The sequence below is a fragment of the Pezoporus flaviventris genome, unplaced genomic scaffold, assembly GCF_033815535.1.
Source record: "Pezoporus flaviventris isolate CSIRO_AGI_PZ_B2104156 unplaced genomic scaffold, CSIRO_AGI_Pfla_v1 ptg000031l, whole genome shotgun sequence".
In the NCBI taxonomy this organism is placed as follows: Eukaryota; Metazoa; Chordata; class Aves; order Psittaciformes; family Psittacidae; genus Pezoporus; species Pezoporus flaviventris.
In genome coordinates, this window is record NW_026892579.1 from 30,028,219 (window position 1) to 30,172,397 (window position 144,179).

The 144,179-nt window shown below is 37.6% G+C and overlaps 1 protein-coding gene across 1 annotated transcript; it reads left to right on the forward strand.

Moving 5' to 3' along the window:
- The first annotated feature begins 5,361 nt into the window (after positions 1–5,361).
- COL21A1 (collagen type XXI alpha 1 chain) lies at positions 5,362–85,276 on the forward strand. Its single transcript, XM_061460596.1, has 29 exons — positions 5,362–5,475; positions 6,768–7,319; positions 12,556–12,724; positions 12,847–13,063; positions 16,436–16,609; positions 19,288–19,365; positions 21,731–21,739; positions 23,438–23,521; positions 25,584–25,646; positions 35,070–35,123; positions 37,666–37,719; positions 41,310–41,363; positions 42,165–42,218; positions 43,376–43,429; positions 43,507–43,560; positions 47,520–47,573; positions 66,862–66,906; positions 67,276–67,329; positions 71,831–71,884; positions 73,202–73,255; positions 73,592–73,663; positions 74,545–74,580; positions 74,956–75,000; positions 77,055–77,087; positions 79,413–79,559; positions 79,657–79,711; positions 80,515–80,715; positions 83,672–83,749; positions 84,504–85,276. The coding sequence occupies exons 1-29, from the start codon at positions 5,388–5,390 to the stop codon at positions 84,689–84,691; spliced, it is 2,874 nt and encodes a 957-aa protein (XP_061316580.1). The 5' UTR covers positions 5,362–5,387; the 3' UTR covers positions 84,692–85,276.
- The last annotated feature ends 58,903 nt before the right edge of the window (positions 85,277–144,179 follow it).

Genomic DNA, 144,179 nt, shown 5'->3' on the forward strand with positions numbered 1-144,179 from the left:
ATAAAGCCTCTGGGTGCAGCGCACAGTCCCATTTATGGTGGAAAAATGACATAACCATGGGGGATGCCTTGAAAAATACAGCAGCACATATGCTATTTCTCCACTAATACTTTTTCAGTCTGCAACCCTTTGCTTTTGCTGGATGCAGGGTCTGTACTTATTTAGTAAGCCTGTATGGATTTCTCTTCCATGAGCTTCTATGTAGTAAGAAAGCAATTTGATAAATTATTTCTTCTGGTTATGTTTCATAAAACCACAAACAAATCTTAACAGAAAATTTGGAAGAAGACAGGGGCTATAAAATTGTTATCTAATTTTTTTTTTATTTCTCTCCCCTCCAGCTTAGCATAATGTCATAAAATCATAGAATCATCTTGAGTTGCAAGGGACCCATAAGGATCATTGAGTCCTGGCTATTGTTTGTAGATGCGGAGTAAATAAGGAGCAAGTGTGAATCACGTGTCCCTCTGTCTATGCAGTGCTGGGACAGATTTACCATCCCTTAGCACTTCCCTGCACAATCTGACCCAGGTACTATAGCTCCAGCAGCTACAGTTTGGCATGAGGACCATTGACTTCTCATAGCAGCCAGGAAAGCTCCCAAAGGCAGAGAAGAAAGCAGTGCGCACTTCCATGGACCACCATAGAGACAGTATCGCTGTTTCTCTAAAAAAAGCCTGGAGATAGAAAGGACATAATCAGCAGTGTTGAATTTTGGCTTTTGGCAACATCAATGGTGAAGTCCTGAGCTGGTATTAATGGTGGTCTCTCCATTAAGGCACTTGGGCAAGCATTTTCTGTTAGTTATTTCAAGTACACTTCTGTTGCCTGTGCTGTAATTACTGTGTCAATGAGGCACAAGAGTTTGATCTGTGGAGTTCTTGGTTTGGCATCTCTTTTGACTGTTAAAAGTGCAGTGCTACATTATTATTTTCTTTCAACTAAATTGAACACTGGACAATTCCTGGAATTCTTATTGACTGGTTGCTTAAGTGTTGGGTTTATCCTTTTAATTTTGGTTTCCATTAATAAGTCCATCATGGACTACTGAATAGCTATTTGGCTTTATACTTACAGTGAAGTTCTTAAGTTCAGTATCTCAGAATTTTCAGACAATGTTGTAAATGAAATACAGAAGGACTCTTACAGATGGAAAAATTGATCCATTGAGGGAAGACAGTTTGATTCTGCAAATCAGACAAACTTTTGCCAATTATTTTACTGATTCTTTTCAAGAAATACGACTTGGAGCATTGTTTTCATTGAAAGAAACCTTGCTCTGATATGATAGTTTCATTACTTTAATGTCTTTCAAGTATAAAGATACACACTGAAGGCTGCTGCAGCATTCACTGGTGAAGAATGGAAATTCTTCACTGTGAGAAGTGAGACATTTATGATTCCTGCCCTGTAATTCCCTCCTGTGCTCCCCAGCACTGATGCCTGCTAGCTTGTGAAGGTGTTCCCAGTATTATTTCTCTTTCCAGTGGAGCAAGAGTGAGTTTGAATATGCCCCTCATGTGAGGCCAGGGCTGTACGAACAGCAGTTCATTCCTTTTGGGTAGGTGGGGCTGGGACCAGGAGGAAATTGCAAATGTTTCTTCTTTCTTGTTTTACCTTTTTACTTTCAGGGTTCCTGTTTTGCGGAGTTTCAAGACAATTTGATGAGAGTTGACTGATAGCATCACGAGGGGTGTGCCATTAATTTTGAATCTGTTGTTTAAAATATAAAGATGAATTAGGTGAATGCAGATGAGTGATAGAAGGAGAACACAAAACTGAAAAATTCAGAGGACAGCAGGTTTCTCCTGGATATATGAGTGGAGCACACCACTGCATATCCTCATGAATTTTCCTTTCCTTACTTCTTTGTCTTTTTTTACTTTTTTTTTTTACTTTACTTTTTTACTTACTTTCCTTACTTTCCCCTGTAACACCCCTCATCTCCTATCTGCAGTGCTTTTGACATGACTTTCACCCTCTGTTCCTAAACTAGGTTCCCTGGTGCTCTCTGTACTCCAGGACAGCCATTAAATGCTGCTTTCACATGTACTTCTCCCATGGTGAAGTACTGGTGTTTCTGTGGAGCACCTCCTTCTTCACAGGCAAAAGTCTTCCTTCCAGCCCCCTGTTCTCCCCACTCAGCCACCTCCCAGCATCTTCCTATTCCATGTATCTTCTCTCATTCCTGCTGATCTGGAGGGTTCACCCCTGAAGGTGCCACTGGGTGTGTGTGGAAGGGTGAACAGAGGTGAAAGGGGGCAGTGTCTTTTAAGGAAGGCAGTAATGGCTTCGGCAGGGGTTGGTGAAAGGAGAGCTGTGCCAGCAAGCAGGATCTCGATGTCCCTGCATGACCTGAATTGCCCTTGCTTGTGGCACAAAGCATATACAAGTTTTGTGCTGTTCTTAAAATAATTTTATAGAGTCAGTGTGCTGCTTTATTTGAAAAAAAGCTGCAATATTAATGGTAGCAGTCCCTGTACTCTTTTTAGTGAAGACTGGTACTGTGAAGTCACTAAGTTGCTGTGGCTTTTTTATTTTCCATTTACAGAAATTCTATGAATGTTACGTAAATAACCGTTTAGACAGCCACAGAGATGTCAAACACCAACAATTAGTTAGTGTGTTGTTGTGATATTTTCCTCAGTCATCTTTTTCACAACTACTCTTTATCAGTTTATTCTTTATCAATCTATTCTTTATCAGTATGCACTCGCAGCCCAGAAAGCCAACCGTATCCTGGGCTGCATCAAAAGGAGCGTGACCAGCAGGTCGAAGGAGGTGATCCTGCTCCTCTACTCTGTTCTTGTGAGACCTCACCTGGAGCATTGTGTGCAGTTCTGGTGTCCTCAACATAAAAAGGACATGGAACTGTTGGAACAAGTCCAGAGAAGGGCCATGAGGATGATCAGGGGACTGGAGCACCTCCCGTATGAAGATAGGCTGAGGAAGTTGGGGCTGTTCAGCCTGGAGAAGGGATGGCTGCATGGAGACCTCCTAGCAGCCTCCCAGTATCTGAAGGGGAGCCTATAGGGATGCTGGGAAGGGACTCTTCATTAGGGACTGTAGTGATAGGACAAGGGGTAGCGGGTTCCAACTTAAACAGGGGAGGTTTGGATTGCTTATAAGGAGGAAGTTCTTTACTGTGAGGGTGATGAGGCACTGGAATGGGTTGCCTGGGAATCTGTGAATGCTCCATCCCTGGCAGTGCTCAGGGCCAGGTTGGACAGAGCCTTGGATGCCATGATTTAGTGTAAGGTGTCCCTGCCCATAGCATGGGCGTTGGAACTACATGATCTTAAGGTCCTTTCCAACCCTAACTATTCTGTGATTCTATGATAATTTTTTCAGCCTTTTTGGGGGGCTTGTTGTTGGGAAGTATCTGTAGGTTTTCTAGTTTGTTTGGGCCAGAATTGTGGGTTTTTTTGATGTATATCAGCTCTATCTACAGTAGTCTGTCTTCTTTTTTTTTGAGTTAGAGGCTGACATTTTTCTGAAATTCTCAAAGAATGCAGTTGTCCTCTATTCAAATTCCCACATAGATTTAATTTCTTTCGTATTGCTCAATTTGGCATAGTGAGAGATGTGTTTTTCTCTTCAGTAAACACTTGCCATAAAAAAAACCTGAAAGTGATTTTAAAATGATTACTCTTACAAACCATCAAGTGTGAAATAATCAATGTAAATTTTCCACTTCTATTATGGTAAGTTTTTATCACGTATTACATGCCTATTACTCTATTGCATAGTTTAAACAGATCCTTTTTCAAGTAGCTGGGACAAGGAACTGTAACTTAATCACTTTAAATGAAGTTGACATCCCAGTATTTGTGTTGAATCATTGAAACAGTGTGTTTATACCTTATCCCATAGACCCCAGTGCTTCATCTGGTTTCTCACCCATTCAGATGCAAGGTATGTGAATAACAAAGTATGGTATTGCCTTGGTTACCTTGCAATTATCTGTAATCTGAAGGTGCTATTTAATAACATAATAATTACGATTTTGCATGATTAATTTGGGGGATTACATTAGGTAGGAGTAGCATTTCCTGGAAATTGCCTTTTGTGAATTTCTTGAGGTTGTTTTAAGATTGAGTTGTTTTTTTGTTGTTTGTTTTTTTTTTTTTCTTAATGGAAGTAGTGCTTTATAAATAGTGGAAAAAGCAAAGCAGCTGACTGAAAAGCTAGAGTAAATCAACTTACTGATTTTGTGGCATATTTTCTATTTGGCAGATACAGAGCATGAACCTACCAGAAATGAACATGACATTGCAATTACTACTTCTCTTCCTGTTATTGTCTTGCCCCCACAACTCTGTAATCCATTTTCTCCTAAGAACATTTTCCTAAAAACATCATGTCAGATATATGCATCGTTAAAGAGAAAGGTCTATGTTTAATTGCTGTAGAATTTTGTTGCAGATAACAGCTTACTGCCCTCTTGATGGCTGCTCAGTATGTTATAGTGATTAAATGGCATTCTCTTCAGTTTACTCACCTGACTAGTCCTGGAAAATAAATGGTTACTGATTTCCATTTACCTATTTCTTCTCTTAAGAGGTACTTACAATAGGCATGCTGAATTGTGTTTTGGTGTATTTTTAGAAACTAACATTTTCCAGCACTACAAAAGTTTCAGAACATCTGCCAGTGCCTTATCACTGTTAATGTGGTGAACACCTTTTGTACCCTGAAGAGTTCAAAATTAAAGATTAGCGATATAAAAAGGAGAAACACACACAGCCTTCAGTCACAGTTTAATTTGGTTGTGTGGTAAATATTTTCATTTGTATTTGACTTTTTTTAGGTGAGCATGTAGATTGTTATGGTGTGGGCATAAGTAAAGGTTTATGACTAGAAGAAAAAGATACAAAAAGGGAAGGAGTCTTGGCCTTATTCAAGGAAGGCATTTCAGTTTTCAAGAACCTTAGTGATAAACTAATGTGTAGTAGATGAAGACTAACATGACTGACAAAACAAAGCTTGTAGGGAGAAGAGGAATATTTAGTCTTCTGGCTAAACATAGAATGCTTAAATTAGTGACCCTGACAGGTAGTTCTCTGTCCCTGGCTATATAACCTACTCATGTATGTACCTAGCAGGAGAAGTATGCAAATATGCCCTGGTGAAAACTTACCTTCTGCAGAAAAATGAGTGTTGTTGAATTTAGAATCTCAATTTTGGGCTTGCATGCCTGACTCACACTTTTTTGGGTCTTGGATCCATTTCAGGCTGGCCTTACACCTGGGCTTGCAGATTTGATTCAAAGTTGTTCCTCATGCATGGGTTTTAAAAACACAGAAGGTTGGATTTATTTTAAAATATGACAACACTGTATTTTCTTTTCCATCTAGTTTAATCTCAAGACTGAAGATACAGTACAAATGGCACAGATCGTGACATTTTTTCAGATGCTATTCATTCTGCTACTTCGTGATTACATCTCAGCTGAAGATGGGGAAACAAGAGCTAGTAAGTCTTGGTTTTTATATTTCACATGAGAGCAAATTCAAAGTGTCCCTTAAAATGAGAGTATCCATTTTCAGGCCCACATGTGCACTTCTGTTAATTGTGATTTTTTCCATTATAATTTTGCTGGTGAAAGTCGTGCGATATATGATAAGTAACTTAAATATCTTATTTCTCCTTTACAAAGGAAATATCTTTATTTCACTATGTGTCTAGTAAATGCTCACAGGGGCAGATGGAACTGTAAAGCTCCAGTCTTGATTTAACCAGAAGTGTCTGTAGGCAGATGTCAGGGCAAGACAAAGCTGTCCTTCCTGTGGTGGAGCTGCAGCCTTTCACAAAACAGAAAGTACAAATATTTGGCAACCTTGATGATCCCATGTGCCATGGGATCAAAATAGTCTCTCCTGGTTTCTGCCATCTCTTTGGCACCTCATGTAGTAGTTATCTAATCTCCTTTCGTAGTCAATGGAAGGTGTTTCTTTCCCTTGAGAGTTATTCCCTCCATCTGACAATGTGTATGTGAGATGGATAATACTGTCTTATAGAAATGCATGTGTCAGTCCACGCCCTGTAGTTGGCAATTTAGTCTAAAAGTTCCATTTATAAGTGACTACATCTAGCAGAGCTGAATCCATGTCTGAATCATCATGCAGTTACATTATAATTGTTAAATTCTTGCATGATTTTATATTCTGGAGGTTGAGCTTGTCCACTGATCATTTTTCTTCTACTAAAATCAAAATATTCTACCAGCAACATTCTATCAAGACTCAGGATTTTATAACAGCTACTTCTGTAAGTGCCATGTGGCAGTGTCAGAAGTCAATTAAAATATATTTGTAAAAAGATTGGATATTACTGCTGAATTCTGGAACATTCAGACTATAGTCTTCCTCTGCAGTGTACTTGGTTTGCTGACAAAGATGAGTTTTAGTGTTTATCATCTCTGCAGACAAAGAGATATGGAAAAAACCCAAAATGTATTCCCCTCTGCTGATTGCATGAAATACAATTACCAATTAAGGAACTGAATTCCAGAATTTTTCATCATCATTTCTGGTGATAATGTAAAACCAGAAAATGGCTTGGTTTTCAGATAACAAGCTGGATTTGTGTGGCTTGCAGAAGCAATCTTGTTTTCTCTGATAAACTCTGCTGATTTTTTTTTTTAATTGAATGTATTTGTCAGTTTTGATTCTAATCCAAACAATAATTGATATGAAAAATATTTCCTGTGGAAGAATAAGGTGGAAGAATTCATTGAAGTATTTGTTTTATTTCTTTTTTTAAAGGTTGCAGAACTGCTCCAGCAGATTTAGTTTTTATCTTAGATGGCTCTTACAGTGTTGGCCCAGAAAACTTTGAAATAATCAAAAGCTGGCTTGTCAATATTACAAGAAATTTTGACATAGGGCCAAAGTTTATTCAAGTTGGAGTCGTCCAGTACAGCGATTACCCTGTACTTGAAATCCCCCTTGGAACTCATGAATCCAATGAGAACCTTATCAGGGAAATGGAGTCAATACACTACTTGGGAGGAAATACAAGAACAGGAAGAGCTATTCAGTTTGCTTTTGACCATCTTTTTGCAAAATCTTCAAGATTTTTAACAAAAATAGCAGTTGTTCTCACTGATGGGAAGTCTCAAGATGAAGTCAAGGATGTAGCAGCAGAAGCAAGGAAAAATAAAATCACTTTGTTCGCTATTGGTGTTGGCTCAGAAATTGAGGAGAACGAACTTAAAGCTATTGCCAACAAGCCTTCATCAACTTATGTATTTTATGTTGAAGATTATATTGCAATATCAAGAATTAAAGAAGTTATAAAGCAGAAACTCTGTGAAGGTAAGTAATGGATTATAAAATATTTTAGGTGTTCAGAATGTAGTCCTATACTCATATTTACTTATTTCATAAGCAGAATGTGTTATTAATGTAACCTAAGACACCTGTTTACTACCATCTTTAATTTTGATCTTGTTTGCAGAAATCACTCCAAAATATTATTTTATTCATGAAACCAAGAGGTATATTTGGGAAAGACATGGTGCTTTAACACAGTGTGCATTCAATTACAGCATGTAGAATTATGCTCTAAACCCCCCATCTTTTTGCATTGGTAAAATTTAGAAACCTTAAAATAGTTGAGCAATTCTCATAGTGCTGAGAATATCGGGCTCACGTTATCCTTTTTCTGAGTGCGATTGATACTGCTCCACAATCTAGCATTTCTTCTTGACATTAGAGAGGACAGCCTATCATTACAAACAGGAGTTCTTTAGCTAGATTTGTAAAAAAAAAATATAAAAAGAGCTCTTGCCAAAAGTGCCTGGATTTGTAACAATCTGTTATGATCTTTTTTTAGAAGGATTTTATAGAAGAATTAGCCAAGACCAACATTGTAAAATGACTTTTTAGCTTTAGAATGCTAGCAGCATTACAGCATGGAGTTTTCTGATAACTTTGTGAAACAATGGCTTTCCATATATATAAAAAAGATAGCAAATTGCTTCTAAATATGTCACTCAGAAGGACTCTGTGATACAGTGAATCTTTATTAGTGCTATTTTGTACATGTTTTATCACCAAGAATTGCTGCAAGTCATATTTCAGTTGTACCATATTTCTGCACTTAGTAAGAATGAAAAACAATTTTTGTTTGCTGTCACTTCAAGAATGGAGTTCATTGAAACAATATGGTGAAACTTATGCTGAGGATAATAGTGTTTATTTCTTGCTACAATTAAGAAAATCATAATAATTCCTTGTGGCTGATGTAGCAAGGTGGTTAGTCCAAAAATTAAATCAGCTTGGTGCAGCTAAATTCCTTAACAGAACCACATGCAGGGAGAAACTCCCCAAGTACAATATTTTCTTTAAATAAAGTTTAGAAGAAGTGACATTACATTTCATCAAGATGGATTTTCTGCTTTCAGCATTACCTAGTATCCTTTGAAATTCAGCTGTGGTATTTGACATGACTCTCACATCAGTAATCTGCAAATGTTGACTACATACACAAAAGTGTACTTACTGTTTAAGTGACCCTTTGCTTCCACTCTCTTCTGTTGTGCTCTTTACTCGTGTTGGCATTGAGATGCCTCTCTCAAAGAGTGATCAAAGCCAGCTGACAGCTTCATTTCTATCCACAATGTCTTTAGCAGGTGAACTGAGACTAGTAAACTGGAAATTTTATAGTTGAGAGGTGTTTTATTCATGTTGTTAAGATTCATATTGACTCTGGAAGAGGAAGTTCCATGAGGGCAAAGCAGCAATGAGTTGGCTGTGATCAACAACATGAAACTGCCTGAATATTTTGCAATTCTCTCTTGATTGTCTTTGTTTTAATGTCTAAAAAACGGCTAACCTTTACTCTGTGGTGTTTTTAACTTTGTTATTATATGAATATGGATATAAGAGCACAGGGGTGGTATTTCCTTTATGAAAAAATGATGCTGAGGTTTGGTGGATTGTGTAGTGAGTAGTGCTATTACAGCCTTGTAGATGGAGGGTGCTGTTGTGCCTTTTGGGAACTCTGGTGTTGGTTTTAGAGTATGGCAGGGGGGAAAAAACCTGGTGAACCTGTCATCCAGAAAGGACAATGTGACTAAAGGAATCCTTAAACATTCTGGAAGTAAGTCAGATGTTCTTGTAGTATTAATATTCTCTAGAAAAAATATAGAAAGATTGTGTGTCAGGCATTTAAGAACATTACTCAATGCAGTCCTCAGAAGTATATCTGGAGGATTCTAAGAAAAGTTCCTTTGTGCAAGATAATGGGAATTAACATGAAAAGGTTATTTCATGCTTCAGGAAGGAAAAATAAAGCATCTGAAAGCTAGATAAAAAACACTAAAAGGGGAAAACAATCAATGTATGCTACAGAGCTGCTGTGACTGATATTTTGCATGGGAAACACATTTCTCATGAAAGACAGTTCTTAATTTTGCCAGTGACTTCTGCATCGTGTATAATGGATATGTATCAAAATAATCCAGCCTGAAGATGATCCAGAAGATCCCAAAAATATCTGTCTTACTGGGAATGTTTTAATTTTTCAGTCTGCCATTAGAAATAAAGAATGGTTTCTTAATATGTAATTTTACACATGCTTAATTTGTAATGTATTGGTTTAGAATAGTTACTTTGGTGCTGATCCAAAGTAATGGCCCTCTCATATAAACTAATCCTAGTTCTGCAATTATTTTTTGATTTTTACATCAAATTTCTAATACTGCAACTGGTAATAGATCCTTCCATTCATTTTCTTGTCAGTGATTATCTTGTATGTGATTATCTGTAATCTGTTTTAATACTGGCAGTGTGACCATTGTTCAGCTTTCAAATAAATGAGTTCAGAAAATGTTTCCATGACAACAGTTTGGGAGTGAAGTAGCATTTTGCTGTGAGGAGAAAAAGAAAACTAAGGGGAATGTATGTGGCTTCTTACTGCTGCCCCAAGTACATATGGCATCTTCCCTTAGGATGAATTGTCCTTTCCTACCACAGGTGCTCTGTGCATACACTAAGCTGGATTTTCTTAGAGTTTATGTATCCTGCCTCCCCCACCAGAACAGGGTAGCTTCTGGGTGCCCTTGGATTGGTTAGGAAGGGAAGTCATGCAGTGCTGCTTGTATTGTAAAGAGAAGCCAGTACAGACCAGTTGAGATTATAATTCTCTGAAAAATGAGTTTTCCAGCCTATGGCTGGTAAGCATGGAGATGAGAGCACTCTCCATCCCTTTTTTGGGATGTATTCCTAACCTCTTCCCTTTCTAGGAACTGATGCTTTTCTGAAGAAACAATGGGAAATGAATTATGAAATTGTATTTATAGTAAACAGTTTAGCATAATTTTAATAAAAAGTTGCTTCTTTTCATTGATTCATTACTCTAAAACAGTGTTGGCTTTAGCATTAAATTTCACTCTGTTCTCACTTTTTGTTTTTAGACAACTTAGGTTCACTGCCTAGTATTTTTTGTGGAAAGAGAATCAAACAGAGATAACATTCATGGAATAATGGAATAGTTAGGGTTGGAAAGGACCTTAAGATCATCTAGTTCCAACCCCACTGCCATGGGCAGGGACAGGTCACACTAAACCATATCACCCACGGCCTCGTCCAACCTGGTCTTGAACACTGACAGGGATGGAGCATTCACAACCTCCCTGGGCAACCCATTCCAGTGCCTCACCACCCTAACAGGAAAGAATTTCTTCCTTATATCCGATCTAAACTTCCCCTGTTTAAGTTTGAACCCGTTACCCCTTGTCCTATCACTACAGTCCCTAATGAAGAGTCCCTTCCCAGCATCCCTATGGGCTCCCCTTCAGATACTGGAAGGCTGCTATGAGGTCTCCACACAGCCTTCTCTTCTCCAGGCTGAACAGCCCCAACTTTCTCAGCCTATCTTCATACAGGAGGTGCTCCAGGACCCTGATCATCCTCGTGGCCCTCCTCTGGACTTGTTCCAACAGTTCCATGTCCTTTTTATGTTGAGGACGCCAGAACTGCACACAATACTCCAGGTGAGGTCTCACAAGAGCAGAGTAGAGAGGCAGGATCACCTCCTTCGACCTGCTGGTCACACTCCTTTTGGTGCAGCCCAGGATACAGTTGGCTTTCTGGGCTGCGAGTGCACACTGAAGCCGGCTCATGTTCATTTTCTCATCAACCAACACCCCCAAGTCCTTCTCTGCAGGGCTGATCTGAATCTCTTCTCTGCCCAACCTGTAGCTGTGCCTGGGATTGCTCCAACCCAGGTGTAGGACCTTGCACTTGGCATGGTTAAACTTCATGAGGTTGGCATCAGCCCACCTCACAAGCGTGTCGAGGTCCCTCTGGATGCCATTCCTTCCCTCCAGCATATCAACCGAACCACACAGCTTGGTGTCATTGGCAAACTTGCTGAGGACGCACTCAATCCCACTGTCCATGTCACCGACAAAGATGTTGAACAAGACCGGTCCCAACACTGATCCCTGAGGGGCACCACTCGTTACTGATCTCCAGCTGGACATTGAGCCATTGACCACAACTCTTTGTGCGCGGCCATCCAGCCAGTTCTTTATCCACCAAATGGTCCATCCATCAAATTGATGTCTCTCTAATTTAGAGACAAGGATCTTGTGTGAGACAGTGTTGAACGCTTTACACAAGTCCAGGTAGATGACATCAACTGCTCTACCCCTGTCCATCAGTTCCGTAGCCCCATCATAGAAGGCCACCAAATTGGTCAGGCAGGATTTCTCCTTAGTGAAGCCATGCTAGCTGTCACCAAGCACCTTGTTGTTTTTCATGTGGCTTAGCATGAAATCTGCTCCAAGATTTTGCCAGGCACAGAGGTGAGACTGACTGGTCTGTAGTTCCCTGGGTCATCCATTTTCCCCTTCTTGAAAATGGGGGTTATACTTCCCTTTTTCCAGTCATCAGGAACTTCACCTAACTGCAGTGATTTTTCAAATATGATGGCCAGCAGGTTAGCAGCTTCATTTGGCAGCTCCTTCAGGACCCGCGGATGGATTTCATCAGGACCCATGGACTTGTTGGCACCATTCAGCTAAATTTAGTTTTCACAGAAAATACTTCACACAATATTTGTCCAGTTAGAACAGCTTCAAGCAGATTTCTGTGTAACAGACAAAGTAGATCAGAGTCCATTTTGAGCAAAATAAAATTAAAAAGGTAATTGTAGATATTTCTACCTTTGTCTGTTTTCAACCCTTTTTTTTAGTTTGGGGGGGATTTTGAATGAATTCAAATTGTTAGTGCATTGTGGAAATTAAGTTCTGTAACTTTTTAGCATTTTGAAACTATAGAATTTTAGAAATGACATTCAATTTTTTATTGGTCAGATACAGTAATACCTTTTAACTACACTGAGTAACAATTCAAAATAGTATGTGAGTGTAATCGCAGTAAAATATGTTTCATGCCTCAGGATTCTGCATGTCACTTCTCTCACACTTGAGAGAACTGGCAGTTCTCTATTCTCATTTCTTAAAAGGAAAAAATCGGTAAATGGGAGGTTACTTCTCTAAAGTAATATTTTTGTACTGTATTTGCATTTGTTACTTTGCAGAATCTGTTTGTCCGACAAGAATTCCAGTGGCAGCTCGAGATGAAAAAGGATTTGACATTCTTGTAGGATTAGGTGTGAAGAAAAAGGTTAAAAAGAGAATTCAAATTCCAAGCACTAATGCAAAAGCTTTTGAAGTCACCTCACGTGTTGATCTGTCAGAATTGACAAGGTATTTAAATTTATAAATACACTTGTAAATTTAGTATGATGTTTGCTTAAAGTGAGACTTATTTTAAGATCTATACTCATGTTCAAGTACTGTCTTTTTTTTAACCCTTCATCCTTATTTAGGAACGTGTTTCCAGAAGGTCTGCCTCCATCCTATGTGTTTGTTTCCACTCAGAGATTTAAAGTAAAAAAAACATGGGATTTGTGGAGAATTCTCAGTCTGGATAAGAGACCACAAATAGCAGTCACTGTTAATGGTGAAGTAAAAACATTATCATTCACTACAACAAGTTTAATAAATGGCACACAAGTTATTACTTTTGCTGCACCTCCTGTAAAGGTAAGGAGTGTCATTGCACTGGAATACTCACTTAAGTACACATTAGTCCTTTGCCCTTTATGTTTTGTCTTTTTTTGAAAATGCATGGTCTTATTTTTGGCTGCTTAGGCATTTAAAAATAGATGGGAGGGGCTTTATCCATATTTCCGGAGTGTCCATGGTGATCATGACTGTAAATGCTTTGCAGGTGTTTTCTACTCAGTAGTTCCCAGCAGGTAATTATCAGAAGATCACAGAGATGTTGTTTGACACAGCTCTTTGCTTACTGTAGAAAACACTGGAAAGTGTTTTCTGCCTTTGATATGGAGACTAGGAAATGCCAATGAAAGTAGTTCATTTAAAGAGAGAGATTTTGTTAAGTGTCTAGATTTCTTGATAATTCACAATGATCAAAGTTACTTTCTTCTCCAGAAGAGTAAATGCAAGTTTACAAAAAGACAGTTCAATCTGGAGTTGTCTGGTACTCCTGATAAAAAATTCCTTTCGGCTCTTATTTTTCTCATTCAAGGGATTCCCTTATTTGTGCAAACCAATTTTATTGTCTTCTAGTGTAATCTGAAGGTTCTCGTTCAGTCTTTCTTCAGTAAGAGTGGTGTCCCTCAGGGATTGGTGCTGGGACCAGTTTTGTTCAACATCTTTGTCACTGACATGGACAGTGGGATTGAGTGCACCCTCAGCAAGTTTGCCGATGACACCAAGCTGTGTGGTTCGGTTGATACGCTGAAGGGAAGAAATGGCATCCAGAGGGACCTCGACACGCTTGAGAGGTGGGCTGATGCCAACCTCATGAAGTTTAACCATGACAAGTGCAAGGTCCTACAGCTGGGTCAGAGCAATCCCAGGCACAGCTACAGGTTGGGCAGAGAAGAGATTCAGAGCAGCCCTGCGGAGAAGGAGTTGGGGGTGTTGGTTGATGAGAAAATGAACATGAGCCGGCTTCAGTGTGCACTCGCAGCCCATAAAGCCAACCGTATCCTGGGCTGCATCAAAAGGAGTGTGACCAGCAGGTCGAAGGAGGTGATCCTGCCCCTCTACTCTGCTCTTGTGAGACCTCACCTGGAGTACTGTGTGCAGTTCTGGTGTCCTCAACATAAAAAGGACATGGAACTGTTGGAACAAGTTCAGAGAAGGGCCACGAGGATGATCAGGGAACTGGAGCACCTCCCATATGAAGATAGGCTGAGGAAGTTGGGGCTGTTCAGCCTGGAGAAGAGAAGGCTGTGTGGAGACCTCATAGCAGCCTTTCAGTATCTGAAGGGGAGCCTATAGGGATGGTGGGGAGGGACTCTTTGTTAGGGACTGTAGTGATAGGACAAGGGGTAATGGGATGAAACTTAAATAGGGGAAGTTTAGAGTGGATATAAGGAAGACGTTCTTTCCTGTTAGGGTGATGAGGCACTGGAATGGGTTGCCCAAGGAAATTGTGAATGCTCCATCCCTGTCGGTGTTCAAGTCCAGGCTGGACAGAGCCTTGGATGACATGATTTAGTGTGAGGTGTTCCTGCTCATGGCAGGGGAGTTGGAACTAGATGATCTTAAGGTCCTTTCCAACCCTAACTATTCTGTGATTCTGTGAATTTCCAGTGAAGCATTCAACTCTTGTAAGGAAGTCTCTCAGTTGCAGGTGAGACAGAGGGAGAGATTGAATGTCTCTACTCCTGCATTTTTAGCAGTATAGGAATGTGCAGTCCAGAGATTCCCATTCCTACTGCAGATAGTATTGTTTAAGTGAAGAAAGAGAGATGCTTCAGCAGACAAAAGAGTGGGAGAGATCTACCTCTGGTGTGCTTCATAGCCAAGTGGGCTCAGTTTTTCTGAGAAGTGGTGGCCTGCATTTGAATCCTTACTCCAAATCAGGCTGAAGGAATTTGAAATATAAATCCTCAGAGAAGGAAGGACCCCTCTCCAAGAGAAGGTCCTACCTACTAAGCTTTTGCTAGGGAGAGCTATTTCACTGTGTTATTGGATGGAAAATTTTACTTTTTCTTCCCAAATTTCCTCTGCCTTTTTATACTTTTTTGTAGACTATTTATTTATTTATTTAATTTTTAAGAAAACACCATTTGCTTTTTTGATTTAGTGGAAATTGTTAGAAAATTCAGAAAATTTCAAGTAAATTCAAAAATTTGTATTTGTCTCTTTCTTGCAGCTCCAGTGACAAATCAATCTTATTCTTGCAGTCCCAGGTATTCATTAACTTCATTCACCATGAGAAGAAGACTTTTTCTTTCCTCCTTTCTTTCCGTTTTTTATTTTTGTGTTTCTCCATGCTTGCATTGCTGTTATGGATAACAATAATTTTATGCCCTTTTTAGAGCTGTATGTCTGCAAACACATTATAAATGTCACTATGCTTTTAATGAAACTTTTTATTTAATGAAGCTCCATGATAATTTATGTGTTTTACTCAGGAAAATTTGAAACGTTATCTGTTCTGACCTGTTGTTTATTTTATCTTGTAATGAGAGCCCTTGTAAATAAATAAACCCCCAATCTACAAATGAAAATGAAATAGAAACAGAGGTGCTATCTAAGGGTGTATGCTATTAAGTGATGTTATCTTAATTTCTTTTAATGTCTGCAAAAGGTAACAAAGATATATAACACTTAAAGATGTATGTTTTAGTTTACTCTTATGTATACCAGTTTAGTGTGGGATTAATCTCTATTAAATTTAGCTATATAAAAGATAAGCATCTAGTCTAGTCTAGGCTAAAGAGCTAGGCTGTATTTGAAATTAATAGATCAGCTCAAGAAGAAGGCATGTTGAATTTAATTTATAAGGTAGGTTGAGATATCCTTCATTTTCTAACACTTTTAGAACTATGCTATTTGTTTAAATCTTGAGCTTTAGAAATTTGATGTTTGTGAGATGATGAATGCAATATTTAGTTTATTCATTTCAATATTGTGATTCTTTCTGCCAATATCATGTCTGTCGTCTCATTTTTTTTTCCGTAAGAGATTAAGTAGAAAGACTTTTAAGTAACAATTTGTTTCACCATGATTTAAGATCTGAAGTGTTCAAGACATACCATTGCTGAAAAAAATGCCTCTGGCTTCTTAGTTTTAGCAAATACATGTTTGTGCATGTTCAAGATCATAAACTGAAAAAAATCTATGTGAGTTTAATTCCTATTTCAGAATTATTTTTTATGATTACCAAATACTGTCTACTCAGTTATGATATTACTTGGCAAATACTTTTTGCCTATACAAATTTTTGTATGATAAAACCTGGAACATTGATCATCTCAGCCACTAACGGTAGTTTAAGTGCTTGTCGTGGTTTAAAAAATAACAGTGCTGAAATGCAGTTTTATCCTTATTTAAATTGAAGACATTTTAAACAATTCTGTTTTCTTTTCTTAGACGTTGTTTGATGAAGGCTGGCACCAACTTCGTCTCTTAGTAACAGAAGACTCTGTAACTTTGTATATAGATGGCCAAGAAATTGAAACAAAGCCATTGCATCCTGTTTTAGGTATTTACATCAGTGGCCTAACCCAAATAGGAAAGTATTCTGGAAAGGAGGAAACTGTACAGGTAAGCATATGCTAAACTCTCAATAATAAATTCTACTGTAGGTTAACACTGCATTAGTGCCTCCTGTTTTCTTGAGCTTACTCTTCTAATTTACACTGGGCTGAAATTTAATATACAAAATTTTAATAGTTAAAAGGGAACATAAATGGTGACGAGGAGATTCAGCACATTCTGTGTGCTGGGTACTTAATTGACCTCACTGATTTGAAGAGGCACAGTTTTCACTGAAACACAAATCTGATGCAGTGTAGTTCCCCTGAATTTGGGAAATAGTCTCTCAAAGCAAGGTTTTCTTCTGTGCTTGGCATTGCATATTATTTCCTTCCATCAGTATATGGATTATGCTGGAAAAGAGGGAGAGAACAAAATTTTGATGAAGTTTCTTTCTCATCATTAGCTGTCATAAAAGTACTATCAACTCTGTTTCTGTCACACTGCAAATATTTGATACTCAAACTGTCACGGATTCGGCTGTGCTGGAAACTCCCCCTGAAAACCATTCACCAAGGATCTCCTCTGTTCCGAGAAACTTTAAAGTTCTTTTGCCTTCAGCTCTTTGCAGACATCAAAAATCTGGTTAAAACTTCAGGCTGTATTGGTCAAGGCTGTATAGACCAGTAGTGAAGACTGCTATGTTGACAGTGTTCTAGATGTTGGTGAAATAGATAATTTTCTTATATTTATAGCAATGCAGTAATGACTAATTAGACTGATAGTAATAACTAATTAGACTGATAGTAATGGAAACAATACTAAGAAATACTGAATTACATAAGTAGGTATTATTTTTAGTTATTTTGAAAGTATGCTTTTTTTGTACACTCATTTCATGATCCTTACTGCTTCTATTAAAATATATTAATGTTCTTTGCATCATCTTCAAGAACTCTCTTCAGATGTCTTTACTTAGGTATTCCTGAATTTTATGAATTTGTAGCCAGGCTTCAGTTCTATTATTATCATATTCTTAAAGTGTGCATGGGAACTTGGATGATGCGCTGTGTGTGTGACTCAGCATTTCTGGTGGTGACATTGTCTGTATACTGAAGTACCCCTTTGTGAAAACTACTGAATGTTTGTCACAGATTTCTAATGAGACTTCAAGCACTTCTTATTGCAAGAAAAGTAGAGATTTCAGAATTGTACTCAATTGTCTCATGCATTTTCTCTGTGCAGGATAATCCCATTTTCACAGTTTTGTGCATTCTAGGATTAGAGGGTTAGTTATTTGTTTTTGTTGTGCCTTGTATTTTTGCTTAAGTCACTGCAGAAATGGGACTTTTATAGCTTCCCAGTAATATGGTTACTGAGTTAAAGAATGTTAGTAGCTAGACATGTTATCTAAAATAAAAGCATTCTAGGAATGTGGAATTGTATGAGAGCCGCATCTGATAGTGGCCTAGAAGAAAAGTAGAAAATCTGCCTCAGGTTGCAATTTTATGTTTCCAGATGATTTTTATAATCTAAAAAACATATTTCATTTCTCCACTTTCTCAGTCTGTGATGCATTCTGCAAAGCATTAACATTTAAACTTTGCCAGGATATTTCTGTTCAAACTATGATTATAGAGAAATATTTTAGTGAACCTGCATACCACTTTCATATGAAAATGCATACATACTTTCAATGAAAAGGTATTTGGAAACCCTTAAAGAAAGAAATACCTTGAAATTGCATGCAAAGTATGATACAAGAATATATGTCAGAGATTCTTCGGTGAACATTCATTCTCTTTCTGTGCTCTTATTCAGATGTTTTCTGGTGATATTTTGCAAGTGTTCTTGATTTAATTAGGATCTTACTGGCTGCAGTGCTTGGCAGTATAGCAATGATGAACTTGTGTACATACTGAAATATGGTGAATTGTAGACAGTTTAAATTTGAAAACACGTATCAGTAAGCATGGTATTAACAGACTCCATTTTCTGTGCTTTCCCTGCTCTAGCTTGTAGCTATGATTTCATATGAGCGTAATGGTTTTTTTTTCTCTTTGGATTAAGGATAATTTATTCTAGAAAAGCTGTCTTCAGTGGTATAATTTTTTTTTTTAATATAGCTGTAGAGCACAATGGCACAAACTTTTGCTTACCTGGTGCCAGTGTTTTTACTGATTGCCTTTTAAAGCTTTACATTATACAGCTGAACTCCAAATGAAATTCTTTCAAGCATCAGGGATCCCTTACGCTTCACCAAAATTACTAGTCTTACATCTAGTAGAGACAGGTCAGTGTAGAAACATCTTCCAAGGACTCTTAAGGTAAAATGTGAAAGGCTGGTTTTGCCTGTGCTGTTGTAACTTGTTTCCCTGTTATATTGGCAGCCAGTGTAATTCGTGCTGTGAATGTTTGGATTTATTGCCAAGGATTAAGGGGGTGATTTCTATTATTTTAGAAACAAAAATCTTGGATTGATTATATTTCTTTAAATAATGCCGTTACAGAATGTTCAATTGATTGCATGTAATAATCATTGTAAGTACTCTGACAAAAAAATGTTTCTGCATCTTTGATTTTTAACTATAGGGGGGACACAGAGCTTCCAGTTTCCCTTTCTTTTTAATATTTTGCTCATTTGTTCTATACTTGTGGAAGATACAGTTTAAGAAGAGTATAGTTTAACTTAATGTCAGAAAATGTATACTTTACCTAAAAAAAGTCTTTTATGTTTTGAATTATAGTTTGATATACAAAAACTGCGAATCTACTGTGACCCAGAGCAAAATAATCGAGAAACAGTCTGTGAGATCCCGGGATTTGTGAGTATGATAAATGAACTTTTGAGGACTACTTGGCATTTTTTAGAAATCAGTTTAATGCTGACTCAGTGAATTCTTAAAATAAGTAATACATTGATTGAGCTGGTGCAAACAAATGCTTGTTGCACGTGCAATATCAACTGATGCAGAACTTGTGTGCTTTCAGCATTATTTTTGCACAAATATATTTTTGAAGTTTTTTTAACTTAGATATTTGATGGTAGGAATTTGACTGCAGTATAGAAGAATCTTGGAATCTTCTGTTACAGTTTAAGATTTGAAATGCTTTAAGTTAAGAAAACTACTAGGTTACAGCAGGGTAAAATACTTTAAATATTACTCTTTAGTTTACCTGATATAGTTATTGCTCCTTGTCAGGTAATTTAATACCTGATTTTTTTTAATATAATCAACAAACCTATATTTTTAAGTCACTTTTTCCTATCAGAAGTATCTGTAAATATTGCATTAGAGTTGCCAAAATTTCATGAAATATATTGTAGATAGGACAAAAATAAAATCAGGATTTTATGATTCATGTACACAATTAGGAAGCTTATGGGGATCCATCGACCCTTTGGTTGCCCTCTTACTTGCAGTTAATTGTACAGTGAAATACGTAACACATGCAAACAGATTTGGAAACCATTCATGACACAGGGTTTGGGCCAGATTTTCAAAAGTATTCAGCTCCCATCTCAAAATATAATCAAGAGATTATTTTCTGCATACAGTTTCATTCAAAATATCCTCCTTTGTTTGGTGTCTAAAACAAACTAGGCTAAAGATAATCAGACACCAGTGTCTTAGTTTGTAAATCGGTATTCTTCATGTTGTGATTTGATTTATCATTAGGTCCATTTAGCCAGTTTGACAATAGAACCTGTAAATCTTCAACATCCACATGCATTATTTTTTTTTGTCAGACTTGCCCAGATGCCCAGCTAGTCTATTTTTCTTCTATTTATTTGTATCTGTTGCAGTCAGCACCCTTATTAGGGCTTTTTAAAACTTGCTGCTTTCATTTAAGTAACAAGTGACTGGCTGAATTATTAGCTGTTCTGAAATCTAACTGTGTGTGTCAAGAGCTAATGGGTTCAGGAATGCTTTTGTGAAGTTAGCTTTAAATCCTGAAGTAAATTTAGTATTTGGCTATTTAACTGCACCATGTATCTTTTTATTCTTTACAAAATAAAAGTAGGCTATAAAAGTAAACCAATGAAAGAAATTTTTGCACGAAGAAAGTAAACACTAAAAAGTCCGTCCTTCCTTGCGTTCTCTGTGATTTGGCAAGAAGTCCAAGCAAAAAGATTGCTTTTTGCCATCTTCGTTTCACTTGTTGTTGTTGTTGTGAATTAAGTTTGGACTTTACCCATGAAATTCTGGACTCCGTCAGAAAATAAAAATTTTGAACGATCTCTAAAGAGGAATATGTGATTTGTGGGTGTGTTCTATCAAAGTGCAATTGTGTCAAAGCTCCTGAACTAAGCAGGGGCTGTATGTACTAATTACAGCTTGAATTCATCCCCTTTCCGGAAGATACATGGCTTCACATTAATTTTAAACTCCCTATACGGTCTCTGGAGGAAGATAACCTTCTCTAGAGGTTGTCCAAGTCAAAAATTGAATACAGAGGAAGCTGTCTGTCTCCATAGGACTGTGTATGAAGTCTGTGTTGACTGTGAATTAGAAAGCTCCTGTACATGGTGCAGCTAATGGTGCCTACTAAACCATGAAGACAGACAATTTCATGGTTGGTATGCTGAAATATTTGGGGATGGATTGTTCAATGGCGTTGCAGATATTGGAAAACTCAACTCAGCTAATAGCAGAGCCTAACACAGTCACACAGGAGCGTGAGAAAAAGCTGGCCTTGCCTCTGTGCTGCTGTGTGTTTTCCCAGATGCTGGATTTAGGCAGAGATCAGAGATTTTAGAAATATTTTGGTACATTCTCTGACATGAATGAGTAAGCAGAGGAATTTATTTTATTTTATTTTATTTTATTTTATTTTATTTTATTTTATTTTATTTTTATGAGGTTACTCCTGGCAGAAGATTTGACCCAAATCTAAACATGTCATGTGTAAATATTTACATGGTTCAGTGTTAATTCTAGTTTTGTCATTGCCTTTTAAAAATTGCTACTGGTAGCTTCTGTTGGAAGACCCTTAAATTAAATGAACTAGAAATTCATATATATTGGTAGCAGCTGCACTTAAGTCTGAGTCTAAAATTATGAATTATAATTCCTTGACAGTTACAGCCCGAAATTTATGATTGGTTTTGGTAGTATTTACAAATGAATGGATTTTGCTTATTACAAATATTGCTGTACTCTTAAACTGTGTTTCTTTTTGTTTCAGAATGGAGAGGTAGGCTCAATCATAAACTGCTCAAACTCAATTTAAGGTAGTATTTGACTTTATGTAAACTTATTCTAGGGAATTCACACTTTGTTTTGAAAAGAGGACAGAGGTTTGCTAAGCTTCAAAGAGCTGGATTTTCATTAGTTGAACTCTAGTCAATAGACAAATTAAAAATCAGTTTTCTGAAGAAACCCACGTTTATTAGAATAAGTGATCTGATATTTTTTCCCAGTTCAGTTCCATTTCTCTAATTTGCAAGGGTGGATGTAGTTGCAAAATGAATGGGGATACGCGCAGTCACGTAGCTGCTACCTGCATCATGCTAAAGGGAGCTCTCTGAAGGGGGGGCTTGTTTGGAGGCTTGATATGATAGCTTCCCTAAACATCTTCTTGATCCCCTAGCCTCCACTTGGTTCAGTTGCAAAGGAAACTTGGATTTGTGTTTTGATCTATCATTTGACCCTGAGAAAGAACTACATTCAGAGAGCATTATAAAAAAATCTGCATTATTTCAGAAAATATGATTAAAATGTTCTAGAAAGTGTTTTAGATAATACGTAAAAAAGTCTGCTTTTTGTATCTTGTGTTCTCAAATTTTGCCTTTCCACAGCTCTAAGAATTTGCTGGTGAAAAAAAAATTCATTTAGTATAGATGCATGTAAATTTGGGTGTTTGACCTGGGGCTGATGGGATTTGATCTAATAGTTCTCCACTCACCTGCCTTGGCAAAACACTGAGGTTTCACGTGGTCTTACTGGTGAGAAGTAAATACCTAAAAAAGTATCTCTAGAGGGTGATTTGGTCTGCCGAGGTTTAGTGTTTACTGCTGTTTGGGTAGAGAGCATAGTTTGGAGAAGGTCATTTAGTGGTCTGTGGAAGATGGGTGCCCTTGGGGGCCAGGACTAGTGACTTGCAGGAGTTGGACATAGCAGCCATGCCCCACCTTTCCTTTGTAGCTTCCTAGGTGGGACACATGCCCAGGAGGTAGGAGACTTTGACTTTTAAGATATTTTCAAGCTTGCTACCCATGATAGCATGCCCATCAGTTGTGATCATTATGCTCTACATAATATCTATTAAATTCTTTTTACAAACTTCAATGATAGAATCATAGAATCATAGAATAGTTAGGGTTGGAAAGGACCTTAAGATCACCTAGTTCCAACCCCCCTGCCATGGGCAGGGACACCTCACACTAAACCATAACACCCAAGGCCTCATCCAACCTGGTCTTGAACACTGCCAGGGATGGAGCATTCACAACCTCCCCGGGCAACCTATTCCAATGCCTCACCACCCTAACAGGAAAGAATTTCCTCCTTATATCCAATCTAAATAAATATATTTGATAACTGATCACGCTTCAAGTGATTAATATCAATTACTTTAGGAGAAGAGTCTTGCATATTACCAGATTTAAAATTGTCAAACTGTGTGACAAAATACTTGTGGAAAAGCAAATAGGGTTTCAGATATCAGCCCAGTATCAGTACTTAATTTTTTATTTGTTTTTCTTCTGGATAAAATGATGAATTCATGCATGCAAATTCAGGGCAATATTCAGGTAAGCAGAAGTTTCACTGGAACAAAGGAGACAGAGGCAAGACCTGCACAACTGAATCATAATCAGCTTCATATAATGTTATGATACATTTGTCGAATGCTTGTGCCATGTGTATTGATGGCTGGTTTCACTCTTCGTAGTGCATGAATGGTCCTAGTGATGTAGGCTCAACACCTGCCCCCTGCATATGCCCGCCAGGAAAACAAGGACCTCCAGGCCCCAAGGTAAGTTTCCATTCAGTCTTGTTGAGCATACATGCTTTTTTATTTTTTTTGAATCTTTTTCTTGTCCAATCTATCTTGGCCAGTCACAGTCAGACAGGTTAAAACAGTAGTGGACAAATTCTCCTGCTTCTGGTTTCCAGTGCATGAATACAGTGATTAGAATCCTCAAGGCCATATTGTGGTGCCATAAATCATAGTAACACAAATGTGTCTTATTTTTTAAAGAAAATGTTCATGGATTTAAAATCCTTGTTTCCTTGTACTTCAGCATGAAATGGTTTGCTAATGGAAGTTTTAATGCAGTGGGTTTTTTAACTTCTTTAACAAAGAATGGACTAGGTGCTTACTGGGTGAGTTCCACCTTAGCTGTTCTGATGACTGCCTCGAATGTTGGTGGAGGATTGAGAAACAGACCTGAGCGTCAGATGTCTAACGTGGCAAACTGAAATCCCTAGAACTTTGCTGTATTATCTTTCTCAATAACTGTACCAAGCAGTGCTTCCAGAGTGACTAGCTTGCCTTACAAGGGTGGACAAGAAATTGCCAAACTGCTCTCATTAAACAAATTATTAAAAAACTCTACTCTCATTATCTAAGGGGTTAACAGTCTGCTGCAGCAACATCAGCTCAGAGGGTGTTTTGCTACAATGGTAAGGATAACTATAATCAGGGAATTGGGATCTACAAGCTGGAGATTATTTCATATGATGGAATTTTTGTGGTCTTTTACCTTTTTTTTCTCTTTAGCATATTAGAAGAAAAAGAGAGAGAAGCAAGTATTTATCATTTAAAAACCTTAAAGCCACATCCTGTAAAGTATAAAGGTGTATAAAATTTCAGAAAATTGTATAGGTTATTTTAACAGTATGTCTTAACTTCTGAATACCTGACTTTAGAGCTGTATAAATTTAAACTTAATTTGTGTATTTGTGATACTAATGGAGTGCAATAAAATTAACTAAATTAAAACAATTAAAAAATACAGGTAACTGATATTTTAACATTTTCAAGCTAAAGGCACGATATTTCATAGTTTAGATAGTATATTTGAAAGCAATTTTACTTCTGCTCTAATTTCAAACCTGGACTTCTTAATTTGGACAGTAATAATTCTGGTATGCTTTTCTAAAGAGACATTATTCTATATCCCTTTTTCATTTAGTTCAGCATTACATTGCTGTGGTTTATATGTGAAAACATGTTTTTTCATAGTCACATTGAAAGCTAGTTTCATATCCTGTTTATAACAATTCTGCAGCTGTAATTGACCTGCAGGTCTGTTGATGGTTCAGGTTGAAGAACATAGCACCTGCTTAATGCTCCTGTAGATGTAAAATGTTTCCATAGACCAACTCTTACTGGATTTTGCTGGGCTTAAATCAAGTCTGTTAGTAAAATAAACAGAGAACTTTGATACATTCAGAGGGTATATTGAGGTGGAAGTTCCTGCTTTCTTACCAGAAGCTCGAAGCCTGGGGAACTGATTTTTCTTTTCATTTAACATGGTCATAACAGAGGTTATCAAGATAATTGCAAAAGGCTTATAAGAAGAAACCTAATGGATTATATATATATATATATATATTTAAGACAGAAATAAGTATGTGGAGAGGAGTTTAGTATTTAGCAGGTTTTGATCCTGGTTCCTGCCTTTCCAGTGCTTTTGCTTTAAGAGCCAAAGCAGATGAGAGTTTTCTTCAGGGTAGAACTACAAGATTAACAAGGGTTTAATAACTATTTCTTCATCTGTCTGGTCAAAAGTGGTTTTATTTCTGTTCAGATGTTAAAAAGCTTGAAAGCATTTGAGGTGCTGGGCCATACTTGTGCTGTGGCTGAGGGTGCTCATTTCTCCCAAGTCCTGAACAAGAAGTTAGGGAGAATTTCCCCAGGGAGGGGGCTACAATATCAGTTCTTTTTTTGCTGTAGGAATTACTCCTCAATACCAAGTATCAGGGCTCGCAGCCACTGTTTTGTGGAATTTATCAGGGCAAAGGTTACTCTATGCTAATTTTAAAACGTTCTTTCATATATGTTGTGTGTTAACATATTTGCTTCTCCATAGGGTGACCCTGGGCAGCCTGGGAATCATGGTTATCCTGGGCAGCCTGGTCCAGATGGTAAGCCTGTGAGTACTAAAAACTTAGTCATATATTGTAAATGCAAAACTAACAGGAGAAAATACATGATACCTGATTTTCAAATTTAGATGATTTTGTGTCCGTTCTTTGAAACTGTGAATATCACTTGAGCGCTATCTGAACATAACAATTCTATGAAGATGTCATTCATAGTGTTTTTGTTTCAAGCTAAAATGTTGTAAATATGGCAGCATGAGTTAGGCACTGTTGTATAGCAGAGAACAGGCTATGAGTGCTCCTGTTAGTCTTTGCATCAGTTTGCAGCAGTTACCACCTGACCTTCAGTCTTTACTACTTAAGAATTTTTGTATTAGAAGGCGCTTTTGGGCAGATAAAATCCTGTCTATTTTAGGGATTGCTTCTCATGTTTAATGTGGGTTCATTTAGTTTCTTTTTAGGCTGCCACAAGTAGTCCATCAAAGGATGTATATATGTATATACAATGTTAAAAACAAAAACATTTTGCAGTTCTAGACATTATGTGTTAAAACATACATAATAATAATACCTGTATTTTTCTCTTATCCTAGGTTTTACTTTTTAACCTGGCATTTCATTATTAGGGATGGTAAAGACTGGAAGAAAGTAGATGAATAACATATGTCCCTAAAATAAAAACTGCATATTTGGCAATGGCTCATCTGGTCTTCGTGGTTACCATACTTTATTGTAATAAAATTGTAATAAAAGCAAATAAGTGTATAAAAATAGTCTAAAGTTTCAGTAAAAAGTATATTAGATCTCTGAATCTAATTGGAAGCCTCTAAGATATTGGCAGCCAAGCTTCCCTGTTGAGTAGGGTTTTGTTAACAGACTGCAGTCTGTTATCACCAAAGTGATGGTGTGTATCTGTGTTAAGAGAAGGCAGGCCAAAAGTTGTGAGACTTGACCACCCATGTTTCTAAGAATGTGCCTTCTGATGTTGCTTAGTGTTCTTTAGAAGCTACTTTAATTATATTATATTAATTTATATATATTTACTAAAAAAAAGATAATTTAAAAGACAATTGGGTGCATTAATTTGCTTCTGAAAAGAGGATAATTTCTCTGCTTGGATACCAAAAGCAGGAAAACAAAAGTGCATGCACGTACTAGAAGTTGGTAATTCATTGTAGCTTTTCATTCTTATTGTGAGGATAAAATTTTATGCTTGAGTCCTTAGGTTGTAGTGTTATTTTGAGATCTCCATGGTGAAGTAGAAGGGAAGGTAAGCATCATGTCCTGAAAGCCACAGAAAATACAATTAGGAATGAGTCCCAAATACTGTCAAGAATTAAAATATAAGATGTTCCAAAACATTAGAAAATACAAGTGGATGAGTGCACAGAAGACAAAATCATTTATGACAGAAACATTGTATTATGGACAGGAGAACTAAAAGTCTAAGGGTTTGGTTGAGACTTAGAAGGGATATTAAGTTTTTGGGGGCATTTTGGTCCACACTTGAGAAACTAGAGAGATTTCAGAGAATGGCAAAAAAGGCCTGGACTGGACCTTTCAACTTCACTTTTAGCAATTTTTCTGTCCTGTGGAAAGATTCATGAGGATACTGTAACTAATCACAAGTCTTTTCCAAATCTGCCCTTGCTTATCCATTTTAGTACCTCTAGCATGTTGTTCCTACTAAATTCCTAACTAAGTTATTCTACTGTGGTATTTTGAAAAATAAAGTGATACTGTAAAGACAGGATGGGCTGGATTTTGGTAAGGAACTGTCAGTTTCCATTCTCTCTTAGAAAGATTAAGGCTTCATTTCAGATGCAACAGTATTGTTTTAGAAACAGTTTATTATGACTTTTTCATACTTTTATTAACAGGTTCCTACTTCAATGCTATATATCTTCTCATAAGCACTTGAATTTTTAACAGTGTGAATCATGAAGGAGAAATAAGTTAGTCTTTCTGTAACTTTGTTATCTGGCAATTATGTTTTTTATGATTTTTTGCTTGTGAGTGAGTCATAACGTGCATAGATGGGCATTCAGTGAACATAAAGGTTAACAAAAGCATCTCAGACAATTTGCAGAGAATCAGAAAGCCCCACTAATGGAGAAATGTCACTATTTTCCTGAATTGAAGTTCCTATGTTATTTGAAGTGCTTACAGTTCAATCGTATAGCTTTATTAACTAATTTCTTTGAAGTATCAACTGTAACTTTTTGCACTTGTTCTTTGTAAGGACATAATTAGATCATCTGCAGCTCTGGCCGGTACATTACCATTCCTTACAGTAGGTTTTTGAGTGCTTTCCCAGCTAGCTTTTAGCCATGAGCAGCAGGGCACCCTTTAGATTCACTGTGCAGGAAAACAGATTACTCTCTCTGTCTTCTTCTTTCTGTTTTACTTATTTATTTGCTAATGCAAACTCACATTTTATGTGCTATCAGTGATTTTCCTTCTTAGAGATAACTTTGCGTATATGGATCTTTTTAGCTGTATCACCTGGGATCTCTGAAAAGCAAGATCTTCATTCAGACAGCACAATAAGCTTACAGGTAGTTGTGTAGTCAGTGTTTAATCGAATGACTTTTGCATGAAAAGCTTTTCTTGGAAAGTCAGTCTTCTCTGTTCCCAAACACATTTTTATGTTCTCTAAAGTTATTCCAGTTTGCCTATCTGGTATTCATTTTCTTGGAACAGTATAACTGGTCAACAAAATGTTTCTTCCTCTGAGAAGGGTTTTAGGCATGCATTTATATTACTATATGTAACTGACTTTTAAAGTAAAACAGCAAAGAAAATTTAGTTTATTGTTTGTGGGCTGGCTAGATTGTTGTAAAACTTTGTTTCAGTCCAGAAAAATTCAAACCAATTCCCATGAATATCTTCAATATTCCCAGAAAGCAATTGTTCACCTGCTGTTAGTAAAATTGTTTGCTCTAATATTTGGGAAGGTGAACATAAACATGACTCATTTTCAATCATTCTTTAATTATTTTTCCTTTAATAGTTCTGTTTATAGATTCTTTGTTTTTTCTCATTAATTGCCAGCTGTTTATTTTCCATACTTTGATATATACAGAGAAGATCAGTTGAAGTAACTGGAGAAAAGCGGAAAAGTGAGAAGCATTATGAGTAACTAAAATACTGTTTTTTTTTTCAATCAAAAATGTAATTTGGGACCTGAAATAATTACATTGTCATGTCAGGAGAAATCCTACTGGTAAATAAGCACAGGGCTAAAAATAGTAAACTGGAACCGATTTTAATTGGCATTATTCATCAGAAAGAAGCAGCTGGAGTGATTGCTGGACCTGGGAACGTTCAGCAGCCTGATTGCAGTCACAAAGCCATTCTTTTATTTCAAAAGATACTTCATATGTACTGGGGAAAAACTCAAGTTAAGGGGAAAAATAAATGAACAGAGTCTATTCAGTGATCACTTGTGGTTTATAGAGGAGATAGGTTATTGGTCTGCTAAAAGCAATTAAACAATACACTTATTTGACAATTTTGAACTTTGACGCACGTGGCTAGCATATCTGGACAATTTTTCAGTATTCCAACTAGCTTCATTCAGGAAAGTTCGGAAACATTTGTCTTGTCTTTACGGTGTCCACAAACAATAAGTACTTTAAAAATAATCTGGTGAGACTGACTTTACTGATATACCCATGTACATAGTTCATATGGTTTCAAAACCTTCACATAATAAGTAGTTTCCAATCATTCCAATATTTCTTTTTTAAAAAAGGCCTATAGTACATTATTGCAGTTGTACTACCTAGAGTTTACTAATACTTGGCGACCAACTGAAGACCGAATCTTTTATGATGGACTTAGTGTACTGGCAATAGCTGAGTATTTCAAAAGTACTTTTGGAATAAAAATGGGTAATAGTTTCATGTATATATAGAATCATAGAATCATAGAATCGTTAGGGTTGGAAAGGACCTTGAGATCATCTAGTTCCAACCCCCCTGCTGTGGGCAGGGACACCTTCCGCTAAATCATATCACCCAAGGCCTCGTCCAACCTGGCCTTGAACACTGCCAGGGATGGAGCATTCACAACCTCCCTGGGCAACCCATTCCAGTGCCTCACCACCCTCACAGTAAAGAACTTCCTTCTTACATCCAACCTAAACTTCCCCTGTTTAAGTTTGAACCCGTTACCCCTTGTCCTATCACTACAGTCCCTAATGAAGAGTCCCTCTCCAGCATCCCTATAGGCCCCCTTCAGATACTGGAAGGCTGCTATGAGGTCTCCACGCAGCCTTCTCTTCTCCAGGCTGAGCAGCCCCAACTTCCTCAGCCTGTCTTCATACGGGAGGTGCTCCAGTCCCTTGATCATCCTCGTAGCCCTTCTCTGGACTTGTTCCAACAGTTCCATGTCCTTTTTATGTTGAGGACACCAGAACTGCACACAATACTCCAGGTGAGGTCTCCCGAGAGCAGAGTAGAGGGGCAGGGTCACCTGTCCTATTGGATGGTTTGCCTGTGGATTTAAGTTGGTATAAACTCTGCAGCTACTTTTCTCAGGAAACTTTCACAGACATAGTTGCTAATTCAGCTGTAAAATGTTGCTCTCAATTTCAGAAAAATAAATATTCCTCAGTAGCACACTGTGACATTGTTCTTCTGAAAGGAAATATGATTACTCCAATCTAATTCAATCACGTAATGGCTTTACCAAGACCTCCTACTTTGAAATCAGGGCGAAGCCTGATGCTGACTTGAGTTGCATCCAGCTATACATTTCAGGCAAAAGACTGTATGATTATCTTCATAAGATAATCATACATAAGAAGCCAAAGGTAGATGATGAGGATAAGCACCTAAGTAGGGAGCAGGAAGTTATACTCCCTTGGTACATCATCGCATCTTCCACGAGTTTGAAGTTCAGGAACTCTTAAAGCTTGATTTATGACTTTTTATTTAATAATCTTGATAGATTTTTTTTTTTGTCTTCCCTCTTGTTGTATTTGAGCCCAGAACATCATTCTCAGGTAAAATATACCGCTAAGAGCTCGGAGCTATGAAAGCCTTTGCAGATGACAGAGTAGCCAATGGAAGGAAGTGTAATCAAATGAATTAAACAGGCCCAAACAAAACAAAGCAAAACCAATTTTAAAATAAGGCAACATTCAAGGCAACAAAACCTGCTTTCTGTACTTCTCCCATAATAATGTTTATGTGATTTATTAATCTTTGATTAAGAATCACCCCTAAATTTGTGTTGGAAGGTAAAAGTGGCATTTAGTTATCTTTGTGATCCAATACTGGATCTACCCTTCATTTTCATGTTTTGATATGTGTAGACAGAGGGGCTTCACTGCAGAGGCAGTTCTCATAGCTTGCAGAAGCAGATGCCATGAGAAGCCCTTCTACAGGGCCGTGCTGTTTAACGGCGGGAGGAGAGAGGAGATGACACTCTGAGCTCCTGAGTTACCCCTGCTTAAGAGAAGGGAGTAAGGTACAGGGTCTAAACAGTCCCACTGGAGAGGACTGCTCAACTGATCCACATGTTCAAAGAGGTGGGAAAAAAAAGGCAGTAGGAACATGAGTACAAGCATAGTGAGGTGTTAGAGAAGATTGTTTGGGGGTGAGAGCGGAAAAAAGCGCCTTGAGAAAAGGAGGAGGAAGGACCTGAGGCAAAAGCATTAGATGATAAATATCTTCTCAGACAAAGGCTGAAACAAATCAAATACAGAAAGTCCATTCTAACATTTCTGTTGTATTGCAGGATTTTAGTTACTGATATTGCCAATGAGGGAGAAGGTCATACTGTGACTGCAAATTTGAGCGTAGGTGGGGATACATGCCTGAATAGCAATAAGAATTTCTGTCCTTTAAGATGTAATGTATTTTTGAAAGGGGTTTGGAAACTTCTCTTCTAATGCTTTAGATAATTGTGCTTCAAATTCACTTTAAGGAGGCTTCCACAAGAGGTCCACAGACCTCTCTGTCAGAATGTTTTCCTACCATCAAGTAAAATCTTTTTCAGTTGAATTCAATTATGCTTAGTTACATCACCCTAAATGGGTCTGTTTACTCAGTGTTTACAGTCCTTAAATATCTTTAGACCATTACAGTTGATCCTTGGTTACTTCCTAGCCAAGCTGAGCTTGTTTACTTCTCCCTTGGCTTTCCTGCTGTCATGCCTTTGTCATTTATGTTGTTCAGTGACTCCGAAAGCTTTTCAGTAAGTCAGCATGCAGTGCAGTTGTCATTGCCTTATCAATATGACCTCCATTTTTATTTGTATTTTATATATTTCTGATATGATTCACCTGTGAATGCTGCCTGGACTTTTTTCTTTAGGTGAGTGCATTGAAGATACACCTGTAAGATTTACTCTGCTATTGCACCTAAGTTCTTTGGAATTAATAATTGTCATATGTCCTTCTTGCTCAGCTCTTTCCTTTACAGGTAAACAAACTTTTGTTTTTCAGCAAGGCTCTTATTCACTGATGATAACAGTGTTGCTAATTTGACTATGTCCTTTATGTAAGTTCTTTGGCCTAAGAAGTCTGTTCAACTTTTTACCTCATAATTACTTATAAATTATTTCCATTTTCTTTAATATTCCAAAGTTACATTTTATCTGTGGTTTTTGTTTTTATTTCTTGTTTTAAATATCCAGTCATTTGGTACAAAACTTAGCGTCTCAGTATCTTGCTGTTTGTCACTTCACCTTTACAGATTTTTCAGGCACTAGAAATTTATCAGTATTGTTCCACCCACAATAAATTGAGAGGGAGATTTTGTATATTCCTGATTTCAGTTGCATGGATGTGAAATAACGAAAAAGAATGTAAACAAAGCGCTGTGGAGTAATGCTGATTGACAACATTGATGAAACATTATAGCTGAGGTTGAGTCTGACACCTACATTTAGTGTTTACGTATATACAGAGTTACTGGGTGTCTAAATTCCTGTATTAGTTAATGTATATTTAATTAATATACCCCGGGAGGTGTGGAATTCTAATGCTATAAAGTATTTTGTCTTCCCACACTGCTGCTTCAAAAAGATGAATGCCCCCAAATATTTTGTGGCACTATCTTCTAACACTGGGTGTGTGTCTAAGGAAGCTCAAAAGGCAGGAGCTGTCTGTGTTTAGGCAACTAGATTCAAGACTGAATATCAAGTTCAGGGTTAGCTAGAATACTTTTCACACCATTTGTGGGTCTTCTGAAGAATTCATGAGTGAAGAGAAAGTCCCAGTAAAAAAAATTCTTTCTTTTTAGTGGTGAATTTGATGCTTTCACCTTACTTGAAAGTTTACCTTCAGTCCTGAACTCACCTGTGACGACTGAAAAGGCAATTTTCACTTATATCCCTTTTATGTAAAATGTCAACTATGGCACATCTGTTCCCAAAGCATATGTATGTACGTCACATACATACTGCTATTGAGAGCTTCGAGGTTAAGGGAAGAGGAGCTAACTGAACTGCAAAAAAATTGTAGGAGTTAGTATGTAGACTGATGGTCCCTACTGGAGAAGGAGTAGTGAAGTAAAAGGGTGCTTAGTTTTTATGAAAGCTGATTTTCATAATTTATAGAAGGTTTTTTTAACTTGTCCAAACAATTGCTGTGTTATTTGTACTGGACGGTGATTCTTGTTTTTGTGACTTTCTGTGGATTTCCTTTTGAATGTTGGCTGTTCCAGCTTTCCGGTAAACAAACGCAGGGACAATGAGTTTGATTTGCTTTAAAATTGCATTACATGATCTAGCTCTGAGCTAAATATGCAGTTTTGTAAGCCGAAAATTCTTCCATCCTCCATTCATCCTGTGAATTTTGAAATTCAGTTCAGCCAGGAAATTGTCCTTCTCTACTTCTTCCCTTACTCAGGTAAAAGGAAGGGAAATTGCATTTCAGAAATCTAGAATGTGAAATAAAGTTTTATTTATGTAGAATTGCATCCTACAGGAAGTCATACAAACTTTTTTACTTTCAATAAATAAATGGATAAACTTTTAAAAGTAATTCTTTTTTGCTTGGCGAATTGTTTCAGCTACCAGGGAGGCCTGTAATCAACCTGGGAATGCTGCCCCATTTACAGTTAAAGCTGATTTCTCTAGAACTGCCTTGAGCACTAAAAATGAAATGCTTGATAAAGTATCTATGTATGACAGAGACCTAGAATTCTGTTTACTTCTGTACTAACCATTACCAGCTGGCTCACTGGGCATCTGCTCAAATGTGTTTTGGGAAGAGGGCACAGCAAGTACTCTCTTGTATCTAACCAAGCAAATAATTTTAGCTCTGTTTATTATCTCAGGAAGCTTTGACTGATTTAGAGAAGAAATGAGACATATACATTGCTTTCTTTGTACTAAAAAGGTTCTATTAGCTCCTTTTTACCAGTTTGGAAATTCCCCCCATTAAATTTTGTGCTACATTTTAAGACTGAAACTCATTTAGAAATAGGATTATTAGTTCTTCCAGTTCAAATCAAGATCAAGTTCAGGGTATTTGAAATTGAATAGTCCATTTTATGGGATTTATCAAATTCTGTTTGGGCTCTCTGAGCCAAATAGTCTCAGAGACTTACAGGACAAGTTCTCCTCTTATTCTCAAAAAAATCCCTCTTTGTAGCTCATTTTGTCCATTGGAATGACATGTTTTTTCTAGAGCTCAGTAAAATTCCTAACCTTCAGTTACTTTTCTCTGTTAAAAGATTCTTCTAAAGCAATTGTTAATTTTGCGTAAAAACTGGCTGTCTTAGCTGTGCTAATTGAAATCCGTCTACCAAAACAGCTTAGGCATATCTTTTGGGTGCTGTAAAGGTTCCCTTGTTCTGACAATGTTGATTTCTAGTAAAGCATTCCTGAAATTCTCTTTTCAAGTCACAAATTATTTACCATTTCTTTCTGTAGTCCCAGTCATCACATTATTTATTTATTTTTTAACTTGCATAGCCTGTTGTATATCCTGAAGTTCATAGCTAAGTGCTTAGTACTGAGAATGGACTATTTTTTTTTTTTATTTAGAGGTACTATAAAACTAGCTGCATAATGTATTAGAACGTGCATTATTTGTTAACACTTACGCCTGTAACTGGAAATAAGCCTTTAAAAGTCCTGTCATTTTTCAGCTATGTTTCTTGAGAGAGAGAGAGAGAGAAAAGGTGTCTACGTATGTGAGTCTTGTTTTTTTTCTTCCTCCAAGTGGACATAAACCAGTGTGTTTGTCACATTCTCGTGTAGCAGTTCTAAAATAACAGATTTTAGCATAAGGTTTGGAGTCTGCAGACTTCAGATGAAGAGATAAAAGCTGAAATCTGAATCTCAAATTTATAATTAGGACAGCATTTACTAAAATTCGTGACCCAAAATGACAGGGTTGTGCCAACAGTTCTTTAGTGATCAGGAAGATTTTTTTTTTTCCTTAAATAGGTGTTTGGAAATTTGTAAATATAACTTACAAAAAGTTACAAGTCTTGATTTCTTTTCCTTAGGGATATCAGGGATCAGCAGGAGCTCCAGGTATCCCAGGGACTCCAGGGGTTCAAGTAAGTTTTAATTTCATGCTGTGAATTTGGAAATCTGGGACAAATCCTACCAGCTCTTTCCCAGTATCCATTGCTTGTCATTGAGAGTTGAGATGTGGGTAATGAAAAGGGCTCAAGGGATGACCTGAAGTCAGGGGCTGTCCTTGGGGGAATTGCTTTGGAATTCGCATGGCTTTGGGGTTTGTAGGTAGAATGACAATTAGACTGTAATCTAATCAGTGCTAGGTAAGGCCTGTAGGAGCAGGATTCGGCTGGAGCTTAGACGATCCCCAAGCCAAATCATAGAATCACAGAATAGTTAGGGTTGGAAAGGACCTTAACATCATCTAGTTCTAACCCCCCTGCCATAGCAGTGCCTTCAATTTTTCTGAGAATCAGTAACAGTAATCTGAAGCCTTCTGAGTGTGATTGATTACTCACAGTTCAAAAGAAGGTTTCAGATAATGCCCAGACTGATGGAGGAGAATTCTTTTTTCATTCTTCAATGTATTAATTTAGTAGTCCTTACTGAGACAGTTATTGAAACCTGTGCTGTATTTTACTTGTGGCATGATCCACTCTGGCTGTGTAGTCTAGGATATATTACTTTGTTGAATTAAACATCTGAGAACATGCTGGGGCCAAGAACAAGCCTGCAACATGACATATGTGAAAGCTGTCTGATGGACATTTCAAAGGAAGGGGACATGCATCAAAAAAAGTGTGACCAGCAGGTTGAAGGAGGTGATTCTTCACCTTTGTGTTGCTCTCATGAGACCCCTGTTGGAGTACTGCATCCAGCTCTGGAGCCACCAAAATAAAGAAGGACATGGACCTTTTGGAGTGAGTCCAGAGGAGGGCCATGAAGATCAGAGGGCTGGAACACCTCTCCTGTGAAGAAAGGCTGCTAGAGAATGGTCAGCCTGGAGAAGAGAAGGCTCAGGGAGGAGCTTAGAGTAGCATTCCAGTACCTAAAGGGGCCCTGCAATAAAGCTGGAGAGGGACTTTTTACAAGGGCATTGAGTGACAGGACAAAGGGAAACGGATTTAAACTAAAAGAGGGTAGATTTGGATTGGATATTAGGAAGAAATTCTTTACTAGGAGATTGGTGAGACACTGGAACAGATTGCCACAAAAAATTGTAGATGTTCCATCCCAGGCAGTGTTCAAGGCCAGGTTGGATGGGAAACATAGATCAGAACCCTGATCTAGTGGAAGGTGTCTTTGCTCATGGTAGGGGGATGGAACTAGGTGAGCATTACAGTCCCTTCCAACCCAAACCATTCTATGCTTCTATGACATCTCTGAACTAGTACAGACCGTGTTTCCCAGTAATGGGTTATGATAGTGTGCTGGACATATTTGGTGCTTGGTTCTGCTTTCATATCTGGTTACTGAAATGATGTGATCAACCTGTTGACACATCATTCTGCAGGTCATGTTGTATTACATAGAATCACAGAATCACAGAATCCTAAGGGTTGGAAGGGACCTCAAAAGATCATCTAGTCCAACCCTCCTGCAAGAGCAGGGTAACCTACAGTACATCACACAGGAACTTCTCCAGGCAGGCCTTGAATATCTCCAAAGTAGGAGACTCCACAACCCCCCTGGGCAACCTGTTCCAGTGCTCTGTCACTCTCACAGTAAAGATGTTCACATGGAACCTCCTATGCTCCAGTTTACACCCATTGCCCCTTGTCCTATCACTGGACATCACTGAAAAAAACCTAGCTCCATCATCCTGACACTCACCCTTTACATATTTGTAAACATTGATGAGGTCACCCCTCAGTCTCAACTGCCTTCTTTATATCCTCTGTCTCCAGGGCACCCACCTCATTCAGCAGTGGGCCTGTACTGCTTCTTGTCTTAGTTTTATTTGCTATGTATTTGAAGAAGCCCTTTCTATTGTCCTTGACCCGACTTGCCAGATTAAGTTCCAAGGAGCCCTTAGCTGTCCTAATTGCTTCCCTACATCCTCTAACAGCTGTCCTATATTCCTCCCAAGTGGCCAGCCCCTCCTTCCATAATCCATAGATTCTCTTTTTCCGTATGAGTTTGCTCAGCAGTTCCTTGTTTAACCATGCTGGTCTCCTGGCTCGCCTACTTGACTTCCTACTCATTGGGACACTCTGATCCTGAGCTTTGAAGAAGTGGTCCTTGAATGCTGACCAACTATCTTGAGCCCCTTTACCACCTAGTACCCTTTGCCATGATACTTCCCTTAGCAATTGATTGGAGAGGCCAAAGTTTGCCCTTCAGAAATCCAGAAATGTGGCCTTGCTAGGTATTCTATTCTTCCCACACAAGATCCTAAACTGACCATCTCATGGTCACTGCAGCCCAGGCTGCCATTGACCGTCACTACTTCAACCAGACCTTTCTTGTTGGTGAGTACCAGATCCAGCAGCGCTCCTCTCCTAGTTGGTTCGTCCACCATTTGCATTAAGAAGTTATCATCAGTGCACTGGAGGAACCTCCTAGACTGTGAATGACTGGCTGTGTCTCATTCCCTATCTGAGTTAGTATTTGAGCTGGTTCTAATTTTTTCTCTCTTAGGGACCACGTGGCTTACCAGGTATCAAGGGAGAGCCGGGGAAAGATGGGGCTAAGGTAAAAAAAAAAAAAAAAAAAGAAAAGTGATAAATAAAAAATTAAATTTTACTCTTACCATTTATCATTTTTGGTTATACTGCTGAATATTGTTGGCTGAACAGTCTGAACAGTATCAATATTTTCACATGAGTCTTCTGTGAGAATTATTAAAAAATGCAATAAAGAAGGTATAAGAATTCTAAAGAATGTGTCTTCAGTTCTGAACCTCTTCTGCTTCATTTATTAGAGTTTATATAGGCTTTAGCACTGCCAGTAACACCTTTATTCTACTGAATAATTTATATTTAGAAAGCGTATCTTAATATGGATACCTGTAAGCACAGTTTTCTATGGATACCTGTCAGAACAGTTTCTTTCTATCTCTTTGCACTCTTTTTAAGTGAGCATCCAGATGAGCTGGGTAGGAATTTTTGGATTGCACTTTTTATCAGAAAACACAGACTAATTGAAACCAAACCTTTTTATGGAAAATTGTAGCTGAGGTGTGCCCAGTAGCTTGTGGCTGCAGACAGATGTGTAAGCTTATATAAAACTCTCTTCTTGTAATCATGATGAAGTTGAATCTGGACCTCCTGTATACACGGTGAATAAACTAGCCACTGGCTATAGGCAAGTCTCACTGCTGTGTAAATAGTTGTGTCCACCCTTCTTTCACACTTTTGCCCTGTGTTTAGAAATGTTCTAATTTCCCTATGATAAAAACATATTTTTGTTTTGCTTTATTAAAAAAACAAAGCCTTTTTTGTAAAATACACACTTGTTTTCCAAACAGATTTTACTGTAAAATTTTCTTTTTCTAAAGTTCCTAATATTAAAAGCATATCCTTAAATTCTTCACTGTGCAGCAGAGTTCTCAAATGCATAATTAGAGCTGAAAAATGTGCTTTTGTGGCTTTAGGCATCTTAATCTAATTGATCTTAGATATTAATCTAATTAATCATTCAGTATTGGGCCACGTGCAGAAAATAAGACACTGATGATGAAAAACTCTATTCTCCTGGTGGTGCAGGTGTCGTGGTTTAAACCCAGACACACAGCTCGTTCACTCACTCCCCCCCTTCCTCCCTCTTTCTTTCCTTCCCCCCCCCTTCCCCCAGCCCGTTCATGGAGGGATGGGGAGGAGAATCGAAAGAATGTAACTCGCACTGGTTGAGATAAGAACAATCCAGTAACTAAGGTGTAGCACAAACCACTGCTGCTACCACCAGTAATAATAGTGATAAGGGAAATAACATGATAAGGGAAATGAGTCCAACCCCAAAAGAGAGCCTGTGCCCTTCCGAGTAACTCCCAGTTACCTCCCCGGGCATGATGTGCTGTGGTATGGAATACCTCTTTGAGTAGCTTGGGTCAGGTGTTCTGTCTCTGCTTCCTCCTGGCCTCCCCTCCTCCCTGGCAGAGCATGAGACTCAGAAAGTCCTTGGTCAGAGTAAACATGACTTAGCAACAACTAAAGACATCGGTGTTATCAGCTCTATTCCCAGGCTGAAAGTCAAAACACAATACTGCACCACCTACTAAGAAGGAGAAAAAATTGACTGCTACTGCTAAACCCAGGACAGCAGGGTTGTGACAGATAGAATATTTCCTAATGCTCAGTCCAGCCTTGTTTAAAATGTGCCAAGAAATAGGGCTTCCACCACTGTTTTAGAAAACTTCTTCCACTGTAAAATATGTCTTGCCATTAGAATTTTTTTCCTGATGATGCATCCCAAATTTTCATCTCTTAATTTCATCCCGTTACTTGTAAAGTTTCTGTAGCAATTAATTTAAAACTGTTTCCAGTTTTGGTTTATCCAGTAATTGAATCACTGCTTCTGAGCAGAAATTGAGGCTTCATTCTTCTTCATTAAGAAGCAACGGATGCATGAAGTGTTTATTTTATAAGCTTTGCTGATTTTTTTGAACTCAATTCCATTGCCTGTTTTCAGTACTTTTTTATTGAGTGATATTTTGATACTAACCCACAAGCTATCATTCCTGTGGTCATGTTCCTGTCTTCTGTGAATATGTGACTTCTACATGAATGGTTTTGATAAAACAGAGACATGATTTCTCTTATCCTTTGTATTAGAAGTTGAAATATCTGCGCATAATTTACTATTACTCCTTTATGATTGAAATATATTAAACAAATTGAAATCTGTTACTCCGTATAAAGTTAGGTATTAACAGAGAGAAAACATTGTGATTATCCAAAAATGATTTAGTGATTGGGTCTTTGTTATGAATGAAGCAAATCCTGTCTACTGAAACAAGCAACTAAGCTTGTTTTTATTATTTCAAGTCAGGTAGTGACAAATTATTACCAATTATTATAAAACCTATGAGGACAATAAGAAGAACTGATGTTTTGGCTTGTATTTTTAATTACCAACTGCTTTTACCAAAGTGGATTCTTTCTTGCACTGGAATGAGAACTGATTTGTCAAAGTGCCTGTCGTGGTTTAAACCCAGTCAGGTAATTCGTTCGCTCACTTCCCCCCCTTTCTTGCCCTCCCCCTGCTCTCAAAGGGACGGAGAGGAGAATCAAAAGAATGCAACTCCCACGGGTTGAGATAAGAACAGTTTAGTAACTAAGGTATAACACAAATCACTACTGCTACCACCAATGATAATAATGATAAAGGAAATAACAAGGGAACAGAATACAACACCTCAGCACCAGCTGACCGATAACTCGCCCCCCAAGCCCGACCAAGCTCCGACCGATACCTCCTCCAACCCTGCAGTCTCCCAGCCCTTCCGGCTAACTCCCAGTTACATCCTGGGCATGACGTGCTGTGGTATGGAATACCTCTTTGGTCAGTTTGGGTCAGGTGTCCTGTCTCTGCTTCCTCCCAGCTTCCCCTCCGCCCTGGCAGAGCATGAGGCTCACAAAGTCCTTGGCCAAACCAAAACATCTCTATCAGCTCTGTTCCCGAGCCGAAAGTCAAAACACTGCATTGCACCAGCTACCAAGGAGGAGAAACATGACTGCTACTGCTGAACCCGGGACAGTGCCAAAGTTTTTTTCTCAGCGTATTTTGTTTAATGTGGTTTATTTTTTAGAAAGTATGTAATACCTTATTTTTTAATACTCGCTCGTCTCGAGTAAGTGCTGAGAAATTTGATAAAGTCAGTAGGACTTTAAAATTTTCAGTAAGAGGTAGGAGCAAACCCGTCTCAGATTTAGGGCATTTCCTTATTATTTGAGAATTAGGATTGGATGGTGCAATTATCTCTACAAAATCAGATGGTACAATTATCTCTACAAAAAAAACTCTACAGAGATTTTTCCAAGCTCTTTTCAAGCTTTTTTTCCTTTTGTCAGAGTTAAATTGCTGCTTTTGAACCTCCATAAACCTCATTGAAAGATTACAGTAAAATTTATTCTAATAAATACAGTGATTTTTTTTTCTTGTATGTATTGAATCTTGTTTAAAGATCAACAGACTCTCATCAGTGAGCATACCAGTGATATGTAGTTGATATGGTGAAATATAACATCTTTTTTCTATTTGTTGATCATTGAGAATATGAGTGTTACTGTAGTATATTACTACTGATTTACATATAAGGATTTAAAGTGTGTTTACTCTTTTAGGGTGACCGTGGATTACCTGGTTTTCCTGGATTACATGGGATGCCAGCACCAAAGGTTGAAATTAAATATTTCTTGTTACAATATTCATGTGTTTTACTTACTCTATAGTTTAACATAAAGGAAAAATAAGTTTATATACAGTACTAGGTAGGTGCATTTGATGACCTACATAAAATGATGTGATCCTGAAACTGAAGGAAGATACATGCCATGAGGCTTCATTATGTACATATCAAGCAATGGAAATTACATGTTTTTTTAAATTTCTGTTCCATGGGATTCTTTAGTAATCATTTTGGAGTTTGATTTGGTACTACTTAGAATCATCTTCATGACAAATGAAAGCCTTGAAGTCATTGAATTTGAGTGATAGCATTTTGAAGGATAGTTCTGGTCTAATACAGTGAGTTTATGTGTTGTGTTCCCATCATCAACCGTATCTTTTGCTCTTCTGTGTTGGTACTCAACTGAATTTGCTAGTTTTTCCAAATTTGTGTTTTAAACTTTTCATATAAGGCTTTCAGAAGATTGCAGCACTTTAAAGAACTGAATTTTCACTTAGGTGTCTACCTATATTGAAGTGACCAGAAACTCAAAGAAGTGCCTTATACTGAAAATGGAAGCATAAAGCCTGGGAACTGTCAATAGTCTCACCAGCAGCACTGGACATTCTGGGCTTCTCCTTTAGGATTGCTTGGAAAATTCAAAATTTGCATTTACTGTCTTGAATACATTTTTTATATCAGATGGAGCTCTTTGCCTGCTTCATTTTACATGTATGCATACTTTGGGTATATATGTATCTGTATATAACTACTTCTGTTTTAAAAATTAACTTACACACATTTTGTCTAGGGAGAAAGGGGTCCTAAAGGAGATCAAGGAGTGCCAGGAATATATGGAAAAAAGGCAAGTAAGCAAAATGGTATTGGTATCTATGGAGGAGTGATCTTGCCTGGCTGCCTAATGCTCCCCTAGCCACTCTCTCGTTCCCCCTCCTCAACAGTACAGGGGGAGAAAATAAGATGTAAGAGCTTGTGGGCTCAGATAAGGACAGGGAAACCGCATACCAGTTACTGTCATGGGCAAAACAGACGTCTCAGGGAAACTTAATTTAATTTATTGACAAGTAAGATAGGTTTGGATAGTGAGAAACAAAGACAAAAATTAAAACATCTTGCTTATGTCTAGTAATGTTAAACTCACGCTCTGCTTATTTGAGTATTTTGAGAACTCTCTTTATCCTTCTGTTAGTGGATTGATGTAATTTATTTTAACATAACTCAAAAGGGAACATGTTCCCCAGAGAAGCTGTGGCTGCACCATCCCTGGCAGTGTTCAAGGCCAGGTTGGACGGGGCTTTGAGCAACCTGGTCTAATGGAAGGTGTCCCTGCCTATGGCAGGGGGGTTGGAATTGGATTTTCTTTAAGGTCCCTTCCAACCCAAACCATTCTGTGATTCTGTGATTTTATGATGAAAATGCTCATAAATATGTTTTAAATATATATCTGTCTTTAATATGGGGTATAAGTAAAAATTATATCTTAAAGAAGGCTGTGCTTTTTAATACACAGAAATGAACATTAACAATACAACCAAACAGGGGAGAGGGAGAGGAATAAGGAGAGAGAAGAGAGGAACACATGAATGGAATGAGGCTGATAGCGGCCTGGAAGAGAGATCTTGGTTTAATCCATAATTCATATAAACCAGTGTGTGCTTGTATGTAAATATTTATATTTCAGAGAACATATTTTTGTCATCCAGTGTTAACAGTTACATTTTCACCTATCGCTATATTTTCTTCATGTATTAGTTTAGAGTATTAAGCAATTTGGAAGAGGCTTCTTGTTCACATTACTGTATTTTAGATCATATGTATGTTTCTGTAATGGAGGTTAGTTATTAATTGACCACTGGCTGTGTTAAGAAAGAAACAGATCTTCCATACATTTTCAAAATTAGAAATAACATACATGAATGATAGGTTAAATATACTGAGTTTACAGCAGTAGTTACTTTGTTGTTTTTTGTTTCTTTTTTTTTTTTCTTTTTTATTTCTCAGGGTTCAAAAGGAGAGAAGGGTGATATGGGGTTTCCAGGAATGCCTGGGCGATCTGTAAGTTATGTGAAGACAGCTTGCCTTTACTTTTGCTTGTTAATTCACCTGCTGATGACTGTTAACCGTTTCCACAGGGAGATCCTGGCAGAAGTGGGAAAGATGGATTACCAGGAAGTCCCGGTTTCAAGGTAGGTACAAATGTATATTTGTATCTTGCCAAAGTCTTCAGTTGCTTTGCTGTTGGTCTAAATACACGCAGGTTATTCTGTGGAGAATTACTGGAAATTAAAATAATGTGAGTTACTGGGAAATGTCAAAATTTACTGTGGCCAGTGGGCAGACTTCATTGATTTCAGTTGGCTTGTGAGCAGGGGCAAAGCTTTTATTAAGAGTGCATTAATGATCATCAGAGATTGTTTATACTTTGTCTCCCTTACCCTGTTTGTGTTTCTCTAACTCTGTGGATGTTAATAAGATTTATATATAAGCATTCCCTTCAGAACATAACTGTTGTGTACAGTTAAGAAGGAAGTAATCAAATATTATTATTACTTTTAAAGGGAGCTGGGTGAAACTTAGGAGAAAACACCTTCAGGATTGGATTCGTGTTTATGTTTGTATTCTCTTCAGTGTGCAGTGCCTTTTGTATTTAATTTGAACAGTTTTGCAAGTGGACTAGGTATATGTCTACTGCAAAAAAGACTACAGTATCTAATATTTCCATAATGTATTGCAGTCTGTGAGCTCACTGGATGTTTTGTTTACCCAGTTGTTGTGTGCAGTGTTCTAATTGGTGAAAAGATGGATTTTAGCAGTACCAGTTTAAGTTAAGTTCATAGGAAAAAGATTATTAATATGTGATGCAAATGTTAGGTTGAATTGATCTAAAGAAACTTTTTAACAGCTGCTTTGTTCCTATAATATTTTTCTTAATAATAAAAATGTAGTGATCTGGGGCTGCTCAAGAGTAATATTCCTTTGTTGTCTAAAACTGCAAGTGCATTTATCTAAATTCCTATTTACTGTAGTTGGAGATCTGGGTCTTCCATTTTGTGACCATGCTTGTCTAGAGCAGTTGGAAATACAATGGGTTATCTGTGACACCTGCTGCAGCAGGGAGATGTGACACAAGATGCGTGAGAGACCTAAACCCTTCCAGGCAGCAGCTGCCAACAAGGTGGATCCAGCAGGATCCCAGGCTTGCTCAGGCTGGAGGGGAAATTGTTTGGGACATCTCCTGGACCAGCCTTGTGCTCACAAATGGGACAGTGCTGAATCCATATGAGGTTGCTCAGCTGTTTCTGGAGAACATCCAAGGATGAAGACTAAACAGCTGGGCAGTTTGTTCTGTCCTTGACTGTCTTCATGGTGAAAAATATTTCATCCTTATTTGCAGCAGGAAATGGATGTACATGTCTGTGTTGAAAACTGAATCAAGCTCTTAGAAGTACAATAAATAGAACCTCTGAAGTAAATTATAGAATTAGTAAGATCATTAGTAAAAGTAATTCGGCTGCTGATTGTTACCTGTTATAACTTTTATGAGATCAACTCATAAGTTTGCAGTCCTATTTGCTGGTTTTGGGTACCCCAGTGACCTGTAAGTTTTATTTCAGGAAGACACAGGTCTCCTGTAGGTGGCACCTACATACCAGATGTAGAAGCCTTGGCTGCCTTACATCACCTACACAGGACCAGGTATTTGTGATTAGGTAACTAGATCAAGCCCCTGTTCACTGTAATAGGTTCTTAGATCCCTAATGGATCTCTAAACGACTTCAGGTAGAAAAGTATGTGTAGTCATCTTAATTTGAAGTTAAATGGGGGAGTTATCACTCACACATAACGCTACAGCACTGTTATCCTAAAAGTTGCCCAACTTCAATGTGTAACTAAGCATCCTGCAATTCAAAAATGTATTATTTAGGAGAATACATCTAAAATAATAGATTTTTAAAAGAGCATATGAAACAACTTTTATGGTAGGTAAACTCAGTATTTCCTATTTGTTCTCTTTGGAAGGCCTAATGACACTGTAATAATAGGTAATGGAATAAATCTATTTCATGACAAATTGGTGTAGTTTTGTTTCTTTGTTTTGTGGTCAGTTTTTTTTTTTGTTGTTGTTTTAGGGTTTTTGTTTTTGTGGTGTTTTTTGTTTTTTTTTGGGGGGGTGGTGTTTGTTTGGGCTTTTTTTGTTTTTTTTTTGTTTTTTTTCAAGTGCCCAGAAGTTTATACCCTTAAAATACACTAGTAAAAGGAGTTGTAAATATTAATTGTGGAAAAGAAATATTTTCTTATTGCTCATTTCTGTGGTTAACATCGTCAATCAACAGCAGATTATTTCTATGCCATGCAAGGATTTTTTCTTTATTTCTTACTTGGTTTAGTTGTAGATACTTCTACATTAATTTCATTTTGATCTTCAAATCCCATTAGTACTTGCCTACAATTTGTCATTATTAATACATATCTGCAAAAGCATGTATCTCTGATACTTGCAAATATGTCAGGCAAAGAGAATTTAACAGACATTCTTAAAACACTCGGCTAAGTTTATGTCTATGGTTGTAGTAGTCACCTGTGTTGCCACAGAAGTCAGTCATGGCTTAACCAGTAATGCCAGGGGAGTCTTCAGAGCAATTCAGCTCAAAGAAGGCAGACTTGTAGGTACCAGTTTAGTTGCCTGCAGAAAAGCATTCAGTGCATTTGAGATGCATCAGTGTCCAAAACATTGTAAAGGTGCTGTGTAAGTCCCATGGAAGGCCAGTGCCTCACACTCACACAAGACACCCTTATGTATCTCAAATGTGATCAAATGTCTATGTCCAGGCAATGAAACTGAGCTCCTGCTGGCTGGTCAGCTGAAACAAGCTTTCATCAATTGTCTTAACTAGACTTGGTTCTGATAGGACCTTAGTTACCTATCTGAATTTATTTTAGATGAATGCAGCCTTATTTTCAACATATATGTATAACTACACACAGATATCTCTGTGAAGTTCATGGAGAAATTCCTTTTCCAGTGTTATAGAAAGTATAAAATAGTTACACATTACATTTTTTTCCTCTCTGGTATTTGGTAACATGGATGGATAATAGTTGCAGTTGTTTAACATAAATTTTTATCTATCACTGCTGGCCCTTTTAGAGTGAAGTATTATATTGACAAAGCATGAATTCGGAAAATATTTTGATTTGGTTTTTATGTTTGTAAAGAATATGCAGATAATTCAGTATATTAGTTGTGTGAACCTGTGTACATTTAAACTGGAAGATATTTTTTTGACTATTCCCTTAATTACTGTAGTACAAAAATATACTCATTAGTTTTTATTCATTTTCTAATACAATAGTTAACAAAAGCCATATTCTTCACTCAAACATTTTGTCAGCTTGGCTTCAACATCTGCTTGCTATAAAACATTGCTTCATACTGAGTCTGTAATCAAATTCAAAGCAGTAACAAACAGGCTCTCTTTGAAGGAAATTTCTGCTGGAGCTTTCCTGTTTTCTTACAATATTAATTCTGGGAAAGAATGTGGGGAAAAAAAGCATGGCTTGAAACCCAGATGCTACCCATTGTTACGTCAAGTCCGTTTTTTGCAATTTTAAGTTAATTATTACCAGATTATATTTTATTTGCATTTGTTTTATGTTATTTTATTACTGGAATTATTCTTCAATTTTTCAAGGTATTTTTGATGTCATACATATTTTGTATCATACATATTTTGAGTAAGGACATAAAGATTTGATCATACCTGGTACTGCTGGATACTGCTTTGAAATAATTTTCAGACCATTAGTTCTACTAACAATTAGAAATAGCAGTTTATTACTATTTTATATGCTTCTTCAACCAGTAGTTGCTGCTCTGGTTCAAAAGACAATTAATTGTCTCTCATTTCTTTTTATAAACTGTTTTGAGAGCTGTCTGGACACAGCATGAGGGAATACGAGATTGACAACACTTCTTACTGTGCTTGAAACTGTTTTTAAGAGATGTTTGTTGACGAAGCCTTGATCATGTGTATTGCTTTTGCATTTTACTTATATTGAAAATAATAATTTGCTATTTGAAATAATTATTTTATGCTTTTTTTTTTTTTAAATATTGTATTTAACAGTCCCTTTTATTTCAAAGGGAGAAGTCGGACAGCCTGGATCTCCAGGCCTAGAAGGACATCGGGGAGAGCCCGTAAGTGATTAAACTGCTGTCATGTCCTGATATACTGATTGGTTTGGTTTGGGTATTTTTTTTAGTTAATGGATGTTATACTTCATGTTTCATCCATGTTGATTTGAATTGTTTGATATGTCCATTTTTGTAAAAGTGCTTTTTTATTTTCTGGAGCTCATCTTTAAATTTGGATTTAGTAAAAGAAAGAAACAAGCTTTAAAGTCAAAAATGCCTTAAAAGATACTTAACTATATTGCTATTATGTACCTCCTGTGGTTTAAGCCCAGCTGGTAACTCAGAACTGTGCAGCCACTCCCTCCCTCCCTCTCTTCTTTCCCCCTGCTCCCAGAGGGATGGGAAGGAGAATCAAAAGAAGTTGTGTATATGTTATAAGATTGTCTCATTATTGACTTCTTCCCTATTGACAGGATGGTATGGTTAGATATTGATAGTTACTCACACAAGGAAAGATTCTGGGTGTTTGCAGCTTTCATTTCTGCAACACTGTATATGTCCTTTCATATAATTGTTAATTGCATTTTTAAAGTTTATTTTTTTCCCTGTCTACATTCCCCTCTCCATTGTACAGTTTTATTGGCCTTTTACTTCTTGGCATCTTGTTACACTGTTCATGCTATCTGTATCTCTGTTCTTGCTTAGCTGGGAAACATGCTGATGCATTTTAAGTTTTGCTTGTTTCCAAAGACATTGTTGCCCTACTGGTGTTTGGGCAACTCCTCAGGGCAGCTCATTTTTCCTCCTCTTTATATGTGATAACTAGACTTTGTCCTCCTTACTTCCTTGTTTGGCTCTGTAAGGCCACCAGACTTTACTTGAAGCAGGAGAGCCAAGCTATCTGTAGAAATAGCTGGTGAGTCCAAATATCTGTAGAAATAGCTGAAAGATTTGAGTGTTGAGGGAGAGCCAGCTGTCTTCAAACCATCAGTAATTCTGTAGGTCAAGAGCAGTAAATGAAGCTCAGTTGGTAGAACACTGCCTTGCAGATGAATTATATTCTGAATTACATTTTAATTTGGAAGATGAGATACAGCTTTATACATTCAGATTTTTTTGTGGTATTGAACGTAGAGAGGCAGTATGTGTTATATGGTACTGAAATCCAGTAGAGAGTTGTGATAACTGAGAGATGGAAATAACACTTCCAGCTGAAAAATTCCCAAGCTCTTTAATTTAATTTTTTGTGTGTATTCCCCAAAATCTCATAAAACACTCTGAGTAGACTGCAAAACACTGGGCAATCATTCCCAAGAGACTTTCTTTCCACTTGGCTGGCTTAAGTGAAGAACACACATAATTGCTCAGTTGGCTTTATTTTTCTTCTTTTGCTGCCACAAATAACTGTGAGATGTATTAACCTTTTACAGTCTATGGTATCTTCAGATGTAAGAAAAACTGAAAGTGAATCTTCATTAAACCCCATGAAATAAAAGTCAATAGGATTTTGTATATAGTTAGGTAGTGCACCATAAGAAATGTGTTGGGATAATAACAAGACTTCTGTTATTGTCCCTAGCCTTGTTTTGTCTGTTTTCATTTTTAGAAAAAATGTTGTCTAGTCATGGTGATTTTTACTTTTGTTTTTTTTTTTTAATAATCTAGAAAACAAGAAGAAGTAATTCCTGATGTAGGGAATGCTAAGTATTTGATACTTTAAAAGCTGTCTTTTCGATCTAGAAGCTTTAGTGAAGTCTGAACTATAACTACTAAAGAAATATATTTTTCTTTAAAATTAATATAAATGCTTCACGATATGACATTTGTAACAGCAGTGTAAACTCATCACTTAAATCCCATACTTTTGCTTTAGAGCCAAATTAAGTGGCAGACTTAAGACATTAAAATTACTAAGAAGTCAGAAGTCTTTTAAAATAACCATAAAATAATATAAAGGAAAACTTTCAATATATAATACAACAACAAAAGATTTACACAATCCTAACATGGCAAGCCATATTGCGCTATATGATTCATTTGTAATCAGTGGAATTTCTTTTGAAGAGGAGGAAGTCTACACATGCTGATCAGAAAATTGCCTTAAGGTAACCAGTAGGAAATGTAAGACACCTAGTTATACCTGCTCATCTGCCTGTATTGCTGGTGTAGCACCAGACTGTATGTGCAAACATGGTGCTCCCATCTATTTAGAGCCTGGAGGAGGAGCAAAGGGCATTTCTGTGCAGCAGTTGTGTTAAAGTGTGTGCTTGTGGTTGTGTATAATCAAAGCTATCCTCAGCCATGGGATACGTGGGTACCCTGTTCAAGTAGAGGGTAGTTCACTTTCATCCGATGGAAAGTGAGCTGGATGTGGGGGCTTTGAGGGACCTCTTGTGCAGTTTATTGCTTTTGTTGTTTCTGTTGTTCCTCCAATGTGTATTTGATGTATAATGAGTAAGGGCGTCCTCTCTGCTCCTCTTCTGTGCAGTTCAGTGTGATTTTCTCTGGTGCCATACCCTAGTAGTCAGGGCACTGGTTTGGGAAAGAAGGGCTAAACTCTGCCCAGCCCTACCTGTGATAGCCAAATAGGTTGCCTAAGCCCAAGAAAGGCCTTGAACTGTATGACTCCATATAGTTAACCAGCCAGATGCAGCTGTGTCCCTAGGATGGCTCAGCAGGTTTCATGGATACCCCACCTATACAAACATGTGTGCAAACAGTTTTTATTTCTTCCATTCAGCCACATTAGTGTTAATAAATTAGACTATGTCTAACTTGGTCTTTATAAAACTAGCCATCTTACAATCGCTCTTGTGTTAGCGAATAAAAAGAGTGTGCTTGCGAAATGAATGCATCTTGAGACAACATCTAAGAGGCAACTGCCTAGGATGGAGAATGCAGCTGAACGGAACTCCCATTGCCTTTGGCCTCTGAGAGCTGTGGTTATTTTCTGGACAACATACTTGCTGGTATATTATTACTCTTATTAATCCCCAGATTTATGAACAGGAAAAAGTAGGTTGTAAAGCTTAAGTAAATAATTCCAAGTGATGTGGTTATTTTCCCTCAATAGTGCTATTTGGAACTTAAGTTAGCCAGACCATCCCAATCCTACCCACTGTGTGTAAGAATAATGTTTGACAGCATGGGCAGAATAATTTAGATAGTATTTAATAGAACTAGTAATCAAGCTCATTTTAGTGATGGCAAAAATAGGCAATGCTGTTACTTGAGTAGTTTAATGGCTAGTCATCTATCCTACTGATGACAGGCTGCTTTAATAAATACTTTTTTTTTGAGGGGACAACTATCTAAATGATAGAACCAGTCAAGATTTATTTAGCTTAATTTTTGACTGGCTGTCTTTTTTAACGTAGTTAGCATTTTGTCAGAGGTTGATTTCAGTGGAAGCTGTGTTTGACTTCTTGTGTTTACAATCATACAGATGGGAACTTTGCAGTCAGTGCTTGTGGGTGAAGCTGGCAGGACATTAATAGCACTCTTCTAGGCCTAGCATATGCTGTTTTGCCACAAGTAATATATCTGAACATTTGCAACTGCTCGTGTTCTCTCTCCAGGAATCATATTTTTCAGAAACACAGCTGTAAACACTTCATGTGGTAGAGTTTGCCCTTAGTATTTAGGTCACATCACAAGACCTCATGTGGCCTTGTTTCTGCCAGTGATAGCAGCATAGCATGGCTTCCGGCTTCTGACCTGACTCCTGCTGTTATATCTGTACTCCTGGTTTGTCTGTTGATGTTATATAACCACATCCAGAATGCCAGATCTAGATCAATGCATTCTGTAAAATATGTGTGTTTTATGCTAGGGTAATATGGCAGAATTATTTTTGAAATGTGTTCAAGGTACGCTAAGGGTATAGAAATCTCAGCAGAAGTTGCTGTATTTTTCTTCATAAAGCAGAAATCCTTAGAATAGAACATAAAACTGGTATAGCCAGAAACCCTCTATGTTTGGAAAGCAAACCTAAACCTAATGTAATTCTACCATATCTATGGCCATTCTGAGATTAATAGAAACAGAAACCAAGGAAAGAAAATTCTTGACTTAGTTATATGGTAATATACAGAACAAAAGTTTTTGTTTGTTTGGTATTTTTTCCCTGTGAGCCATGTAATTTTCCCCCCTCTCCATTATTATGCAGTTTCCCAGAGCTCTTCTGTACAAAAAAGATTGGCTTTAGTGGGACCCTTAGAGTGCAACATGTTGAGGCAAGATGGCTTGTCAAATAGTCTGGAGGTCACTATTTCCTCTCTTGCCTTTCTTTGTATAGACAGACAATGAAAAAAACAGACACAAAGCAACAGAGCTACTAGCAACTCTGTTATCTGTATAATGTCAATGTTCATTAGAGATGTTCTCAGAACAAATGCCTGGCAGCCAGTCATAATAATAATATAGGAAATAATTATTAAAATGAAAGTGTAGCTAATTCTAATGAACTTTCTTCTTCTTCACTACAGCTTTACACATATCACTGTCATTTCATAAACTGATATGTAAATGAGAAAATATTTTGAGAATGAAAGAAATTTTGAAAAATTCTACTTTGCCTCTATTTACCTGCTGCAAAACCATTTCTTTCACATTAGTTACCTCCTTTCCTTTCATGTCTCTAGGCACGTGTATATTCTCGTGAAAATCACCCAGGAGAGAAATAACACCACAATCACTCATATTTGAGTGAAAAATGTGAAATGAATGAAGGGTGTGGAAAGAGTAACATCTTTGATAAGATTATCTAGTACAGTTAGATGAGATGTGCCAATTTTAAGGTGTTCAAGTACCCCTTAGAGTCTACAGCAGAATGATAAAGTAATTTTAACATAATTTCTGTATATTTAACTTGGTTAAGTAGGCCATATGAGTGGAAAAGTAGTCAGCTGCCTGTGGAATAGGATGGGGCTGTGAATAATGGAAAACTTCATAACTGTTTTGAACAATTCATGAAAGGAAAGTCACAGTCAAAATCTTTGCAATAGACAGTGGAGTGTCAGAGCTATGCTAGCCTGTTTAGGAGGAAAGCTGCTATTCAGCTTCAAAAAAATTCATGCTTTTCCACTAGTCTGAGATGCCTCAGTAGTAGCAGCTGAACTGTGAACTCTGATGGCCTGCTTTTCAAAGGTGTCAGCGTTACAATCATAACAGAAGTAAGAAATAGTGTTTGCTTTGCAAGTAATGTCTTGTGGCTGTCAAAAGAATACCTTATTTCTTTGTTGAAAAGTCAGACTTTGACCTTTAAATACATTTATGTATAAAGTAAAATGGTTATTCAGATGAGGTGTTTTTCCCTACCTAAACACATGATGCAGTAAGACTGGTAGGCATATGCCATACATCATTATTTCTTTACGAATAGATTAGCTTAGTTGAATTAGTTTTTTAGTGATTACAGTATCACAGTATCACAGTATGTTAGAGATTGGAAGGGACCTCGAAAGATCATCTAGTCCAATCCCCCTGCCGGAGCAGGAACACCTAGATAATGTTACACAGGAATGCGTCCAGGCGGGTTTTGAATGTCTCCAGGGAAGGAGACTCCACAACCTCCCTGGGCAGCCTGTTCCAGTGTTCCGTCACCCTCACTGAGAAGAAGTTTCTTCTCAAGTTTAAGTGGAACCTCTTGTGTTCCAGTTTGTACCCATTACCCCTTGTCCTATCATTGTTTGCCACTGATTGTTTCTCTATTTCTTCTTCTAATTATTGAGTTGTTGGAATAGACAGGGCAGAGTCTTGTTGACGACTTTCTAATCGCCAGAGCTACTATAACAGATGTTGTTAGTCTTGTTCCCACTTGAGGAAGGGGGAGATGACAGTTTTGACAGCACAATGCTTTCAATAGTTGTTACACAGTACTTTTTTTAAGCTCAACCACATTTTTTTTAGACTGAATTCAGGTTTTCCTGTGAATTATAACTTTTAGATCCACTTCAGGTGCGTGCCTTTTTAACAGACTTTGCTTACAACCTAGGTTATCTTCTTTGTTCTGACTGACAAGTTATTTTAGCTAAATTCATTCCATACTACATTTTCAGCAGTTAATTGCTATTAAGAAGAAAAATACGAGAATGGTGCTGTAAAAGAACAAGTAATTACAACTTCTGAAACGTCAGGCAGACTAGTCTGAACTACTTGGTTATTCCCAGTTGACAAAAATGATATAAGACATGACAGCATAGTTGTTGATCCAAAGTGTATTGAAGTCAATGGAAAGATTCCCATAGAGTTCAGTCTGGACTGGGGCCACAATAAATGCTGTAATAAACTTGGACCCACTGACCTAATGCAACTTGGAAAATGCTTGCTTTTCTAAGTTGTAAAACTAACAGTTCTCTCCCATCTAGTTCTTATTTTCTGCCTGTTCCTCATGATTTCTGATTTTTAAATTTTTGTCTTCACACACTATGCAATTCAATTAATTATATTAATTTTCTACAATTACGTATCTTTGTGTCTTGTATCCTTATCTTCTATATATAATTGTGTACATCTTTATTTTGTCTACAGAGACTTGGGAAACTTATTTTTGCATTTTTTTCAGTTAGTGCTAATTCAAATCTGTTAACTTTGGAAAATCAAGTGGAGAAAAGGTGGCATACCTTGCTGCCATTTCTTTAAGACTATTTTATAGATGCCGTGTTAACAGAGGCAATTTCTTAAAAAATGTAAGAAAGAACTGAAGGAGCTGTAGTTGTAAGCCGATTATGAATGAATGGCATGTGCCATAGAATCATAGAATCATAAACATTACTCAGTCTCGTTTATGCTTTCATGCTGTAGTGACCTTTTTATATGGCTATGCTGGCAGTTCTCTTACTAAATCATGTGCTGATAAAAGTTACATACCAGCATTCCTCCTCCATTGTAGCTTGTGTGAAAACATAGTGATAGAAATACCTCTGACCAATATGTTGTACAACTTAAAACCTCCCTGCTGACTACCTGAGCTCTATTACAATAAACAGATGCTTGTTGTTTGTAAAAATGTGTCTCAATAGGTTTTTAATCTTGTATGAATTAAAAAATACATTAAATCAGTGTGATTGTGAAAGAATTCTCCTGCCACAAGCATTTGATGGTGCAGCTTTGTAAAAAGAGTGCAGTAACTAAGCACAAAATTAGTGGCAGTGCTTATTTAGTCAGATTCCAGTAGTGATTCCAATGAACTAGTCCTGTTTCTACGCAAAACCACAAACTTCTGAAGAGTGTAATTTCTTCTGTGCATTCAAATAATTGGGACTTTTATTGGAAATTTTAATGAAGAGACTTTAAACTTGATATTATACTTATTAGTTATATGTACTAGAAAGTGAGCTTTCATTCCCAGAATAAGTGCTTTGGCATAAGTTTATACTGTCTGTAGAGTAAGAGCAGTAACACACATTGTTCCACCTCTGGTTTTTCCCGTTGAGGAAATTATTATATTCACTTCAGACTGCAGCTTCAGCCTTCAGCTGTCATGCCCTCAGCTTGCCTAAGATGGAGTCTACACAAGCAGCACAAAACCGAGTGAATTAAGTTGACAGTATGGATGTATACAGTACACATCTGATAACCCCTCTTGTGCTAATGTTATGCAAAAATGCATAAAAATGTTTGCTTATTTAAATGCTGTTGCATTTGGGAGACTGGAGACCTTTGCATCAGTTGCAGAGAGCACAATATGCATATGCTTACAAATATCACTACCTTTTTTCTAGCAAAACCTGAGATTTTCTTACTATTAATATGGCAGTGGATCTTTCTGTAGAGATGTTTTATTAGTATTTTAACATTATAGTTACACAATTTGATTTTTAATGTATTTTTAAGTGGGAAAAAAATCAGTTTACTATAACTCATTATCATGCAAATGCATTTCCGATGAGTTGTTTTGTATTATTTTGAGCAAATGACGTACAGATACATTTCAAGTGTATTAGCTAATATGCTACTGCTTGGACAGAAAAAAAAAAAGTTCTAAAAAATTACCGGACTTTCTGAGGTGGACATTTTTGAGGAGCTGAGTGGACAAATCCACACAACTGTGTTCTTTATCAGGAATTTCTTTACTCCCAAGGAGCTTGATCTTGAAAGTTACATAGTAAAGCTGGTATGAAGTAGGTATGCCTTAAGTGATTAACATTCACTTCCTTTAACATGTGATATTTGAAAAAAGGACTCATTTGCGTTCTTGTGGATCCACCTGATGTCAGTAATAATACCTGAAGGCATTCCTGAACTCATGTGCTAATTTCATACATCCAGAAAAGGCTTTTCTGAAGTAGGAGATTCTTGAGGAGAATGTTCTTACTGATACATGTTGTGTTGGGCTGACATCTGCCATTTTAGTGCCAGGAAAGTTGGTGTTCATACTTTTCGTAAACAATATTTCACATGTGCTGATAAATCTTGAAACACCGACATCTCTCCATTATTCTTGCCTTACAGTTTTCTTCTTAACTCCCACAGTTTTCAAGGAACACTTCAAGACACTGTCAAATCCTTCAGTAATATAAATAACACATTGGATATAAGATTTAATAAAATGGATTTTGAATATTCCTCAGCAGAAACATTATGTATAGGATCACTATGCATAGTGAAATACTTGTGAATTTAAATTAAGTTCTGGAAGCCAAAGTACCCACCCAATAGTACTGCCAACTATTGGGTGGTGGTATCATCATTTGGCCTGATTTAGTCATATATGCATCACTTTTTAACTGAAGTATGATATGAAAGAGTATTTGAAATCATTGGAGTAACATCTTTGTAGTCTTTTGGGAAGAGAGACCAAAAAATTGAAAAAAAGTTCTTTTGTAAAAAAGAAAATATCTGGCAACCAGTGGAGTAAGCTTCAAATCTGTGGCTTGTAGCAGAGGAGTTACAAGTAAGTAATATGCAAGATATTTTTATCTCTTTGTGTGTAAATATTTTTCAGCAATGCCAGCTTTATTAGTTGTGTATTTGTCTATGGTAGTATCTCCTTTCACACATACTAGAGGTTGGATATAAAATATATATAAAATATAATAGTTTCTACTATCTCTACTGATAGAATTAAAATAATTTTTATTAATTATAAGTAACCAGACAGTAGATTTTATGCAAAAATACAATGCATAGAATATATTGATTTAGTTTACAAGATTATAGGAATGTAATTTTTGTATTGCTTTCATCTGTAATTCACAGCAATTGTGTTCAAGGTTATTGCTCAGCAGCTGTGTTCAATCACACAAAAAGTGTCATTTATGTTAGAGTGTGTTAGACAAAAAAAAGGATGAATATGTAATTAATATGTGCCTGTCCTAAGGGGCAAGTCGCTAAACACTGTGCTTACTGTGGTCTTTCATTATGTCAGGTCTCGGAAGCAAGCTGTGGAAAATCAAGATAGATTTTTTTGGTGTTGTTTTAGCATATGATGCAAAATGGAAATGTTTTCAATCTGTAGATATTTGTCAGACAATAAAGTTTCAGATCTAAAATTATCATTTATGGTAAATAAAAGCAGAGTGTGTGTAGGGTTTCTCTCCCCTCATTTATGGTGTACAAGTACAAAAGTTAGACTAAGCTTTTTGAAACCGTACGTTGGTAATTGCACGTAGTCATGGGCTATGCTTTAGGAGCTAATGCTTCACAGCGTGATTTCTGTTTAGGTACACACATTATCGATTGTCACGGATTTGTATCTTTGCATTTTAACATAACAGTAATATGAAGTGTTTGATTTGTATCTTAGTAGTATGGCTCAAAGCCAAATTCCTAGGTGCATTTAATTGTTGCTCCATAGAATCATAGAATCACAGAATAGTTAGGGTCGGAAAGGACCTTAAGATCATCTCGTTCCAACCCCCCTGCCATGGGCAGGGACACCTCACACTAAACCATGCCACCCAAGGCTTTGTCCAACCTGGCCTTGAACACTGCCAGGGATGGAAGATGCAGGAAAGAACTTCTTCCTTATATCCAATCTGAACTTCCCCTGTTTAAGTTTTAGCCCGTTACCCCTTGTCCTATCACTACAGTCCCTAATGAATAGTCCATCCCCAGTATCCCTATAGCCCCCCTTCAGATTCTGGAAGGCTGCTCTGAAGTCTCCATGCAGCCTTCTCTTCTCCAGGCTGAACAGCCCAACTTCCTCAGCCTGTCTTCATACAGGAGGTGCTCCAGTCCCCTGATCATCTGGAGCACAGGTACATGGTATTTCAGGTTCTTAGAGAAAGTGCCCTCTTTTTGGTATGAATTGTGTCTCTATTAGTGTTCATGCTTAAGAATAATAAAAAGAAGAGACATCTGAATGCCTTTAACACATCATCTAAATGTTTTTCTCTTCCTTTTCTAATACACTATAAAGTGTAGGATTTTGATTTACAGTTTAGGTAAATATCCACTGGAGTTTCCAGTGGCAATGGAGACCAAACAGAAACTTTGCTCAGCTGATTGATATACTTAGAAACCAAACATAGGCAGTAGGCTATGACACTCAGTTAAAATGTAGCAACCATAAATATTTATTGGTTTAGTTTATTTCATTTCCATTGCTGTTCTGTTCTGTGCTTCTCAACACAGTTTTGGTGAGTTACTTAATTACTAATCAAAAGAGGATTACCAAAAGGATGTTTGACTTTCCTTCTTCTGATACAATTTCAAGAGGGTAGTAATAGGGTAGGCAGTTTTCTTGTTTTTCATGATTCTTCTTCAACATATGGAACAACCCAGGGAAAAAAAGTTGCTGTACCTGTGTAACATATGGTTATTCTCTGATATGAAACTTACACCTGGATAGGAGTATTCATCCCATCGTGAAGTACTTGTCTCAAATAGAAGAGGTCATTTCCTTGTGAAGTTGCCTGTTTCTTTTAACTGGCTTACACAGTTTAGATATTCACATTAGTTAAAGATAGTTGAATCTGAACCCTTCCAGAAAGCGAGGAAGAGAAAAACAAGCGAACAATTTGAAGCAGGGCTTCTATGTTGTTTTTGTGTTCAGGTGCTACCTGGGCTTTCAAAGTAACTAGCTTCTTGTCATGCTTCTTCCATGTGCTCGACAATCAATAGCATTGCATTATTCTTGTGCAATATGCTCAATTAGGGTTATGCCAATTATTCAAGATGGGCTGTCACATACTATGTAGTGTAAAAATGGGAAAAGTGAAGATAAGGGAGATCTGCAGTATTTGAGCCTTAGAAATCCTGCAGTATATGAGCCTTAGAAATCCTTTCATCAGAGAAAACACATTAGCATTGCTTATACTCAATATTCTTGCTGTAAAGAGGATAGATAGTTTTGTAACTGAGATCAGCTGGTTCACCTTTGTTCAGGAAGCAATGAGACAGTTCCTGTCCATAAAGATCTTTAAGACTGAAATTGAGAAGTTGATACTGAAGTCTCAGGCACTCGAGTAGATACAGTGCTAGCAAATTTGGGAAATTTGGTGCAGTTAATGTTTTCATTTTAGTAATCTTTATGTATTTAAAATACAGTGAATCAATTTCTTGTCTGAATGCAAGCTGGCTTCCCATCTAAAAGGAAACAAAAACCAGTCTTTAGTCAGAGTGAGTTTAAATCTGTTTGCAAGGTTTAATTGATTTTCCTCCTAATTAAAATGTCACGATGATGTAAGACCTCTCCCCCTCTCCCCCCGCCATGAGAAAAATACATGTTTTTTCATCTGTAGCGCATGTTGCTATATCGGAAGTCTTCATGATGCTGTATGTTCTGACAAGCTGCTTTTTTTTTTTTTTTTTGCCTTTTTTTTTTAAAGGTAGGTAATTAAAAAAAAAGTGTATGTTTGTGTACAGCCATTGTTCTGAAAAGCTTACATATCACAAAAGAAATAGCACTCTGCGCTAATGAAGCACAAGGAATACAGTGCTTATGGGATCCTGTTCTTAGATTAAGCTTAAAAAAATTGACTTTAGGATGTTGACACAGTCATGTTGGACCATTATGGAATTACTACAGGACCAGAAAAATTAATGTTATTAGATCCGCTAAGACCAAGAATAAAGAAATGGACTACAAAAATATTAATTAAAGAAACAACCTTTGACTTTTATTGTGCAAATTAATTTCTGCTTTAGTAATTAGTCTTAGTGATTCTTGCGTGAGTCAAAGTGTGATTCTCCTCTTTGTCCTCTGGAAGGGTTTGATCGCAGTCTCTGCACAACTTTCTCATCCATTTTTTAAATAGATAAGAACTACCAAGCAGACTTGGACTAAGAGAATGGTCACAGAACTTCTTCTCTGACAAGGATAGGAGTATGTAGAAAATATTTTGGATTTTTTTCATCTGTTATTTACTGACAGATTCTGTCAGAGCTTCTGGGATTTCCTTAGACAAAAATGCATGCTGGACATCGTACTTAATAGGCAGCAGTGGAACAATTTTCTAGCAATTTTACAGTCCTTTCTGGAACACATTTTTACCATTTTCATTTGCTACAATCTGTGACAAATTTCACAGTATACACCATATGGAAAAAAATGCATGTTTTTGCTAAACATGCTCACTGCTGATATAACTGAGTGGCTTCTTACTACAGGAAATGGGGATGGCTGAAAACCATGTTCTTCCACATCTGTGTGACCTGTGTGAATAGAACTCTGACTCTTGCAGCGTCAGACAGCCCTGTGTGTTGTGTGCAAGTTGCAGGGCAGCAGTCAGTGCCTTTCGAGGAGGCCCTGCCATCCTCAGCCTGCCCTCTCTTCTGTGTTGAAGGTGCTGGAATTGTGTGACCCATCATGAGCTTTTCTTCATAATTTAAGCAGCAGAAAACTTATAAAACATTTTGAAGGCATGTAACTGCTTGAGTATCGGTGTTTATGTGTGAGTGTTAAATATGGGTCAGTTTGTCAGCTGTTAGAAATCAGCACAAACTTTTTAGACAGATTGGATCTTGGTTTCCAGTGTCTGTAAGGCTAGTGCCTGGTATGGCAGGCAGAGGCAAGGCACTGTGGTGTCACTTCCAGGACTAGGGTCTCCACAAAGACTTAACAAGTCTGATACTCATATTATTTTGCAGGGTATTTACAAGAAACAGCGACACCAGTTTCAGCTTGTGACAGGATATACACACTCTTCATTTTCTATTAGTATTTCCAGCTTTCAAATTGCAGTTTTCCCAAGGTCTGTGTTGTTGGCAATGCAACAGAGGTCACTGTGTTCCACATTTAACATGTGTGAGTTTTATTTTTAATAACAGATTTGCCAGAAAATGTGTTTGCGAACTCTGGTCTTATAACTGTAAAGATCTTGGTAATGCTTTTTCCTTTTCTGCATTTAATTTAAAGCTCCTATGCTAGTCCGGTGAATGCTTGTTATGTCTGTGGGAATGCTTCTTTGTGTTTAGCTCATTATTTCTTTGTTATCAATTCCAACTAGTAGCAGATGCAGCTTCATTGAATTTCTTTTACATATATTTTGCTACTTTCTCCCATAAAATGTTTTATGCATTATCAAAATCAGGATTGTTTCTTTCATTCTGTTAGGATTACCAAGTGTTTGCTGTAATCTTTTAAGAAGTATCTTGACTGTTGTACTTTCATCCAAATTATGGCTTGACTTGTACTTTCATACATACCTCCAGTAAATCTCTCATGTATCATCAAGTATGCTTTTTCAAGTAAGAATCAGTAATACATAAACAGTCATATTTTTCAGGCATTTAAAGGGATCATGGGAGCATCTAGATACCATCTGAGTCTTGTTCTGTTGCTGTTGGTCATGTAATGTGCTGTAGTGTCTTCCGAGAATCAAAACTGCAGATTATTCAGAGTGGAAGGAGCTGTTTGATTGAAACATAATTCAAAGAACTTGTATACACTAAAAAAAAAAACGTTTTTATCAGTAGTCTTGACTTTTATCTGTTTTAAACGTGATCCTTCAGCTGACCCTGGTTAACAGCTGTACTGTTTAAGGAAAGAGTAGGATCAAAATTAGCACCTGTGGACTTTTTAAAACTAAAACTCTGATTGCAGTTTCTCAGTGCATTATTTAGAAGTCTTTTGTAAGGGCTGGGTCACTGCCTGAATTATGAATGATCATTAGGGAAACAGTTTGAAGTTTTGTTGTGTGCATGGACAACAGCTTAGAATGTGAGCATCTTTTAACAAAAGCTTCTAAATGTTAATCAATGGATCCACTTTTTTAAAAATAATATAACTTAAATGAGATAATCCTCAAAATGACCTCACTGACCATACTGTTTTAGGCATAAAATAAATAAAAATATTTACCAATATTCAGCAATAATAGTAGAGAATATTGTAGATTTTTTCTCCCTCTGAAATAAAGGGTCTGTGCTTACCTTGCATTTTATTGCTGTTGCATTGTTTTAAGAGGGTGTCACTGTTTAAACAGGAAGTATTGTTTTACTATAAATTTTTAAATCATGATAATTTTTAATAAAGAAAACCTATATAATTTCAGGTATTTTTATCTTAATGTTGAAATAATGGATAGCTTGAAAAACTGTTCCATAGTGATTTGTCCTAGACAGTATTTATCAAATGTTTGACGTTACAAGAAAAGTCCAGATGTACTGTTTTCAGTGAGGAGTTTAAAGCAGTATGTTGAAAGAGTACAGTTTTGTATGCCTTCTCCAAGAAAGTAAAGCATTAGTAAGATAATTATGCTTATGTTCACTCCATGTTTTGGGGGAATTGATTGCAAAACAGTTTGTTCATAGCAAGGAAGCTTTTGGAGATACTCTATAATTTTGCATCTTCCAGAGATAGAATTTTTATGATAATGAGTATGTTATCTTTAGTCTAGAAACTCGTATTTTCTATGTAGGGCTATCAGCCAGTACTGAAGAATGAAGTGCTACCAGGCACCATTCCAGAGAAGGGTAATATTATAGACAGCAGAAATAATAGAATAGGGTAATAAGTATTCTTTTTAGAAGTAAAATAATTTTTGTTTTGTTTCTGGAAATAGTTTTTATGCATGGTTTCTTCTCCTATTTGAGGCATAAAGTTAAGCATGAGGGAGATACAAATAATCCATAATACTAGAAAAAGTGGAAAAAGTATTTTGAGGAAAGTAGCTTATGTCTTAAGTAAAAATGCTTATACCAAGTTGATCTGTATATAAGACCTCAGGCAATTTACCTAATGGATTTTTTGTGGGGCTGCATGGAAAAAAAACCAGCTGTTTAATATTATCCAAAACAAAAATAGACATTTCACGATTAATGAAAGCTACAAGAAAAATTTTCCAGGGATTGTGAAACCATGTTCCTTTTACAGTTAAATCCATTGTATCTGCCAGGTATTATCAAAGAATGGAAGATTTATTTAAATTGCTAAAACTGGGATAAAATAGAATATTTATACAGAATTGTATAAATATATAAATGTTTAAGTGTCATTAGTGAAGCTCATTATCACAATAGAAACAAATTCATGGTTTTGGGTGTTCTGAAGTCCTAGCTGTGGGGCCCGCTGCTGAGGAAGACTCTGTCAGGGGACTTAATTGCCTACTCAGATGAGCTTCATTCTGCAGTGAAGCTGTGAGACCCATGGCTAAGCATTGCAGTTTCTTGTAAGTGAAGCATACCCATAGCTCCTTTAACCTTTAGATATCCTTGTTTACATTTATATGCCTTGTGATTCCTAGCCAATGTAAAGACTTTGTCAGAAGCTTTTGCTGTCTGAGCCTATAGAGACCTATTGCAGCAGGCATATACAAACAAGCAAAGAAAAGGAAAGGTGGGAGTGAAAGAGGTAATTTTGGTTCAGAGAATAAGTTATCAAGTTGTGTGGGATTTGGTCACCTAGGCATTGCCACTGAGAGCCATTTGAGATGTATGAGGGAGACTGCAGCATCTGTTTCAGAGGGTGAGATTTTAGATCAGGTATCCCACAGCACCTTCAGTAAAAACAGAGGTGGTTTCAGTTACCTATGTAGCATTCAAGTGTCACTTTTAGGTCTTGAGGCTCCCCTGCAAAAGCCTTCCCAGGTCTATAACAAGTTTAGAAAGCTGATGGGCTTCTAGGTGCACACAGGATGGAAGATAAAAGATTAAACAGGCAAAAGAGACTGAATAAAGGGTAAAGACAGCAGTGTCTCAATAAATGAAAAATCTTGGTTAACTGCCAGACTGATACATGATCACATTAGTTCTTAGGCACAAACTCAGCTGTGTGTGATAAAACTGCAGTTGAGAGTCTTTAGAATTGACACATTTTTTAACCAACAAATTAGGCTCACTTGCTCATCTTGCTGGCTCTAAATTTCATCTGGTTACAGTACTTGCTGATTAAAGCTAAAATAATGAATAATGTTACATGCTTCTACAGGGTAAGGGAAGACTTTCCATTTAAGGGAAAAATTGAAAGAAAGGAGGAAGACATTTGAATTAGATGAAGATAATTGAGAAAGATGCTGAAAGAACCAAGGCAGTATTAAGGCTTGCAATAAAAAAAGGAAACAAATTAACTAATTTGGAAGTATAAGATGGCCCAACTCATATAAGGACAGAAATCTCTACAGTGCAGCAGATGCTTTGATTTTTAGCTGTTTTGTCTAGAAATGTAATGATGTGTTTTATTGATATTATAACCAATATGCATATGTGATAAATACAAACAATTTAAAATAAGTTTTCTGGAAAGACAAAGGAAAGAAGATTTCAAATGACAAGCCCTTTTTCTTATTTCGTATGGACAAAATGTTGCTTGATAGCTTTGCAAAGGACATCCCCATAGGCATTTTTTTTTTCCATAGGCCAGTGAATCATGAATTATTCCACAGCATTGATTCTGTTACTCCCAGTGGGTGGCAGTTTTCCCATCTGTAGTAGTTCCAAACATTGTGTTTCCCTTAGTGGCAGAAAACTTGCATGATGAATCTGTTTCATATTAAGTTTTGATTAAACACAGGCGTTTGTGATAATATTAGTTGCAATATACTCTTCACAAAATGGAGTAAAACTAGTTGTTTTGCCTCATGCTTTAAAGTAAGAATACATGTCTTGATAGAGTAAGGTTTCCTTGACAGTATACATAGTGTTATGTCACCTTATTAAATATAACTTCGTAATAAAAGTGCCTTATTACTTATGATAGAGAAAAAAACGCTCAGATTCTGAGGATTTGTACTACACGTGAAGACCCTGTTTAGGAACAAGACACATTTCCAAAGCTTGGTTTGGCTTTTGAACTACAAGCTAGGAAAGAGACTCAGGATATCTAAACTACTTTTTAACCTTGTCTTCTGGGAAAGTACAAATGATTCCAGTTGTCGTAACCAAATTATCCATGTAAAAGGAAATAATAGATTGGGAATAGATAATAAGAAGGAAACCAAATTTAATTTTTTAGGCATGCTGGAGCTAATCCTACAGACATTAGTCTTTGTAATTACTGAACCATAGAAGCTATAGAGAAAAATAACTCTCATGGGAAAGAGTCATTCTTTATGACCAAATTAGCCACTTCATTCTCCTCCTTTTGTGCCAATTGACATGTGGAGAATAACTGAAAATCTCCACCCCATGTACTCTGGGGATCACTCACATTAACATAAGTGATAGATTCATTCTTAGCTCAGTGAATGTCACTGAGCTGTAAGAGAATTTTAAGTGTCTGGACCAGCTCCCAGTGAAATAAGAGCAGAAGTTCCATGTGCTTCAATAGTGCAGAGTCAGTCAGAAGGGCACAAAGGGGAAAAAAAGCCCACACAGGAAATACGATGTAGGTTTACAGTTGTTCTTCGAGCGTTGTCCTTTGCTACTGATAAAAAGGTGAAGTTAAATGTCTTTTCTCAGCAATTTCTTATAGCCAAGGAAGTTCAACACAGCTCAGCAGAACATTGTGTTTCTTCTTTTAGCTATGCTTATATAGTGGTAAATCATTCACTGCGTTGGATAAGTATGTGGAACTGTCTTGTCTGAGTCCTGCAAATAGCATAGAAATGTAACCATGGAAAGCTTTGGTAGACCCTTTCAGTATGAGAAGGTTGCTGCTTAGTGGGAGTTTTTTGCAGGATATATGAAATTGTGTTTTGTATTACATGTACAGATATTTGCAATTTAGTTTTATGTTTTACAGCTCCAGAAATTCACTGTTAAATAATTATACTGAGAACTCAGGGACAGGTCTGGAAGTTCCTAAATGCAGTGATAAATATTCCCTATTTTCCATTTCTTTATTTGTGCAAAAGGTCTAAGGTGTTTTTGGACAAATGTTTAGCAAGAAGTTATGATATACAATATGAGTAGAAGTCTCAGAATGAGGCATTGTTTTCCAAATCTTTTTATTATATTCTTTGATCTCTCAATGATAGGTACATTGGAATTTTTATGACATGTAAGTGCTCAGGATGTCTTTGTTAGCTCATACGCCATTAACCAATGAACTGTTTCTGCTTGATGTGGTCATTATTAACTAGAAGCTGTGTGTAAACTGCAAAACAGTTAAGTATCTTTTCCAATCCAGCACTACACAGATGTAATCCATATGGAAGCTATCAGATTATTCTTGGTTGTTACAATCATGTTATTTTTTCTATTTCTCCACACAATGCATTTGTTCTGGTGGTGTCTTTTTCACCACCAGCGTATTCATTTCAATATTAGATTAAAATGTAAAGTCTGTAAGCCAAATTCTTGTGATACAAATAAGAACAATGTCCAATAAATTTGAATAGTGCTACTTGAGAGAAAAAAATAGATTAATTGAATGTAGACTGCAGTTTTAAATAAAAATGGAGTTTTGTTTTCAATCTGAATTATGTTCAAGTAAATGACCACTGTGAGAAAACTGTGAGATATACTGTGGAGCTAAATGAGCAGTGATGTGAAGAAATGGCAGAATATTTATGTTCAAGTATTTATGGAGGTGGAAGCTAGCATACATCTTTTGTTGTTTTGTGAAAATCATGTATGTTATATAGGAAAATAGGATTTCTTTTACTTGTGGTTCTGTTGACCAGGACTTTTGCTCTGTCTTATGTGGGAAATCTCATGGATAATGAAAAGTGTTTTCTTTCCCTGTGCCAGTCGAGGATTTCACTAAAGCATTGCAGCTTTGGTGGGCAACCAGGAACATGTGAGCCTGCCCAGCGGCAGATATGGACTGCTGGCATGACAGAACTGGGAAGTGACTGAACTATTAGTGTTTCATGGTATCCCCGGATGAAATAGTTAGCACGTTGCTAGCTGAAGCTCTTTTCTCTTATGTGTTTTCTGAATTTTCTCTTTCCTGCCCGTATTTTAAACCTCAATCGTATGACAGTGTTACATTTAATGAAGACATGAAGGGGTAGCGGTGTTAAATATTATTTTCTGGATAAACTATTCTATATATTGAAAAGGTTTTCTTTTGTCCCCTCAGGGAATTCCTGGAATCCCTGGAAATCAAGGAGCAAAAGGACAAAAGGTATTATTAATAGTTCAAAACACAGCTAAAACCTGCTCATACATTTCCAAAGTAAGGGTTTTTAGTCTGTGCTCAGAGAAGGGTTTTCCTAGTGGAGATTCAGGACATCAAATCAAGCTGCAAATGAATGGAGATGTGCTCCAAATTCTTTGTGGCATGTTTGAAAATCTCTCATTAGGTTTTATTTCAACTGTTGCAGAAGGAATGAATAATTCAAAAGTAAGGAATGAATAATTTAAGAGTAAGTTTATAATACTTTGAAAAATAATCCTAAGTAAATAAATCTTCATAATTAAGGTGTATTAAAGAAACTCGTCAACTATACATATATTAATCACAGAATTCTCCTCCTTATGTGGAAACATTTAGGGTGAAATTGGACCACCAGGTCAACCAGGATCAAAAGGGTCACCAGGAGATACTGTAAGTATGTATGTATGTATATATGACATGTAAAATGGTGTTATGAACAAATTATTTTGATGCTGTCATTCTCTATTTTTCATATGCAAACAAGCAATGGCAAGTACAGTAGCAACCCATTATTTTCAGGTTGGCAAATATGATCAGACTAAATCTAATCTCTGAATTCCCCCCCAAGTGTTATATACCTACTTTTCTTTTAAAATTGATGATTTTCTGACTCCACATTTGATAAACAAGTTCAGCAAACACATTAGTCTGAATTTAGTCTCTTACTTAGCTAATTTGAATTAACTTTGAAAGTACTCAGTCTTACTTGAAAGGTAAGACTGACTTAAATGTAGTCACAGTGTGCAATAGATTTCTGAAGATGAATTTCAGGATACTTTAGTGATAGTGTGCTTTTGACAAAGACTGTGAGAATATCAGAGCCCACTGAATTTTCAAACCGCTTAAAGAGAGATTTTGATTTTAGAATGTAGGAAACAGAAAATAAACATTCTTTTTAGCCATTCCAGTTTACTGCATCTTTGTTACTGTCTGATTAGGGTGATTTCTGTGTCCTTTAGAAAGCACAGTAGTAAAATAATTGTTCTGGAGGTTGGTGCAAGTACCTGTAGACTTTGCAAAATCGAAATTTTAAAGGCAAAAGGGACAGCTGCATAAAACTAGTTAGAGATCTTGCATTAATTAGTGGGAATGGCATAATTGTTTGAACATACGCTGCCTTAAAAATAACGATCTTTTTCAATATGGAAGTTCAACAATGCTTACATGGTTCCATTATTAAGCATCCTCACTGTTAACACTGTTAAACTTCTTTTCTGGGAAGATATTTCTATTGTTTTGTCAGATACCTGAGCCACATATAAGTCCCGAATATGCTGTCATTCTCTTTCACTTAAAAATATTGAATCAGTAGTGGCAAACTTGTTCTTGATGTACTTTTAAGGAATAGGGTTTTCAAAAAATTTTTCTTGTTTTCTTTAACTGTAAATACAGTCTGCTCTCTGTTAAGAGTTCTACACTTCTGGAGCTGAAGTCACAGTAAGAAAGTGGTCTTTTGGTTTCAGTTGTGCATTTGTCAGAATGATGCTGAGATGGATTCTACAAAGGACTCTTAAATCTTTAGTGTGCTGTGATTGTGCTGAGTACTGCTTAGTCATGTGTAATCCAAATGCATATGTGGATTATCACTTGAAGAAGCTGAGAAAGTTTAGTTAAAGTGCAAATAGACTTTTCAAAGTTGTACAGTCCACATATCTGATATTTTTTCCTATTTATTTTCTTGATTTTCACTTTGCTTTATTGTTTTTCATTTAAAAACATTCAGAACTAAAATATGGTTTGTGCTTTCTCCTCCATCTCTGAAGATAGCCACAGACAAAGGAGAGACCCCCTAAACTTGCTCTCTGAATAATGCTAGGTTATACAAAGACCATATACAGGCATATGAATGTCTGTACATGTATTGAAGAGCTCTCTTCTTTTGCAATGCTCACAGTTCCTTAATAAAACATAAGATCAATTAAAACCAGTGCAGCCCTGGTTGGAGAGAAAGATTTAAACCAGTTTGGACTTTGCAAATTCTGGGCTACTCTCACTCTGGGTTACCTTGCATCCACACAGCAGCTGTTGATTTCCTGACTGCATCAGGCATGACCACTACATTATGGCTGTCAGAAGCCCTCTTGTATAAAGTTGAGTACATTGGTTAATTTTCCTTTCAAGAACTTAAAGGACTTTTCAGCCACCTAAGGATCTTCTCTGGAAAGAACAAATTTCCTTGACAACCAGTAACTGCAGTTGTTTAAACCAGATTTGAACAAAACATTCCCTGAACTAGAAGTTCAAATTTCCATGCTTCTAAGTAACACTTGCACATTTAATCTCTCACCTGTGCCTCTAACCATTTTTATTTCCTATTGCTGGAAAATTTTTCTCCATTTCTTTCTGAGCGAAGTTAAAGAAAATGCCTGAGGCATCAGCTATAATAAAGCCTTGTGGGATTCCAAAGTGTATGTATTTATTCAAGTAACTCCTCTAACATGTTTTCTTCAAATTCTATTTAGAGAAATATCATCTGGTTCTTGAAAATAATTTATTCATGCTTCCTGTCAGCTCATTTAATGTATCTTTTGTCACCTGATAAAATAAGTAGGAAATTGATGCATGGAATATTTGAACATATTTTATGACATTGGGGAATTTCAACCAGAAAAGATAGTAGGATTTTCCTTGTATTAGTCAGGCTGAATATGTTTGTTCCAGAAAAAACAGATGGAAAGCTTGTGGATGGTCTATTAATACCTTGGGAAAATTCTTGAGTAACAAGTTCTTCTTCAGTAATAATTGCCAACATCGATAATTTATTCATTTATCTGCCACATAAATAGTGTCAGTTCTGGAAAATGGGGGTGTACTGCTACATTTTATGTCCTTGAATTGTTATTTATTTTTATTCAGAACATGCTCTTCTCTTTTAATTTTACATGCTTTAGTGTTCAGATGAAGTTCTCAAGCTTTTTGTATATTGCATCTCAGAGTTTTCTTCTTGCAGTGTATTGATTTCATGTAGTTGTCTTCCTGTAGTCTTAAAAATTAAATACGTTAAATATGGCCTCGTAATGAAAGTGCAGGAAAGGAAGCCAGGACAGCTGGGGTTTATTTCTCCCATTTCTGCAGCTGTATGCCTGATCCTTAATTATACTAAGTATATTTTTCTGATCTGCCATCTCCAGCCTATGTTTGCAGGTTAACGTGGATGTAGACACATCCGAGTAAAAAAATAAATCAAAAATCAAAAGCTATTCTGTCCACACAGTATTTCTACTTTATATAAGAGAAATGAATGAGGGACATTTGTGATGAATATTTATCACTTTTGTAATCCAAGGGCTGGTGTGTGCATAAACTGGAAGCGATCTAATGTGGATCTGTTAGAGGGTGGGCTCTCAGTGTATTACACAGCTTGAAACACAAAGCAACACTGACATGGCACTGAGAAAGGAGCCGGAAATCCCCTAATTGCATTTCTCATCCCTTCCCACTGTCCCTCCCCAAACTTGTGCTTGTTTTTCTGTATTGATTCATGTGCTAATAAGAAGCACAGAACAGGACCTGAGGAGAAGAAAATAATAATTTCACAATGGTTTTTGCAAAAGGAAGGTAGCATTCAAGGAATGCAGAAAAGACCACACAATGAAGACATCTGTATTTCAGAAGTGAGGCAGTTAATAGATAACTTGAGGATTGATTTAGAACAGCCAAATTGAATTAAGCCTTACAGAGAAATGAAAATTAATAAAACATTATTTTGTTACGTAAATAAAAAGAGAACAAGTGAAGAAGCAGGTCTGATGTGCAAGTGCATTCAGGCATTCTTAATATAATCAAGGTTTGGTTCCAAACAAAATAAATATTTTCTTATGCTTGCTGTAACAAAGCTGGTGCTGAACGTAGGCCACATGCAAATGATTCATGGAAATATGCTGTCTCTTAGGGTATGAGTGGAAGCAGACCTCAGAAACTTCATGGAACTGAATAGTTCCTAACATTTAGTACTCTACAGAAGGTGATTGGTTTTCTCTGAATGAAAGCAAAGATTAAATAACAATAAGAACAGTAGTTTTTGAAAATACTGTCAATTAGAATCATTGCCAAAATTCTCTGAGAAGTTAGATTTCCAGGGCTTATTTAATTGTTTGACTTTCTGTGTTATTATGCTTTTCTTTTATGCTGTGTCTTAAGTACATTCTTATAGCTGATTATTTTTTGGAGTGTACCTCTTACTTTATGTGTGGAGCAAAGACAACTAAATATGCCTTTATCACCATGTTTCCATGAGAAGAGTCTAAGGGACTGTTGTGGCAATGCTCTAGCTTTTTGCATGTGTTGGAGTGTCAAGCTATTGGGTTCTTGAATGAGCAATTCAATCCTGAAGATTCTGCAGAAGTTGCAAAGGTGTGGCCGCCAAGTGAACTGCTCCAGTAAATCTCTATGAAGTTTGCTAAGGCAGTCAAAGCACGGCAGCCTTTGAGGCACACACAGTCGGAAAAAAGGAAGAGAATTATGAAATGCCACATATACTTTTGCTGGTTTTGGGAACCCTAAATGGAAACTAAGGAACTCTTGTGTCACTTTCAATTATAGCTAAGGACATATTAAGGATATGTTAAAGATTAGATCACACAGACAGGGTTTTGAGTTGCAGAATTCTTTCTCTCAGGAGTATTTCATGGCAGCGCTGTGCTTTTTTCCTGCATGCTTTTTTTCCATTACACAGTAGCCCTTCCTTAGGCCATCGAAGGTCTAAATAATCCACTGTGCTGTATCAGAGCTACAGCCTGCATTGCGATATGACGAGACATTATGTTTCCTGGTCTGCTTATTTCACTATGGTAATATAGTGCTAATACTAATCATACTAATACACTATACTGAAGACATTATTCCTCTAGATGAGTATAGAACTGTCATTGTCTTTTTCACAAATACGTAGGGTTTGATGGGACCAGAAGGCTCATTTGGTCTACCTGGAGCTCCTGGGCCTAAGGTAAATGTTTGTATTAATTTGCTTGTGATTTGATGAATGACTGCTTTAGACTGCTTTACAGATGACAAAACACCAGGATTTTGCAGCCCATTTTTTTTGCATATTAAATATTGGTGACTTGCTGCATGATTTTCCCTCTATTACCTTATATGATAGTTCAGTCTCAAGACAGCTTAATATAGCTCAATATATGGTGCCTGTCATCCCATGAGGTTTGGAACAATTGCAGAAATGGTCATGAGACATCGTTTCAGTTTTGAGTCCTGGAAAATATTCTGCAATATTGGGAGCCAGATAATTCTCAGTATACATCAGAACTTTCTGCCTATGTTACATTTATTTATATTTTAATTGTGTTAAAAAATGTTACGTGCTGCTTTTTCCACCCAAGGAGCCAAATTTATTTCAGATGTAACTTTTTTGATCGCACTGCAGCTACAGCAAGAATTAATTTGACCCATGTTCTCAGAAACCAAAAGAGATACTATAAATCCAGATCTGTTAGTGTAACCTTTTAATTTGCTCCAAGATGAGTTTTGGTCAGTAAGCACCAAATTTTATGTCCGAGAGAAAATTTAGGAATCTAGAATCCATTTCCTGAATTTTGTATTTACATTTAGCTCAATTTCCACACATGCTTAATGTTATATCCAAAAGTACATATTTATTTAAAATTGTATACTGAAGCTAACATTTCTCAAAGTGGTCAGTGTTTGCTATGGTAAAGAAGATTGAATACCTATGAAGTGACTAAAATTAGCTTTATTTTCATTTGCGAAGAATGTTTTTGCTTTGTATCTCTCATTCAGAATACAGGCTGATTCTCTCTGAATCATTCTTAATAACCTCATTCTTACGCAACAGCACTAGGAAGTAACCAATAATTCTTAGATTTTAATGAAAATCCTTGTACTGAGTATATTCCTAATTCCATAGGCTATAATAAAAAAAGAAACATAAATAGATATTTTGGCTCAGACAGGTCTGAGGATTCTCAGAGTTTTATTAAATAAGATGGTGGAAATATGAAATCAATGCACAAACATGGTATGACCGAGCAAAGGAAATTAGGCAAGTAGAGAAGGGACAGGTGAGCAGAGGCTGGCAGATCACATGTTGTCATCTGCATCTCATCTTTCCTGTGAGAAAGTTGAAACTTTAGGTTTCATGTAAGGGAGTAGAACTTTAGCGTTTCAGTCACTAGCTGTGCCTTTTTTTAAATGCAAATTTCCCAGCAGTGTCTGTTTTTTTTGCTAGTCATACCACATGTGACAAAAAAAAAAGATGTGTTAGCCACACTCTTATATTGTTATATAGGGTGATAAAGGAGAACCTGGAATGCAGGGGAAACCAGGATCACCAGGAGCCAAGGTAAATATGAATCTGTAAGTACTGTAGTTAAAGAAGGGATTAATTTACTTCTCCATGATATACTGATTTTCCATGATCAGTTACAAGGCATTTTTTTCAATATGAAACAGTACTTAAACAAAAAAGACAGATACTGGAAACTGAAGCTTAGAGTTAGGGATCCTTTTTGTGGCTTCTCTGTATTCAACATCCCTTCATGAATTCTTCAGACATTTCAATCAGCCTCAGTTACAAAATTTCAAAATATCATAGCCGAAGTATGTAGTGTATTGAGAATACATGAAATACATGTTTTTACTGAGCACATCACTGACACAGAGTTACTGTCTTATTCAGGGAGAACTAGGAATACCAGGGGCTCCAGGTGAACCAGGCTACCCAGGTATTCCTGGTACCCAGGGTATAAAGGTAAGGTTTCTTTCCAGTTTTACACTAATTTCATCTTTTCTTGGAAGTGCTTTTCTTACAAGTGATCATTATTAAGGGAACTCCTTTTCCTATACACGCCGTTATTATTAGAGAATAGTTGGTATATTTTGGAAGGCCCGTTCTGTGGGAAAATGGTTATTTTTCATAGAGAGTGGCCTAAATGAAGAATCTGTTAACATGAAATGTTATGACATGGGTATTAATGAAATTTCCATTATGAATTATAGTGCATAATAGTATGATCTGTGGTTCTATATTTACTTTACATCTTCTAGCAAGTACTACCACATCTCTAAAGTCTATTGTACAGTCTTTTGTGGAGGCTTCCATAAGAACTAGAGCAAAATATATATATTTTTTTTTTTCTGATGAAAAAGATATTTTTCCTTTGGCATGTCATGTGTAACTTCTGCATTCAGTGGGCTTATAATAAGTATTACAGAAATTATTTATACTCAGTTCTCTATGGGTGAAGGGAAGTATACTTAGTGTTATCTTTCAGATGAAATTTAACCCATCAGCAATACTGCTCCTCTTCCATGCCTACAATCCTTTCCACTCCCATACACTGAGTGGATAAAATCATGTTGGATTTTCCACCTCATTTTGTTGTATTTTTTTAATTTGACCTCGATATATGAGTATCCACTTTTCTTTTTGATAGTTCTGTGACCGATTCCCTTCTTAGTGTAACTTTCTGTACTTTTCTCAGCGTTTGTGTACATGGGGACAAAATGATTTGTTTTCACTTGTATAAATAAAAGCTATTAGATGCTTCTCTTGTATTTACTATGTTAAAATACAGACTACATGTCTCTGAGATGGATCAAGTTACAATGGAGACTTCTAATATTTTGCAGGGGGACAAAGGAAACCAAGGTGAAAATGGTATGCAGGTACTCAACTTTGTTTCTTAATGAGACCGTCTGGCAATACTCATATTACAAGTCTGAGGTGTTCATTCAGGAGCTTTTTTTTTTTTAAGATTAAGGTCCACAGAAGGTTTGCTTGAGCAGTAGCAGCTGCCTACCTGCTATATTCTAACGAGTTAATTCTTAATTAAATCTTAATTTGACTCCTCTGTGTTCAGAGCAGAAATTTTATCCTTCTGCAATTTCTGGTCTGAACTCTTAAAGAGTAACTTTACAGATTGATTTGGCCTTGTTTAGGATGAGATTTTAGAGATTTTACCTGTTTGTGTTATTTTTGATAGTTTAGTTATGTCTCCCAGATAAATGTGTATTCTAAGAACATGTGCTTCTTTCGTGAAGGGACTGAAAGGAGAAAAGGGAAGACAAGGAAATCCAGGCTTACAGGTACTGTTCTAATAGCAATCCTCATTCAAGAGAGCCGTGATTCATTATTTGTTTCTTAAGGTTATTTCCATCAACAAGGATACATCTTTGCATCAGGTGATACGTAGTTATGCATAAAGTGATTACATAGTTATATAAATTTCCTCTTAAATAACCTTAATATGTTTAAAATAAACACAACACAGAGAAGATGGAGCCATACTTTTTTCAGCTGTGTACAGTGGAAGGACAAGAGGAAATGGGCACGAGTTGGAAAGCAGGAAATCCCAGCTTGATATACAGGAGAAGCATTTTGCTTTTGGAGAAGGCTGCTTACAGCAGCTGTGACAAAACTGTCTGAACAGGGTGTTGAGCAGCCTGCTGTAGCTGGATCTGTTCTGAAAAAGAATTTGAACCCATGGAGGTCTCCCTTCCAGCCTACATGTTTCTGTGGTTCTGGGATATATATTGAGAAACAGACCAGAAGTACATTTTTCTGGATTATTTTATGAAGTCCTTAAACATTAAAAATTTTCATGAAACAGCTATAAATACAAAATGCAGATAACAGCACAAAGTGGCTTCTGTGTAAAGGCTGTAAGAGTGATGTTTGAGTTGTTAAGATTTTGCATGTACCATGCTACACTTTCATGTAGTTGATTACCTCCTAGACTATACTAGGAGCATTATTGACGTCTTCTGCACTCATAAATTACAGATGTTTCCTGTTTCAGCTGAAAATCAGTGAGATCCAGTTGTTTCTCTTTAGCTCTGGGCCAATGTATTCTAATTGTGTCATAGTTGGCTATCTTGTTACACCACAGCAAATAACTGTTAGTATTTATAAATACTTGTTAACTCCGTTGTCTATGTCATGTCTAAACAGAGAAGTATTTGTTAGAGGTACATATCTAAAATGAGACTTGGAAGGAAGTCATGGTTGCTTTTTTTCAGAATTACAACATGGATACAGCTTCCTGTCTAGCCAGAAGGAGCTGGTTCCACTGAGGCACGGGCAGGAGATCCACACTGTATGTTAGCCTAGTTTTATCACTCTCAGGGGAATGTAAGTTGACAGGAATCCAATAGTAAAGCTGAGCAGATTTTTTTTTAAAGAAATAGTTTCAACTAAATGGCTGTTCACTGATTTTAACCAAATGTAGTGTCCAACTCTAACATTTTACAAATTACACTTTGTTTTATTATTTTTGCAAATAATGGAAAAATTTTTCATATGTTTATTATTTTAATCATAGCATAAAACAAAGTGAAAGAAAACATTAAATATTTTTTTCAGATAGAATGATGAAATTGAATTGCTTTCCTTTTTTTTTTGTTTTCTGTAGAAAGCTGAAAAAATAATACATGCTTAGTCTAAAATTGTTTCCCATGCTTATCTGGTTTGGTCAGCAACCAAAAAAACAGTCATTCAGATACTTCTGGTAGACAGCACTAGGTCTTTCCAAGGTTTCTCAGACCTTCAGGACTTCTCAAAGGTGCATTCCCTTGTCCATAACAGTATATCAGAAAAGTGAAAAAGCCTGCACTGAACTACCATCTTACCATGGAACTTAATCAATAACACCATTGAACCGTGTGGCAGAAATGACACTAAAATAATTTGCCAACATGCAAAATCTTGCTTTTAAACTGCATTTGCATTTCAAAGGCATTGAACTTGATTTCTGCCAAGTGAGATGGTATTAAACAGGTAAACTCAAGTGTTTCCTTTTGCTAGAACACAATTTTATTTATTTTGGTTTTTTTTGTCTGTATTATGTCTATTTGTTTATAATATGTATGATATATTCCCAAATTATCCTTTTGGTATATGATATTGAAAGTATTATTAAAGTGCTAATTCACCACAATATACATTTTCCATCCTTCCATACAGCTTGTTTTTTTTTTTGTATAAATAGCAATCACAGAATCTTTAAAAATTGACATTTGTGATTACTTCTTGAAAACAAAAGACAAAAATACTATCTTTTTTATTTCAAGTAATTTGGCTCAACTTGTTTTTTTGTTTTTATTTTTTTTGTTGTTGTTTTTCTTCCTATTAATTCCTAAAGGGACTAGAAGGATTGAGTGGAGAACGAGGAGAGGTAAGTATTTTGTAATGACAAATACAGTATTACAAAATTATTCCATTTCTTTGCAGATTATGTGTAAATCTGTAAAATGTATGTTTGCAATCCTATTTCCATACTATAGAGCTAGCCTTTTTAAGTATCGGAAATCATAGTAATAATAATTGCTTCTGAAAAGTCCTTTTAATACTACTAATTCTTATAATAAATAAATAATAAATAATTCTTACTCTACACTAAGATACAATGATGCCATGGTATTTACTTATCAGACCTATAAAATGAGTTTATACTTTTATAAAATATGTTGTCTCCTGTTGGACTCTGACTCCTCAATCAAAAGTTTCTTCAGTCTGTAATTCTCCAAACTTACTGAGCGCTTTTCCTTTCTTTCTTTTTTATTCTTTTTGCTAATAGCAATGGTCAAAAAACAATGCCACACATGGGATGTGGCTGAGTGTTACAAGACCGAGGTATACTGCAGAAAACATTCCCTCAACAGTTTAATTTGCTTTTTGGCAAGTTCTGCAGGCAGTTGTGCTGATGATTCCAGCATTTTGTCTTGCTGTTTCTATACTGGTTTCTTGCCTGTAATGTTTTTCTACAATTGGTGCCACTTTTACAATATTTCACTGGTTCTTAATGCTTTCTAGGCCCTTTAACATTTAGTCCAAATAAATCAGCTTCCAAGTCGGATTCTGTTATGTAAACATAGTCCATAGCTGTAAAAGTAATTAAAATTAAAACAAACAACTTCTAGCTACAAGAACAGCATGATTTTCAGATCCCAGCACATACAGTCTCTAGTATAGCCCTAGGCAGCTGCATCTGCTCCGTATGTTTATCTCTGAGCCTTGCTGACCTTGTTAAATGAAAAAAACATTTCTAGTTATGTAATAGAAACTAACAAGTACAAATCTACATGGTGTAACTAAGAGTATAAATTCTGTGACTACAACATTCAAATGGACTGTGTCCAGGAAATAAAATACATATACATCTTTGGAAAAAGTCAGTTCTGAATTAGTGTAGAACTTCTGAAGTGGGAAGAGGGTATGGGTTGCTGTTCAGTTCATGCATGCCATCTTGCTGGTAGAACATCTTTCCAGCACTGCTCTTAGTCACTTGACTGACATCTGTCACATTTTGTACAATTTCTCTTTATTTTAAGAGGAAAAAATACCTGCCTTACTTTAGTGGCTGTCTGTCTGCATAAGACTGAGTAATCCAATAGTGAATTTGAAGCTTGCAACCCTGTCATGTGGACAGCCCTGGGCATTGTTACTCATTCAGATCAAGCCAGAAAGCTTTGAACTTTTCTTGATGTAAATAATTTTGATAAGTACTATATAGAATAATACAAAATAATATAAATACCGTAACTTAAAATTCAGTGTAAGTTTATGGAGACTGCCCGAGTGATTCTTAAATTTACATTATTTGCTCCAATAAGTTTTGTCATATTGCTGCCTTATTTCCATAATTCCATCTTTGATGGTTGGAAAGGGTGAAAGAAAATTTTGAAGCAACTGTTAACATTATGCAGAAGCTGTGCAAAAATGGAAAGAAAAACTCAACAGGGAGCAAACATAGTATGCTAACTTTAGTCTTGATCCCGTACCAAATTGCATTGTACTGATGTTTGGCTCCAGCACAGGAAGGAGTTCCACTTGACCTATTGCAATAGCTAATTCCGTGCGTAGAAAAAACATTACTTTGATGAAGATAATCAAAATATTTTCTAATAGTATTTTAACCTTTACCAGTGAAGCAAATGGTCTACAGTTGCTATTAGTCATATGTATATATGAGTACCCTAACTAAAATAAAACCTGCTTTTTTTCTTCATCTTATATGCTAATAATATGGGGTAAAAATCTTGATTATTACAGGAAGTCTGCCAAGAACTTCAGTGATGCCAGAATTTCAATTCTAATTTTCCAGCCTTCTAAGGATGTTAATGTACTGTAACAAATGATCTAATTCTCATGAAAAAAATGAATAAATCCTTTCTTTCTATATGTTAATTAGGAAGACTATTTTAGTTTGCGTTAATTATTAAGTAAAATGGGTCCTTAAAGTAAAAAACAAACAAAAGCTAGTTTATTTCTAGTTATATTTGGTAAGTAATTGTATCAGACAGTTATTAAAGAAGCTGAAAACTTCCATAAATTTAAGTCAAATAATTTCATCAGTATCAAGTTAATTTTCAGTGACAACTTATATTAATTTCATGAGGATAATCGGTGAAGATTTTCTCAGAATTTGTGTGCTTGGTGCTACCTAGCTTCCCAATGGTCTGTGAAGATATGATTGGCTTTTCATTGGTTTGCATTCTAGAAGGGTGAGAAAGGAGATCCAGGCATTCGAGGCATCAATGGTCAAAAAGGAGAATCTGGTCTGCCAGGTTTGGTTGGACCTCCTGGTCTCAGAGGTCAGCCGGGAGATAGAGGACCCCCGGGACCACCTGGATCAGATGGAAAACCTGTATGTATAGGACCTCAGCCTTGTCATTTTGGGTGCCTTAAAACCCCCAAACAAATGCATACTGTCTGTTTTTTTAACTGTTCTCTGTTCAATTCAGGCACGAGAATTTTCAGAAGAATTTATTCGACAGGTGTGCTCAGATGTGCTGAGAAGTAAGTTTGAAAGCCTCTTTACTCTTCTTCCCTTGTTTAAAGTGCTAAAGAAGTTTTCTGATAATTATAATACAAATATAATTATAATAAATAAATATACATTTAGGGCCACAAGGATGATCAGGGGGCTGGAGCATCTCCCATATGAAGACAAGCCATGAAAACTGGGGCTGTTCAGCCTGGAGAAGAGAAGGCTGCGCGAAGACCTCATAGCAGCCTTCCAGTATCAAAAGGGGCCTACAAAGATGACAGAGAGGGACTCTTTGTTAGGGACTGTAGTGATAGGACAAGTGGCAATGGGTTAAAACTTAAACAGGAGAAGTTTAGATTGGATATAAGGAAGAATTTCTTTACTGTTAGGATGGTGAGGCACTAGAACAGGTTGCCCAAGGAAGTTGTGAATCATAGAATTATAGACTAGTTAGGGTTGGAAATGACCTTGATGCTCAATCCCTGCAGAGTTCAAGGCCAGGTTGGACAGAGCCTCGGGCAACATGGTCTGGTGTGAGGCGTTCTTGCCCATGGCAGGTGTGTTGGAAGTAGATGTGATCTTAAGATCCTGTCCAACCCTAAATATTCTATGATTCTATAGATACTTTCTTGAAAGTTGACATTGCTGATTGATAGTTTTCCTACAGGTGTGGAAATGTATTCCACAGGTTCCATACTTTACCATCTTGTTGCCTAAAGGTATCATACTCTCTAAAGAGAAGCAGCTGGTCTTGTATGAGTGACTAGGGGGAAATATTTTTATATCTTATTGTTCCAACACTCTTAGCAATTTTTTGTTTGAATTCTTCCAGCCCAGTTGCCTGCCATCCTCCAGAGTGGAAGGCTGCAAAACTGTAACCATTGTCAATCCCAAAGCACTTCCCAAGGACTTCCAGGACCACCAGGTCCAAGAGGGCCTGAAGGTCCAAGAGGGTTTCCTGGTTTACCAGGAAATGATGGCATTCCAGGGCTGATGGGCATCCCGGGTCGCCCTGGGGCTCGTGGGACAAGAGGTACTGTGTGCATGTGTCATGGTGCTAATGGACTTTATGACTTTGTTTTCTGCTTTGAGTTTTGCATGGGATTATTGCAGGGTGAACTAAGGGAAGAGGTGGGTTGGTATCACAAAGTATAACTGAGGACATGGTGCAGTGTGAATGTTTCACCGCTTACAAAGAATGCAAACCAGAAGAAGATAAAATACAAGAATACAACGAGATAGCTAGTGTTCAGTTCTGCTATAGTCAAACTTTGTTTTGGTCACTTTAGAGAGTTCTTAGTCTCACACAAATATTTTTAACTGCATTTAGATTATTTTATATAGATCAAATGGGTTTCAACATTTCCATATTTTCTGGTTTCTTCCAAATGTCTGTTTCTGCTGTTTTAAGGAACAGTATTTATTCACTGGCTATTCGCTATCTGCTACCCTATAGACTTGTTTTTGGCATGCAACAAACTTTATGCTCACTCTGGTTTCCTGGGGTTTTCTCCTTTTGCTCTTTTTATTTGACAAGCATTTTTACTCCTTCCTTCATGCTCTTCTTAAATATTCTGATTTCTTTTTAGGAAAGCTAACATTTACACTTTCAGGTAAATCATCCACCTGAGCATTCCAGCTGATATCTGATGTATTTGCAAGACTTTAGGCATGCATATATAGTCTGCAACTAGACCAAGAGACTTTGTAAAGTCTGTAACTTGGTAACTGGTCCCAGCATCACCTCTGTTTCCTATGGTGTAGAAATAATCAGGAAAACTGTATGAAATGCAGTTAACTAGTAATGTCCCAAGGGTAAGCAGGCAAATGGTTAGTAAATATTTGGTTTCTTTGTGGCTTATTAACTATGACCTAGCACATCAAATTAATTTTGGATGTAAGGATGATTTTTCTGCAGTGCTTTTATAATTTCATCTGCAATAGCAGAATGTGCAGATTTCCTCTGGAGCTGGCACTTACAGTTTTGGTTATTCTGTAAGAGTTGGGAAAAGAGATATCTGTTTCTATGAAGAAACTGATTTTTTTTTCCTACTGTAAGAGAGTACATATTTTGCTCCTCTCAGTGTTTCTTTGGTGACGAGTTAATTCTGCCATATGTTGTAGAAGATGATCGTCTATATATTCTGCATTCTACAGGAACCATGGTGAATACCTTAAACTTCCTTCATAGAACTTCTTAAAAACTTTCCCAGTGTAAAGGCAATGACAGCAAATTTCTTAATTGCCCTTCATCTATTCCCTCAAATCATAGTGGCTGTGTGTGTAACAGGTGTTACATCACCTCTTAATTCAGTAGAAATGAGGATAATTTAGAACCCAGTTAGGCTGTGCAGGTTAACAAAGAAATGCTTATTTTGCATCCCACTTTTTGCTTTTGAATTACTACCTCTTCTTATTTAAGAAGTATTATCAAATGCTGACTTCCAAATTCATTGGGGGAAAATATTCTTACTGTGCAAAGATAATAGCATCATAGAATCATAGAATAGTTAGGGTTGGAAAGGACCTTAAGGTCATCTAGTTCCAACACACGTGCTATGGGCAGGGACACCTCACACTAAACCATGCCACCCAAGGCTTTGTCCAACCTGGCCTTGAACACTGACAGGGATGGAGCATTCACAGCCTCCCTGGGCAACTCATTCCAGTGCCTCACCACCCTAACAGCAAAGAATTTCCTTCTTATATCCAATCTGAACTTCCCCTGTTTAAATTTTAACCCATTACCCCTTGTCCTGTCACTACAGTCCCTAACAAAGAGCCCCTCCCCACCATCCCTATAGCTCCCCTTCAGATACTGGAAGGCTGCTATGAGGTCTCCACGCAGCCATCCCTTCTCCAGGCTGAACAGCCCCAACTTTCTCAGCCTATCTTCATACGGGAGGTGCTCCAGTCCCCTGATCATCCTCGTGGCCCTTCTCTAGACTTGTTCCAACAGTTCCATGTCCTTTTTATGTTGAGGACACCAGAACTGCACACAATACTCCAGGTGAGGTCTCCTGAGAGCAGAGCAGAGGGGCAGGATCACCTCCTTTGACCTGCTGGTCACACTCCTTTTGATGCAGCCCAGGATATGGTTGGCTTTCTGGGCTGCGAGCGCACACTGAAGCCGGCTCATGTTCATTTTCTCATCAGCCAGCACCCCCAAGTCCTTCTCCGCAGGGCTGCTCTGAATCTCTTCTCTGCCCAACCTGTAGCTGTGCCTGGGATTGCTCCGACCTAGGTGTAGGACCTTGCACTTGGCATGGTTAAACTTCATAAGGTTGGCATCAGCCCACCTCACAAGCATGTCAGGGTCCCTCTGGATGGCATTCCTTCCCTCCAGCGTATCAACCGAACCACACAGCTTGGTGTCATCGGCAAACGTGCTGAGGGCGCACTCAATCCCACTGTCCATGTCACCGACAAAGATGTTAAACAAGACCGGTCCCAACACCATTCCCTGAGGGGCACCACTCGTTACTGGTCTCCAGCCGGACATTGAGCCATTGACCACAGCTCTTTGTGTGCGGCCATCCAGCCAGTTCTTTATCCACCGTGTGGTCCATCCATCAAATTGATGTCTCTCCAATGTAGAGACAAGGATGTCATGAGGGACAGTGTCGAGCGCTTTGTACAAGTCCAAGTAGATGACATCAACTGCTCTACCCCTGTCCATCAGTTCCATAGCCCCATCATAGAAGGCCACCAAATTGGTCAGGCAGGATTTCCCCTTAGTGAAGCCATGCTGGCTGTCACCAAGCACCTTGTTGTTTTTCATGTGCCTTAGCATGCCTTCCAGGAGAATCTGCTCCAAGATTTTGCCAGGCACAGAGGTGAGACTGACTGGTCTGTAATTCCCTGGGTCATCCATTTTCCTCTTCTTGAAAATGGGGGTTATATTTCCCTTTTTTCAGTCATCATAAACTTCACCTGGCTGTCATGATTTTTCAAATATGATGGATATACATGTGTTTGCTAATTCACAGGACTGCCAGGGAAAAATGGTGCAAAAGGAAATCAAGGAATTGGGGCTCCTGGGATCCAAGGCCCCCCAGGACCTCCAGGTGAGGGGTGGTTCAGATGTGCAGATTCAGTGAATGTTAATAATTTTTTTAAAAAAAAAAGGTTTTGAGAATGTGTTGATATAATTTTTAAAAAAATGTAGATAGTTATTACACATCTTAATTACCATATATGTTTTATGGCTAATTTCTGTCTCTTACATGCCCTTTAAATTGTCATAAAACACATTATTTAATATAAGATAGGTCTACTAGAGATTGATATCCAAGACTGCTATTTCTTCATAGATGGATCTTGAAGCCAGCCATTGTCTGAAAACTGAGCCCTGATATAATCATGTGACTTATAAACATTGCTTAGTGTAGGAAAATATTCTTTCTAACAACAGCGTATTCATGCAAAATGCAAAGTTGAACTTTTGGAAGAGATATTAGGGCCTGATCCAAAGGCAGAGAAATGAATAGAAATAGGAGGACTCTGCTTAGTGCCATGGTGGTTCCCAATTATATGATAAAGTATAAGAGTGTGCTAAAGTAGATGTTTATATTTCCTTTTAAAAGCTATTTTTAAGTGTTTCCATGTGCTTTAAGAAAAAAAGTCTTAATAAGGTATCATGTTGTTTATGTAAATATATAAGCAATTTGTGACAAGAAGTGTCTTTTTTAGAAAATGAAGTTTTACTTTATCTACGTACTTCACAAAGTGTTGGGGGGGGTTGGGTCCATGGTTGCTCTTGTTTTCATTTTAATATCAATACTGTATAATGTATTTGTTTATTGCATGTGTGTCATTAAGGTCCTGAAGGTCCGCCGGGTATGAGTAAGGAAGGACGTCCTGGAGAGCGTGGGCAACCTGGTAAAGATGGAGATCGTGGCAGTCCAGGAATTCCAGGACCAGTTGGACCCCCTGGAATGTGTGACCCATCACTGTGTTTTAGTGTAATTGTGGGGAGAGATCCATTCAGAAAGGGACCAAATTATTAATTTGTGGTATAATAATTTAGAGGAATAGGTATGGTGCTTGTCTTTTATGGTCTTTCAAATCTCAGGAAGGTGACCAGCAATAATCCCATAAGCCAGAACAAAAGTACCTCTGACATTATAAACATTAAAAATAAAGATCCCAAAGGTTATACATTCCTTTAGAAAAGGAACTCCAAGAATTTTTTACAACTTGCATCAACTGTATCTCTATTGGTTTTAAAGAGATCACTACTTTTAATAGGAGTAAAATTAATGGTAGTATTTGATATTGAGTATTTAGGTGTCCTGTCATACTCCTTTTACCACGGAAGTCCTTTGCAAAATTGCTGGAGACACCACTGGGAGCAGGATTAGGCCTTAATTGGTATTGGTCAGGTATAAATTACTGTGAAATTTTTCACATGCAGCCAACAAAAACAGTATTTGAAAGAATGTGGCTGGCTTTGACTTCATGTGTGTGTGAATCTTATTTGCTTGTGTACATTTCATATGTCATAGCTCAGAGTGTTCTGTGAGCAAAAGCATATATCAGAGTTTTATAAATTAAGATAAATATTTGGGCTTATTATGGAAGCAATATCACCATATTTGGGCTTATTATGGAAGCAATATCACCTGCTTGCCATGCAACTCTGCTTTAAAACCAAGGTGAAACACAAGGGTAAAGCTACTGGTTCAATAGGGCCAAGTTTTGATCGAAAATGGTACTGTCAGCTGCAAAAGGTCAAAAAGGTTTCATGTGGGTGATTCAATTTATATGAAAATAGCATTAAAAAATAATAATCCCCCCAAAACCTGTTATAGCTGGCTTGTAGCTATGATTTGACCGAGATGAATATTTAAAAATGCTTGCATAACCCCGATGTAACAGTTCTGTGTAATTAAGTTAAACAGCCTTTGCTGTTTCTCCCCAAGGACTGCAGTTGCCAAACCGGAGAAGCAGGTTTACAAGAAAGGTCTAACTGCTGGCTGATGCAGTGTTTGTTATGCTGATTCCTTTTGCATTTTAAACGAGCTATGTGTAATTTTCATTGTATGCTTTGCTAATGAGGTGTATTGCTTGCTTTTACATAAAGAGCAAAGGCACAATTCCCATGAGAATTTAAAATCTGTTTCTTAAATTAAGGCAGAGTTTTGTATTGATCTTAACCTATGCTTTATAAGTGGCTTTTTCTAATGTGTTGTTTTTCTGTTGTCCTGCTATCAGAGATTGGTAATATGCTTGACATTCAAGGTAAAATAAAATTTTATAAAGAACTGATGGTAAATTGGTAAGCGATTGCAAGAGTTGCTTGTGTCCTGTGTCACAGAAAAGAGTGATGCCTTGCATCCCTCCACCATGCATCTTTCCACCTTACAGCTGTGGGGTTTTTCCCTAGTGTCCTTCCATTTCCTCTGGAGAAAACACCCTGGGAGCACCACCTTTCTGCTTCGTTCACGTGAACAAGCATTGGTTGAATTTGTGGAAGAAAAAAACTAGGAACCTCTTATTTTGCTGTGTTCAGTCTCACACTGTTTATTTTTTGGGAGCTGGAAGTGAAACACGTTGCTAGGTCAGGAAAGTATCAGGATTCCAACATGTTTATAGAACTTTTTGAAGCTGTTCACACTGCATGCTAATTTAAATCCACATTAAGATGCCTTTTCCAGTAAGATGTATCATGTGACTGGCAAGCCTGGGAGGCAAGCTTTTTTTTTTTTTCCCTGAAAAAAAAGAGCAAGTCAGAACTGCAGTGAATAAAAACAGAAAACCAGGACTCCTTCATGTAGAAAGTAACAGGGTTTTTTTACTGTTCTGATTCCAAACTAATTCCTGTGTTCTGAACTTGTTTTCTTTTGATTCAGTCTTTGTTAGCATGGGCAAGGTCACTACAAAAGACAGTGGTGTTGATCTAAAAACCTGTTCTCGAACCAATCCACTTTTTGTCTGTGCCAGTATTTCCCTTCAAATACCTTTCATCTACCTTATTTTTTAATTACTTTTATTGTTCCCTTAATTGGAAACCTGTATCTTCATGGAATCACAGAATTGTAGAATACCAGTTTGGAAGGGACCTCAGTGATCATGTGGTTCAAACTATTTTGGCAAAACCATGGTCTAGACAAAATGGCCCAGCACCCTGTCCAGCTGAATCTTAAAAACATAGGGGAATCCATCACTTCTCTGGGGAGATTACTCCAAAGGCTGATTGTTCTCATTGTGAAAAATTTTCCTCTTCTGTCCAACTGGAATCTCCGTAGGAGTAATGTGCCCATTACCCCTCATATTTTCCATGTGATTCCTTGTAAAATGGAGTCTTCATCTTTGTTGCCACCCTTAAATACTGGAATGTGGTGTACACTTGATCCTACCTTCCAGATCACTTATTAAGATAATAATCAGTGTTGGGCCCATTATCGATCTCTGGGGGACCCCCGTAGTGACAGGTTGCCAGTTTGAAAAGGAGCTGGAATCTGTGATTTAGATTATTGCTCCTCATCAGATTTTATCAATTCAGAATTTAGCTGATTTCTCAATCATTTAATTTTTTTACTTCATTTGATATAGTGGGATTATAGAGTGAATGCACATGTGATGAGACCATGTCTTAATTGGATTCTTTAATTGAGCATATGAGTATTTTTCCCAGATATTCAACTAATTCTAAAGAGGTTAAGCAAATGGTATAAACTTTAGTATTATCTGAGTAATGATCCACAGGAAAAAGACCCTTATTTACTATTCATGAAAACTATATCAAGTTATTGTGGGTGCTGATCGGAAGCTGTCAATAAAAAAAACACAAAACCAACACTATGAAACATGTCACCATCTAATTACCAGATATTGTCTGGAAACAGTTATGACAAACTCTGTTAACTGATGTTTACTTACTCATCTGATGATAAGGCTTTAAAATTGGATCTTGGCCTTGTTTTTAAGCAGACGGCAAAATGCAAAAAGAATTTCTGGACTTATTTTTAGTAGCATCTTGCTGTCCAATCTTTAGTTAAAAAATACACTGTCTGGTTGGTCTGGTGCCTTTTGGTGTCAGCAGAGGAACTACACTAAATTTTAATATGGCTTCAACTCATAGTATCTGTGTGTTTGTTAAATGGATTTAAAATTTACCATTTAACTATGCTTGTTGATTACTATTGCCTCTTAGATGCTGAGGCATATACTTGGACATAAAGATACAGCATTGCAAGCTACTACTGTAGGAACTGAACTTCTTAATGAAAGATTACTGGTGTATGGAGCTCAGCCATTTGCACCTCTGAGAATCGTGATCTTCTTAAGGAATTTTGAAGTAAATACATAGGGAGTGATGTGAGGGAGTGATGTGTCTTTACACACATATATATATAATTTAGTAAAGGCCAGATGTCACAGATGGCTTTCATATGTGAAGGTTTATTTGGTGAATATATATACACATGTATATATGGTGTGTATGTGTGTATATGTGTATATGTATGCACATATACACATTTATACATATTGTTCTCAGTTCATCAGTTTAACTGAAAGATACAATAGTCTTCCAATTAAAAAAGAAAAAGTTAAATAAAATTTAGTTGTCTTGTAAGAAGAACTGAATTATCACAGTCTTACTACTGCTTCAGAGCCAAGGTGTCAGTGTCAGCTTCAGGTGTAGACAGTGTATTTCAAGGCTGGTTGGCCTCTTAGAGGAGGAGCTGAGAGAATCAGTGGCTGTGCATCTTTCAGAACTAGAGAATCTCATTTCACAGAAAACTCAAGGTATGTTAATTCCCCCAGGTGTGTGAAATTCCTTATCAGTGCATCTGACTGTCCATTTTTACAATGGGAAAATCATTACTATGTGATTCCTGAGTTTTTCTTAACGACCATCTTCCCCCTCCCAGTACTTGCAGCTAGCTCTCCAGAAGGTATACTGGGCAGGTTGGAGGCTCCTTGCTTATCTGCCATAGACTCGAAGAACTATTTAAGTGCTCTGTATTGGCTTTCTGACACGTTTTTGGCAAATTTCCTCCTGTCACTGGTAAACGTACATAGTATTCTTCCACTTAAGGAAAAGGTAGGTGAGAATTCATCAAAAAATTTAGCCATGTGACTGTTACAGCATCATATGTCCATATTGCCTGCAAAAAGTATCTTTCCAATGTTGTAACCTCGTAAACTCCATAGAGCGTTCCATTTGTTGTTTTCAGTTTTTCCTTTTTTTTTTTAAGCATGAAAAAATTAATGGTATCTCTGTGACATTCAAATGACATATGAACTGTCATGCAAAAAAGGCAATAATGCCTAGAAACTGTGTCTCGAAAAAACTCAAGCTGTTGAAGAATATAATGCTAGCTGAGAGAGGAAGGGGAAGATAAAAAGCTCTCTTCTAACTGGAACATGACTCTTCAAGGTATGTGAAGCTCTTATTGACATGGGAGTGTATGCTACCTTAAATATAGACAAGAGAGAGCCTGAAAAAACAGCTGGCTTAAGCAGTACACTGGCCTGGGTAGTAAATGCAAGAGAAAGAAAAGGTCATTCACTTTATTCCTACATTCTAATATACATTTTGAATGAACTATGTTTCTCCCTGTAATCAGAGAAAATTATGAGAAAGTACCCTGTGGGTATAACACCCCCCGTGATATGAAGTGACAGACCTCCCAGGAGTGAAAGCTCAAGGCAAATGTGTCAGTGCCAAGCACCAGGGATCTCCGGCATCTGGGACCAAAGTTCTGGATGAGAATTCAAGAGGTCATAACAACATTCCAGCCTGATACTATCCAACTCCTACTTTGGAAATCGATAGGCAAATGAAAGCACTTAACAGTCTTTTTGTTATGGAAGTTTAAAGAGATATTTTTTATATACACAGTAAGTCCTTTTACAATGCTTCTTAGAAAAAAACTCCAAACATAGAACTGAGGAAAAAGAATCTGGCTTTGTGTTTTGTGGTCACATAAATCTTGTACTGAATATCCAAAGCCATCTGTGCTGGGTTAGTTTGCCTTCAAAAGGAAGGGGCTGAACTGGCATTCATAAAATCCTCCATGCTTTCTTTTTTGCCCCTGCACCAGAGCAGCTCTTACACCCAGGAATCCAGCAGCCAGGAGCATTCTCAAGGGCAGTTCATTCTTACTCAAGCTAAGGGAAACACACAGAATTCAATATTCATTTACAGTATTCACTGAAACAGATTGCTGCAAAACTGTGAATCAAACCTTTTGTCCACATGAGTACTTGTCGGAATGGCTGCCATATACTAGTTGAGCCGATACACTGACAGTTACTGGTGGTACCCACAAAGTACTGAAAGTAAATAGCTATTAGAAGTTACTATTAATGCTCCTTTGACAGGTAGATATAGTAGGTAATAAGTAAGAAAACTCACTTGTTTGGTGGATAAACTCAGGCAGGGTCTGCCATGGGAAAGTAAATTTTATAAAGCTCACCATTGAAGTAGATCAATATCATAGAATCACAGAATAGTTAGGGTTGGAAAGGACCTCAAGATCATCTAGTTCCACACACCTGCCATGAGCAGAGACACCTCACACTAAACCATGCCACCCAAGGCTTCGTCCAACCTGGCCTTGAACACTGACAGGGATGGAGCATTCACAACCTCCCTGGGCAGCCCAGTGCCTCACCACCCTCACAGTATAGAACTTCTTCCTTATATCCAATCTAAACTTCCCCTGTTTAAGCTTTAGCCCATTACCACTTGTCCTGTCGCTAATGAAGAGTCTCTCCCCAGCACCCCTGTAGCTCCCCTTCAGTTGCTGGAAGGCTGCTATGAGGTCTCCATGCAGCCATCCCTTCTCCAGGCTGAACAGCCCCAACTTCCTCAGCCTGTCTTCATACGGGAGGTGCTCCAGTCCCCTGATCATCCTCGTGGCCCTCCTCTGGACTTGTTCCAACAGTTCCATGTCCTTAAAATGTTGAGGACACCAGAACTGCACACAGTACTCCAGGTGAGGTCTCCCGAGAGCAGAGTAGAGGGGCAGGATCACCTCCTTTGACCTGCTGGTCACGCTCCTTTTGATGCAGCCCAGGATATGGTTGGCTTTCTGGGCTGCGAGCGCACACTGAAGCCGGCTCATGTTCATTTTCTCATCAACCAACACCCCCAAGTCCTTCTCCACAGGGCTGCTCTGAATCTCTTCTTTGCTCAACCTGTAGCTGTGCCTGGGATTGCTCCGACCCAGGTGTAGGACCTTGCACTTGGCATGGTTAAACTTCATGAGGTTGGCATCAGCCCACCTCACAAGCGTGTCAAGGTCCCTCTGGATGGCATTCCTTCCCTCCAGCGTATCAACCGAACCACACAGCTTGGTGTCACTGGCCAACTTGCTGAGGGCGCACTCAATCCCACTGTCCATGTCACAGACAAAGATGTTGAACAAGACCGGTCCCAACACCGATCCCTGAGGGACACCACTCGTTACTGGTCTCCAGCTGGACATTGAGCCATTGACCACACCTCTTTGCATGCAGCCATCCAGCCAGTTCTTTATCCACTGAGTGGTCCATCCATCAAATTGATGTCGCTCCAATTTAGAGACAAGGATGTCATGAGGGACATGTCGAGCGCTTTGCACAAATCCAGGTAGATGACGTCAACTGCTCTACCCCTGTCCATCAGTTCTGTAGCCCCATCATAGAAGGCCACCAAATTGGTCAGGCAGGATTTCCCCTTAGTGAAGCCATGCTGGCTGTCACCAAGCACCTTGTTGTTTTTCATGTGCCTTAGCATGCCTTCCAGGAGAATCTGCTCCAAGATTTTGCCAGGCACAGAGGTGACACTGACTGGTCTGTAATTCCCCAGGTCATCCGTTTTCCCCTTCTTGAAAATGGGGGTTATATTTCCCTTTTTCCAGTCATCGGGAACTTCACCTCACTGCAATAATTTTTCAAATATGATGGCCAATAGGTTAGCAACTTCATTTGGCAGCTCCTTCAGGACCCACGGATGGATTTCATCAGGTCCCATGGACTTGTGTACGTTCATTTTTTTAAGATGGTCTCGAGCCAGATCCTCTCGTACAGTGGGCCCAAGGTCTTCATTCTCACAGTCCCTGCATCTGCCTTCCAAGGCTTGGGTGATTTGGTCAGAGCCTTTGCCAATGAAGACCAAGGCAAAGAAGTCATTCAGAACTTCAGCCTTCTCCAAATCCTGTGTAGCCAGTTCTCCCGAGAGCTTCCTGAGGGGGCCTACATTGTCCCTAGTCTGTTTTTTATTCGCTAACTACCTATAGAATCGTATTTCCTTACAATGACACCATTGCCTTAAGGATGCCTTCACATTATGTGAATATTGACAAAGGCTTGAGAAGCCTTGAAATAATACTTTGATAATAACTTACTAGTGTATCATTATGGTAGGTTGAGAAGTTAATAACATAGTCCTGACCACTGTAACATCAGTTATTAAAAACTGGAAGAAGAGCGAGTACCCCAATATTTAATGTATATATGCTCAATAAGGGAGTGTGATAATGGCTGTGGACATTCTGGTGACTCCTAGAGGGGAGATTTCAGCTCCTGAATCTCATGAGCTCTTGCTGAGCCTGCACATGATAAAAATCATGAGGAAATAATTCCCAGCAGGCTTGGGGGTGCTGCTGCTGAGCGTACTACAGCTGAACTAAGTTCCCAGCTATAATGGAAAAGGGTGAAAGCAGTAAAGTGGAAAATAGGAATTAGAACTAAGTGTTTTGGGATGTTAAAAGTTTCTGACAACAAAGAATGGCTCTGTGGCAATGCTACATGTGGAGAATTTTGATGCATATTCGGCTTATGACAGGTTTGCCTTCAATAAGTGTTCCATTTGCGGAAGAGTTAGTTTTCAACCAAGTTGATAGCAAACTAGTTGCCCTTACAGATCACTTGAGAAAATGAATAGCAGCTAATAAATAGTGGCTATCTTTCTGCCTGTGGACTTTGTATGAATATTTTATATTACATATGTAGCTGGAGCAGTGTAGGCTCTATCTCTGGGAGTGCTGTGCAGCCATCTAGCCAGGACCAAAATACCTGCTGTAGAAATGTATGTTCTGCTGCCCAGAGTTAGCTGGAGAAAAAAAATAACCGAAACCTTCTTGTCTCCTCTCCTAGTTATACGTGGCATAGGAAAGTGATTAGAGAAGCAACATTGATGTTATAAAAAAGAACTGCTACCTAGCTAATTTCTTTTGGAGATTAACTCTTAGCCTTTAAGCAGAGTAGAAGGCAATAAGGACAATGTTAAAATGAGGTAAATTTCACCAAAATGATTAATTTTATGCAGTTAATACTGTTACAGTATGAAGTCCAAGAAAATGGATATATGGCTTGCATTTTGGGATGGATTTTTTTTTCTTTTTACCATTTAAAGGCTAGGTTTTATCTATCTGGTGATCTCCTGCAAAGTTCAGTCTGTGGATGTTTCATGATTTTATTGGCTTCTTCTCTCTTTCCTTCTGCTCTCCTCTCCCACATCACCCATGGCCTATCTACTTTGCACACACATGTGAATTGTCCATTCACAGGGTCCCTACAGTATATTCTTTAATTTCTTTCATGTGATAGATACTTTATTTGTTCTGGGTTTTTTTCCCTCTTCATGTAAATTACTTTTTTTTTTTTAGATTTCACTTTCATTTTCTTTTTTTTAAATTACATTTCATTTTTCTTAACCTGTGTCACAATGTACTGAGTGTGTGTATCTACCCACGTCTTCCTTCTACTTTGGTCTCTCCTGCCGTTGTTACAATGCTCTTGTAAATAGGAGGTGCAAAAGCCAAGTCTTTCCTTCGGTCTTGAGGTATAAAGCGAGTTACTGGAAGAGGCACAGGCTGTGGCCTGGCTGTCAATAGCATTGAACATATACCATTGCCACTATGTTACCATCCTCCCGCGACTTACCTGGTTGCTGAGTTGTGTGAGAGGGAGAGGACTACTTGCAAGAGGTGAAGATAACTGAACAGATCTGCTCTGGTGTTGCTCTGAGATATCAACAAGGGAAACCTTCACCTTTCTGGGAGCGCTGCTCTTTCTGCTTTGCAGAAAGTAGAAAAATTACCAGAGCTGGGAGAATCTGGTAGTAAAAACAGTTAGTCTCAGGAATAAACTTCTCGCCTGTTTGAATTCTGTTTTCTACAATGTGGATATAGCAAATACAACTCAAAACCTTTATTCATATCCCTTTCTGCTTAAAAATTGAAGCTGAATGATTTTTTTTTTATTAAACAACCTAGAGTTGGATAGAGCTGTAACTAGATGCACATTAATGAATCGCAATATATTTGTGCAATATAAGTTATATTGTGCAATATAATACAATTGCGATAAATGTTCAATAGAAGTGCTGAGGCACCGGAACAGGTTGCCCAATGTAGAATTTCTTCTACTATTTGTTACCTGAGCTGTACCAAAATAAATGCCTGAGCAGAGGTAGGCAAATACTTTCAAATTAAAGGTTTTTCTTTGTTCAAGCAAGATCTTTTCTCAAAATGGAAACTGAATATGGTCTTCAGCAGTTGAATAAGGAATGTTCCTCTGTGGGTGTGAGAGAATGCCAATAGCTCCCAGCTGTGTGAGAACTGTGTGAAATCACTAAAGATACTCAATTGATACAAGGTCCTCTCTGCTTCTCCATGCCAGTTCCTGGAGTACTGATGAGAATGCAGTAGGCAAAGGCTGGTGTGTTCAATTTGTAAACTCTTAACTTCAACTTGAAAATGAAACAATTTGGTCTGGAAATATTACATCTCTGTGAAATTAAAAACATTTCCCATGCAGTTCTATACTTAGGTTCTAAAGCTTTTAAATAAATCTTTAGGAATGTAGTCCTAAAATGCTGTCATTTCTAGTAATGCAGATGTCTTTCATATAATGTGGATTATCTGAGACATAATGGAGTAGTTGTTCCTTTTCTCATCCTTAAATTAAAAAGACACTCTATCAAGATATTCAGAAGGAGAGTTTATTACCATGGGAATAATAGATAACCTGAGTAGAGGGCTCAGGTTAGAGAACAATGAGGTCAAACTCAGTAGTTAATTCTAATACTGAAATGCCTGTAAAGAAGAAACTTTCATTAGGTCTGTAGAGTGCTCTGTTATATATCAATGAACATGATATAAACATTTATTGCTTGCAAAATTATGTAATGTAAACATTAATGGTATTACGTACCATTGACTTCAAGGAAGTCAAGTAGAAAAATCTTAACATCAGCTATAAATTCTCTAGAATTGAGAAGAACCTTTTCTCAGCCTTACAGCCATTTCTTGTATTTACTCCATCTGTTGTGTCCATATGCGAGGTAGAGAAATACTGCATTTGGAAGAAGTGAAATTTCAGTTCCCAGTAAAAATATTTGGATTCTGCAGAGATTTATATATACATAACAAAATGCTCTTCCATTTAAATGTGTAAAACAAATGTTTAAACAAATTGTCATCTGTTAAAGTGCCCTGAGAGCCCTGGGCACTGGGTGTTGACAAATGCAAATTAATTTTTATAGCAAGTATACTAATGGGAATTCTTTTGTGGTTATGGGAGTTGTTCCAATGTATCCCTGATGCTCAGCAACTTGTTTGCTATTCTGGATCATCAAAATACACATGCTTGTTCACTTTGGCATGTTGATTTCAGACCTCATCTGCTCATTTTTCTTGTACATATATTTTTTCCACTTCCCCTTTGTCCCTGCTCTTCAGAGTCTTTCTGGAATCACTTGCCTAAGACTGTGGGAGAAATTTCAAGTTAAATGAAGGATTTGGACTAGATGATCTTAAGGTCCTTTACAACCCTAACTATTCTATGATTTCTCTACTTTCATATCTGCATTATGTGAGGTCAGTGTATCTCTTCTCTGTCAGTCTTAACTTCTGTTCTGCTGTTCTTGTGTATGTGGAGTGCACAAACCTGGCCTCCAGGAGATGTTTCACATCTGTTTAGATTCAGAAGGTCATCCATGACCCACCTGGGAGTCAATTCACTTGCCCACATGCAATGTTTGTATGTATGTGGTATATGACTGGCTTGGAGATATAATTGAATCTTGGCTGGTGTGCAGCTTGTGCAAGAGGCTGGAATGAGGTCTTCTCACATATCTGATAGCTTGGTAACAGCCCACAGAAATTACTTCCTTTCTTTATTTTCATTATTGCTTATCCTTCAGATCACTGAATCGAAGGATTACATCTGTACATGCAAGTGTATGAGTAAATTCCTTGGGGCTAATAGTCCTGGAAGTACTTGTAGGCTTCAAACCGGACATGTATAAGTGCTTTCCTTACTTGCGGCCATCTAAAGAGCAGAATAAATATTGCCAGGAGCTCTATGTAGGAAACAATGTTTATAACAGCTTTGTCAAACTTGCAAACTTCTCTGCTGGGATAAAATTCTTATGTGGTTTTCACTAACAAATTATATTCAACTCATGCAGAGGCCTTTCTTTATGTGAAAATGTTAATTACAGATATAGCCGAGACTTCACATTTTGTATTAAAGATATTTTTCTTTTAAAATACCAATTTAGATGATGCAGCTGAGTCCCAGGCCCTATTCTACGGAAAACAAACAAACCAGCAAACCACCAACTAACAAAGCTAAACCCTGAACTTCTGGTCAACACATCGATTATTGAGATCAGTAACAAAAAAACCAGCCAACTACTTACGAAACTGAAAGAAACATTTTCAAATGCTTCCAGCTTTTACAGACATAATAATTGTGATCTAGAACACGAGGAGCCAATCTCATATGCTTGTGTAACTGTTAATGAAAATTTTTTATTGTTTTTTGTTTCTTTCTTTCAAATTTTGCTCTGAAACAAAAGCTAGGACAAAGTTATTCAAACTTTTTGGAGGAATCAGCAGTGAATGAGATCACATGGTGCTCAGTATCAGGATTTCAGTACTGAAAAAGAAACAGTTACAGAACCATCAGACTTCAGTGGGCTCCAGACAAGGTTTCTGAAACAAGTATTGGAATTGAAGAATACAAAGAAACAACTAGTTTCAAGAATGACTTCACCTTTAACCACCTTTTACTTCGTACTGTATTTCCATACTAATTTTTAAAGGAAGCTGTAACCCTGTATAGAATCATAGAATCATAGCATCGTTAGGGTTGGAAAGGACCTTAAGATCATCTAGTTCCAACCCCCCTTCCATGGGCAGGGAAACCTCACACTAAACCATGCCACCCAAGGCTTTGTCCAACCTGGCCTTGAACACTAACAGGGAAGGAGCATTCACAACCTCCCTGGGCAACTCATTCCAGTGCCTCACCACCCTGACAGGAAAGAATTTCCTCCTTATATCCAATCTAAACATCCCCTGTTTAAGTTTTAACCCGTTACCCCTAGTCCTATCACTACAGTCCCTAATGAAGAGTCCCTCCCCAGCATCCCTATAGGCCCCCTTCAAATACTGGAAGGCTGCTATGAGGTCTCCATGCAGACGTCATAGAATAGTTAGGGTTGAAAATGACACACTGAAGCTGGATCATGTTCATTTTCTCATCAACCAACACCCCCAAGTCCTTCTCCGCAGGGCTGCTCTGAATCTCTTCTCTGCCCAACCTGTAGCTGTGCCTGGGATTGCTCCGACCCAGGTGTAGGACCTTGCACTTGTCATGGTTAAACTTCATGAGGTTGGCATCAGCCCACCTCACAAGCGTGTCAAGGTCCCTCTGGATGGCATTCCTTCCCTCCAGCGTATCAACCGAACCACACAGCTTGGTGTCATCGGCAAACTTGCTGAGGATGCACTCAATCCCACTGTCCATGTCAGCGACAAAGATGTTGAACAAGACCGGTCCCAACACCGATCCCTGAGGGACACCACTCATTACTGGTCTCCAGCTGGACATTGAGCCATTGACCACACCTCTTTGCATGCAGCCATCCAGCCAGTTCTTTATCCACTGTATGATAGAACTGAGAATCAATAAGGTTAGAAACAGTGGGCTGGAAATACATTGTCTGCCTGGAGGCACTGGTTTTGTGAAAAATTTTGTTCATAAAATACTGACATCTGCCTTTGACAAGTTACTTGAAACTAAAGGAGTGAGTTTGCTTTAATGCAACATTTCTAAACCAATGCAACCATCCCAATGCAGCTATTAGTACTATAATGCTATCTTTCTTAGTTTCTCACTCTGCCTTATGCTTAATGTTGCAGGCCAATGGTTACAAAAAAAAAAAAAAATGGGGTGGATAAGAAAAAGTGTAATTAGCGATTTAGATGCCTGAAGGAGCTGCACAGTTGTTTGATGACATTTCTAGATAAAGCTAGGTACAACTTTCTAATGAGCAATTCTCCATGTAGTGGAGATGCAAGTTCTTACCCCTTCTTCCAGTAGAGGTCATGACTTACCTGATTGTGGGAGAAATTCCTTTGTGACTTATAATATTCTGTTTAAAACTATGTTCAGACAAAACATAATTCAAGAGACTTTGGTACCATGAGAAGCACTTCTACACATTGCCTGAAAATGCTATTTGATGAGGTGGACCTGATCTCTGCCTCCTTTTTATTGTGATCAAGGTAGTGAATGAACTTCAGCTCTATTAAAATTTCACCTTTCTGTAAATATTCAGTAAATTATGTACTTTGCCATGAAACTAGATTCTCAGACTGCTTAAGATGATTGAAGTTCTGTCTGTACAAAGACCTTATTAGTGTATATAAATATATAAAGGGAGAGTGTCACGAGGATGGAGCCAGGCTCTACTCAGTGGCAAACAATGATAGGACAAGGGGTAATGGGTACAAACTGGAACACAAGAGGTTCCACTTAAACTCGAGAAGAAACTTCTTCTCAGTGAGGGTGACAGAACACTGGAACAGGCTGCCCAGGGAGGTTGTGGAGTCTCCTTCCCTGGAGACATTCAAAACCCGCCTGGACACATTCCTGTGTAACATTATCTAGGTGTTCCTGCTCCGGCAGGGGGATTGGACTAGATGATCTTTCGAGGTCCCTTCCAATCTCTAGCATACTGTGATACTGTGGTACTGTGAAAGACAGTATCTTGTGTTTGTACTTTATCTAAGTGTTCATTTCATTCAGAAAGCAGATGCAGCTCATTAATTTAATGTGCAAACATTTCTAAGCAGTTCAGAAATGTTCATTTAACTCAAAAAAGTATATTCAGTTCTAATATGTGTGATCAACTTACCTCTGCAGTACCTTCCTCGTTTGAAAGCTCATTTAACATAAGATGCGCCCAAATCAATGCACATGAAGTTATGTTGGCTGTAAGAGAGTGGCAATTTAGCATTCCAAGTTGTTTAGAACTGAATGTATGCTTTCATTGTGAAAATAACACAGAATTTGGAGAGGAAAAGCATGTACAAAAAGCTATCCTGGAACTGCAGGACTTCAAATGTTGACAGAGTTAACAGCTGAAGGAGTACTGCAGGCATAGTTCTCCTGCTTCTCATTAGAGCAAGTGTCTGTCCTGTAAGGAAAGGGCAAATTCCAGGTCTGAAGGGATATTTGCCTTTCTAGATGTAATGATTATGCTGGTTTTCTAACATATTTCTTCAAATTAGGGAAGAATGCAAATCAATAACCAAGTATTTCCTACTTCTTTGGATTATGAATTAGTCTTCTCATACTATGAGTAAATGTATAAGCCTGAGTCCCTGATACCATGAATCAGATGGTATAACTAAAAGAAAGCAGGGGTTGGATTAAAATTGGAAGAAAGATTTCTTCCACACTGATCGAAGACAAAGCTTGAGGTTCACACTGAACAGTCAGGAAAACAGCTCATCCAAAGAAGTGAAAATTCTCTGATCTCACTGCCCATGCCACTCTGAGAGTGCATATAATCACTCAGAGAGATTACATGAATGGGGTTTAAGGGATGGAAGGGAATTGAACCAGATACAGTACAGACAGTGGCCTCTAAAGCTGCCTTCAGAGACAGTACCTGGATTTCCTGAACTAATGAACAGCTGTTGAGAGTGTGCTGAAAGGGAAAGTTTTAGGGAGAGATCAGCCTTGGATTCTGCCCTGGAGGCAACTCTCTTGATGGAAAGGAGCAGGGCAAAGTTAGCCACATCTGAAGTTAGGCACGTAAAGGTTTTCCCTTGATACATACAAATAGGACTGCCATTTCCCCTTCCCATAAAGTGGGCTAGTTTTTGAAGCACTCCTCCAAAATACAGGTGTGAGCATTTGACTCCTGCTTGAGACTGAAGGGTTTGATTGAGCTGCAAGGAGCAGGAGGAAGAGAATAACTGTACAACCCAGACTATGGGGCACCTACCCAGAAGCTGTCTGTGGAACAGTAGAAATCCTACTCCTGCTCCCACAGAAGTTTACATATGTTTGAATGTCCATTGCCTACAGAAGCAGATTTTGAAAAGAGAAGTAACTATAGTACTTGCAGTTAAAAGTCAGAGCGCTGTGCTGTGCTTCTTCCATGATGCAGATATTAACATTGTGGCATGAGTTAAACAAGACTGACAGCACTCATGAATAGTTTTTTGGCTGGGAACTGAGTGCTTTCAAGCCAAGAAATTAAAAACTCCTTCGTGATTTCTAGATGTTACTCCTGTTGCCTGGGTCACGATGGATGCTGCTGTAGACCACTTGTAGATGGGCTTTGAAGGAGATAGATTGTGAATAGCAGACCTGGTTGTAGTGGAGTCCTGGAATAAGTGGTGGGGCAGGATTTCTGCAGAGGACAACCTAGCCCAGGAATCCTCCCTAGCTGAGAAATAAGCAGTGTGCTGATTATCTACTTTGTTGGTGTCAGAGGGCTCCTGGCATATCCTCTGCTGCTACTGCTCTGCATACTGGATCCTGAGTCCTTAGGTCGAGCCTGCTGCCTTTATGCCCCCTCCCACACAACCAGAATTGGAACTGACAGGACATGCAGTCAAGTGGGGGAGAGAGGGGTTTCTGTCCCCTCCCGGGGCAGGGTGGGGAGGTCTGAGAGCATGGTACTCCCCTTAGGGGCACCTGAGATGTTTGGAGGTAGCTGGGCCAGGTGCAGACCCCACTGTGGGGCCAGCAAAACTGTTTTGTGCCAAAACCACCTTCTTGTGCCCACACATAGATGGTGAAGTGTCCTGGGTTCAGCAGTAGCAGTCATTTTTCTCCTTCTTAGTAGCTGGTGCAGTGCTGTGTTTTTGACTTTCAGCCTGGGAACAGCACTGATAACACTGATGTTTTTAGTCGCTGCTCAGTGATGTTTACTCTGACCAAGGACTTTCTGAGTCTCATGCTCTGCCAGGGAGGAGGGGAAGCCAGGAGGAAGCAGAGCCAGGACACCTGACCCAAACTAGCCAAAGAAGTATTCCATACCACAGCTCGTCATGCCCAGTATATAAACTGAGGTCAGTTACCTGGAAGGGCGAGATTGCTGCTCAGGTAGGCCTGGGTATCGGACGGTGGGTGGCGAATGGTTGCATTCTCTCCCCTTGTTATTCCTCTTATCATTATTACTATTGGTGGTAGCAGCAGTGATTTGTGTTATACCTTAGTTACTGGACTGTTCTTATCTCAACCTGTGGGAGCTACATTCTTTCGATTCTTCTCCCCATCCCTCCGGAAGTGGGGGGAGGAAAAGGAGGGAGTGAGCAAGCAGCTGCATGGTCCTGGGTCACTGGCTGGGCTTAAACCACGACATGAAGGCTTGAATTTGAGCACCAGATCAACTTCACGTCTGCTTTTAAGAAGCAGTGTCACTACTGTCTAAATGCTTGGGTAACTTCAAAGGAGAAGGTGTGGCAGCGCTGAGGCTGGGCTGCCCTCTTCATGGACTGACTAAGGGGGATTTCAGTATTGCAGGTTTTGTTTTTTTGAATGTTTGACTGAAACATTCAATTAGTTATTTTGTGGGTTTGGCCAGTTCCAGTCCTGGGCCTGGGCCCAAATGAGCTAAGTTGTTCTATGCATAAAAGACAAAAATCATTACCCTGTGGTTTATAATTGTCCTCCTATAAAATTCCTCCTACAATTCCATCCTGAAGGACTATTAAATTGTTTCCTTTGGTTCACAACCTGGTATGTTTTTTCATTCCTGAAAAATCAAACACAGCTTTTGGAGAAAAGAAAGAAGTACAAAAGAAAAGGGGGATAAGGGGAAGCCAACAAAGCAGATAAACCCATTACAGTCAAACAAATAAAATACATATGTATATACAAATGGGAGATATTAGAAAAGGCAGTCAGAAGGCCCAAAGACTTCTCTGCTTCAGCCAAAACTTTTTGTTAAATAATACAAAAAAACCCCAAAACACACCTAGCTCAGAAGTTGCAGAGATAAATAATTATTACTTATAATTTAATTATGAGGCAGAATCCACATGAAATGAAAAACAATTGGGTTTAGTAGTTGGAGTATTTTCTTCCTCCCCTCTCCCCCTTTTTTTTTCTTCATTTTTTTTTTTGGCAAAACAAGAGATGTATGACAATGAAAGGCATCAATTCTGTGATGGAAACTGAAAAGAGTGCTTTTGCTTGTTTCTGGTTTCTCACTCAGCTGTTTCATTTGCTCATCCAGCCCCCCAGATTGTCTCAAAATGGGATATGGTTTCCTCACTGAACTTCTAAAATCTGTGAGTTAAACTGCTCAACTTTTCCATGCTCTTTGTGATTTTGTAGGGCACTACTGTATCTTTCCTCAAATATCTCTTTTTCAGGTCCTAAACTACTTAATGGTCTTTTGTAGAGGAGTCTTTCAATATCATCCTAATTCCCTCTTTCCCTGGGTTTTTCCTAGTTTTATGATATCCTAAAAGGCATGACGTCATGGCATGATGTATGTTTTATGTTTTCTATGTTATGTTTACTGTTACCTGATGTGTTTTCTTCTTTTATTTTAGTAATTCCAATTGTATTTGACTTTTGACTGTGGCTGAGCTTGGAGTTAATGTTTTCACAAGTATATTCCAAGTGACTGAGGTCTTTGAGAAGAAGAAATTCAGACACACGTTTCTGTATCTGGGTTTAGGATTAGTTTTTCACTTATTGGATAATGGCTTTCATGTTCAGGCAGCTTAACTGCCTGATAACTCTTTCTAGTGAAAACATTTTGTTGCTCTAGTCAGCCAGTTTTAGGTTTGATGATCCTGAGTACATCTGTGTCATCTGTGAACTTGGCAATATTTGTGAACTCATTATTTATTCCATTTTCCACATAACTTCTGTATTTGTGGAGCAGCAAAAAAGGCCTGAGAGCAGATTCTCCTCATTCTCGTGTATTTATCTATTATTATCTAGCTTTCTGTCTTTTAACCAATTGCTTATCTGTTAGAAGAGTTTTTCTCTTAGTGCATGATAGTTTCTTTTTTTCAGCGTGGCAAGGAATTTTGCTGAGAAGCTTTGAAAAATCAGGCATGCTACATTCCAATGATCATCCTTATCTGCATTCTTATTAACGATTTTTGGTTGTCTTGATCTGGTTTTACATTTATGATTTTAATATTTTTCCTCTGACTGGATATTCATTTAATTATTTAACTCATTTTCTTACTTTGAACATTTGTATTTTTTCCTTTTCTGATAATTATCTATACTTATTTTTCTTTCTTTGCTAAGATGCTGATTTGCTGTTTAAAATGTCTGTGTCGAAAACTTTTTTTAGCCTTTTATTCCATTTTTTAATGAGTCCTCCTATTTAAATGTTCTCCTCAATGAAGTTGAAGTAGAAGGAGATCTGTGTGAAGAGGAGAGGGATTTTTCCATTCTATTCCATTCTGAATATACACTGTGCTTGTTACATTTTTTTGTAGCTGTATTTTGATTTTTGTCCTATTAATCGCTCAGGAAACTCCATAGTTACTCTTTATGGATTTTCTGCCAATATTTTGGCAGTCACATAGTCATATCCTGTTTTGCTTGAAGTTTCATATTTTTTTCTGTTTCTTCCCAAGAGCATGCTTTAAATTATACAAACTTTATGAAAGCATGAAAATAATAAACATGATGGAGTACTTTGTGACTTCTGTGTTACACAGTCCAAATGTGCTATAAAGTATTAATGTTATCATCCAAGTCAAATGCCTTTTGAGTATCTCAGAGAACATCTTTAAACAAGAAACACTTCATATTTCTTCTTTATTTCAATGTACAGCATAAAATACCTTAAACGATATATTTAAGATATGTCAATTTTACCTTAAGTATAAGAAGTGTACTCTGTGCTTTGAAGATATGCCTGATGATACTCTGATGCAGATTAAAAAGGGAAATATAATAAGATGCAGGAAATATAAAGTATCCTTCAATGACTGGAAAACAGAAGAAATCCCACTGAAAACAGGAAATGGCATATTTCTATGCTCTAAAAAGGGGCATAAGTGTGAGACATAAGTGTGCAGGTGTAAAATCAGAAAGGTGAAGATTCAAAGACAATTATCAAGAGACAAATAAGAAAATTAGGTTAATAGAAAGTTCAGTCAAAATTAAATGTTTTATTGCACTTATTATAAATGTTAATAAGAATATGGGACACAAAAGGAGAAAAGTCAGTGAATATTCAGATAAATTAATATAGCATGTTATGACAGGATAGAGTGTACTTAGGGAACAAGATGAAGCAATATTTGAATCACTGTACTCTTCTTGGGGAACTCATGGAGGGTTAAGGAGTGCTTGAGAACTGGCAAAAAGTAGTTACATTTAACATAGAAGGAAAGGTAGCTTTGAGTGGGACCTATTTTCTGAGAAAATAGTAAATCACAAAAATGCAAATCATTGCTTGTCAATAAGACATCTTCTCAGACAAATTTAATATCATTCCTTCATAGAACAACTATTGAAATGAACAAAAGGTGTTGACGCAGGAGTCACGGATAACGCAGAGATGATCGATGTGATCAAGCGATTGCCAAATTTATTACAAAGCCTTAACTCCTTATATACGCTTTCTTACATGCACTTACGGTGATTTGGCATATTATGATTGGATACATGTCTTGAAGACCCTTAGTGACTAACATATAATTGGTTAAGCACAGGTGTGAGAACTTGACCTCGAAAGCTTGCCAACAGTCCACAGTTCTCATAATTCAGTGAACTCCAGCTTCTTCTTATCTTGCTTGTTTAAGCTTCTTCAGGCCTCTCATGGCCTTGCTGTATCTTTCACGATTATACAGAGTTTATGTACCAATTATCCATTCTCTTGTGAGAACACTGTCTCCACAAAAAGGAAGCAGCATTTATGATACAACTTATGTAGGCTCCTAGTCTGCCCAACATGAGACTGTCATGAAGAAATGAAGAAGTATGGTTGATTGTGAGGTGGATACAACACTTGTACAGAAACCTAGAATCAGTGAAGTATTTCTGGTAGCTGGCTCTTAAGGTGATGTCTCAGTGAGGTGAAACCAGCTTCCTCTGGCGCTGGCCTTTCTAACCTTTCATGTGTGACATGTACTTGGCACTGGAGAAAAAACAAGATGTTTGCAGAAGACAGGCAACTGGCAGAGGTTAGAAAAATTATGACTGTAATTCAAAATGGCATTGCTAAATTGCAGGAATGGTCTGAAATCAATACAGGGAGTAATGACTTGGTATCTTCATGGTCACCCTAACCACAATTGCTTTCTAGATTCTCTTCATTGACTTACTTATGCCTTAAGTTTTGGGAATCCAATATAAGAGTCAGTCTCCATGGTATTCAAGATATGCTTATCACACTTAGATTGTTTTTCATGTGAAATCCATCTGACCGTATGCAGACGTAAACATTACAGATATTTGTAGCTGAACTTGTAATCATCTTTAGTCAGGAGAGAGAAATAGGCTGTGATTTTTTCTCATTTTGAAGTAAATAACCAAATTACGTTAGATTAAATCCTCTCTAAAAGTGCCTGGTTTTGTTTACTGAGTACTAAGGATTACTGTTGTTGGGAGTAGCATCTACACTGGAGGTATATTAAAAGCAGGAAAGATGAATCCTTCTCTCCAGCTGAATCTGCACTGGAAAGTTAAGCACTGTTAGTGAATGTTTTTGTGTCAGTGAATTGCTGGAAAATTCCCTGGCATGACTAGTGATATTCTTCCAAAGAATTGCCAGGCACAGTTCAGAAGTGAAAACACTCCCAGAGACCTTCAGGAACTTGACAAGTGACCTTTTTTTTTTTTTTCCTTCTGAATTTCATGCCACCTTAATCAATAATCAGCAATGGCTGAAATTTCTTCAAGAGTTTCAGATGACTGTATCAGAAGAGTTTCTTTCCTTTGCTTTTGGGTGTCACATCATCTCTATGTAGCAGTTTCTTTGCAGCATAGAGAATGAAGCCAGAGTGCCACCAGAATAGGTATACACATAAACAGGGTATATTTTCTCTTCTCTCTGCTAAGCCCTCTTATTTTGTCCTGTCCCTGAAAGCATGTGTATATATCGTATTATCCAAAAGAGGTCAGTCATTGTCTAAGTTTTTTTATAGATATCAAAGAGTTGAGGAGATTATAATCTGAGCCTCTGGCACTAGTAACTTCTGATCTGCTCACTTTTAGTCCCAGAGGAACCACTAGTGCCTGTGTGGGTTAGTAATGTGTTGGAGTAGTCTGTGATTCAGATGAGCCCTGGCAGCTTTTCTGTAGTGGATTTGGGGCCCTTTGCATGCTTTGATACTTCACAAATCAGCAGATCCAGTCTTCCAGCTTCCTCAGTGCTGAGTCCCAGAAGCGATGCTCTTTGAAATGTATAAGCACCACTACAAAGAAACAGCAGAGTCCTTAAGGCATTTTGGTGTGGTTTTTTTTTTTTTTAAATCAGTAGGGTAGATTCCTTATCGGTCACCAAGATAGCCATCAGTTACTGGCACTGGCTGATGGGGCTAAGCAAGCAGTATTTCCTGCCCAAGAAGCAGCCACATTCCTTCTCTCCTGATGGAGTTGCTTCAGATTCCCCAGATAACCTAGAGCCTTCACATTTCCAGATCTTTTCTGCTTCATGCAAATGTATATTTCTCATGTTTCAGTCTGCCCCCTTCCTTCTCAAGCTTTGAGGGTATACGAATAGCAACTCTTGTAATGGATGTTTTTATTTCCCTTTCCTTCCTAACTTCAGTGGATAGAAGACCCAGTCTTTAAAATACCCTGATCAGTACATGCTTAGATTTATTGGAATCCCTGTTTGCACACAGCTTTCATAAAAGTAGTGGAAGATTTGCCAAAGAGGTGCCTGCAATGAAACACTGAGGTTACATCAGTTTTGTCCTAGCATATTATTGTGATCTTCATTTTCCTGTTCCATAACTCTGACAGGAAACTCCTCTGCAGCTGCTTCTTCTCTTTCTTTCTTTTTCCACGGCTTTCTTTAGGTGGTTTCAGAGAAGGAAATGCTCATTGGAACCTACAGTATGTTCCTAAAAAAATAGTGATTATGGAAATATGTACAAACAAGTGGTTAATATAAATGGATCTCTCCTTTGGGAGTTTTAGTGAATGTTAGTAGCCACAATCTCTTTACAGGACAGAGAAACATAGAATAATTTAGGTTAGAAAGGACCTCTAGAAGTCATCTGGTCTCTCTAGTCAAAGGAGGTCCAACTTTGAAATTAGAACAAGTTAGATTAACTTTGAAGTTAGATCAAAATCATTATTAGGGCCATTCAGTTATGGACAGTACTTTCTATCTCATGTGATGGCAGCAGCTATTATTTTCTATTAATCTGCACCTAAAAAGTGTATTTTTATAGATGTTTTATAGATTCTTATCGTTTGATGAAGTGGCTGCAATATTGGTTATGTTAAAGGCATGATGTAGAGGGGACAAGAAATCAAAGCAGAGAAGATGCCCAAGAGCAACAGGCAAGGGTAGGAACAGAAATCTGAGTTATTGCTATAAACCCACTCATCACCAGTGCATTAATCAAGGCAGAGGTAATGGAGTTGATAGGTTAGAAACACTTCCCTTTATTGACCTTTTACATTGTTGGAGGGCACAATTCCTTCACACAAATCTAATTTTCTAGCTGTGGTATTCTTGAGGAAGAGGAGAGAAGAGGAAAATAGACTAAGCCTAGCCCTGAGCAACTAATAGATGTACTGGAAGGATTCCATAGACACCACACATTCCTGTACAAAATGTGGATTGGGGTATGCGATCTGCTACAAATATCTGTGTTTTGTGAGCTTGTACAAACCCATTTTAGAACATGTTCATGTTTGATGCTGGTTAAACCAGTTGTGCTTTTGTTTGCATTGAATTCTCTACATTTAGTGCCCTTCTACTTTAGCTTTGCTGCTGCCAGATCAGGACATCAAGTGAAAATATCATGAACACTCAGATCTACTTGTGACACTAATAGCCACTGTTGTCCAAAGCAATAGCTGGTATCCTAATAGTAAAACTATTTGCAGGTGACAAAGAAGCAAAAATCTTTAGTTTCTGGTTTGGTTTTTGATACCTTTAATTATTAACCAAAATGTATCCTACCTAATCTTCAAGAATTTACATCATAGTGTAGTTTCATCATAGAATATTCCAAATTAACCATGAAGGAACAAAGCAATGTCATCAGTCTATCAAAATCAAAAGGTGATCTCAGAACACCGTTATAGTCATTGAAGTCCTCAGAACTTGCAAATAACCTTATTGATCAGAATTGGTTATTAGCTATTACACTGAAAATTATTTTATTGTAATGTACTCTAATATTTGCTACTTTTTATCTTTTTTTTTCCTCTCTCTTTTTTTTTTTTTTCCATTTAAACGTTCAAATACGTTAAGGGCAAAACAAACTAAAAAGTTACTTAGCATATGTCCTTCCAAGCACTTAAAATTGCCAGGAACCATCTAATTTCTAGCCAAATTATTTGCACAGTTTGCTGAATTGGAAAAAAGTACATGTAACTTACACAAATTAAGCAGCTCCTGTGTGCAGCTGATCTCTGGGGATTCTTATTTGAAAACTCCGAGCTAATAGAACTACCACATGCTTTGGCTACCAAAATGCATCTTGTTACTTGTTGCTGTAGTCATTGCCTGTGGAAACTTACTTTTCTGCCTAATACTAAAACATAGCACTTCTTTCTGTAAACATGGTAAGGAGAACTGGAAATTTCCTTACTAAGATACTTCATTATAGCCTTGGGCTGTATTTTAACATTATGTGCTCTAAGTTCATTTATAATGTCTATTTTAAACATGTAATTATAAATATTCTGCTTTGCAGTTGAAATGCTCCCTGCAATAATGGCAAGATGCAGCATAGTCTGTTTCTTTGGCACTCTCCAACATGTATCAGTATTTCAGACTTGTCATTGGGTTCTTTGAGGAAAACCTGCTTTTAAAGAAAATTATTTAGATGCTGCAATCCACAATGATGTAGATAACTAGTCAAATCCTTACTACTAGAGTGAAAAACACAAAAATTACTTTTGGAAGTTGATTATGTGAATTAGGCAGAGAAATACATAGCTCATTCAAAATGTGCTGCTTTTGAGGAGCATAAAAGGAACATAGCTTTTTCCTCTTGAGTTCTTAACCAAGAAGAAAACTGTAACCAAGAAGAAAAAGGGAACTATTCACTTTTAAGGCCTTGGTGCTCCAGAGAGAATCTGATCATTATTGTGCATCTTGTATGGCCTTTCATCCAATTCATTTTTAAGATTCTGTCAAGTCAAAATGGCAATTACTCAGTATTTACTTTTCATTTATATAAATAACAAGCAGAAAGGAGCATAAGTAATGCCATACTGAGTTAGATCATCTGTCCATCATGCCTGTTACTTTGTGCCTTGCAGTGACCAGTAGCAGATTCTTTATAGATAAGAGTATGCTTAACCTCTTCAGTGCCCTGTAACAAATTCTTCATTTATGACAACCAGTGGTTGTAAGCATTTCCTGAACTGTGGGTCTCCTCTGGACTATCATGCTATGTAGCCTCTGATGGATCTATTCTACATGAGGATTTTTTAATGCCTTTTGTAAGCTTCTGGACTTTTGACCTCCACAGCGTCCTGTGATAAAGGGTTCCACAATTTAATTTTGCATGAGATTTAATTATGTGTTAAAAATTACTTCCTTTGTTTGCTTTAAACTTTCTGGCTGGTAAATAAATTGGGTACTCCTTGATTATTATACTAAGAAAAACAGTGAATGGTGCTTCTCTATTCAACTTCTCCACATATTTCATGTTTCTATGGACCTTTAACATATCTCCCTTTTGTTATCTCTGTCCAAACTGAAGAGACTATGTAATCTCTTTTTTCATTAAAATTACTTCATATCTTTTTTCAAAGATATGGAAGGGTACATAATGATGGAACAGTGAAGGTGACGATGCTCTTTATGATAATAACTCACACTAAAATGACTGTGAGTCCATTCCTTTTCCAAATTAGTGGGACTTTTTGTCAGCCAGTCCTGACCACTGGCCTATTTTAAGTGAATCTTTGCTTATATGTGTTCTTTTCTCAATGTGCCCCTAACTAAACAATTCCCATGACTAGTGCATTACGAACTTCAGAGTTTAAATTTCCACTCTGGAATTACGTTGTCACCTTCACTTTCTTCTCTACAGTCTAAAATCAGTGTATTTATGTATGATTTTTTTCTAACCTAAGAATTAAAAAGTGCCATCTAATTGCTAGATATTCTAGACATTGTCTGACCTGGTCAATGCTAAAGCTACAGTATGTCTTAATGACCTGCTTAGATATTAATACCTTAGTAATGCAAGTACTTGATTAACAGATGGTTTTACACGTCCATCTACTTTGTATCACACAGCAAATCTGCTTGAATCACCTGATGTGCAGCAGGTTGCCTCTTTGTGCATCACTGTCAGTCAGGTATGCTCAGAAGGAGTTGTGGGAAATCATGGAATGAGAAATATTAAAAGTGCCGTGCACAGAGAAGAAACTCAGATCCCAGATGTGCTGTGTTTTCTGGTATTTCTAAACATGACACTTTCATTTGTAACCAAAATAATCATAATTGCAACAAGCCCTATTTTTGTCATATGAAGGCTTTTACCCTACTTTGATTAAACATTGTATTTTATGACACCATTCTGTGATCATTTTCCAGTAATGTTTTTCAGGTGTATACAACTTAAAATCTGATAAAGAAGCAAGTATGTGGGGAGGAAGTCACTCGGGGTAACATTAAAATGCACTGACACCTTGTCAGTGTGAACCACTCTGGACTTCGGCTTTTGTTATATTCTCAGGCCAGGCTCCCTAGGTTTTGCCAATCTTTTGGTGATTCTTGGTCATATTCCACGAAGTTGAGGCCAAGTTTTAAGTACTCTGGAAACTAGAGTTGGCTCAAGCCTTAGAATAATTTATAGTTTGGGACAGTATTTATATAAAACTTACTTTGATTCAGCCAGAATTTGGTGGACTTGTGTGAGGGTTTTTTCCTAATTTTATATCCTATTAGAATGGATCTATGTAACTGGAATCTGAAGCTGATTAATGCGTATACTATGGGGAAAAAAAAAAAAAAGGTTTAAAAAATGCTTATCTTAACTAAAAGTAAGATCTGGTTTTGCGTATTTCTGTGAAGCCAAGAGTTTGAAGAGTAATTTTCTTCCATTCTGCATTGTAAAATTAACAAGGTTCAGGGATTCATTGCAACGTAATAGTTTTCTGTCAAACTGAGATGATGCGCTAATAGGATCTCCCTGTGATCTGAAATTGTCCTGTGCCTATACGGGCAAGCATATATATTGTACACCTACCCTGTCAGTATGAATTTACCCATGATCCTCTTACATTAGCTAGAAACAATGTAGCACAGCACACATGCTAGAAAACATCTGAGATCTATTTTGGAGTGGAACATGCAGTTCTCTCGTACACAGCATTTGGAATGGTTTACCTCTGGCATGTTAAAATGTTTCTTGCTCAGAGAGTGGTCACATAAACCAGCAAAAGACAGTTTGACTGAAGACCTACATCTGAGGCAGCATGTGCAATTGGGAAGTCCACAATACCGTCCCCATGGGTATGTTGCTGGGTGACTTCTCACTGGAGACTTTCAGCTCAGCCTGAAAACACTTCCTGAAATAAAAAATAAACCCCAAAAGTCTAAAATGTAGTCTGTGTAAAAGTCCATGATGTGTCTAGTGTGAGTGAGTAGAAAGGCTTGCATGTGAGCAGGCGCAAGGACCTGTGGAACCGGGGCAAGTATGCACTGGAGGGTGCTGCTAGCGTAGAGGGAAGACCTTAGCTGGTCCAAGGGACATGTAAAGGATCATGAAGGTAGTAGACAAACAGATCATGAAGGTAGTATAGACATAAGTGATAATTCTTGTCTGCCAGTTTAAGTCAGTTAGGATGAGGCATCTTTGACTTGGCATAGTTTAATTCAGAAACAGAAGACAATGGAAATTTCTCAAGTTTTTTTTAACGTGAACGTTCTAAGTTTGCTTTGTGAGTTGCTTGCGAAAAACTTCTTAGATGTAGATGCAGTATTTCTTTAGTAACTTTGTAATGTTGATAGGTAGCTTCTGTGAGAATGATTACAGTGTGTGATACTGAAAGCTGCTTCAGTTTAAATCGAGGATGATGTCTGTCTCTTTGAAAACATATAATTGGATTTTGAGGATTTGGGGTTGTAATCAATAAATGCTTTCAATCAGTGTTCTATACTTATTTAAAGTCAATCTTTGGGATGCAAACTAAAAAAACTGAATGCAAGCACAGTTGAAATTTCCTTACAAGTGGGACATAAGTTTTTAGAAGCCTGAAATCCAACGGCATTTCATCTTATTAGAACAGATTTTGAGAGGTTTACAGATGCATACAGGGATGTATACAGGCTTGAATATTTGTATGGAATCCTATTAGGCTGAAGAGCTCGTAATTTGCATTTTTTCCCCATTGGTGGAGTTGACTTTACCTTGTTATTCACATATTCACACCCAAACTGTACCTTTGGTCATATATTTAGTCATAAAAATGAGCCCTCTGTAATTAATGGAAGATTTCTTGAGGGTGCAATTAAAATGTAATTGTTGAAGGTGCTGCCTGATCTGCTGATTTATATGAATACAGAGATTACTTAAGTAAAATTAATATTTGAACAGATAAGCTCAGTGGGAGAAAACATAGTTTACAAAATCACCTCTGCTAATATTCTGGAATAGGTAGCTGGTACTTCAGTTTTTATCCAGCACGTGACTCAGGAATGTCAGTATTAAATTAATGGTGCTTATGATGAGATTACCTATTCTGATAATGTTACTTACTTAAACTTTATTCTGGCATTTGTTCTTTGTAGTTCAGAATTTCACTATCTTAAATGAATTATTTATTCCAAAAGAAAGAATTCTCTGCTTCCAAGACCATGCAGTGACTTCTGAATATGCACTAGATGCCTATGAAGACAACTGAATTGACCTATTCGTATTAATGAAAAGAACGAAAACGTTTTCCTTTATTTAGAGACATGTCTTATTTAAGAAACAGAATAATGTAAACCACATTTGTTTTTTGACTTAAATATTTTAATCTTACATTTCATAACATAAGCCCCTGGAAAATAATTAAGCTGCTATCCTTCAAACACTTATCAAAACAAAGCCTTCAACTTGCAGAATATGCAAGTAGTCACAGCCTTATTGCTTTTTACAAAGTCAGCAGAGTATAGCTGTTGCTGTTTCCTAATCAGAGAGCTGTTTGGGGAGAAGAGTTGTGGGAAACTGACAGGAAGCTCATCTGGAATCATAGGCAATCTGCTCTAGCATTACCTAGTCAGTTCAGTTGATATGTTTCATCCCCAGACATATTAAAGCAGTTGGAAAGACTCCAGTAGACTCCAGTGGGCTTACATCAGGCAATTATATGATTGCTGGAGAACTGGAAATTGATGGGCTTTTACTTTAAGTAGAAATTCTTTTGAAATCAATGTAAAATGATACGAGAGTATCTTAGCAGATATTCATCTTAGTGACATATTTGTGGTTTCCCCTAAGTACTGCTATTGCTGAATATTAAGGACTCGAGTCTTAATCAGACACTTCCTTCTGAGTTGGAGTGGTATGTAAGCTTTGTAGTGTAGAAGTGCAAGAAAATTGGCACTGGCATGAAACTGCAGCTGTCTGTCTTGTGCACATATAGTGACACACTCACTGAACCCTCCAGGCACTGGAATGGTTATATTCTTAATACGGTTTCAGTATTACATTTCCACTAAGAAAGCTTTCTTTGTATTGACAAATAGATTGTCTGACAGACAATTGTAGATGTAAATCTTATTATTTTGTTACAAAAAAAAAGTTTACTATCTCAAGTCTTGGCATTCTCTATTCCCTGAATGTCAGGTTAGCATCCAGAGTCCTTACCTCCTTTGTGTCTGAAGCCATGAATTAGTGCCGACTTCAGTATGGCCAGTGGGGAATAGCTCACAGATTCAGAAATAAATGTACTGAAGTCAAAGTCAATCCAGAAAGTGATCCCATAGGCTTGGTAGTTTCCTGCCCAAATATTGTAGTCTTTCTATACTGATTCTTTGTTTTCAGGTTTAGAGTTTCCCCAACAGGCAATAACTTCTAACAAGGCAGATTTTTATTTCTATTGTTTATAGACTCTCCAGCTGTCTCGTGAATGGCATGAAGATGTTTTGCTAGATAAAAGGTGAAGTTGTGAACCAGCATTGACTTTTTCAAATGGTTTTGTCTGTAGTGGTCTGCCATGTATACTGTACAACACACAAAGAGTTAATACAATTTCACATCATATGTGCTGACTACAAGGAATCAGTGTTGACATTCATGCATGCTTATTTCTATAAGGATGTAATTCAGTTATTGCCTTTGTCTCCTATTAGTTTCCCTTCCTTTTTGCCAAGAAGCATGTTTTTTTACATGAATCACTTTTTTTTTTCCCCTCAACACTTATTATTTTGTTTAGCTAACTTTTGAGGCCCTCTTAATAATCTGGAAGGCAATCTTGGCAAGAAACAAAACAGATCTTGAATTGGTTGTCTGAGTCCACTTTTACACTCCTTTAAAAAGACGAAGGAAACATTTCAAAAGAGTTCAAAGAGAAGGAATAGAACATTTGGTGCAGATGTGACTTTATGGCATGTGACTGCAAATGAATGGTAATGCAAAATGTATATTTTGACTTTCAAATATAAACAGCTTCTTTCTTACTGTTTTAAAGAGTGTGTTTTCTCCTTTTTTTTCATGGTATATATTGATTGCACTTCAGCAGCTGGATTGACTCTGGGTTTTGGATTATTTAGGGTTTTTACGTGATCTTCAATCTGCATTGAGTGTTGAGTATTCATTATATGCTTCACTACTATTTTAATAGGTCATGCAGTATTTAAAAATTATAATTGCACATAGCTCGGTGAAGAGCCTCAATGCAGCTGGATCTCCTACATGTCTGTGTCTTGCGTAGATATTTAACAAAAGCTGAGCTGATGCTGCAGCTTTGAGGCATTTAAAAAATCTGTCTTCTGTTGATCTGCCTGTTTCTACCAACTCAGTGAGATCTTTGTCAAATTTGCTTAACTTTGGACACCTCCCAGTCAAAAGTCTCTGAGTAGGACTGATAGTACACTATATTAGACGGATTTTTTTTCCCTTCACAAATATCCAGACAAAAGAATAACACCAGTACTGAGCCTTATCTGGCTGTTATATGTCCCTTCCTCTCTCTTCAGCTTTTGGCAATCAATGGCTTAGGGATTTCCTGAGATAGAGGCAGCATCTGGACCATCGTATTTTAATAGCCACTGGTGGACCCTTTCTCTACGAATTTGTCTAATCTCTTCTTTAACTCCATTTATGCTTTTGGCCATAACAACATCCTGTGGCAATGAGTTCCAAAATGTAATTACGTGTTGTGTGAAAAAGTACTTCCTTTTATTGGTTCTTAAATACTTGTTATGGGCAAAACACGTTCTCTGCTGAGTGATAACACTAATTTCTTTACTGCCCTGGGAAGTGATCACACCCTGGACAATAGGTGTTCCCAGCAGTAGGCCTGTATGGTTATATGCGAACGCCAGTGAGAAGAGTGACAGGAGACAAGAGAAGTGTGTAGTGGCCCCTAGTTTATTTGACTTGTTCTGTCATGAGACTGTATGTTAGAACATTATACTCTTAAATAGGAACTGCACTGCTGGGTCATTTATTGATGATGTTCAACAAAGTGGACAAGTGTTTATTGTAGGCTCTTCCTCTTCCCTTACTTTGCAAATGAACTGCAAGTTTCCATTGCTCTGTGTTTAACAATGTATAGTTAATGTATTATGCACTAAACACTTGCATTTGCAGCGTAGAAATGTTGTCTGACCCACGTGATGTACTTAATGTGACAGATTTCAGGATCACTTTTTCTGGCCTAAAGCTCAGAACTAACAGCTGTGTCACAGGGTGTCATTAGCAAACCATGCCCCTGAGCATCAGGATCAATACTTTTGTTACTTAGAATGTTTTATTTGGTAATAAAAGTTTTCCCAGGTAAGCTGACTTCAGTGGAATTGCTGATTGCTGAGAACTTCGGCTTTTTACTTATGCAGCACAATAAGGATATAGGGAACTGTAACCCCACATTAATAAAGAAATCAGTGCCTGATAGGTGGGAAAAATTTCGATGAGCTAGATCCTCTTATTCGTGTCAGGAATGTCCCAAAAGATTTGGACAAATACAGGTTTTTGATTCCCCCACCCCCTACCACCACAAGTTGATTTGAATTATATGAAGTCGTTTGTTGTTTGAACTTATATCTGCAGAGCAATCCTACACATTTTTTAGAGAAAGATTCAAGAACTAGTGTTATTGTAGCAGTAGACAAAGGTCATTCTTTTCACCTGGGTTTTGAAGACTAGAATGAAATTGGCTGCATTATAATGTGATACCCTCTTTCAATTTTCATTAAATTGAACACTTATTTAACAATCAATGTAAAAAAAAAGTGCCTAAAGAAACACCTTATTTTATTTGTAAAGAAAAATGAGATATTGTTTTACATGGTGGTGACAAAGACTGTTATAATATCGCTAAACAGTGAAAGTATCTTGACCTGAAGCCATGAAAATGCAATATAATCTATATTACTAGAATATCCTTTGAAAGGTGACATATGGCTCATTCTGTCAACTGCAGGCATATCCCTAAGTTAGAGTGCTGTCTCCCATACCTAGGAAACCGTAAGAGAAAAAAAAGTATTCAAAGAGAAGCTTAAATTTGACTCCTGTGCCAAAGAGAGACACAACTATAGGAGATTATCCATTGCTCCTATTCAGAATTGCCCTTTGGGGGTGCCTGTTTCTCTCTATTCGCTGTATACAGATGTTAGCAAAACAAAGCCATTTGCTTGAATTTTGGTGATGTGAATTTCCTCCCTGCAGGTCTCAGTTCAGGGAAGCATTATGAACTATTTTGCAGGTGCTAAGGGAGCTCAGAATAGTATAGAAATGACAAGAGGGGAAATTACAGCATTCACATGGACTGTGAGATTCAGTTAATAAGAAATTGCACTTCCTTCTAGAAGTTTTTCAAGCATTTGAATGTAAAGCCATGATTTACTGCGGACTTAGGAGGTGAGAGTGCAATAACTAGTCAGTACCATTTAACTTAAATTTCAGATATAAAATAATTTCCAGTTAATTTTTTTCTTCTTTTGCTTCAAAGAATACTAGCAAAGAAGACTACTCTTCTATAAAATCAGTTGTTTATAGAATAAACAGCTGTTTACAGCCTGGCATTCAGATCTTCTCAAAAACACAGTGGTCAGAGGAATCAGGATAGATGAACTACAATAAACAGTGTAGTACAGTATAGTCCTTAAATCATTTCCTAAAATCTACTGGGAAAGCAACAGGTTTTTTTAGTGTTAAATACATCACATCATCTCTCTTGAACATCTGCTTTCTGAAATAAAGAAAACCTTGTCCCTTAGTTAGGAAATGTTACATTGTTTTATTTAAATGGAAATTGCTGAATACCATATTCCAGAACTGCCATTGTGTGCTTGGATCTGTCTATTTATCTCATGATAAACAGTTTCACTACAGTATTAAAATAATGTATTTCAGTAGTACACAGTTTTCTCTTTCTACCAAATGCACCTGATCATCATAAGGTGAAGTAAATTACAGATGACGGTAATTTCTTTGTTACAGACTAATTACCATGTGCTATAAAATGAAAATATAGGCAGGTTATGAAGGTGCAGGTTCTACGTCTTCTACAGAGTCTCCATTTGGGAGGACCTGATACAAAAGGCCCACATCCTCAACAGTGAGTTATAATCTTTCATAAGCAATTTCAGACCCTTGAAAAGATGGACTTGCAATGGGAGGATTGGGTGACTGCATGAAATTTCTGAAAATAGGGTCACCTTATGATACTCCGCTTTAGTTATTCTGAATGGATGTTACCTGAGCCATGACCCACTTTAATAATGGCAGCACACAAGTTTCTTTGTCAGATTACTTTTCTTTTTCTGGCAAAGTCTGCTCACTGAGAAGAGTTACCCGGAGGAGGCCTGAGGGTAAAAAAATGAAATTCAAAAAGGAGAAATGCTATAACAAGTATAAACCTGTCACTCTTAGCTTTCTGAATTTCATTCAGAAATTGCTTCAGTTATTCCCCAGTACTTTTCAAACAGATGATCAAACTATTAAAAATCCTCATGCAATTAAGATGTAACCCTGCTTGTGCAGGCACAGCTGAGCTTGCTTAGACTAATTGGCTTGGGTCAATGGCCTTAGCCACAGTGAATGCAGTATTAATCAGCTTCCAACAGTTTTAAACAGGTTCCCAGCTAGATTTTGCCATCTAAATTAAGTTCTCTTGTCATTATAGTTGGACTGTAATGAGTACCTGAGTGGATTAGATTAAGATTCAGGAATATCCTTCCTACAGCTGCACAGGTAGCTGTAATGAAAATACACTGTGTGTTATACAGTACTTTCATCTTAATAGACCTGTAGCATTGGTTATGCTTGTTAGGGCTTTATGAAGCAAGTTACGGGGTCAGAAATGTTTCAGAGTAGGAGGAAAATACTGGTTTGGACTCTGGCCCTTTTATGTAAGTAGTCAGATTTTATTTGGGACTGCTACAAGTATATAAGGACAAAGTAGTAAGAGCTGGGTTAAAAATAGGCTCAGCTTTTATTTCTTTGACCTAGACTCTTTGTATGTCCTTCACAATCAGTGGAATTGCATTGAATTTGCACACAATGCTTACTGTGTACCTTGTTTTTTCAAATTTCTGTTAATAGATGTGTATTTCCCTATTTGAAAAATAACCTAGAAGATAAATACATCTTACAATGCATATTGTTCAGTTAAAATCAAATATATGAACAATTTAATTTGTTATTCTCTGAAAACAGAAGTTAAACTCCCTTTGAGGCTTGGTAGGTTTCTGAATGCACATCTAAAGACAAAAATATATCCAAAATCCCTTAAGATTATTGTAGCACAGAGGGAATGGTATGTATAACTGACACTTTAAAAATATTTAACTTTTAAATAAAAATCAAGAAATCCCAGTATTTGGGAGAGTAGAGAGGGTGAATAATATTGAGGATTTATTGAAAAATATTTGTAAGTGCCCAGGACAGGTTTAAAACTTCTAGCCATATGGTCAACATATGAATAAATTAGTTGAAAACAATATGTAGTTTCCACTATCAAGGCACATAAAATTTATTCTTTAAATACATTTTTGGGCCAATAATTGTAAGACATAATTCCTCATACCAATGAAACCCAAAGTTATTTGTTTATTGACTGAAGTAAGCAGGAAGAATTAGCCTTTGTGTTAGCAAAACTGAGGTGGCATCCCATACAACTCACTTTGGGCCCAATTTTTAAATAAATGTGAGTGATATTCTGAGGGAGAAACAGGAAATAAAACCCAAAACATGTTTGTTAATATATGCTAAAAATGGAGGAAAATGTGCATGTTTTTGAAATCATAAGGTTTTATTTGGGTATGGATTTTTTTTGTTTGATTTCTTTTTTTTTATAAAAGGATTATCTTTGTGTGTACCTGTGGCTCCTGCATGTGTGCCATGACTTGAGAGAGGTACATCATGAGCTTAACAATAGTTCCTGATATATGGCTCGTGGAATGCACTAGTTCTGAAAGGAAGATGAGTTTAAAGAGGCAATCACTCCTAACTTAGTCTCAGGATTATTACATTTGGAGAGTGCCTGACGTATTCTGAACGTTACATTGTCATTCTTAGCAGATTTATTTTACAATTATTTGCTGTAGTTTCACATGACCTGGAACTAGAATACACACAGAGAGAAAGAGCTGCTGAGATCCTACCCATGCAGTCTGTTGCAGCATCTCTAGAATGACTTTCACTCTGCCAAAAGGATCTGGAGGAGCAAGGGGGTCTGGTTGGTTATCACCTAAGGGCATGTCAGGAGCAAGATAACTTGTAAACTGTGTGGGCAACATGGAGAAAACCCCATAACAAAATGGGGAGTTAACCAAAACAGGTGGTGTACACATCTCTGTATGTATCGCGGTGGGGAAGCGCTCATCTGCTGAATCAAAACCAGTGGTTACTCATATAGTTTGTCTTTTATATGGCTAGACACTTTCAAACTAACTGTAAATAGCTGAGCACTTCAGTTGCTGGTGAGATTTTAATTTTCTAGACTTTTGCAGGAGGGAGTTGTTCACCATCTGATCTTTCAAGTGAGTGAAAGGTTCACAGTTCTTTGCCTGATTTATTTTTTCCCTTATAGCCATTACTATTTACTTTCAAATTATACATATTTCTCAGGAATTTTGGAAAAGAGGTAAGTATACACTCTTAGATTGTCCTGGCTTCTGCTGGGATAACGTTAATTTTCTTTCCAGTAGCTGATGCAGTGCTGTGTTTTGGCTTTAGTCTGAGAACAATGCTGATAACACACAGATGTTTTAGTTGTTGCTGAGTAGCACTTACCCTGATCAAGGACTTTGAGTCTCATGCTCTGCAGTGAGGAGGAGCACAAGAAACCAGGAGGAAGCAGAGACAGGACACCTGTCCCAAACTATCCAAAGGGGTATTCCATACCACAGCACATCATGCCCGGTATATGAAGTGGGGGCAGTTACCTGGAAGGGACCAATTGGTGCTCAGGTCCAGCTGGGTATCAGTTGGTGGGTGGTGAGTAATTGTATTGTGTATCACTTGTTGTTGGTTTATTGGTTTACTTGTTTTATTCCTCTCTCTCTCGTTAAGGTTTTTACCATTGTTATTATATTTTACCTTATTTCAATTATTAAACTGCTCCTATCTCAACCCATGGGTTTTACCTTTTCTGTATTATTTTTTTTGACTCCTCCTCATCCCACCTGGGGCAGGGAGGCAGTGAGCAAGCAGCTGTGTGGTACTCAGGTGCTGACTGGGTTTAAACTGCAATACATATAGAAGAGATGCTGATTACTAGTAAAGCAGTTTCAGAAGCAAATCACGTCACCTAAAATCCTTTGAGAGCCTCAGATGGCCTTTCCTGTCTTGTCCATAGTTAAGGTAAATGAGTGTAGCCTACAATTGTCCGTTACATTCCCAAGTGTATGAAGAATTTTTGGACATAGTGCCCTGCAAAGGCTTTCTTGTAGAAAAGATTTATTTTTATGTGAAGCTGAAATAACCAGAAAGCAATGCATCCCTGAAGAAGCAGAAGTAGCAATAAACCCCATGCTTGTTGTGTATAAGTTAGAAAGAAAATGAGACCTGCAGCTCTTCAATGAAAGAGTGGAATGTGCTGTGACTCGGGATAACACCAGGGAGACAAGACACTGAGCAATGATACCCTAAGGAAAAAGCAGGGATTCTGATTTCTCCTGGAATGAGACCCTGATATGTGTCAGGTTACAAATCTGTAGCAAGTGGGTCTATGGTCTAGCTGGGTGGAACTGATGAAAGGTGAAAAACAGGAATCCACACACTCAACAGAGCTGTTGTGATAAGCTGAATTAATACTGGCTTCCAGGAGGGTGACTAAGATGGGACCTTTAGAAGAGGCAGTCGGAAAATTTCCCAGACACCACTGTAGAAAGCTCGTATCTGATCAAGGCCTTGGAAAAAAGCTTGGATTCATGCTGAATGTCTGATGACACATAAGTCCCTGCTACTGAGGGACAAAGATCATATGAACTGTAAGGGAATGTTTGTGCCTGGAGATGGTGAAATTTCAGTTGCTGGAACACATTTGTTTGGATTTCTCTCCATGGGGAATGGCATAGTTCTCATTAATATGTTTGAAGACTCATTTCAGTTTTCTTCCCCATTGAAGGAACAAAATTAAAAACAATTCACTGCATAGAGATGGAGAAAGGAATTTCTGTGAGAAACAGTTCTAGTCATTATGCTAGTATGTTAAATACTTGTATGAATTTAGGTTAAAGCCACTACTTCTAGGGTTATGGAACACAGTTACCGTGCAAGTTTGTGCCAGTGTGGCTTAGCTGTTAGATATGTCACTGCTAAGAAGAAAAATCTAAGAAACACATGCAAGTTTTATTTTTCTTATTTTACATAGAAGGAGATTTTTAGGCTTTTACCTTCCTTTCATAAATTTTTAGAGATAACAGGGTTTAATACAAGGTTGAATGTTGTTAGATGAACCCCTGTAGACTTGCTGGCTTGCATCTGAACACTAATGCTGTTTTTGTTCTGAGCATCCTTTTTCATTGGACTGTTCTAAAAATTCTCAAAAAAAGTCCCTGCAATACAATGGCTCATATATATCCAAAATCTCACCTTAAGCAATTGGAGTATATAATACTAAAAATTGCCCTTTAGAAAAAGGAAGTTGAATTCTACCCTGTTGGAAAAAAAAAGGTCTCTGCTGAGAGTTTCAGGTGGAGAGTCTAATCTGTTCAACAATGCAGTTGGATCAATGTCTTCTTGGTTGATCTCTTTTCCCAGTGACAGGTTAGTACTGGAAAAAGGCAGCAATGATCTAATGATCTCCATGAAAAAGTTTATTCAGCCATTTTTAAGAATACATTGCCATCTGGTGTACAAAATTTTGATTTTATTTTTGTCTTTACTATTTAAAATCTAACGTCCTTAATCAGAAAATCTTCCATCATTTGAAACTAACTTCTGGAATCAACTTAGGGATCTAAACAAACTAAAACCTATTGTACCTTTCAGTGCAGGTGTGTTGCAAAGGTTTTCTGAACATTTGTGAGTTCATGCAATGGAAATAATTTCTGCGTAAATAATTTTTTAAGTTATCCTAATGAAGTTTTTAAAAGATGCCATTTTTAACAGATACTTTCTAGTTTGGGTAAATTTTAAGTGAGCTAGTAGTGTGGCTTTCTGACAATGACAGTATACTTGTTGCTTTCTGGCTCTACAGTGTCTAGTATGATAGGGTCCAACGCTCGTTGATCATGAAGGACTGCCATGCTAATAAACATATTTAATACTAATCTTTCTTATCTTGGATTTCTGAGGACCTCTTTTTCTCTTCTCAGGGAATCTGAGGAACAAACACAGGGGGTTACTAGGTCAGGCTCTAGTCCTTCTAACAAAGAACTTTGATTTGTTTAATTCATCTGTCAGGATTTGTTTGGCTTTACATAATTACTTCCAGGCTTATCTGTGATAACTTAATGGCTTACTTTTGTTGTGACCTTTTTGGTAAAGTTGTATATATAAAAAAGTGCACTGATTGCCTAAGAGGATGTGGGCAGCATTATAAAGGACATTTGTTTGATTAAATGGTAATTAAAAAGGGAATATAATTAAAAGTACAGTTATGAACAGCTCTTGTTCAGTATGACTCTTGTGAAGCTTAAAGGTCAGTCTATGCCATTGCTTATAGTGGTTTATTACGTATGTATGCTAGAGTAAGCACTGCGCAAATAAAAACCCCTACAAAATGACTTTGCAGTCCTTTTACAAAAAATACTGTCTAAAGTAAACTTCTAATGAATTGCATTGAAAAACTCTTCGAGTTTTCATCCTGAAGTAGCTTGTTGCAGTCAGGTTAAAACTTGCAGAAGAAAACTGACCCTTACAAAGACAGTAATTTTCAACACAGGGAAATGTTTTGGCACATGCTGCAGAAAGCTAGAGGTGCTTTGATTTTTCTGCTTTCTGTTTTGGGATAATTAATACTTCAAGGCAAGCTGGTGTCTGCTGTGTTTAAAGATGTAGTTGCACAGGTGTGGGAAGACACTGAATGTTTGCACCTCCTAATGAAAAGAGTCCCTAGATCCCCACTTTATCTTATCCCTAATATACTATGCTTTGCATATGAGTCCTGGTGAGTAAGAAAAATAAGGAAAATACCATGCTGCAAATTACAGAGTTGTTAATTATAAATCTACATAGGAAAGAGCTAAAGCTGTCTGACTAGGTGAAAGAATCAAGAAAAAATGTCAGGTTTAAAATCAAATGTAAACCTTCATTTCTTCTTCTTCATCAGGATGATTTGCAATATTATCTCTAATTCAGTGATCACATTATAATTTTTAAATAAGACAGCAATCTGTGTTTTTCCAATATACCCACGTAATCAGAGAGAGTTAATCAAGGGATAAACTGATGCATTTTGTTTTCTCACTGAACTGCCTTTTCATCTGGGATAGAGGCTAAGACTGGAAGCCATGAAGTCTTGATTTCTGTTTGCACACGTCCATCTTGTTGCATACATTGAAAAAAATTCCAGATCTTGGAATAAACTAGGCTTTTTTTTTTGTTATTTTGTTATTATTTTGTTCCTACATAGAGTTTTTTTTTTCTGGGAGAAATATATTTCTAATCTACTTGCTTTGTTATGTTATCTGTGAATAGCAGCTATTTGTGCTTCCCTGAAAAAGATTTTTGGCAAGATATTTCAGTTCATTTGTGTTTGGATTTTCAACCAAATAAAAGGCTTAATGAGTTCAATAATATTAAAAGGAATAGTAATTTTTCTGCAGGCTAAATGCTAAACATAGATTCCCTTTTGTGTTTTGCTAGTAGAGTTAGCTGCTGCGATTTCATCTTGGTCTGTGTTTTTAAAGAACTGTAACATTACAGTGCTGTTCCTAATCTGACGTGCTTGTGCCAGGTCTAGATCTCTCCTCTATATTTCTTCTGCTGGAGTTAAAAACCTAATTCGGGCCAGCTGCTTAGGTAGCTAATGTGTAGGGTTTCTTTCAGCCAGTGAAAAATAGCAAATAGTAGTAAACACTCACTGTGGATGGGGAAGATGGGCAGTTGAGTCTCTGCTCTAAATCAAGCATGAGCTGTACCAGCTGTAGCAGGTATTCACACGCCAGAAGAATCTCCCAAATATTTCTGTGCTGACCTTTGGCTGTAAGTATGCTCTGAACAAGTCTGTAGGTTTGAGCTCCTCTAAAAAATTGAGTGTTTTCTATAATGTTACATCTGTAAATGACAGTAACTGTAAATTGCCTGAGAAGCTCCATAGTGGAAAGTGTACCTTCCTGTGTGACTCAAGAGGACTGCAGCTTTGAGACCTAAGCTAATGCAACTTTGGCTGTCCCCTCCTTTCTCTTCTGCTCTCTTTCTGTTGTAAGAAATATATGATGTAAAGCTCAAATGTGAATATAGAACAGTTTGTTTCATCTCTTTTTTTTTTTTTCCATTTGGCATGCAGGGCAGTTGGCTAATCCTCATCTGAATGTTAACTGTAGTATTGATGCTAACCAAAGCCAAATTCAGTGAATCTGCTTGCCTTGCAGCCCTATTTGGCCACCTGAAACAGGATTGCTCCTGGAAGGAACAGCAGTAGCTTATACAGTGATGTAAAGAAAAAAGTTAGGAAATGGGAGTTTCAGGTGTTTTTCTTGTCTGTGTTTCAGGATTAGAGAGATTTCACAGCATGACCGCAGAGGAGAAGGCTGAATACTGCTTTTGTACCCAAAGCAGAGATACTTTATCACCCAGCAAGAATTAGTTCAGTGAGTGTATATGATTTTGTTGTTGTTTTCACATTTGTTTGCTAGATTTAGTGCAAATGTTTAGACCATTGTGTCACTTGAGAAAAGGTGGGATTGAGCCAGAGGAACAGTAAATAAATATTTCCCTTGTGCTTTCAGTTACTAAGGACCCTTTGGAAGGAAAACAAATACTGCAACAAAGACACGCGTGGTTAACCTTAGAATCGTAGAATAGTTAGGGTTGGAAAGGACCTTATGATCGCCTAGTTCCAACCACCTGCCATGGGCAGGGACATCTCACACTAAACCATGCCACCCAAGGCTTCGTCCAACCTGGCCTTGAACACTGACAGGGATGGAGCATTCACAGCTTCCTTGGGCAAACCATTCCAGTGCCTCACCACCCTCACAGTAAAGAACTTCCTCCTTATATCCAATCTAAACTTCCACTGTTTAAGTTTTAGCCCGTTACCACTTGTCCTGTCACTACAGTCCCTAATGAAGAGTCCCTCCCCAGCATCCCTGTAGGCCCCCTTCAGATACTGGGAGGCTGCTATGAGGTCTCCACGCAGCCTTCTCTTCTCCAGGCTGAACAGCCCCAACTTCCTCAGCCTGTCTTCATACAGGAGGCGCTCCAGCCCCCTCATCATCCTCATGGCCCTCCTCTGGACTTGTTCCAACAGCTCCATGTCCTTTTTATGTTGAGGACACCAGAACTGCACACAATACTCTAAGTGAGGTCCCCCAAGAGCAGAGTAGAAGGGCAGGATCACCTCCTTTGACCTGCTGGTCACGCTCCTTTTGATGCAGCCCAGGGTATGGTTGGCTTTCTGGGCTGCAAGTACTCACTGAAGCCAACACACACTGAAGTTCATTTTCTCATCAACCAACACCCCTAAGTCCTTCTCCGCAGGGCTGCTCTGAATCTCTTCTCTGCCCAACCTGTAGCTGTGCCTGGGATTGCTCCGACCCAGGTGTAGGACCTTGCACTTGTCATGGTTAAACTCCATAAGGTTGGCATCAGCCCACCTCACAAGCGTGTCGAGGTCCCTCTGGATGGCATTCCTTCCCTCCAACGTATCAACCGAACCACACAGCTTGGTGTCATTGGCAAACTTGCTGAGGGTGCACTCAATCCCACTGTCCATGTCAGTGACGAAGATGTTAAACAAGACCGGTCCCAACACCGATCCCTGAGGGACACCACTCATTACTGGTCTCCAGCTGGACATTGAGCCATTGACCACAACTCTTTGTGTGTGGCCATCCAGCCAGTTCTTTATCCACCGAGTGGTCCATCCATCAAATTGATGTCTCCAATTTAGAGACAAGGATGTCGTGAGGGACAGTGTCAAATGCTTTGCACAAGTCCAGGTAGATGACATCAAATGCATTAACATACTCTAGCATTAATTTTTTTTTATTGTAATAAATAACCTTCCAATGTCCGATGTATGATTTCTTCTAATTTCAGTATTCTAAAAAATAACTAATTAAAACCTAGGTTACTAATCAGCTCCTCTAGACCCCAAGATGTACTGGGAGTAGGTGTCCAGGTGCTGGCAGTGGTGGCTGCAGTGGTGGCTTCTGTGAGGAGAGGCTGATGCTATCCTAGATACTGTCTTGTGGTTCTAGTCAGATCAACCTACTGCAGGGCATATCTGAACCCTGCAGCCAAGGTGGTCATTTCTCTGGGGAATGTACTTAGGAAAGGGAAAAAACTTGCGTGTGATGGACACACAGAGGAAGAGAGAGAAGGGAGAGAGTTGGAGGAAACCAATAAAGGAAGAACAGAGGGAACAGGTCAGAGAAGCAGGATTTGCTCCATGGCAGAGCAGGCACACCCCCAGAGAGACTGCAGCCCATGGAGATCACAGGCTAGATCATGGGTAAAGTGAGAGAAAGAAGGAGTGGCAGAGAGGAACCACTATGTATTGACCCCCTTCCCCTGTGCCTCACCAAAGGAACTGAGTGTGACCTGTGGCAAGAACAAGGAGGGAGGAGAAGTAACTGGAGGGAAAGGAGTAGAGACCAGATGTGAGGAGGAGAGGTGCCTGAAGTGAAGTTGAGCCTGGGAAAGGAGGAGGAGGTTTATTTCCTCCAAGTGCTTTGATGTTTGTCTTTTTTGTTTCCTAACACCTGGATCAGTAATTAAATGTTTATTTTAATTGTCAATAAATTAAGTTCCCCACATTCAGTTTTTTTTTGCTGATGACAGTATTCGGTAAGATCTCCCTGTCTTCATCTCAACCCACTCCTCTTCATGCTGTTTTCTCCCTGATCCCACTGGCAGGTTGAGGGTGTGTGAATGAATGAATGAATGAGTGTCTGTGTGGGTGCTGGGGACAATCCACCACACAAACTCTTTCCTAATGGCTATTATTATGAGACTTTAAGGGTCTCTTGCACCTTGATCCTGAAGATGAAACCTCATGGCCAGAATTTGACCCAGTTCTCTTGTCAGTGAGATATTTCAGAGGAATAATGCCTACCTAGACAATGGCACATAGTGAAGATAAAATGTGCAATTTGGATAGGCCTGCACTGTGATTTTTTGTATTCAGATGTGGATCAGAATGACATCTTCCCTGCTGAATTCAGGGCTCCTGAATCAACAGTTGGCCTTTCTCTGTGCACAGTCTTTGTGGATTTTTACTGTAATTTTACTGCTTGACTGTGGGAATGTGGAGGTATGTTGCAGGAGCTCTCTTGGATCCCTGTCACTTTCCTTCAGCAAAAGTCCCAGCACAACTTTCCCAGATACACTTCAAGGTGAGGATTGTGACTGTGTCTGTAAATACAGTACTATATTGCATTTTAGGACTGACAGTTCTGATTTGCTTATATTAGGTATTAAATTCCTTTGAAACCCCTAAGGGGAAAACTAATGATCAGCTATGGTCCTCTTATGATGTCTTCTGGTTTTATTTGCACTAAATATTGTAAAATTATCTTCTCATTATATACCGGAGTAAATACCCTTTAAGTGGGGCATGCTGAATGTAGTAGTCTACAAGTAACTGGGAGGATTTCCTGACATCACTGTATTATTATTTAGAAGAGGTTTTAGCCAGTATATAGGTGCACCATCTTTTAGTCCTTTGCCTTTTGACAGAAAACCGTCTCAGGTTTTCCTTGAAACTGAAACTACTGCTTCAGATTCCTCGTTCAGATTGCCTGATATAGCACTTCTGTCTTTGGTATGTACCTGATACACTTTGAGTATTTCAGCAGTAGTTCCAGAGATTAATGGTATTAAAAAAACCTGATGTTTAAACAGTTTATCCATAGAATCCAATATTAATGAAAACAATTTCTGGAGACATATACATATATTAACAAAGAATTTTAGAAGTGAACCTGCTTTGTTGCTAATTTCATAACAGCCACAATTGTTTTTCCAATCAGTGCAAGTATTTTTTACCTTCTGCTTCCCAGAGCAGCATGGAAGAGCCCTGCCTAAAGACGTCTATGAGACATTTTGCCCACTAGATGGCAGAAGATACTTTGGACCAGAATATTCAGCAATTTATACTAAAATTACAATTACAGGATTTAAATCCTGGGGTTTGCCCACAGCTGCAGAGATTTTATTTATTAAAAGTATCTCTAGTCATGCATTATCCAGATTCCTCTGAGTACATAGGCCCGCTCCCTCTGCAGATAAATGTTAAAATTTAATTGCAAAGTTTTGATTACAAAATTCTCTTGTACTTATGTGGCATTGAAATCAGAAATGGGTTATAGAAATTTCTTTATGACATAAATACTTAGAAAATTTACTTATCCAAAACAGCTGAAAGGGTGCAATGAAACTGATGCAAGTATTATCTTGATAATGTTTCCATTATGTGTATCATGTTTTGGGAGTGTACGCATAATATACTGTATGTATTTTAACTGCTTTATATTATGTAGCGTATTGAGTTGCTATACATCAAGCTTTTTACCCAGTAACAATTTTCACTAGCATTTTCACAGATGTTCAATTTAAGGTGGTTTTAGTACTTTAGCACTAGGACAAAGCAGTCATCCTGGTTTTGCCAGTCTTCCTAAAGCATTTGCAGTTGCAGCAGCTGGAATCTTCACTGAATAATGCAGCAAATATGCACTGCACATCTACACAGAAGTCCATTTCTCTCTAGTAGTCATATATGTATGTAAATATGTATTTATGCTTTGACTTATTTTTCCCTAAGTGCTTCTCTGACCATCAGGCAAACATTGCAGTTGCTAATGCCATTGTTCATTGTGAATGTTTTCCATACAAGTTCGGCTTCAATAACATCTGCAGGCTGGAAATACTGAGAAAAAAACAGCTACCTGGGTTTTTTTTCAGTGGAAAGGGTGTCAAAGACCTTAACTCCAGCAAAATTTACCCTATTGTTTTATAACCACAGAACAGATGAACTGCTGAATATCAGTGAAAGTTTCCAAATAGAAAAACACTTGGACCTCAGTTTGCTTTAATTAGTTGATACTTAGTTAATTTGTCCTTGTGAATAAAAGCATTTCCTAGATATTATGTAAATTGTATATTATTGAGATTAATAGAATCACACATACATTTGATATTGCTAATTGAAACACCCATTTTTCAGCCTCTTACAATTTTCTGAACTGTAACACTTCTTCAGGGTAGTATTTTATATCCTGGCTGTGCCTCAGGCTGAACTTTAGGGAAAATTTTTGGCTAAGAAGCTTCAGCCATTTCCAAGAAAGCTTAGGGAAAATGAGTTATTTATTCCATGTTTAAAAAAATAATCTGGGATCTTTTCTTTGAATGACTCTTACTGTCTGGTGCTCTGAAGTTAGGATTTGAAGTTACACTGAGGAGAAATGGTAAGAGAAGGTGGTTTAGAGACAGAATATGACCTTTGTTACTCAAGAGAAAATCTGTTACAGGCCTTTGGAAAATCGCTCCTTCTAAACACGTTGCATAATCTCCCTTGGTTTTCATGGTGAACGTCTGCAGTGCAGGTCTGTCAGAGAGGGCACTCATCATGCGTGAGAACGCTGCCCTTCATCACCACTTGTGAGTGTGTCAGGTTGGTCCATGTAATATGTCACAGGCAACCAGTCCACAGGACTGAGCCAGAGATGGGAAAGAAGCAGGGTGGATTCATCACTCCCCATTTCAGATATCTGGATCTGGGTCAGCCTCTGCATACTGCTCCCTGTATCTGCTTTCTTAGGCACAATCCACATGATCTCTTTCAAACGCTGCTGCCACTGGGTGGGATAGCCTATCTCAATACATATATTTCTAACCTGGATGAACCTGATCTGACGATTCCAGTGAGAGAATCAGGTATGCATTTCTGGAGAAGGAAACTGGGGCTGGCTGAGCATAAAGAGGGTGCTTATTTTCAGCATCAATTGGTTTCAGGTACTTTGTTTCGTATGACAAAGGAGATTTTTTAACAGTACCCAAAAGCATCTCTATACTTTTGGCATCAGTCCCAGCCCCCAGAATAGCTCCTGCAGTTTTGTGACAATCGTGTCCCCAGTTCCTGAAAAAGGCAGTTTGCTTAGAGAGTACTGGTCGTTCAATGAGAATTTGGTGTTCTTTAAGAACTCAAGCTACCACAAATGTTTGAGAATGGAAGAAATCTCTTTTATTCTGTTAAGGGTTAAACATTCATTTGGATGAAAAAAAAAAACCTTACCAAAAGACAGGACAGTGATATGTTGCTGGAATTTAACTAAGCTGTTTTCCTCTCCAGCTTGTTGTGATACTTAAGAAGGAGAATGTGTTCTTGCAAGAATTGTCTCATGCAGAGTGAAGCCTGAAAAAACTATTCTAGCACTACCCCAAAACTTCTAAATTCTTACCTTGCTTAAGGAGGAACAAAACACAAATGTTTTTTTCAAAGGACACCTTTCCGTCTACTCTGTAGTTTGAAGAAGTCCATTGTATTACTCTAAACTACCAAAACAGTTTGCTGATACAGATTATTTTGGAACTTCTTAGAAGTCACCCTTTGTTTTGGATCTTTCTTTTACTTTTTATGCTCTCATTTCTTTATCCTTTTATAAGGCAGAAAATATAAACATTGTCAAACAGTTTCCCCCTTGTTTTAACTGATGTATTTTCTCTTGTGTAGAAGCAATATGCTGTCTGTTCTTAAGCGAGCTCAACCTTGCCTTCTCAGCTAGCATTTTCAGGTCTATTGTTTCACAAACCATGCATCTCAAGATATTATATCAATATCTTAATAGCACTGTAGAAATTGACTTGTCATCAGCATTTCATAGAGACAAATTAGGCTAAATAAACCTATTTTATTCCGAAGCTGGAAGAAGATTCTCTGGACAGTATTATACTGCTTTTCTCTAGACTGCTTTAGAGAAGTATTTCACAGGGGTCTGCCACACAGAATGATCTAGAAATAGCCTGTATGAGAAGCTGGTTTAAGACATATAAAGAGTTTTCTTGAAATTATTGCCTACATGATTTTTTTTCTATCGCTAAACATAAAGCAGAAGGGAAGTATTAAACAAAGGGACATCCTTCTGTGAAACGGATTCCTTTGATGTCATTTCCAACTGATCTGAAACCTGCTGGAGTTTTGGGCAGGTTAGGGCAGCTGGTAATGCTGCTTTGTGGTTGTGGTTCTAAGCAGGTTTTAAGGCTTTCACTGATACCATATAAATATTCCAAGAAGACTTACACTTGAAACCAGTTAGAAAATCAGCTGTGTCATTTGGGGGTATATTTGGGTCTATATTCCCTTTGTTGTTGCGGTAAAAGATAACACAGCACTCCTTTAAATATACGTTTCCTGTCTCCCATAAAAATCTTGGCTCTTAGATTGCTTTTATTTTAGCAGAAGAGATTAGTTCCAAATGACATTAAGAATCAAAGAAGCTCAACAAATTAAGGTGCCTTGAAAAATCTGTCAAATTCAATATAATGGATTGTTTGGTCTTGATAGTGAAGCAAAACAAATAAAAACAACATACTGTGTCTGCTAAAATTTCAGTACAGTGCTGGAATGGAGGTCAGAGCTTCCTCGATATGAAAAGGAATCCTGTTACGGGGATAAGTAATCAACCACCTGGGAGAATATAAAACTAAAATGAGAGGTGTCCACGGAGACGCAGCAGTGCTGCCAAGTTAAAGATTTAAATCCAAATAAAATATTACAGTAGTCTCAGGTGATAGCATCCATAGAAGTTTGGACCTCATTAGGGGAATTGAAAAGCTTAGAGCTGTTTCCAGTAATAACACTCAATTTAGTTGGTTAAATTAAAGCCAAACTAATCTCCTTTCCATGAAGTGTTTGAGCAAGTTGTAGAAAACTTCCCCCATCAGTTTTCTTGTAGGAGAGAGTAGTCTCATATAAATAGCAGTGGAAGACTAAACTCAAAGTCTTTGCACCAACCTGGCAATTCCCATTTACACTTTGGTGTGGTCATATCTCTGCACCTATTAAACAAATCTAGACCTCACTGTTTCATCCTTCATCAGATCTTATAAAATGAAACTTCTGGAGAGTGTTTGGGTTCATGAGTGTCAGCTTTACTCTCATAAAGAAAGTGGTGAGTTCATGATTTCAACACAAGCTGATGGAATTTGGTTTGAAAGAACTGAAGTAGAGTTTTCCTTTTCATGTGGCGTCCTCACTGTTTTTGCATGTAGTCCTCAACCACTTATAAAGACTCTTAGGAAACATTTAACTAGCCAGAGTTAAAACGAAGAGATGACTTTAAAGGAACTGTTGAAGTAAGGAACAAAACATGTTCCATACATTAAAAATCATTATTAAACTGAAAATGAACCAAACTAAGCAAAAGCTATACTTATAAGTCAAGGAGCACCAAATACAGAAAATGACTTTGCAGTGTACGTGAATATCCTTCAGCAAAGATTTCTATGAACAATGATCGCAACATGTCAGTCAAATTCCAAAATTCAAGAATTTTGAAGTTTATTGGTGACTAAATTTAATCTGTGTCCATCTCAGTCTTGGTCTAGCTGGCCTTAAAAAGTACTATTTCCTCTCACGTTTTGTAGTTTTCCACGACACCTCTGAAACAAATGTCATTGGTACAGCAGATATGTTTTTCCAATTTTCCTTGGCATTTTTGAATATATATGTAGCCAGATTGTATAAATTGCCTATGTTTAGATTTACCAAGAATTTTACTCTGACTAAGAGAGCTACAGCAAATGTTTGGTATTATAATAAATTCAAAGTTGTGGACACCATGAAGGCAAAAATACCTTCTTTTGTATACAGTTTTGGTAGATGTGTAGAAATAAATCTTGACAAATATGACATGCCTGTTGGTCTTTTTTGTTACTTACTGTATTCTACAACTTATCCTGGATCCAATAAAGTACTCTAAGAGGAATTGGCTTCAGTGAATTTCAGCATGTGTTTAAAGGTTAGCATATGCTGGAAGGCTTTGCTGAGCTAGACATCTTGCTTGTGTTTTGTGATTTATCATGCTTTTATTACACTAAGTTTCCCATGCTTGTCACCTTTGCTTTCACAGTTTAGATAATTCCTTACTTTAAAAATTCTCTTTCCTCTTGGTAAGTAGTAAAATTTCACTTTCAAAGCAAAAACGTTCCATGGAAGCTGTGTACATCAGGGTCAAGAAAAAAGGATGAGAAAAACAATCAGAACTATTGAGTCAACAGGACCAAAATAAAAAAAAATACTTTCTTATCTTCTGAGGTAAGGGGACATTTTACAAGAAACTGTCTTCATCCTTCAGTAGGCTGCCACCATCATGTCAAAAACTCTCCAGTGTGGTCTATTTGAAGGTTATTTGATGATTTTGGAAATGTGCTAAATGTGCTCAGGGATGAGGATAGAGTCCCAAGGACATGCAGAAATGAAGACATTGCGCCATGAGAGATCCAGACCCTCACAGAACTCTTCTTGGGCAAGTTATGGCTGCTTTTCATAGGAGAAATAGAAGATTTCACAAACAGACGCTTCAGATTGATCTGTCTCTGCTGCTCTGCATGTCTACAGGATTCACAGGTTAGCTGGACTATGCTGTTAAGGGGGGCAATGCTGTTGAATTTAGGTTGCAAAACTTCAGCTTGACATGTCACTCTTGCAGGTGCGGTCGTGTAGTCACTGAAGACACTACAATGGCTTCTTAAAAAAAATGCCAAACCCAAAAAAACATTTTCTGTTTCAGCCATAGATGGTCAATTGAACTGTGGGATTGTGCTGTATGGGTGCAGCCTGAGGTGTGAAAGGAGCAGAAAGCTTATTCCTGTGCCATGGCTGTTTCCTTGCTGACCTGCACAGCCAGAACATGACCAAGACACTGCTAGTAGCATCAGAAGTCCCAAGAAATTTACATGCATCCAAAATATACGATTATAAATGCCTTAATAACTTGAAAAATTGTAGTGAATAAACAGCCTCATTCGAAAATAACATCAACAACAAAAAAATAAATCTAGAAAGTACAAAGGTTAAGCTGATGTTCCATGTCATATATGCCCTACTTTTTGCAGTAGTTAAGGCCATTTATGCTCTTCAAAGTATATTGTATTAAAGTAATCTATGTTACATAACAAAGCCTTGAAGATACAATACTTACCTCACAATATGTTGTTGATTTAGTGAGGTGTTTAGTCAGTACTCTCTTCCTTCCCACAACTTTTTCCTTCTCCTTTTTAAAGTCTCTTTTTGCCCTTTACGAAGTGTACTGGTCTACACAAATCAGTTTCTTCTTTTCTAAAAAGCAGTTGCTCCAAAGTCTTCTTCAACATTATTCTAGATAATACATATTACAATTAAGCTGTACTTATTTAAAAACTACCCTAGCAAGACCACTTCTTGTTGAGACAAAATCCAGTGGAAGCTATGCTGTTGAAAGGAGTGCATGCTTGGACCCCAAATAATCACAAAATTATAATGTGATTTCATTTTATTCAGTGCTCCTGAAATTGCTAGTTGAAGAAATTAGATTATAGGAATGAATCATACACTTACTGAATTCAGCACATTTGTGAAGCTAAGTTCTCATTTATGTTTTATTCCTATTGTACAGAAAGTCTTGAGAGTTTGTTTGGTTTCTTTTTTTTTTTCTTAATAGCTGTGTATAGCTCTCTCAAACTGTGACAGTCTCTTTGGAATATAACCCTGTTTATTTTATTGTGCTCTGTTTAGTTATTTAAAAAAAAAAGTTACAGACACATAATTGTAGCCATCTGTTGTGTTTTAAGTCCAATCTAGCCCAAAAGTCAAAAAAGTCATGGCAACAACTTATAAAAACAATGGCAATAATATGAACTCACTATGGTTACTGGTGAACCTTTATTTCTCCCCTCAAATGAAGTAAGTTTCCTCAGAGAATTATTTTAATGTTTGATTTATTTCTTTATTAAATTTGCCCACAGTATGACCAGTTTCTCTATCAAGATTGTCATATAGCTGTCTCCTTGATAGTAAATCTCTGGTTCTCCAAAAAGTTGAGTTCTGTTATTATACAAAACCAAGCTCTAAGGGAAACCCCAGTGCTTGCAATATATTACTCTAGCATAAACCAGCAAGCAGGATTAAGATTGTTTAAGAAAATTTATTAGTGGAACTGAATAATATTTATCATGTAATATATTTAACCTATACTCTGACAGATTTAAAATTCCTTATTTATAGATTTTAGATACTCAATGTATGTTTAATAATTCACTGAGATATTTAGTAAATAGTTTCCTCAATTAGTTTCATCAAAATGTCAGTGACTTTTATGAGAGATTGTTAATTTTCAGTATTATTCTGCCTTCTAGATATATCCAGTTTGTAAGTGTACCAGTTATTTTAACTAAGAGTGATGTATTGATACTTGTACTGTGAGCAATAAATGGCACATGTGTGTTGAAAATGACCTCTAGTTGTATTGGATAAAGTCAGACAGATAGATGATTTTTGTTACTGCAGATTGTTGGCATGGTATTTTTCTGTAGCTCCCTTTTATTTCTATTTATGGAAGAATTACATGGTAGAAATCCATGCACAATTGTCTTAAATGTAATCATACACACACCTACCTCCTGTTAAAAAAGCTGAAGAGTATTTGAGGGGCAGTGCTGATTTTTGCAAGAGAATTACAAAGCACAGAATTCTTGTGGCTTGTAATTTCTTGAGAAAGGTGAGGGTGCCCAAGGTATGAAATGTATCCTGGCTTGACCCGTTTTTCTCCTTTGAATATGAAGAGCTTAGCCTTGTGATGACCAGGATTTGGAGCCTTATGCAGTGCTTGCCATTAGGCAGGATGGATATGACCCCATGACCCCTTCAGAGAGGTGGTTGCCCAGTGACAGGAATCACCCTTCCCCCAGGTGATCAAGCAGTGGGCATTGCTGTCTGTCCTACAAAGTTCCCAAAATAGTCACCAACAGGGAACTGGGCTGTTTCTGTCAAACCAAACTGGGAGCTGTAACAGCGAAGTTAAGGCAAAAAATAACAGAGATCAGTTTCCAGTTCTTTAGGCCACCTCCATGGGAAATAAGAGGAGATATAAGTAAAGAATGACATCTGTAGATTGTTTTGTTTAGCTAGTAAAAATCTAAATAAAATGGCAGGTAATTGTCATTGCTGTAACTGGGAGGTGAAATAAGAAAAATAAATGATGGTGTCTGTGCAAGCTTCATTCACAAGTACAAATGTCATGTAATAGTCAACTGCTACTTTTTCACTTCTCATTTGTTTTGTTAATTAGGATTGTGTGTGGACGTCTTTGCTTTTACTCTTGGTTCTTTTGATAAATACCTCTAGTGAGCATGGGAGTGAACACTCTCATTAGTCTCTGCCTCATACGATGATTAAAAGTGATGGGGACTTGCTTTTACAGGTTATTGCTACCTTTCTTTCAAGGGTGTAAAAAAAAGTCAGTTTGTAACCCAAAGATGACATATTTACAGAGTATTAGAAACTACAAAGTTTTGGACCAAAATATCAACTGTGATTATTTTTTTTAATTTTATTTTTTTCTGAGAAATTTACACTGAACAATTATTTACACAGACTTTCTGTGTATCTTCTTGAGTTACAATGAAAAACTTTCTATACAATATCATCTTCTTGTTAAGGTGTCCTTGGAGTCACCCTCCTTTTTTGCTTTCCTACTTTTGCATTTAACAGACTTCTGATTCTCTCCCATTTGATGTAATTTTCCAAGTAGTTATCATTATTTATTGTTTGTGTATGCATTTGTGCAACAGGAACTGTCTGTAGCCACTGCCTTTTAACTCTTAATGTCTGAAGCTATCTGGTTTGATACATTACTTTTATTACCTTTTATCAAACAACACAGTAACTAAAATCAACTTATTTTTTATCATCCATTCAAAGCACTCATTTCTTTGCTGCTTTATCATTCATATCTTTCTCAGCTTTCTTATATTGCTTCATTAGAAGCAGGCCAGTGGGTAAAAGCAGAGCAAGCCAGTGGTTCATAAGGCAATAGGTGCACGTGGCTGCAAAAAAGCAGCTTTGCCAGACTGGAGTTTGATCAGTACTGTTATTGGTAACCTCACTTGGTCATCAGGCCCAGACAGCTGTGACTGTGTTATGCAACCGTGGGAGCTTCTGATTTTTTGGATGCTCTGTCATCTGCAGAAATATTTCTAAGAAAAGGAAAGACCTCAGGACATTCTCAGCTCAGGAGGCTGGAATACCCATGACACCAAATTAAAAACAAGTGGGATGGTTTAAGAATGACTCAAAAACAAGGTTATTTTTCTTTAAATTAGTACTCCTGAAGATCAGAGACTTAAGTTTCTAATCAGAGATCTCATCTGTTAAGCAGGTGGTTGTACCAGCCATTTGAAAAATATTTGCAGGATCAAAATATCACAGTTGTGTGTTGCAGCGCTTGGAATGTCAGTTCACTCTAAACCTCTTTCTCATTTCATCTTTTTCAGTCTCTGGTTAATATTAATCTGGGCTAATGGTGCAAATATTCTGGGTGTGATGCAACAAGGCATAAAAGGATGTTCATAATTTGAAGTATTTGAGTCATCCTTTTAGCTGATAAGCACATGATTAAGTGCTTTGCTGGAATGGGTCCAGAGTACATTTTACTGCTAGCTAGAATGAGTTTGCTCACGCACTGTAACACACACCTTCAAATCTGACTCCATCCCTACATGGGATGGAGTTGGTACATGATGGACTGTTATTGTTATTGCATTAAACAGCCTGATAGAGTTTAAATCATCCTCCAGTGCCTCACAAAATAAATTAAAAAGTATAACAATCATGATCCTCAAATGAATAAAGGAACCAGGCCCATTTCCACAGTTTCCATGAAGGAAAAATCTCCCACTGACTTAATTAGGTGCACTGCCTGACTAAAGCCTGCATGATTTGGCCAACATTTCCTATCATTCCAGTGTTATGACAGAAGTTACCAGAACAATTCCAGCTGAGAACCAGTCATGCTTCACACTTTGTTTGGAGAAAAAATGGAGGATGGCCACAGAACCTGCACATGAATTGACAATATCTAATAATAATACATAATCCTGTTGCTCAGCTCCTGTTGAGCTCACTGATCTAATGACTCTTCTGTTTATACAGTGACATGAGACAAAACAGGTTTCCTGTTAGGAAAAAAAATGAAGGTTTTGCTCTTAGCTCTTGTACATTTCGTATAGGAAGTATAAAAGTTACAAATCCTGTAAAAATAGTGGTTTATTTCCAATAAAAGCCTGTAATCTTTATTCTACTTTTTTTTATATATATTATTGATAACTGGTGGCAAAGATTTAATTTCATTGGTTTCCTACTTGTGTATCATTGTGAGACTGATACCTAATTCTGGTTTCTAGAAATTACTCCCCATAGTTTTCTTGTTATCTCTCTTTTCTTACTCAATAGCCTAAATCTTGACCATAACTCAGATTCACATTACAAATGCTTCAAAGAAAAGCTGCTGGTTTTCAAGGACTTCTATGTCTGCAGCTGTCCTCCTTTTGACTATAGAAGGCAGAAATATCCCCATTAATTTGCTTTTGCTGTCACACCTTTTTCATAAATTTTATTTCTGTAATACATCTTCCTTTTCACATATTTTGCTGTTTTTAAAAGGCCTATTAATTTTCCTTCTATAGCACAAAATAACAAAGTACTGCAGTCAAATACATACTCCTAGGAGATGGACTCTACTGGTTTCTGCTTTCACCTTTGTAAGCATCCTTTTCTGGGAATTAGAAAATGGCCCAAAAAACCCATGTGGAATTGATAAACATGATGTCAAGGCAATCAGTCTAGTCAGTTTGGATAAAGGAGTCAGATAATGGGCTGGTGTTTTCTTTCTTTTTCATTGTCACACAGTCTGTTTGTTGGTCCCTCTCATTTCCTGTGGGATGAAATATTGCTTGAGCTGTATTTAGAGGATCAGATAAAGAGTTGTTTTAACAATAGCCAAGTGAAGAAAAAAATATGCAACAGAACCTAGACTAGCGCTTACTGCAATAATTCTTCATTATAGGTCCTCAAAGCTACTGGCTTTTCTAAATCCCCATAGTCTCATCCCACCCTGCTTCCTTGCTCTCACCTCCGCAACCCTGCTCAGGTGGCACTGGGAGCCTCTCCCAGGACAATCCATCCAAAGATGTATAGATGGGAGTCACATAGCATAGCACCAGCTAATTGAAATGTGCTTGAAATCTCACCTTAAAAGCTTCCTTCTTTCTCATGATTGCAAGCAGAGTATAAGTCCATGGCCAGAAAATGATCCACCACTGTATCAGTTGGATTTCATCACTGTTCCCAGGGACCTCACTGGACCTTGGCTAGATGTGGGCATACTGTACTCAGACTCCAGTCTTTCCGGTCACCCTACAGATTATTGCTTATTCACCAGTTTTTCTGCCTGGGCATATTTTCCATCTTTTTTTTTCCATCACACAGTTGAAATCAATGCCACCTAATAAATAGTTGGTGAAGAGTGATATTCGAGACATTTGAAACCTCAAATATAGGTATCTGAGAAAGGCCTGTGACATAATTTCTGTGCATTTTCTATTGGTTTTCTTGATGTGTATTTCTCCCTTAAATTTCTTTTCACTTTGCATTTGTTCTCCAAGGACACAAAATATAAACAAATAATGTATTTCCATTTTGTTCAGCTGTTTGGCCATAATAATAACTCTTTGGTAATGTAATACCAGTAGCTGTTTCAGGACCCAAAAGAAAATTATGAGACAATGCCATAATTTTTTTGTTGTTGTTGTGAGCTTTTTTTCCCAAACCATGTAATGGTATTTTATCTCCTATGCTCTTTTCCCTGTACTCCACTTGGAAGATCCAAAGGCATCACGGACTTGCTATAAGGTCCTCTGGGCAGGAGGAACTGGGGAGAGATCTGCTGGTAAGGCTGACTCCTTTATCTCTTTTCGTAGCCTGTGAGCGTGCTGGAGAAAAGAAAGGAAGTGACATAATTAACTGGTAATCTCTCTGGTTGGTAGATAGTCCTGGGGGAAAATGACTGAATAGTGTTTGTTAGAACAGCATCGTTCTGGGGCCAAACAGAGAGAAAGAAAGGGGCTGTGAAGAATGTTTTTAGTCAAATCTTTGCTATACCCAGTGCCAGTCAGACATAGAAAAAATAAAAATTAAAAAAATAATTGTAAAGCATATTTATTCCTGGAGTCCTGCAACTTTTTTTTTTGTTTTTCAGTTAAAAATGTTAACCATTTATATCAGTCTCGTTTGTATATGTGTCTGTGTGGTACTACTATTACAGCACATAAAATTACACATGTGCTGGTGTGGCCTACTTAATTTTGTGCATATCAATGTCCTTCTTTTTTGAATACCTCCTCAGTTTTCGTGTCAAAATTAGGCACCGAGAGCTTGTGGGCTGTACAGGCGATGCCATTTGTCACTGCTGGCTATGGGAGGACACACACTCCAGCAATATGAAGAAGAGCTGAAAAGAAACCAAGGAACAAAGGTAAATCCCGAAACCCGAAGGAGGATGCTTGCAATAGCAGTAACTGCTGCTGCGGAGGAAAGGGCGAGGGCAAGGCGGTGCCGGGAGGTGGCAGCATCCCATGCGGCATCGCCCGCCTCTCGTCCGGTTCCCAGCCCCGCCTGTGCTTCTAGGGCTGCTGCCTGCCCTGTTTGTCATTCCGACGGCATCTAACAAAAAGAGCTTGTATGCAAAATGTAAACACGGCTCGGTGTTCAGGAACTGAGATGTTCTGTAGCTGCTCAGCAGAGATGCCACGCGTTTCGAGCTGCGGGGATGCCCTTGGCAGGGCAGCATGGAGAAGGTCCAAGTGTTTCTGTGTCACTGTGTGAGAATCTCAAGTTCTTGCCAAGGGCATTAGGAGAGCATAGCCAAAGAACATGCTTTCTTATGGAAGGCCTGCATGGTACAGATTAAGGCAGATAACAGAGATGCTATGGTATCTTCCCACCCCTGGAAGTGCTCAAGGCCAGGTTAGACAGGGCTTTAAGCAACCTGGCCTAGTGGAATGTATCCTTGCCCATGGCAAGGAGGTTGGAACTAGGTGATCTTTAAGGCCCCTTCCAACCCAAACCATACTATGATTTTGTCATTCTATTACACTTCTGAAAGCCCTAAACTGTAAACCTTTTCTGATCACTGATGAGAGGAGCAAAAATCTCCATTAAAAACTATAGAACGACTGAAGTCACCAAAAGACAGTTAATAATGACCTATAAAATGCATGCAATCTTCCAGTCAATAATATAACATGTATTTAAAATATTTAACAAAGAAAGACTACTAGAGGCAAGAGTCTCTTTTACAAGAGTGTCCTGGCAAAAGGGGCAGCATAACAGTCAATTATTACAAACAAAATCCAGGTTTCTTAATTAAAATACAAAATACTGGCTCTGCAGTGTAGCCTGCAATAAGTTATGTCTTGAGAGAACTGTAATTACACTGGCGCCTGCTAGTGCCGCCATAGTTAAGTCTGTCACCATTTCCATTATAAACTCCATTTTTAAGCAATTTATAATGTATCCATAAAAAATAATTTTAGACTGAAACTTGGCAAAGAAATTATTAGACTGAAAAGATTTGTTCTTTTTTTTTTTTTTTGGTACAAATAATCTGTTTGGTCATCTTTATATTTTTTAGGAAAGCACTAAACAAGCCAGAAATTTTATGGTTTTGAAGCTTTCTGGCCATCCTTTAGTATAAACATAGTTCCTTTTTTCATCTGCATAAAAAGGATCCTTCACTGATTGGAAGCAGAGGATTTTAGTTCTTAGAAGGTCCACAAATACAGGAAAACAAACTTCACAATTCTTTACAGAAATAGTGAAGACTGATTAACTTTGAATTACAAGGAAGAAATAAGAACAAATTGAAATTAATTAACCCTGGGCCTCAGAATAGATCATTGCAAAATGTTTCTGCCGTGAGACTGACCTCTCCTTTCCAGCCCCCTTCTCATGCCAGAGGAAGATGTGGTCGGAGCTGGAAGCAACAGCATCTCGAAGATGAGGCCGAAGCTTTCCCAGCAGCTCATTGTGTCTGCTTCTAGTGATGCTCACAGGAGCATGCAGAAAAAGTCTGCCAGAAAGTCATACAAAATTCTTATTAATTTGTCCCAGTGCACATTTTATTGCCAAAGTGTGATGAAGAGGAGAAAATTAGCACAGAAAATATTGGGCATCTCCTCTGAGAAATCACTGTGTGAAGATACACCTGTGTGCTTAGGCTGTGTGGAAGGAAGCCATACCTACTGACAACTACTGATATAACAACTGAGTAAACTAAAGAGGTTCCCCATATGTCATCCTAATCTAAGCTATGAATGAATAAAATCCAGTTTCTTTTTATCATTCAATGCTGAGTTTCTAGAGAGGAAGTGCTACTCATCAAAAAATTAACTGAAAAAGCACTTAACAACAAATAGTAACACTTATGAAAATATAATTGTGAATCCACTTCCCAGAGGAAATGACTGTTCTGCATTTGTAGCTGTTTTATAATTTTCATGGCTTAACTAGAATTCCTTCAGGAAATAACATTTGCTCCAGATTAAATGTCTGAATGCTAAGGAAGGAGCACTAAAGGCAGTAAAGCTAAAGAAGCAGAAATGAAGGACTGCTTATGTGTCTGTATCATGTTTAGATTACAGTGCAGTTTCAGATGCAAAGGTTGCAATATAAATCATGATTCTCTTGCCTAAGTCTCGTTCATGAGGGACATAGATTACTCAAATTAACATGATGCAGATCATGTTTTCAGACCTCTGGCTACAGAAAGTAAAGTTTAGCAGCTAAAGTGATCTTTCAACTCTAATGTATAGATATTAGTGCAAAGTAGGTATATATCTTCTCCAGTATTTCAGTTTATCACAACCACTGTAATAAAGCTCTGAGGAAAACAAGTGGGTTTTCTAGGCCAGCAGCACAAACGGGTGTTCTGCTTTATTACTTTGCTTTGCCAGCTTAAAAAATTCTGGCTTAAACAGACTGTTGTAGTAAATTTTTGCAATGATTAGCCATTGTTGATTAAATAAATTCCATCAACTGTGGCCAATAGTAATCATTTTGCCAGGTAAAAGTGCTACTTGCTAGGAGGGAGTATGGTCTAATGAGAGAAATTCACGAAACAAATATTTCATTTTAAAGACTTTTCTGGACCTGTGTTATGGCCATTGCCACCACACTGCTACTGCACGTTGGCTAATGAAATAGACCCAACCTGGAGAATTTAAATAGTTTCTGCCTTGTGTTCAG

What these genes read in the sequence shown, in the direction of transcription:
- COL21A1 (XM_061460596.1), top strand. Translation starts at nt 5,388, where the DNA reads ATGGCACAGATCGTGACATTTTTTCAGATGCTATTCATTCTGCTACTT. An exon ending in TTGCTGCACCTCCTGTAAAG is followed by an intron (nt 13,064 to 16,435) that starts GTAAGGAGTGTC and finishes TTCTTTTCTTAG; the next exon opens with ACGTTGTTTGATGAAGGCTG. An exon ending in AAGGACATCGGGGAGAGCCC is followed by an intron (nt 47,574 to 66,861) that starts GTAAGTGATTAA and finishes TTGTCCCCTCAG; the next exon opens with GGAATTCCTGGAATCCCTGG.